This window comes from Podarcis bocagei (assembly GCF_964188305.1).
Source record: "Podarcis bocagei genome assembly, chromosome: 4".
Lineage (NCBI taxonomy): Eukaryota > Metazoa > Chordata > Lepidosauria > Squamata > Lacertidae > Podarcis > Podarcis bocagei.
The window spans coordinates 5,686,791-5,802,971 of NC_138128.1; the positions used below are offsets into that span (position 1 = coordinate 5,686,791).

The 116,181-nt window shown below is 46.3% G+C and overlaps 5 protein-coding genes and 1 long non-coding RNA gene across 11 annotated transcripts in view; 4 read left to right on the forward strand and 2 right to left on the reverse strand.

Annotated features, from left to right (window-relative positions):
• The window catches only part of CHRNG (cholinergic receptor nicotinic gamma subunit), a 29,006-nt gene extending 23,907 nt beyond the window's left edge, over nucleotides 1-5,099 (forward strand). Inside the window, 2 exon segments of the mRNA XM_081192410.1 lie at nucleotides 165-422; nucleotides 3,091-5,099. Of these exon segments, the coding sequence (XP_081048536.1) occupies nucleotides 165-422; nucleotides 3,091-3,255 (423 nt within the window). The 3' untranslated portion in view covers nucleotides 3,256-5,099.
• A 10,463-nt stretch (nucleotides 5,100-15,562) lies between these two features.
• Nucleotides 15,563-28,863, forward strand: LOC308585149 (phospholipid scramblase family member 5-like). Its single transcript, XM_081190743.1, has 7 exons — nucleotides 15,563-16,404; nucleotides 18,162-18,245; nucleotides 19,749-19,941; nucleotides 21,463-21,574; nucleotides 23,074-23,176; nucleotides 25,822-25,880; nucleotides 26,474-28,863. The coding sequence occupies exons 1-7, from the start codon at nucleotides 15,966-15,968 to the stop codon at nucleotides 26,498-26,500; spliced, it is 1,017 nt and encodes a 338-aa protein (XP_081046869.1). The 5' UTR covers nucleotides 15,563-15,965; the 3' UTR covers nucleotides 26,501-28,863.
• A 1,856-nt stretch (nucleotides 28,864-30,719) lies between these two features.
• Nucleotides 30,720-56,197, reverse strand: EIF4E2 (eukaryotic translation initiation factor 4E family member 2). 5 transcript variants are annotated; one of them, XM_081190672.1, is made up of 8 exons: nucleotides 56,043-56,197; nucleotides 52,907-53,021; nucleotides 50,159-50,293; nucleotides 45,223-45,327; nucleotides 44,350-44,502; nucleotides 44,121-44,257; nucleotides 33,538-33,618; nucleotides 30,720-31,172 (listed from the first exon to the last, which is right to left on the reverse strand). In XM_081190672.1, the coding sequence occupies exons 1-7, from the start codon at nucleotides 56,060-56,062 to the stop codon at nucleotides 33,573-33,575; spliced, it is 711 nt and encodes a 236-aa protein (XP_081046798.1). In that variant the 5' UTR covers nucleotides 56,063-56,197; the 3' UTR covers nucleotides 30,720-31,172; nucleotides 33,538-33,572. The 5 variants fall into 5 exon arrangements, with proteins under 5 accessions (XP_081046798.1, XP_081046800.1, XP_081046801.1 ...); XM_081190674.1 differs by having other exon boundaries at nucleotides 52,960-53,021; nucleotides 56,043-56,180; XM_081190675.1 differs by lacking the exon at nucleotides 50,159-50,293.
• A 1,783-nt stretch (nucleotides 56,198-57,980) lies between these two features.
• On the forward strand, nucleotides 57,981-60,709 carry LOC308585472 (uncharacterized protein). The gene is made up of 2 exons (XM_081191165.1): nucleotides 57,981-60,018; nucleotides 60,268-60,709. Exons 1-2 carry the CDS (start codon nucleotides 59,140-59,142, stop codon nucleotides 60,463-60,465), a joined length of 1,077 nt encoding a protein of 358 aa, XP_081047291.1. The 5' UTR covers nucleotides 57,981-59,139; the 3' UTR covers nucleotides 60,466-60,709.
• A 5,507-nt stretch (nucleotides 60,710-66,216) lies between these two features.
• LOC308585165 lies at nucleotides 66,217-68,750 on the forward strand. 2 transcript variants are annotated; one of them, XR_014007100.1, is made up of 3 exons: nucleotides 66,217-66,782; nucleotides 66,901-66,992; nucleotides 67,163-68,750. It is a non-coding gene; the product is annotated as an uncharacterized lncRNA (long non-coding RNA). The 2 variants fall into 2 exon arrangements; XR_014007101.1 differs by lacking the exon at nucleotides 67,163-68,750 and having other exon boundaries at nucleotides 66,901-67,046.
• A 1,882-nt stretch (nucleotides 68,751-70,632) lies between these two features.
• Nucleotides 70,633-88,078, reverse strand: LOC308584991 (cytochrome P450 2J5-like). Its single transcript, XM_081190414.1, has 9 exons — nucleotides 87,760-88,078; nucleotides 84,357-84,519; nucleotides 82,034-82,183; nucleotides 80,507-80,667; nucleotides 78,729-78,905; nucleotides 74,778-74,919; nucleotides 72,343-72,530; nucleotides 71,137-71,278; nucleotides 70,633-70,947 (listed from the first exon to the last, which is right to left on the reverse strand). Exons 1-9 carry the CDS (start codon nucleotides 87,928-87,930, stop codon nucleotides 70,766-70,768), a joined length of 1,476 nt encoding a protein of 491 aa, XP_081046540.1. The 5' UTR covers nucleotides 87,931-88,078; the 3' UTR covers nucleotides 70,633-70,765.
• Between the last annotated feature and the right edge of the window lie 28,103 nt (nucleotides 88,079-116,181).

A 116,181-nucleotide genomic window follows, 5' to 3' on the forward strand; every position in this document is an offset into this window, starting at 1 on the left:
GCAGTTCTTCTGAGCTAGGCTACGCCCTGCAGGCAGATTGCCTCTTCATCATGTGGAAGCTTTAAAAATGCTATTAAAACCCATCCTTCTCTCTTATTTCAACTGCAGTTTACTCATACCAGGGGCTGCCAGAAGACTTTAACATTTCAAAACCAGCATCTTAGTGTTATGCTGCCCTCTGTCTTTCCTGCATGCTCTTGGGTCAAGTGTGGAAGCTGTTTCGGCCCCCAACTAGATCTCCCCTGTTCAGATTCTTCCTCTACAATCTTGACGTTTCCCCATTCCCAGGAGGCAGCTTAGAGAACGGAAGTCCCCAGGAGATTTGCAACAGTCTGCGCCGTGCTGCTCCGGAGATCCAGGCCTGTGTCGATGCCTGCAACCACATTGCTAAGACTTTGGAAGAGAAGAAGGACTTTGACAGTGTAAGTTGCCATCTCAGGTGTACAGCTATTTAGGGACCTGTTCACACAGGCAGGTTCGTCTCCTGCTGACTGTGGCATCAAGCAACATTTTGCATGTGTGAATGCACAGTCATAGGAGAAGATTGATTGACTGATTAAGCAGAGGCAATTAACACATTGTTTAGGTATGCATTCATTTAATCAATTTACGTAACACTTAACGCTGAAACAGGTTTCTAAGCGGTTTACCATTATTGTTTATGGTTATTTATTAATTTATGTACTGCTTAATGCCAAAAAATAGGCTTCTGGGTGGATTGCAAAGCATGAAATCCCAGCTACTCACACGTTGAAACACCCCTTGTTAAAAGACGCCATAAAATAATTCTGCTACAATATTTAAATAAAAGCATAACCCATAATCGAAAAGGGCAATAAAACAATCCCATTAAAACAGCACGGTGATTGAAGCGGGAGGCCTGGGTCGGGAGATCAAGGGACTGCCTGTGTGAACAGGTGCGATTTCAAAAGCCGTCGGCATGCCAATGCAGATGGCGCCTCTCGTATTTCATTCAGCTGCGAGCTTTCATCTTGTCTAACCAAAGCCCTCTTCAGGCATTTCTCTCCACACTTCTTCTTGTGCTCTTTGGTGCATCTCCGGGGTATGTGGTGCTCCCAGCGTTGCCCAACTGAGGAGGGCATATGCCAAGCGGGGATCTATGGGGTGTGGCAGGCCCTTAGGTAACCTGGTCCCTAGTCATTCAGAGCTTGTAAGTGCTAAGAGTAAAGCCTTGAATTGTGCCCAGTAACATATCAGCAGCCAGTAAAGCGGCTCCTTGGCAGGGGTGTTATCTATGGCATTGACAGACTGTGCAAGTCAACAACCCAGCTGCTAAAATCTGCACCAGCTGCAGCTTCCGAGTGAAACCCCACCGAATAATGAGCAGGCCTTCCGCTGCCCCAAATGGTGGGGAGAACCAGGAGATGAAGGGGTTGTGGCTGCAGCATAAGCCAGAGGGCTGAAAGAATGAGCTAAGGAGGCAGCCTAACCATCCCCAGGAAACCCATACCAGGGGGCCGTGAATCAGTGGAGAAGGAACACCAAGACCCCAACGTCGTGCTTTGGAACTGATAGAGGACTTACAAATCAGTGGGCAAGACAAGAACTTTATTGTCCCTAAAGAAAAAGAATGGAACATACACAGGAAACTCCACCCAGGTACAACTAAATCCAGCGCCACCCAGTGACTAAGCTGTATAATGACACCATTCTTATTTTTATTAATTAAATTTCTATACAGCCCTTCATACAGGGCGGCTCACAGTATAAAAACACAAAATCAGAAACCAAACAATACCACCCCATACTGTCCACACACAAACACACTCTCTCCTCTGTTCAGAGGCTCCCGGCAAAGGCTGTCTTGAGAATCCTCCATTGGGAATGTTCGCCATGAAATTGGTTGGGGAGAGAGGGGGTAACTGTTCCTCCTCACCCCTGGTTTCACCTCTTTCCACCACTACAACAGTCCCCTGGGTAATTTAATGCTAGTTTTAATTTCCCACAGGTCCCGTGGACAAGGGTGCTGCAGCGACCTTCCCAGTAGGCTTCTGAGAAGCTAAGCTTTGGCTGCCTGTGATTGGGGTGACAGGCAAAAGGGGACTGCTTTGTTTCAGCCCTGCTCCTGTCTGTCAGGCTTCAGAAAATCTGATGATAATGATGGTGATGATGATGATAATTTTGTTTATATCCCGCCCTCCCCAGCCAAAGCCGGGCTCAGAGCTGCTAACAACAGTAAAAATAACACCGTTTACATAAAATCACAACCAATTAATTGAAATACATTCTAAAATCAATTCAGAATCAAATTAATGGCAACCATTGGGCTAGAGTTCTGTGAGGATTACCAAAGGAGGGGTCAGACTGTGCCTTGGCCAAAGGCCTGGTGACTTGCAGGCCCTGTGGAAAGATGTCAAGTCCTGCAGGGCCCTAGTCTCTTGGGACAGAGCGTTCCACCAGATCCACCCAGGATCTCCAAGATGTTTTTATTTGAAGACCGTAAGGTCCTCCGTGGGACATACCAATAGAGGCGGTTCTGTAGGTATGAGGGTCCTATGGTGGGCAACCAAGAATTAGATAAACAAGAAGAGTTCTTACCAAGTCTTTTATTCAATATTCACAGAAAGAGGCTTTGAAAAGTGCCTCTCTTGCAGTAATGGCATTGCTCTGAGTAAAGCTCCACCCCTTCCGTCTCTCCTATTATACGTCATCCCTAAGGTGGCTGATCTGTGCCTTCTGCCTTTGAGCTTTCTCTTCTCCTACTCTCAGTGCCCGCCGGGTCCTGGGAGAGGTGGGATCTGGTATGCTTTCTAAAGACACTGAGTCTGTCAGCTGTCTCTCCTCCTCCTCTCCCAATATTTCCCAGCTTCTCCCCTCTGCAGCCTCTGAGCTAAGACCGTCTGCAAACAACTGTTGTAAATCTATGCTGTCTCCCTCTTCTCTGGGAAGTGCCAGAGGAGGTGGGGGACGGACTCCACCATTTCTTCTCAGTCCAGGTCCCTCACACTGTCAGACCTGAAGGACCCCTGTGGCAGCCTCCACGCCCTCTTCCGCTGGACGACTTGCACACCTCCGAGCCACCGAAAACAATTCTAACGTGCATCCTGTCTGGTGTCTTCTTCTTTGCAGGAGAACGAGGAGTGGATCTTGGTGGGCCGGGTCATTGACCGCGTCTGCTTCCTCTTCATGGCCTCCATCTTCATTTGTGGGACGCTGGGCGTCTTCCTGATGGCGCAGTTCAACCAGGCTCCCGCAGAGCCCTTCCCAGGGGACCCCAAGCTGTACCTCCCCTAGGAATGAGGGGTGGTGGCAGCAGTGGCCACCGCTCAACAGTCGCGTGTTGGTGACGTCTCTCGACTGAAACCTCTGTGGACTTCTCTGCTGGGGGCCAATTATGTCCCATAGGAATGCAAAAAGACTCCATATCCATCGGTCCATCTATCTCAATATGGTCTACACTGGCAGGCAGCAGCTCTCCAGGGTTTCAGGCAGGAGTCTCCTCCAACCCCACCTTTGAAAGAGGATCTTCTGTATGCAAACCATGTTCTTTATCACTGAGCTCTGGCCCTCCCTCAAAGCCACAAAGCCTTCTTGTTTAAGTTAGTGTCTGCTAACGTGTTCTAGCGGGTGGGCACACCAGGACTGCCTTTTTGGGTGGGTTGCAGGGCTGCCCGTCAGTGCCTTCCCAGGTTCCTCAGCCAACAGCTGAAGCTAAGAGAGGCAGACAGTACTGTCCCATCCCTGTGAGACCGTTGGAAAAGCTGCAGCCTTAAAGGTAGTCCGTTACCTGGGGCCCGTCCATTAATCAGATATTTGACTGCCTTCAGGCAGCACTTCATTCCTCTTCCCCAACATTTACTTACCTGATAATTTCTGCATTTTATGTGCTCTTTCACACGACGTGAAAGCTACTTCTGGAAACCTAGCAAAAATTGCAGCCCTCATTTCCGTGTCCATTGCTTTTGGAAGCAACCAGTTCGCAACCGCTTTGTGGCTTTTTCTAAAAGCAACCAACATGGAAATGAATATCACAGGAGTTTTGCATTGTCATTTTTTCCGGACTTTGTGGAGGGAATTTGGGGTAGGTAGGGATCTGGCAGAGCATTCCCTCCTGCCATTTTCATGAATGGATTGCACACATAAAGAGTGGCAACGTGTCCATTGGCAGGTGCAAACAGAATTGAGGCACAGTGGCACCAAATGTCCAAAGGCCGCAGTTCCACAAGGCAATGTGAAAGGAATGTGAGAAACTCATGCAGATGCCCAGTGGAATTGCCAGCAGGAAAATAAACAGGATGGACACCCCCCACACACACACACATCTGAAGGTGGCCTTTGTCTCCCAGCAAGGGCTGGGGCTGGGAAATAAAAGTAAGATAGTTGTTTATTGCCTTGACATCTGGTGGGAGGGCGTTCCACAGGGCAGGTGCCACTACTGAGAAGGCCCTCTGCCTGGTTCCCTGTAACCTCACTTCTTGCAGTGAGGGAACCGCCAGGAGGCCCTCAGTGGTGGACCTCAGTGTCCAGGCTGAACGATGGGTGGGCTCCTTCAGGTATACTGAGCTGAGGCCGTTTAGGGCTTTCAAGGTCAGCACCAACACCTTGAATTGTGCTCGGGAACGTACTGGGAGCCATTGAAATCCTTTAGGACCGGTGTTATATGGTCTTGGCGGCCACTCCCAGTCACCAGTCTAGCTGCTGCATTCTGGATTAATTGCAGTTTTTGAGTGGCCTTCAAAGGTAGCCCCATGTAGAGAGAATGGCAGTAGTCCAAGCGGGAGATAACCAGAGCATGCACCACTCTGGCGAGACTGCTGCGGGCAGGGAGGGTCTCAGCCTGCGTACCAGATGGAGCTGGTAAACAGCTGCCCTGGACACAGAATTAACCCGCGCCTCCATGTGAGTCCAAAATCAGTTGTATGTCCCTAGGTCCAGCTTTACTTCAAATGCTCTGTGTTTCTTTCTTGCCTGGGATGCGTCCTTAACCCGGATGCGATAAGAACACAAGGTGAGGCCTGCTGTAGGAGCAAGGAGGGGCTGTGGTTCTTGGGCAGAGCACACTCTTGGACAGATCAAGGCCCGCAGCCCTGGCTTCCTTGTCCTCTGCATAGCTGTTTGCAGAGGCAGGAGAGACAAATTGCACTGCCGCTTGCTCCTTCAGTCCCCAGCTCCTGCTCCTCTCCCCAGCTTGACTGGGGTCATGTACCACCTGTATACCATTTTCATAATGTTTTCCTTTACGGCATTACATGCCGTAAATTTGATACCGGTGTTCCATAACCATTCCCAGTCATCTGACATAATGTTGTGTCCAACATCCTGCGCCCACTTAATCATAGCAGATTTAACTGTTTCATCCTGTGTGTTCCATTTCAACAGCAAGTTATACATTCTAGATAAATTCTTAGTATTGGGTTCTAGCAGTTCGGTCTCTAGTTTTGATTTCTCCACTTGGAAACCGATTTTCCTATCCTGTTTAAAAATTTCCATTATTTGGCGATATTGAAACCAATTTTCTACTTTGTGCTTCAGTTTCTCCTGACTTTGTAGTTTAACCTTGTCTCCATCCTGTTCTAAAATTTCCCAATACTTCGGCCATCCGACCTCCATATTGAGTTTCTTCACTGCTTTAGCCTCCACTGGTGACACCCATCTAGGGGTTTTATTTTCCAATAAGTCTTTGTATCTTATCCAGACATTAAATAATGCTTTTCTAACAATATGATTTTTAAAGGTACTGTTAACCTTGTCATACCAAAGATATGCATGCCAACCAAAAGCATTATTGAAGCCTTCCAGATCCAAGATGTCTGTATTCTCGAGGAGCATCCATTCTTTCAGCCAGCAAAACGCTGCTGCCTCATAGTACAATTTTAAGTCCGGCAGGGCAAAACCCCCTCTTTCTTTAGCGTCAGTCAGTATTTTAAATTTAATTCGGGGCTTTTTGCCCTGCCAGACAAATTTCGAAATGTCTTTGTGCCACCTCTTAAAACATTCCATCTTATCAAGAATCTGCAAGGTCTGAAACAAAAATAACATTCTAGGCAATACATTCATTTTAATTACTGCAATTCGGCCTAACATTGACAGTTTCAGATTTGACCATATTTCTAGATCTTTTTTAATCTCTGACCAACATTTTTCATAATTGTCCTTATACAAATTAACATTCTTAGGTGTTAAATAAACCCCTAGGTATTTGACTTTCTTAACCACTGTCAAACCTGTTTCCTCCTGAAATTTCTCCTTTTCCATGTCTGTTAGGTTTTTCCCTAAGACTTTAGTTTTTTGCTTATTCAACTTAAATCCGGCCACCTGGCCAAATTGTTGAATTATTTCTAAAACCCTTTTCGTACTAGTGTTTGGCTCTTGCAAAGTCAATACTAGGTCATCTGCATACGCTCTTAACTTGTAGTGTTTAGCTCCGACCTGCACACCTTTGACCTGCTGGTCATTTCTTATCATATTCAGCAACACCTCCAGAACCGAAATGAAAAGTAATGGGGAAATTGGGCACCCCTGCCGAGTTCCTTTTTCTATCTTAAGTTCCTCAGTCACAACATTATTTACAATCAGCTTAGCTTTTTGTTCGGAATATATTGCAGCCATACCATTCTCAAAACCCTGGCCTACCCCCATCCCATGAAGATTCTTCCTCATAAAACTCCAAGAGATATTATCAAAGGCTTTCTCCGCGTCCACAAAGATCAATACTGCTTTAGTGTTTATATTCACCTCCAGCTTTTCCAAAATGTCTATTACATTCCTTACATTGTCCGCTAGGTGTCTTTTAGGGAGAAAGCCTGCTTGGTCTTTATGAATCTTCTCCATCAAAACTCTTTTAAATCTTTTTGCCAAAATGTCTGCAAAAATTTTGTAATCCACATTAAGGAGTGATATCGGGCGGTAGTTCTTGAGTTGGGTCTTTTCAGTCTCTGACTTTGGTATGAGTGAAATATATGCCTCTTTCCACGATTCAGGTGCCCTTTTTCCTTCAAGTATCTCATTACAAACTTCTCTTAATGGTTGAATCAACCATTCCTTCAGCGATTTGTAGTATCTAGAAGTCAGTCCATCTGGTCCCGGAGATTTGCCCAATTGCATATTCTGAATGGCAGCCTCTATCTCTTGTTCTGAGATTCTCTGGTTCAAGTCCATCTTACTTTGCTGAGAGATATTTTGTAATCCATATCTTCCAAGGAATTTGTCTATATCTTCTTCATTTTGCGGGCCTTGGGTATAAAGTTTTTTGAAATAACTTAGAAAGCAATTTCTAATTTCATTAGGTTTAGATATACTCTTTCCATCAACCTCTAGGCTTGTAACTGTATTTAGTTTCTGCCTTTTCTTCAATTGCCATGCCAAAAGTTTACCACATTTATTTGCTGATTCAAAAGTCTTTTGCTTCATTTGCTTTATCTTCCATTCAATCTCTTGGTTCATCAACTCCATATATTGAGTTTGATATAACTTGATCTCTCTTAAAATGTCCTGAGACTTTGGTTTTGTTCTCAATTTCCTCTCTCCTTCCTTTATCATTTCCAAGATCTTCTCTTTTTTCTCATTTTGTTTTTTCCTCTTTATTGAATTTTGTTGAATCAAAAATCCTCTCATAACCGCTTTACTTGCGTCCCAGATCACTCTTTTCTCCACGTCGGTCCTCAAATTTATTTCAAAATAGTCTTTTAGGGTCTTTTGGGCCTTCGTAAGAATCTCCTTGTCTCGAAAGAGGGTGTCATTCATTCTCCATCTAAATTGACCAGTTATTGTGAGTTTCATCTCCATCTTCACGGCGTTATGGTCGGAGCAAGTTTTTGGGCAGATTTCCACTTTCTTAATCTTTGGAGCCAGTCCACTAGTAACCCAGATTTGGTCAATTCTGGTCCAGGTCATCATTGCTTGGGAGAAAAAGGTTCCCTCTCTCTCCAGAGGGTTCCTTGTTCTCCAAATGTCTATCAAGTCCATGTTTTCTGTCATTTCGAAAAAAGTCTTAGGGAGTCTCCCTTCTTTAGTAACTGTTAGTCTTTGTGCCTTGTCCATGTTAGTGGAGACCACGCCATTCATGTCTCCCATGATTATCATATTGTAATCCAGATAGTCCGTCAAAGTTTCATGAAGTCTCTTAAAGAAGTCAGATTTGCCTTCATTTGGTGCATAAATTCCAACAACTAAAAATTTTTCTCCTTGTACTTGTATCTCCACAGCCAGATATCTCCCTTGATCATCTTTAAATATCATTTTTGGAGCCCATTTCTCCTTCACATATATTACCACTCCCCTCTTCTTAACTTTGTCTGATGAGACAAATTCTTGTCCTAACCTTTTATTTGTGAGTAATCTCCTGTGGGCTCTAGTTATGTGAGTTTCTTGTAAACATATCAAATCCAATTGTTCTCTGTTCAAAATATGAAATACTTGTCTTCTCTTCAAAGGCCCATTCAGTCCATTACAATTCCAACTAAGGAATTGCAGAGCCATCTTGTTATTTTCTTAGGGCTCCTCCAACAGCTCCAAGTTGTTGCTCTTCTTCTGACGGTGGTGGTTTTTGTCCAAACGAGAGACTCAGGATATCCAGTGCTCTCCTCTGTTCTGCAAGTACGTCCACAGTCCCCTTCTGTAGGTCCTCCTGATATCTTGCCAGAAATTTGTCTTTATCTTGAATTGTCTTTATTTTCACTTTCTTTGCCTTGTAGTCGAATGACAGTCCTTGTGGGAATTCCCACCTGAAGCGGATCTGATTTTTCTTTAACAAAAGCACCAAATCCTTGTAGAAGTTTCTTAAGTCCAGGATATATTTTGGTATGTCTTTAAAGATCTGTACTGCTGAATTTCCAATTTGGAGGGCTTTTCCAAAGTGTAGTCCTAAAATTTTATCTCTTTCCTCCTTAGATCTGAGTGTGATCAAACAATCTCTTGGTGTCTTTCTATCTTGCTTTTTGCCGAGTCTAAAAGCAGTTGTGATTTTGAAATCGTCTTCCTCCAGGTCCCAGCAATCCGCAAACTCCCGTGTCAAATATTCCACAAGGTTGTCACTTTCATTCTCCGGAATCAGTCTTAATTTTAAGTTTCTCTCTTTCCTCTGTAACTCCCACAAGGCCAGGGTTGCATCATGCTCATAGACCTTCTTGGCAAGTGGCTCTAATTTCTCCTGCGTCTCTCCAGCTGTGGCTTTGGCCTCTTCGGCAATTTGACGCGTGGTGGCATTTTCCTCGACCAATTTATTTATAGATTCTGTATTCTGGTTTAATCTTGTTGATATTTCTGTTAATTTTTGTGTGTTCTCTGAAGTCTGTTTTGTCAAAGACTCCAGAGTCTGGTTTATCTTGAGCAGAGCTTCTGTCACAGCTTCCATAGAAACGGCTGCTCCTTTGTCCTGTCCTGTTGTTCCAGCTAGTCCGGCTGTTACGCCTAAAATCGAACCTCTTCTCTTTGCTTGTTGCAGCTGCAGCTGTTGCTGTTGTTGTTGCTTGGTCTTGGCTCTTGTAGTTATCTCTTCTTGTGGCCCACTCATGTCAAGGTCAATTCCCACGGGATTTATTCTCCCTTGGAAAATTCCCCTGTCTTAGGCCGTGCTGGACTTCACTTTATCCTCTAGAGGGAGCAAATCAAAATGGCCATAGAAGGAAATTTCAAAATACATGAACAAAGGAGAGCATCCAAGATGTAGAAAGAAAGGAGATTAACCCAGTCAAAATCAATGTTACTAAAGTCTTATAGCTTCCAATTGCCACAGTTGCCCAGTATACTGTTTATACTGTTTCTTCTTAAAATGTACAAAAGTCAGGCACTGTGGAAACTTTGTATCAAGATGTCACTTCACAGGGAAAAGTCAGCTCAATGTACTAAGAAGGCAGACCGTTTCAGACTTTCAAGTAGATGAGATAGCAGAGGTTTTTTCCTTCAAATAGGTCATGCAGTTAATGGTCAAATTCGCCTCCCCTCTGCCCTGCTTGCTAGAGGGGAGATCAAAGGTTTAAATGTCCGGTTTAGCTGATCAAAGGACGAATTTAAACGGATGCAGGTTTAGAACTCCGTTGCTTTCACTTTCATGCGGTCGGGGGGAGGCAGACTTCCTTTGTTTAAATCTCCCCCGTTTTTAGCCCAATTTTTAAAATTAAGAAAAGTCCCAGTTATTTTTCAGTTCTTACTCACGGGGAATCAGTCCGAATTTCTTTTCAGGAAGGAATCGGCGCTCTCCGCTTATGGCGACGCGGCTTCACTTCGCAGGCTGGGTAGCGACTCTCAGCACCGCGCTCACTCCCGATGTCGATCCGTAGCCTTTAAAAAGGCTCTTTCACGGTACCGGGGGGCGCGAAGGTGCCCACCGAGTCTCCTTGTTCTCAGGCTTCAGCGCCTGGGATTTTAGGGGTCCCCCGCTTGCCGTAGCGGGTAAGACCCGAACTTGCGAAGCAGTCCTTCTCCGGAGCTCGGAGGTAGGACCGCCATTAAGCGCTGGCACCGACCGGAAGTCTCCCACCCCTTCCGTCTCTCCTATTATACGTCATCCCTAAGGTGGCTGATCTGTGCCTTCTGCCTTTGAGCTTTCTCTTCTCCTACTCTCAGTGCCCGCCGGGTCCTGGGAGAGGTGGGATCTGGTATGCTTTCTAAAGACACTGAGTCTGTCAGCTGTCTCTCCTCCTCCTCTCCCAATATTTCCCAGCTTCTCCCCTCTGCAGCCTCTGAGCTAAGACCGTCTGCAAACAACTGTTGTAAATCTATGCTGTCTCCCTCTTCTCTGGGAAGTGCCAGAGGAGGTGGGGGACGGACTCCACCATTTCTTCTCAGTCCAGGTCCCTCACACTGTCAGACCTGAAGGACCCCTGTGGCAGCCTCCACGCCCTCTTCCGCTGGACGACTTGCACACCTCCGAGCCACCGAAAACAATTCTAACGTGCATCCTGTCTGGTGTCTTCTTCTTTGCAGGAGAACGAGGAGTGGATCTTGGTGGGCCGGGTCATTGACCGCGTCTGCTTCCTCTTCATGGCCTCCATCTTCATTTGTGGGACGCTGGGCGTCTTCCTGATGGCGCAGTTCAACCAGGCTCCCGCAGAGCCCTTCCCAGGGGACCCCAAGCTGTACCTCCCCTAGGAATGAGGGGTGGTGGCAGCAGTGGCCACCGCTCAACAGTCGCGTGTTGGTGACGTCTCTCGACTGAAACCTCTGTGGACTTCTCTGCTGGGGGCCAATTATGTCCCATAGGAATGCAAAAAGACTCCATATCCATCGGTCCATCTATCTCAATATGGTCTACACTGGCAGGCAGCAGCTCTCCAGGGTTTCAGGCAGGAGTCTCCTCCAACCCCACCTTTGAAAGAGGATCTTCTGTATGCAAACCATGTTCTTTATCACTGAGCTCTGGCCCTCCCTCAAAGCCACAAAGCCTTCTTGTTTAAGTTAGTGTCTGCTAACGTGTTCTAGCGGGTGGGCACACCAGGACTGCCTTTTTGGGTGGGTTGCAGGGCTGCCCGTCAGTGCCTTCCCAGGTTCCTCAGCCAACAGCTGAAGCTAAGAGAGGCAGACAGTACTGTCCCATCCCTGTGAGACCGTTGGAAAAGCTGCAGCCTTAAAGGTAGTCCATTACCTGGGGCCCGTCCATTAATCAGATATTTGACTGCCTTCAGGCAGCACTTCATTCCTCTTCCCCAACATTTACTTACCTGATAATTTCTGCATTTTATGTGCTCTTTCACACGACGTGAAAGCTACTTCTGGAAACCTAGCAAAAATTGCAGCCCTCATTTCCGTGTCCATTGCTTTTGGAAGCAACCAGTTCGCAACCGCTTTGTGGCTTTTTCTAAAAGCAACCAACATGGAAATGAATATCACAGGAGTTTTGCATTGTCATTTTTTCCGGACTTTGTGGAGGGAATTTGGGGTAGGTAGGGATCTGGCAGAGCATTCCCTCCTGCCATTTTCATGAATGGATTGCACACATAAAGAGTGGCAACGTGTCCATTGGCAGGTGCAAACAGAATTGAGGCACAGTGGCACCAAATGTCCAAAGGCCGCAGTTCCACAAGGCAATGTGAAAGGAATGTGAGAAACTCATGCAGATGCCCAGTGGAATTGCCAGCAGGAAAATAAACAGGATGGACACCCCCCCCACACACACACATCTGAAGGTGGCCTTTGTCTCCCAGCAAGGGCTGGGGCTGGGAAATAAAAGTAAGATAGTTGTTTATTGCCTTGACATCTGGTGGGAGGGCGTTCCACAGGGCAGGTGCCACTACTGAGAAGGCCCTCTGCCTGGTTCCCTGTAACCTCACTTCTTGCAGTGAGGGAACCGCCAGGAGGCCCTCAGTGGTGGACCTCAGTGTCCAGGCTGAACGATGGGTGGGCTCCTTCAGGTATACTGAGCTGAGGCCGTTTAGGGCTTTCAAGGTCAGCACCAACACCTTGAATTGTGCTCGGGAACGTACTGGGAGCCATTGAAATCCTTTAGGACCGGTGTTATATGGTCTTGGCGGCCACTCCCAGTCACCAGTCTAGCTGCTGCATTCTGGATTAATTGCAGTTTTTGAGTGGCCTTCAAAGGTAGCCCCATGTAGAGAGAATGGCAGTAGTCCAAGCGGGAGATAACCAGAGCATGCACCACTCTGGCGAGACTGCTGCGGGCAGGGAGGGTCTCAGCCTGCGTACCAGATGGAGCTGGTAAACAGCTGCCCTGGACACAGAATTAACCCGCGCCTCCATGTGAGTCCAAAATCAGTTGTATGTCCCTAGGTCCAGCTTTACTTCAAATGCTCTGTGTTTCTTTCTTGCCTGGGATGCGTCCTTAACCCGGATGCGATAAGAACACAAGGTGAGCCCTGCTATAGGAGCAAGGAGGGGCTGTGGTTCTTGGGCAGAGCACACTCTTGGACAGATCAAGGCCCGCAGCCCTGGCTTCCTTGTCCTCTGCATAGCTGTTTGCAGAGGCAGGAGAGACAAATTGCACTGCCGCTTGCTCCTTCAGTCCCCAGCTCCTGCTCCTCTCCAGTCAATAGCGAAAGACGATTAGCCATCTCTCAAACCCTGCTCCAGACCAATGAGAGGCCTCCTCCTTTTATCCCCGCACCCTGCAGTTAACGCCACTTCCCTCGCTTGGGCCCAAAGCTTATTCTCCCCGTTGCTCTATCTCGCTCCTGCAGCCCCCGACTGGGGCTCCTCTAACACGGCCATTTGGACAGGTTGGCGTTGCTGCTGTCAGAACAAGGCCCCGGGGCCAGAGCAGCTCTGTTTCCCGCTGCCCCCGTGCCGCTATATTGTCCTGGCCCCTCTCCAGGCCTTGTCAAAACAGCCGTCTCAGAGGCCCTCTCCGCGGATAACTCTTCCGAGGACCTGCCAAATTGCCTGCCTGCCGCTCCCCGGAGCTGTGGCAGGTGCAACAGGCAAGCAGCGGTAATGACAGCGAGCGAACGAGAGGCAAAGAGAAGGGTTTAGATAAAGTCCCCGTCATTAATCCAGACTGATCCTGGGATTTGTTGCTCCCGCGTTCTTGAAAGGTGGTCATTTCCTGAGAGGGAAAGAGCGTTTAGAAACTGACAGTCTCTCTCTCTCTCGTGAAACAGTCTCCTTAAACTTTAACTGATTTCCCTGCATTTGCAGGGGTCCCTACAATTCTATGAAACCACAGAATTCGCAGAGGGCAAGAAGGTGTTGTAGCCATTGGGGCTTCAGGACACGGACAATACAGCAGTGGCAACTGGTGACCACTGAGGCTGGTGGGGCGGCTAAAAGAAGGCGGAGTCTGCTGGGGTAGGCGGAGCCCTAGATCTTAGTAGGAGGAGCCAGCCAATCAAGGTTTTCCCTCCACCTTCCTTTTCAAAGACAGCGAGGGGAAGAAATTTAGATCAGTACACATTTAAAGACACATCTATCGGTTTTGTTGCCAAACAGTGTAGGAATAATAATAATAATAATAATAATAATAATAATAATAATAATAATTTATTTATATGCTGCCCATCTAACTAGGTGGCTTCCAGGGAATGAAAACATCAAACACTGTAAAGCACCAAACATTAAAAACTTCCCTGTGCAGCGCTATACAAAGCAATCCAAAATGCACACTAATTGAATTTTGCAGTGCTTACAAAGATGCATATTATTACGAAAGTTGCACATTCTGAATCTCTGCCGAGCGGTAGCAAAATTCCAGGGGGTTCCAGGCGTTCACCCAGGGTTGTGTTTCTGTTGGGAAGTTGGGGCACAGCAGAGGCTAGTGTCTTTAAGAAATATGGTTTATTTTACACATATTTACACCTAAAACCTTCAGTGCAGGGGGCACAGAACATTACGCCCCAAGAGTGTCTCTCATTGCACCTCCCAGAGCTTCAGGAAGGTTGGGTTCAATGCAGTGGTCAGTCATGGGCCCCGGTCTCCCTGTGCAGCCTCTTCCAGCCAGCACTGCATGGACATCTCCCCAGAGCCTCCTTCTTCTTCCCAGAAACCTTCGCTATAATATCATGAGAGAGGAAGAAAAACATCTCTCCGCCCACTTTCTACACACCATGCATAAATTTATACACCTCTAATGTCTCCTCTCACCTTTTCTCTAAATGGAAGAGCCCTAATTTTTGTAATCTTTCTTCATCCTTTCCTGCGCTATTTTTTGAGGGACATCCTGTGTTGTCAACATGGCTGGGAGCTGGGTTCCCCTTCCAACATGGTGGTTCCGGGGTTTGCTAAGGACTGGGACAAGATAAAGAGAACGGGGCCTAGAAAGCAGGGAGCAATGGAATATGTGAGCATTCAGCACCCCCACAAATAATACCTCCCCACCATCATAGACAAGCTGGAAGGTGTGCAGAGGAGGGCGACCAAGATGATCAAGGGTTTGAAAACCAAGCCTGATGAGGAACGGTTGAAGGAGTCGGTTATGTTTAGCCTGGAGAAGCTTATATGGGAGGCATCTTCAAGTATCTCAAGGGCTGTCACATTGAAGATGGAGCAAGATTGTTCTCTCCTGCTCGGGAGGGTAGGACTTGAACAATGACTTCAAGTTACAAGAAAGGAGATTCCAATTAAACATTAGGAATGTCTCCACCCCCATCGTTCTGCTTGGACACTGAGGTCCAGCACCGAGGGCCTTCTGGCGGTTCCCTCGCTGTGAGAAGCCAACTTACAGGGAACCAGGCAGAGGGCCTTCTCGGTAGTGACACCCACCCTGTGGAATGCCCTCCCACCAGATGTCAAAGAGAAGAACAACTACCAGACTTTTAGAAGACATCTGAAGGCAGCCCTGTTTGGGGAACCTTTAATGTTTAATAGGTTATTGTATTTTAATATTCTGTTGGAAGCCGCCCAGATGGGTGGGGTATAAATAATAAATTGTTGTTGTTGTTGTTGTTATAAGAACTTTCTGGCTCAAAGAACTGTCTGACAGTGGCATGGACTGCCTTGTAAGGTGGTGGACTCTCCTTCATTTGTGGTTTTTGGGTGGCCACCTGCCAGAGAGGCTTTAGCTGAGATCCCTGCATTTCAGAGGGTTGGACTAGATGACCCCCAGGGTCCCTTCCAGCTCTACAATTCTATGATCTCCCTGCCGGGGCGGACTTTGGTAATCTTTCATAATACGGCGCCCTGTGCGAGGCCAAAATGTGGTGCCTCAAAACAGATCTTCTGAGTTATGGATCTTCCCGATTTTGAGTACCCTTGGCACACTAGCCTGTGTGGTGGAACCACCCACACTGCCCAAATCCGGTGCTGTCCCTACCTCTGGAAAGTTTCCTTTTGCCGTTCACGCCCTCTGCTAGCTGACCTCCTCATCTGATGCATATGCCCTTCTGCGCTCCAGTGACGCCATTGTCCCTGCACAACAGGGCAGATCCGGGTAGTTGGCATGGGAACACTAGGAGGAATGGGGATGGAGATTAGAGGCTGGGTTTGCTGGAGGTGGCAGTCTCTGTCCTAGGCTGGGCCAACCGTCTGGGTTTCTGCGGTCTGGGTTTCTTCTTTCCTTCTGCCTCCTCCTCCCTGGTCCGGCCGGGGCTGTTGCTTCCAGAGCCCCACGACTCCTCGAGATGTCTGTGATAAACTCCCAGCCTTCCCCCTTTGGACACCTGACACGGGAGAGACACATTGAATCCGTGGCCAAGCCACTGAAGTGGGATGATGCCCCAGAGCTCCTGGCTGGGGAGGCATCTCAAGGCTGCACCAGTGACGTCTTGGCTACTGGGTCAGATTCAACACGGCTTCAGAGGCACCCCCTGCAGGTAGTCAACACATGGGGCATCAAGGGGTACAACTGCAGCACAGAGGCTTGGATGTGCTATGAAACAGCGCCCTCCAGAACAAAGTGCCAGGGTGCACTGGATTTACCTCTGGTGCCACCAGCCTACGGAGGGGGTCAAGAAGGAGAGCTAGGTCCCTCGCGGCACCGAGAGGCCGGCCCTCATCCTGGACTGCAGTTACTGGCCGGGGCCCAAGAGCTCTGCATCACCTCCAAGGCTGAGCACCACGGTAAGGACCCGTTCTGATGCCCAAGGAGACTCGAGCAGGGGGTGGGGGACTTGAAGGCCAGGGGGTGGGGCAAGTGGCCCTCCCGGCCATATTGTCTGGCCCTCGAGAGTCTCTCCTGGTCACACCCCTTCCCAAAGCCACACCCCTTACTGTCTCAGTGCTTTCAACTGGCTGAGATAGAATAATAGGGTAAAGCTAAAGGGTCTTTGAAATGTGGTCTTGCTTGCTTGCTTGCCTGGATGAAGATAGGTGTGTGTGTTTGTGTAGAAGCCTATGGTTTGTGCATGGCTGGAATGTATCCTTCTGTACAAAGGCAAGAATCACGCCCATTGCTCTACCTACTTTTGCCTCTGGCCCTGCCCACTGCAGGCATGTGGCCCCCAGAGAGGAAATATGGACCTCAGATTGAAAAACTGAACCCTCGCCTAGAGTTAACGGTCACCGCCTGATAGGATGGCTTCCCTGTTTAAGCATTCCTTTATAGCATAGGGTTACCAGACGTCCCTGGTTCCCGGGGACAGTCCCTGGATTTGCAATCTGTCCCTGGACAAATTCTGTCCCCGGAATGTCCCTAGATTTGCAAAACTGTTCCCAGGAAACATGGCAGCAGCAGCCTCAGCATCCTGGTAGCGCAGTTGGCTCTAGCTGGCTTCAGGAGCTACTTGGTGCCGTGGCACCCGCCATTTTCCCTGCGCCATGGCAGCGAGCAGCTCCTGAAGCCAGGCAGAGCCCACTACCAGGCTGGCCCCTCCTGGGTAACGGTGCACCACTCACCCGTGACTCCCGAGCCTCCCCTGATCTGTCAAAACAAAGGGGGACGGGGGAAGGAGATCGGGGAAGGAACTACTTAAATGAAAATAAGGTTGGAAGGATTTGCTGAAAAAACGATCTGAACTAGAATACAAAATTGGGAGGTGTGAGGAGGTCAAGGAAATAAGTAAAGGAAGAAAGTTTATGTAAAGGTTTAATCTGTTCTTTTTTATTTTAATAGAATGTATTTGTATTTTTTTATTTTTTTCTGTTTTCTTTTTCTGTTATTGTTATATTCATTTTTTTGTATTTTGTATTGTTCTTTTTTCTTTTTGTAACTTTAAACTTTGAATAAATATTATTATTTATTTATTTTTTTAAAAGGAGATCGGGGAAGGCTCGGGAGTCACGGGCGAGTGGTGCACCGTTGCCCAGTTTTTTAAAAAAACTCTGCGAAAGGGTGCGAAAGAAGGGCTTTGCACCTTTATACAATATGCATGTGTGCTTGGGCCCAGGGTCTTTTGCCTCACCATCCCCACTACTGACTCCCTGTTGCTACTCAGCTTAGGAGAAAAAAAAAAGTGTCTCCGGATTCATTGAAAAAAATCTGGTAACCATATTATAGCAGGGATGCCAAAGGGTGGGGTGTTGTCTTCCTCTGTTGGCAAATGGTCTGGGGGTGATCCCACAAGTCAGAAGGACATTTGTCCTGCAAAGCCTAGGATGACCGGCTCCTTGACCCTGAAAATGACTGACTTCAGAGCCCCCAGAAAGCCTGGCAAGGACCCAGAACTGCTGATTAATGTTTTCTAACGCATTGTGTGAGCACGAGAACGTGAGCAAGAACCTGGCTGTGGAATCAGGACAATGGTCCATTTAGTCCGGTATTCCGGCCCAGTTTGGAGAACTGCTGCCAGTCAGTGTAGGAAGTACCGAGTTAGATGGACCAATGGTCTGTCTCAGCCTAAGGCGGCTTCCGGTGTCTTTGTGCCCCCTTCTTGCTGCAGGACTTGTCAGCAGCTCCCAAAGAAGAAGCTACATCATCAGAGGCGCAGCTGGCGAAAGGGGACTCCTGCTGTTGGCCACTGAAGGTTAAGTACAGACTCTGAATTTCTGGGAGTTCCCACATCAGAAAGAGACAAAGAGGAGGTTCAGCCCCAGGGCAAAGCAGCAGCAACAGCAGTAGTAATAGTAATGATAACAGTGTAGAATCATTGAATTGCAGAGTTGGGAGCCCAGGGGTCATCTAGTCCAACCCCCCTGCAATGCAGGAATCTCAGTCAGAGCATCCCTGACAGGTGGCCATCCAACCTCTGCTTAAAAACCTCCAAGGAAGGAAAACCCACCAGCTCTTGGGAGAGTCTGTTCCACTGTCGAACAGCTCTTACCGTCAGAAAGTTCTTCCTGAGTCTGAGTCGGAATCTTCTTCCTTGTAACTTGAAGCCATTTTCTTCAAGCAGGAGAAAATAGTAGTTGTAATAACAAATAATAATTTGCTTCAATCCTAGTATCATTCTGTTTATTGCCTGTGTCCATTTTGCAAGAGTTCATTCATAAATCCATCCCCCCCCCTTTCTGTATTAATCAGTGGTTTATTTATTTTTTAAACAACCCTGCAAAAAATTATACTTAAATACCGGTAATGTTATGCCAAAATACAGACAACAACCACTACAGTTCTGGTATTTAATATTTTTTTTGATTGTGTTAAAAAGTGCAAACATAACAAAGGAGAGAGAGAGAGAGAGAGAGAGAGAGAGAGAGAGAGAGAGAGAGAGAGAGAGAGAGAGAGAGAGAATGTAAACTATAAGCATCACAGCCCGGAAAGACATAAGTACAAAATTGCAGTGCAGGTCCAAATAAAGTATCTGTTCATACAAATATTCCCTTTACAAATAACAAAGATCTGTAAAAGTAAATAAGGAGATGAAATAGAATGGATAATTATAATTATATGCAAGAAAAGAGGGTAAAATGTGGAATGGGGGGGGGGGAATCTGAGGGCTTTGTATAATCCCAGTATTATATATATGGAAAATGTTTGGAGTGTATGGAAATAATGTTAACATAAAAAACTGCAAATAAAAAATTAAAAAAACAAAGAAACAAAGATATGTTAAAATATTCTCCTCCCATGAGTCCCATCATTACTGAGAATAAAGCATTGCTTTTTTCTGGGGGTACGTAGGGGTACGCATACCCCTAAACATCTTGTGAATCTTCGTACTTTGGTTCATTTACCGTATTTATTTTTCCTGATTTGAGCTATAAAATGGTGGTTTTCTTGAGTCAAAATGAGAGTACCCTGAAACTTTTTTTTTTTTTTTAAGCACTGGAATAAAGGTTCTGTAAAGTCTTAGGTGAGCCAGACGTTTGCACGTAGGGGTGGCCCTGAGAGTTTGTGTGTCTCGATATTCATATAAGAAATCAGTACAATTCTGTCAGCAGGAGCAGCAGAGCCATCAGCTGAAAAGGCAACCAGCCTCTCGTGCCAACACATAGCAGTCCCTGCAGAACAGCACCCCCTTTGGGGCAGGAGGGGAATAGGTTCCATGCCTGCGTCGTGACCGTGCATCTCTCTCCTTCCCTCTAAGAATGCAACAACTGCTGCTTTCACCTGTGTGGCCCTGCCCGCCCCTGCCACCTTTGCCTCCAAGATGAGGAAGGCCACGTCGTCCTGTGGTTCTGCAGACCTTTCCGACTGGGCCTCGGCTGTCTCCGTTGCTGCCAGATGGAGATGGTGGCTTTCACCGGCGATAACCAGCTTATCGGCACCGTGCGCCAGAGGTGTGTTTGTGTGTGTGTGTGTGTGTGTGTGCAGCCAGTTCAGACAAGGACGGCGGGAGGGTACAGAGGTGAGCGGTTCTCCATGCCATTGGAACATGCATGAGATGCCCAAATATTCTCGGCTTTTACATACCCCGAGCCTAACTTTTAAGGCAGCCCTGTTGCCTGCTAGGAAACATAATCCATCATAACCTGTACACTTCTTTGATGGGATCTATCTGCCTACCAGTCCCTGGGATCTGTCTCTTGGTCACACTCGAATTCAGGACGGTGGGGAATGTTCTCCCATCATCCTTGATTACTGTCCCCTCTGGATCAGGGTGAGTCCAACAATATCTGGTGGTTCTGCTCTGATTTGAAAATCTGGGGCCACCCTTGGGCCTGATCCGGAAGCTCCAGCTGGAGCAAAACTCTGCAGCTGGACTGTTGATGGGGACAAACCATTCCAGCACATTAACCCGGTGCTCAAAAGCTTGCACTGGCTGCCCGTACGCCAGCAGGCAAGATTCAAGGCCCTGGACAACTGAGTTCCTGGATACTTCCGGGACCGCCTGATCTCTTATGTTCTTTATTGATCTCTGAGGTTTACAGGTGATTCAATGTTAGGGGTCCCCCATGGCTCGGATAAGGAGATTTGCATTTACTATTGTGGGTCCAATTTTGTCAACTTCCCTTCCAGTTGATTTCTGACAGGCAGGGGTGCTAACTTGAATAAAATATTGCAGGGGCCCAAATAAGCCCTGCCCTCAATCACATGATGCAATGCATACTCACCATTTGAATGGGAATGCCCATCAGATTTGTGGGGACCCGGCCCCCTCAAATATTTTATTATGCCTCCACGACCCCTAGGAGTTGACTCCTATGCTGAGAAGACTCCTCCATTTTGAACTTCAGGCATCACTGAAGACTATTTATCCAGCAGGCTTTTAACCGAATTCAAATTTTAATCATTCTAACTCTTTTATTCCACAGTGGAACCTCGGTTTTCGAATGTAATGCATTCCAAAAGACCGTTCGACTTCCAAAACGTTCGAAAACCAAGGCACAATGGGCAGTCGGCAAAATCCATTGAGAAAATAGAAAAACACGCAGCGGAAACTGTTTGACTTCTGAGGCACGTTTGAAAAGGGAAGCAATTACTTCGGGTTTTTGGCGCTCGAAAACCGAAATGTTTGGCTTCCAAGATGCTCGAAAACCGAGGTTCCACTGTACTGGGTCTTAGAGACCACTGTAAATTAAGCAGGATATAAATTATCAAAATATACCAATGAAATGAAATGTCTTGGGGTGTGGCTATGGACCTGAAAGGGTGGACCTTGTAGACAAGGCGAATCTCAGTTCCCCAGTTCTGCGTTATCGTCGACATTTGAACAAAGCAGTATGAACTGACCCCCTGTTGGAGGTGGGTGGGCTTCCTCTGTCCTGTTGGCTTGGAGATTTATCCCAATCCCCACCCCACAGCTGCTCCCCTCTACTGTCTCTGTGCCTCCCCCAAGACTCACCCGCTGATGTGCTTAGGTGCGGCACCTTCTCCCATTTCCTGGAAGTCAGTGATGCCTGTGGTTTTGCCACCATGAAGATCTATGGCTCCTGCATTCCTAGACGGTGCTTCTCCGAACAGGAGTTTCAGGTAGGGAAAGAGGTCGAGGGGCCCGTGACAGATGGGAAAGAAGGCATCTCGGAAGGGGAAAATAAGTTTTGCTTTGTCAGAGAGATCAACACTCCTTCCAGGGTGGAAGGTGGTGGCCCAGGGATGGAAATAATAATAATAATAATAATAATAATAATAATAATAATAATAATAATAAGCACCACAGAAATTTACCATGGGCCACAGGGTGCAGCTGAACTAGGTTCCACAATAAAGGATCCCATAATAAATTACACACACACACACACACACACACACACACACACACAATAATAAAATAGTAATAATAGAGATTAATTATATGTACGTGTAAAAACAAGATTCAGCCATGCTGAACTTTATAAAGTAATTGTAAAAGACAATATTGAGTATGCCTTTCAAAATGTAGACGTTTGCTTTCATACATTTTTTAACGTTAATGGTCACAAATTGCTCAGCTGAGTGTTCATTCTCTTAGCTGCAGTATATTAAAAATCCTAACAGAACAGCTGTGCCACAAGGCAGGCTGGGTGCCTTATCTCTACTAAGCATAGAAACAGATGTGTGACATTAGGTTCGTTTTAAGGATCAGGTCAAAGAACTTCGCAATTACAAAAAGTAGGAGAATTTTTTTCATGTACAAAGTATACAGACATAAACAATATCTTCCATCTTACTGCAGGTTTCCTTTTGTTTCAAAAAGTAGAAAATTATTATACAGTTTATTATGGTTCATATTTTGAATTTTATATATATGGGGGCACCAGAATCCTTTCAGTGCTTATAAGGGTGTTAATCCGGCCCTGAGAAGGCCCTTCCACTCATCCAAGTCCCAGCGGTGCTGTTGGAAATAAGCCACCACATCAACCTTTGCCAACCCGGTGCCCGCCAGATGTTGTAGTCCAAAACATCTTGAGGGCACCGGGTTGGCAAAGGCTGCCTGAAAGCAAGGGCAGGGAACACTCCATTCGCTCTCATTATCTTCCCAACGACACTTCATCATCACCACAGCTCCGCTGACTTGATGTGATCATTCACCCATGGATGACAGAGCGTCACTTCAATTCAAGAGCCCTGTGATCTTGCCATGGGCTGTTGACGCCTTTCAAAGTTAGCTCCACACCCTTGACTTGCTCCTTCGATGAAGGGAGAGCCCAGGGTGCTTGCTCACAATGACATCATTGTGGGGAGATGGTTTCCTGTAGGTCCGGCCCTACCATTTGGCAAGGTCAGGCATCTGTCTCAGGCGGTACATAATGGGCAGTGGCACTGAGTTTTTGGAAGACAGAGCAGTCCTCCCACAGCTTTGAAAGCTAGCCTGCTTCCATCAGGTGTGGAGGACTTTCTCCCACTACCATTGCCGATGTGAGGGTCAGCAGCCATCTGAGGCATCTTGTTCTCTGCCTCAGGTAGCAAAGTGTCTTGGCTCCCAGCTCAGCGCAGCGTTCAAGGAAAGCTTCTCCCATGTTGATAATTGAGCATGACCTTTGCTCCTCCAGGTCCTCTCCTCCACTGACAGCGTAGTAGCCACTATTTGGAAGAAGTGGCCGGGATTCAAGGAGGAACGCAACATGGATCATGAGTCCTTTGGAGTGGACTTGGGTAGGAGAATTCCCGTCCTCTTTTGGGCAGAGCACAAAACATTGTGACCTGATTGTCAGCTGTGACATCTACTTGCTGTCTACCTATATTATGCTAATATTCTTTAAAAAATCAGAGTCCTTAGTTTAGCATTTGCAGAAGTGCTCAGGGTGCCTCTAAAATGTTGTTAGCATGCTAATGCGGCGAGGAGAGGGGAGAGAAGAAAGGGGAACGCTTCTTACCTCTGATGTACAAACACGTATCACAGAAACAAAACACTGGAGGGAACTTTGTAGGGCAGAGATGGGGTAAAGGTAAAGGGACCCCTTCGCAGGTCCAGTCGCAGACGACTCTGGGGTTGCGGCGCTTTACTGGCCGAGGGAGCCGGCGTACAGCTTCCGGGTCATGTGGTCAGCATGACTAAGCCGCTTCTGGCGAACCAGAGCAGCGCACGGAAACACCGTTTACCTTCCTGCCGGAGCGGTACCTATTTATCTACTTGCACTTTGACGTGCTTTCAAACTGCTAGGTTGGCAGGAGCAGGGACTGAGCAACGGAAGCTCACCCCGTCACGGGGATTCAAACCACCGATCGGCAAGCCCTAGGCTCAGTGGTTTAACCCATAGCGCCACCCGCTGGGCATAATCAGGCAAGCCAGACCTCTCCATCTGGACCATGTGGCTGATTCAGGCAGGCTATGCCCACCTGCCCTACACGTGACACCTGGGGGGAGAAAAGTGAGGGTGGACTTTCTTCAAATGGACCTTGTGGGTGCTGATGATTAGCTGTGCCTGCAAAGCCTCCTTGTGCAGAGGATTTTCCCACCTCTCCTCTGGCCCTGTGTCCCTCATGCAATCCCCAAATCAACGTCTTTGGGGGGGGGACACCCCACAACAAATTTAGGGGGTGCCCTTAGGCAAGGCATTTTTGCATGCCTGTTTCCACTAACATGTGTTTTCATGCACGCTTTACGTCTTTATACACAACGCTTGGCTGGAGAACTGTACTGCAAAATTCAGAGAAGTGCAAATGGTGGTGTTTCAGTCGGCATATTGATTCAGAAAGTGTTCACCTCCCCTCTACATAGAAGTAAACCCCTTATTCAGTGGAGCTCAGTAGCAAGCAAGTGGGCAGTTTATGCCTGCTCCTGCTCCCTAGAGAGAACCCCCACATTCTGAGGTGCCCAGCCAATAGAGCATGAGACTCTTATTCTCAGCATTGTGGGTTCGAGCCCCAGGTTAGGCAAAAGATTCTTGCGTTGCAGGAGGTTGGACTAGATGACCCTCAGGGCCCCTTCCAACTCTACAGTTTCTATGATTCAGCCACCTCACAGTTTTCTGCCTCTGTGACAGATTTCTCCTGTTATCCAAGCAGCAAAACTGACTCCAGCAAGTTCCTCTAGCCCAGCTCTTAGCTTTGAAGGATGTCGCCTTTCTCAGGCTCTGATGGGTATTCCATTCCAATAGCAGGAGAGACATTCCCAGCTCTTATCCGTCAATCCTTTGATGCACGTCCACTCGCTCTTTCTCCTCCAAATGCCTTTTGCTGGGCTTTGCTGTGTTCTTCATTTATGCTGCAGCACTCAGAAGCCAGCTTCGCGGAGCTCAGGCTCACTTACTCCTCTTGGCCAAAGGACTGGAGAAATTCAATTTCGCTTGTGCTTGTAAGGTCCTAATTCGCACTTCCAGAAACAACACACAAGCTTCAACAACAAAACAGGGCTGTCTTTCGAAATGCACACTTGTCTGAATTTCACAATGAGTTCCTCTGGCCAAGTAATGCGTACCAAGACGCATAGGGTGTGCACAGAATGCATACATTGGTGAAGATAACATTTAAAATGTGCTATATTGGGAGAAATGGCTATGCAGAACGTATATACTGGGGAAAATTGCATAGGAACGTATATACATTAGGAGAGTTTTGCTGGTGGGGTTTAATGAGGATTTTAAAAAATAATGGAGACTGATTTGGAAATTTGGCAAATGTAACTTAAGACTGGGGAACTGAGAAACTGAGAACCGGCCTTCACTAGATAGGATTTGGCTGCAGGCTTTAATCTCCAAGGGAGAAAGTCGTCTGAGCTCTAGGTGATTTCCTTATGGGGAAAAAACATGCACAGGAGTGACTGTGAAAGTGGCAGAAGAGAGCTCTAAATTTCTACTAGACCGGGAGAAGGTGTGCAACTCTGGGAAAATGTAGAGGCCTCCATATTGTCAATCAGTATGGAAATGGGAGCGCTTGATTCCTAGCCTTGCACTGATAAAAAAGGAGAGAATGGCATCTCTTGAACCCAACAAAACACAAATGTTGGAAGTTGGAAGAGAGGTTTCTCTTCCCAGTGCTTAGAACCGACCCATTCCACAACACAGCGAGACCAATTTCACACTTTGAAAACATTAGATCTAGCTCAATGCAGGCTCCCTCTTCAGAAGAAAGGCTCTTTGTGCATGCTCAGAGATAACTTCTACCTTTAACTTCACCCCACTCTTGAAAAAGATTCCCCCCCCCCGCTTCTCAGGGGGCAGGCCATCTGCGCATGGTCAAAGCTATTGGAAAACAAAAGTTGGCCTTAGCAACCCCATCCCAGGAGTGAGCAGGGAAGTGTCCTTGGTGTGGCAATATTCTGTCCTCTTGTGAATAATACCCAGTTCTCTTTCCGGCAGTTGCAGCAGACCTGAGCAATGAGGAGAGGGCTTTGCTCCTGGCTGCAGCATTCCTGCTGGTAAGTGGTGATGCTGCGGATCGTTGCCACTGTGTGTCCTCGGTGAGCCAGTATCCCAGCAAGGCAAAAACACTTGGGGGGCAAAGCAGAGTCAGTGAAGAGTGTGGCCCCCCAGAGACTTCTGAGAGCCAGGTGGAGAAGGCTAAGAGGGCAGCATCTAGAGACCCTGGGACTGAGGTTCTCTAGTCTGGATTCAAGTGTGTTATGATACTAGCTCTTTCCACAAATTTATTCCTTTAAACCCCTTTCCTAACAACAGGGAAGTTACTCCTGCACGTCAGCCAAATATTGGCTATGGGTATGTATCTTCCTGACCCATCCTGCATGACAACAGGCTCATAGCGCCCTCTGCTGGCTGCCTTTTGCAGCCACAGGTGGACAATGAGCACCTCCAAAAAAAGGATGCATGAGTCAAGAACAGCTTGGCACTTTTTTGCACTGACTCGCTTTCCCTTTTTCCCTGAGAACTGGACCCAAGCCGGTCACCCTTCCCCAATGAAATGTGTATGCCCATTTATGTTACTCTAGTTCATGCCTCTCGGTTTCTGACGAAACAGAAGACTGCGACCTCCTTTTTGTGTTTTGTTTCCCAGAACTTCATGTTCTTTGAAGTGAGCTGACGGGCGGCGCTAAGAGAAGACGGAAAGGAACTTTTGTGGCTCAACCCCGTTCTGCACCCAGACTACTCCCAATTGTAACGTCTTGCCGTGGAGAAGCTCCCACAGTGCCTCCAACTAAGAAGGGGGTGCGAACTTTGTACTGATACGCCTGCACCTTTCACAGCTGCCTGGGATCCAGGCATCCAACAGGAGACGCTACAAGAGGAAGCCTCACCTACTAAAGGTCTGTGTGTCAGGCAGTTGTGAAAGGCCCAAGAGCCAGTGCAGAGAGAAAAAAGTTGGCAGCCCTGTCACAGAGGCACCCCGTTTCACTTTGGGGCGAGGACATTCGTCACCCCACCTTCTCCTTATGCAGAGGATGGCCACGGAATTATAGAATTGTCAAGTTGGAAGGGAACCCAAGGGTCATCTAGTCCAACCCCCCCCCCGCAGCGTGGGAATCTTTTGCCCAAGGTGGGGCTCGAACCCACAACCCAGACATTTAGAGGCTTGTGCTCCAGTCTTGTGCATCCCAGAAGGGGATCTGCAATTCTTTAGCTGCAATTCCTGCTTTGCGGTGGGCTGGAATAAATGGCCCTTGGGCCCCTTTCAATTCTGCAATTCTATGACTTGATGCCAGTGGAGGCTGCTGGTTCATGAGAGAGAATGGGGCAGTGCCCAATGGACCTGTTTGCCCTCACTCGGCCCCAACTCCCCCTTTACCTTGCTATTCAACCAGTCCAGGGAGTGGGGACACTGCCTTTCTTCCCGTCTCAGAATTGCCCTTGTAGAGTTCAGCAGGGAGGGAGAGAAGCAAGGGGACAAAACTGGAATGAGTTGGCTCTGCCTGTTCTTGGCTTTGGCGCCACCTGCTGTTGGGCTCCCTGCCATCCATCCTACTAGCCTCAATGGGCAGCTTGAGCTGCCATTGCATTTGGCACCTTGGAATTTCGAGCATGAAAACAAGATTCCTCGCAGAGCCCAGGAAAGGTGGATCAAGAGCCATGAGGCCAGAATTCAGCAATTTGCAGTCCCCATGTTCTCAGGCTTCTGGCACCAAGGAGAACTACTGAACTTCCTTCTGGAGCTCCTTAGAAGCCAATTTGCAATATAAATGGCCTATAAGTTGTAATTAAAATAATGTTTAGCATGGCATCTGCTATTTGAGGATAGTTGGGTGGCTTTTAAAAACTTTTTCATGGTAGCTTTTGTTGCATAAAATAATTTGTGGAGGATACTTGCTTCAGTCTTCAGCTTCTAGTGGGAGTTTTGTAGTTTTGAAAGCTGCTTTATGTAACTTATACATTGCCTAGAGAATCTTTATTAGGATGCGGCTAATAAATTTAAATGCACAGCATGTGAGGATTATGCTGCAAACCTTTTTGATGAAACTTGCTGATGAGTTTGTTTGGTGAAAGTGTCCACTCAGACAGAAAGTGATGCTTCCTCAAAGAACTGACTTTGCTCGTGGCAATGTCAGCATGTAACCAAATCTGGTTGGCTAGGCAGCATCATGGCATAACCTCAGTGACATCACCAGGTAGCGAGATATGCTTTGCTGTGTGGTGTCATCATATAACCTCATTCGCCGCCTGACCTCCGACTGCCTGGAATTTCCCTTGACTAATCGAGGAAGATGATGTAGGAATAAGAAGTTTGTGTTTGTGGTAGCAGCACGGAGGTTAAAAACGGCAGTGAGCCTCCTCAAAAGAAAAATAATCGTATATTGGGATGATGATTACTAGTCCCCAATCCTCTGGGATGGTAGCCGATTGATCTATGCTGGTGAACAAGGCAGCAAGCACTGGGGCCCTCCAATCAACATTGGCCTTAAGAAGCTCGGGTGAAATATTGTCTGCACCAGGAGCTTTGCTAGGTTTAAGAGACACTGAAGTTAAAAACAGCAGTGACTCATCAAAGGAAAAATAAACATTCAGAGTTTACGATTTTGCCCCCAGCAAATGTTTTGGAAGTTAGCTACCTGCATGCATGGGGGATGGCATGGAACTCAGGGCTGGCGTTAGAAGTGGGATTTTTAAAAGGTGCATTTGGTCCTTGGCTGCTGCTCTCTGAGGATACCGAGTGTTGAAAGTTAGGCACTCTCCTGAGTTTTAGGCGGAGGCCCTTTCCTATCCCCAAGATGCAGCAACAGGAGGTGCCCAACTTGGGCCTGCTTATCATCGAGACAGCCAAGCTGCCTGGGCTGTACTGCTTTGGACTACCAGTGGGGACTTGCATGGCTGAATGCTCCTCCCATATAAAAAGGACCCGGCACAAAGAAAGCTGAGATGTCAGGGGGAAGCTAGGCTAGAACTCTTCTCCAACATCTAGGTTTACATTGTAATGGGCAGAGATGATGTTGTATGAACACGCGATTGTGTGAACCTGCACCAGCAGCCTGAAGTGGTACAGGCCGGGCAGAGGCTGCCCTCCCCAGTGACAACTGGGCCCAGGAGGACCTTCTGCATGCCAAACATGTGCTCTGCCATCAAGCTGCGCCTCCTCCCCAAAGTCGCCAGCCGACTGATGCATCCCCAGGGGCCCATTTTCACTCCAGGGGGGCTTGCGTTCCAGCTTTGTTACAGATGGGAGGAACCACCACCAAACATACTTCACTGCTGCTTAAAAAATCAAAACAAAGAGGCAGCAAATTATTAAAGCGGTTCTGAATGGAAACCAGAGGGTGAGCAGAAAGAGAAAAAGACACCTCTGGACCCCATATTGTCATGGTAGGCGCTGCAGGGAGTCTGCGTTTTCAGATTGAACAGCAGGCCTCGTCTCTTAAAGCTGAGCTCACGAGCAGACGAAGCAACAGCAACTTGTTTGGCACACAGCTGGGACCTCGAGCGAGACTAAATCCTTAAGTGCCATCATTTGCGGAACAATTAAGGCAACATGGTGGGCAGGAAGCGGCATCTGGCGGCTTAAGCTCCCCTTCCGCGGGTATTTTGCTGGCTTACAGCGCCCAAGTGCTATTAGGATGGAAATCAAATCCCACTCCTGTAACCAATATCGGAAGCGGCAGGGGTCGCGTGTTTATCTGAATAATAAATGTCGAAATGCGGCGGCTGTGCCGACTCATGATCCCGTAAGTAGCAGAAAAACCACAAGCCGCGTCTGGATGGGATGCAATGTGCGCCTAGGAATGCAGATCGCCCTGTGGGAAGAGAACAGGGGGGCCTGGGCCAGAGGAGGAACCGACCCTGATGGTCGGAGGCAGCAATGCGTCTGAACGCCATTTGCTGGAAGCCACAGGAGGGGAGAGGGCTCTTGCGTTCTCACATCCTGCTTGCGCGTTATCTGGCCGGCGCCTGCGAGAACAGAGTGCTGGATTAATCCAGCGGCCTCCTCTTAGGAAAGGGGAAATGGAAAGAGAGAGAAACACACCAGGGCTGAATGAAGACACACCAAGATTCTAGGTCATGTCAACATTCAGAGGAGGCGGCCCCACACCACAGAAATAAAGAGAAAACAGTGCCCTCTTCTCTGCAAAGACAAAATGCACCTCTGTTGAAGGAGCTGCTAAACCACAGGCAGCCTCTCCAGCACTCCCTTCTGAAAATTTCTCATTTTTAAAAAGACCCCTCCCATAAATGTCCCCACTGTGAGGACTGTGGAGTTGTTCTCCGACACCCTAAAAAAAAAAAAAATGACTCCCATAGGTCCTGAGCTATGAAAATGATGTCGTGTCTTTTTCTTGTGGTCTTTGAGGTCCGGTCCCCCCCCCCCCATTACCACTTATTGTGGTTTCACTATTTGTTGGAAGCTGCCAGAGCGGCTTAGCCCCACGGACACCGCTTTTCAGTAATAGCTCAGTGACAGGTGTCATACGTAGCCCTGGTTTCCAGGCTAAAAAGGAAAACCCCAGAGGCAGAACCAGAAGAGGTGCTTGCTGATTGTCCCTGGTCTGTTTTCTTAATAACCCTTGAATTCTTGCTCCTGTTCTATTGCACTGCCATGGCCAAGAGACCTTAAACACCTGTCATGTTTGACTGATTTATTAGCTCAATTAACCTTGCAACTGGGGCAGCTTGAAGAGAACCTGCACAGCCCCCCCCCCCCCCCGGAGTGTAAATGCACAGTCATGAACACATGCACATTTAACCTGCTTAAAGCTCCAGCACCTGCCTGTGGTCTCCCAGAAGTCAAAAAGAGAGCTCAACTCCTCCCCTTAAGGTCTTCCAAGCAGGTCGCCCTCTCAGATACCTGTTAAGCAGACACAACGACAAGGAAGAGGGAGTAGAGGCCTAATCGTTTATTGGCAGAGGTGAAATGGGGGCACCTGCCAATCACCGGACTGCCTCCGCCTCTGCAGCAGACATCCGGTTAATACTGGAAATCCCTGGGCAGGAAGAGCCACTTAGCAGGAAGACCCTCCACATCGAAGAGAAACGAGGCGGTAGGGCACCCGGGCTCTGGTGTGGAATGCAAAGTACGGTCACCCACTGGGCTGGATCAAGATGCTTGGGTGCCGAAAGGTCAGTCTTTGGCACAGGGGTGAAAGCCATTGTGTGTCAAACGGCCAGGCCATCCTGCGAGCCTCCTCAGCCAGCGGACACATGCACACAGAAAAACCCTCCTCTCCCCCTGCCCGCCTTTTCTGGGCCAGGCTGAGGAGGAGCTGAGTGCTGTATCCCCTCCTCCTTCTGCTCCTCACAGTGCGATCTTGGTATTTCGGAAGCTTGAGTTATCCCTGAAAGACAGAGGAGGGAAGGCGGTTAGCAAATGTATTCTGTCCAAGAAAAGCGGCTGCAGTTTGGTCCATGATGCTCAGGGGAAATTTAGTAGTCAAACATGTTCAAGTTGTGTCGTCCCCCATCCCCCCGCTGCAGCAAAAACAAAAAAAGGTTGCTGAGTGAACAAGTACAGGGCATGAATTTTGGCCACAGGTAGGCCCAGGAAATCCAATAATAAAAATAATTATAAACAGGCATCCTGAGACCCTGTCTATCACAAGGAACTGCATTGCTTGAGATATCCCCCAACTCTTCACTGATGGGAAGAGTGCCTCCCATGCACATAAAGACAAAAAGTGAATAGAGCAGCTTGTGACCCGTAGTATCAGCAGAACTGCAGGTAGGTGGATCAAGGAAGAAAAATTGGATTCTGAACATCCCTTCCTTCAATTTAATGGTTGGTGCTGTTAGCCACATGCATCCAATATGATTCAATTCCCTATCAAAGTGTACATTATCCTCCCAACTGCATTTCCAACACAACCCCACTCCCCCCGCAACCGTTTCTGGTTCTGTTCAAAACGTTGCCCCCTGAACAGGTCATAGCTCCCCTAACAACAGTAAAGGGGGTGGCCTGTGTGTTTGAGAAAGGCGAGCCTAAGAATCTGATCTGGGAAGACGCAGCTCTGCTAGATCAGGGGAGGGAAAATGAGATGACTCAGAAGTGGAAGGGGAGCTAAAATATCTCCCCACTAGCAGCCACGTAGGATGCCACAAAAAGCCTGGAATGGGCTTGGTAAGATGCTCAGGGAGCAAACTCCATTGGGCAAGCCGACCCAGACGGGGACAAGGGCGACTGGAGAAACCCACAGGGGGGAAATACAGGATTGGCCTGGCCTGCAAAACTATTGCAAGGCTGTCAAAAGCAAGGCAGAGTGAGAAGATATGGAGGACCTGGGACAAGAGGCAAAAGTAAATGCGCCAGGTCCTTCAGGCGCAACCTTGCACCATGCTTGATAAACAGGTGCATGTGAAGGGGGCCTCTGAACATAACACTCTTGCTGCTCTGCAGGCCACACTGCAGAGTGGTGAGGAATGCACATCTCCTCCCCAGGAACCAGCGGGGCTCAGCCACTGTCCGTCAGGGCAGCAAGCTCACATCTGCCTGTGGAAGGAGACACAAATTTCCACCTCTTGTGTTTGTGCTTTGTGACACTTGGCTTAGACTGTGTAAAATGTTTGCAGGACTGGGGGGCCCTCGCTCTGCTCCCTGCTCTAACAGCTGGCATCCACCCAACACAAGCAAGTGGGAGACGTACCTCTCAGCCTCACAAGGCCTCCCCCCTCTGGCACAGCGACCTTTGCAAACAGGCAAAGGGGCTGTCTGGAAGTGGGCAGCTAACACACGGCCATTAGAGAACCCGGTTTCCACTATTAGCGTAGGCTCATGAAGAGCTGATATTACTGAGTGGAAGACTGACCACAGCAGATGCAGGGAACCTTTGGCCCTCCAGATGTTGCTCAACTACAACTCCCATCAGCCCTAGCAAGCATGACAATGGCCAGGGGTGAAGGGAGTTGGGCAGGTTGCTTTTCATTCTTCTCCTTTAAATTTCCCCAGAAACACCCCCCCCCCAAATTACATTATGAAAACTTGTATTCTTGTACACACAATACAACCTATAACAGTACACATCTCTCCTACACATCCTTATTAAGTGATCCACAAGTTATTTCAAACCTTTGGAACTGGTCTTTAGTTTTACTGGAGAACAAACTAAAGCTCCACCGTTCTCCCGCAAAGGTGTCGTTGTGCTTTGTTTCTCTCGCCAGCCTTAATTAGTGAGATAATTTTTCCATAAGGGCTATACGCCACACACTATTGTACCAAGCATTCAAGTTCGTGCCTCTTACATCCTTTCAGGATGTGGCTATAACCATATGAGAGAAATCCGATTTATCCACCAAGTCCTGATTCTCATTTAAAAACAGACTCCGTAATGGGATGATGGGAGTTGTAGAGCTGAGCGACAACTGGAAGGCCAAAGTTCCCCCACACCTTGTCTACAGGTAACGTTGACAAAGGTCTGTTTTGCTTCTTTTTTCCCCCTTGGAGACCAGAACTGGCTTCACGTAGGTCAGCCAAGGTGAGCAACACTTTGTGGTCTGCTCTGCAAGGCTGCTGTGGAGCAGCGTTAAGAATCGCAGCAAATCTTGTTGACAGAGAAAGGCCAATGGTTTGTCCCGGCAGTGGGACAAGGGAGCTGCCCAGGCTGAGAGTGACCAAGAGTCTCTGCTGGGGAGGGAGAGAGGGAAGGGAAGGGGGGGCTCTGGCTGAGAGGTGCATCTCGCAATCGTGTAAGAAGAAATATGAGGCCCTACCCTGGGTGTGTGAGAGAGGGAGGAAGAGCTCCCGTTCAGCGGCCGCCGCTGTTCACCAGCCCATGAAACTCCTCCCAGGCCCTGGCAAGCCAGAGGGGGTGGGGGGACGAAAATGGGAAGGGGGGGAGGAAGAGAAGGGGATAAAACAACGGTGACAACACACACACACACACAGAGGAGAGGAAAAGAAAAGAAAACGAGCACTTCAAACCAAAGGCTTTAACTCTGAACAAGAGCAAAAGAGCAATCGTGTGCAGTTTTAAAGTGCTTGCCCGGAAGGCGCAAAGCAGGCTCCTAACAAGGGAAGCCGATTTGAAAATGCAGCCCAGGGATCTCAGGGGGTCAGAAGGCAGGTCAGGAGCTCTTCACCGTGTGCCCCAGCCCCACAACGCCCGAGTAGGCGGCATTTGCTCCCATTTTCCCCTGGCCTCACCCACTCCTCCCCTCCCTCTGTTGGAAGCGAGATTGGGGGGGGGGGCCTCTTGGGACAAAGATCCGTGCTGTTTTTAATCTTCTGTTTCTCTGTAAAGTTCCACACATACCGAATACAGCGCAAATAATGGTATTCAGAGACACAAAGAAGTACATAGAGCTGCCTTGTATGGATACAGACCATTAATCCATCCAGCCCCTTGTTTTCTGTCTGGGAGCGGCTCCCCACAGATTTCTGGGATGTGTGCCTCTCTTTCCCAGCCCTGATAGCTCTGATCGCTAGAGGGGGCAGGGTTTGAACCCAGGACCTCCAACAAGCAGCCCTGTGCTATTGAGCCATGGTCCCTCTCCACCAACTTTCACTGAGCCACCTGGCAATTGGTCTGGCTGGCTCACAAGTGGAGAACCTCTTTCCAGCGGAGGGCCGCTTTCTCTTCTAGGCAACTTTCCAGGGGCCACATGCCAGTGGGGGCCAGCAGGGCCAGAGGCAAAAGTGGGGGCAGCAACACGTGTTAATTTGCTCACACTCCCCTTCCTCTCCCCTATCCAGGCACATCTAGTGGCCAGATCAAAGGAAGTAATAGCACTGCTCTATTCTGCCTTGGGCTGACGACACCTGGAATACTGGGCAACCCAGTTTAAGAAAGATATTGACAAGCTGGAAGGTGTACAGAGGAGGGAGACCATGGTGATCAAAGGCCTGGAAACCAATGGTTGAAGGAATTGGGTATGTTTAGCCTGGAAAAAATGAGACAGAGAGGAGGCATGATAGCCCTCTTCAAATATCTGAAGAGCTGTCCCATGGAAGATGGAGAAAGCTTGTTTTCTCCTGCTCTGGAAGGTAGGACTCGAACCAATTGCTTCAAGTTACAAGAAAGGAGATTCAGACTAAACATCAGGAAGAACTTTCTGAAAGAGCTGTTCAGCAATGGAACAGACTCCCTCAGAAAGTGATGGACTCTCCTTCCTTGGAGGTTTCTAAGCAGAGGTTGGGTGACCATCTGCCCTGGATGCTTTAGCTGAGATTCCTACATTGCAGGGGATTGGACTAGGTCTCTCCCGATTCTATTATTCCAAGACAAGAATCCTTATCAGAGATCAAGGGCACATTACAGCCAGGCAGAAGCATTAACAGAGACTATAAAGCAGAGCAGGGGAGAGATGCAGGCCAGGTAGAGTCCTGGTGGTCACATACAAGAGTCCTGGATGCCCACATGCAATTGAGGTTGCCCAACACTAATCTAGCTCAATATGGTCTGTTTACTGACCACCACCACCTCTCAGTGCTACATGAGGTCCTTAACTGGAGATGCCAGGGAGGCAGCATAAAGCATGGATGCAAAGCATGTGCTCCTCTACTGAGCTACGCTCCTCTCTTCCTACCCTATGGTCCATGGGTTCGAACCCCACGTTGGGCTAAAGATTCCTGGGTTTCAGGGGGCTTGACTAGATGACCCCAATGGTCACTTCCGCTCTACTATTCAACAATTCTGTACAGGCCTTGCCACACTCACCTTATTTCCAATAGTTCTTCACCCTGCCCCACTTTTCCAGGATATATAAGAAACCGCATCTCATTGTCACGGAGCAATTGAACACCTAGTCTAGCATGGTCAACAGAGGCCTCAAAATCCAAAGGCTCCAGCTGGGTGATCTCTGAACCCCTAAAACCTGAAGCCCTTTAACTGGGAGGGAGACTCCCCAGCAAGCTGATATCTAGCTTTCGCTGCCTAAAACCTCACACACACCCCGAAAACATGGGAGAGCTTACAAGCGATGAAATTTCTCCACTACACTCAGGCCTGAGAAGAACCCTGGGCAATGCATCATGCTGCATGCTGAACACAAGTCCGTTAATAGAGCCATTTTTTGATTGGAAAGCGGAAGCCAATTGTTGCCAGTCACGTCCTGCCTTAAATCTGCTTAGCTAATGACACCCACAATAAACATAAAAGTGCGATCACTATCTGCAGCAAAAGTGCTTTCAGATAAATCTCGGGGAATGGGCCTAATGTTGCCTCCTCTGGCGCTATTTTTCTCACTGATGGGCCAAGTGAGCAGGAATTGGGGGCGGGGGGGCCTGCTTGCTTTGCGGAGTCAGACAAATGGAGGCGGAATTGGGAGAGAAGACGATTACCTTAACGACTGCCCCTTCGCGTGGCTTTCTGCTGCCAGAAATACCCTCTTCTCTGAAACTCTTCTAAAGCGACACAGCTTTCATAATCTCTACACCCCTTCACTGGTTTCTCCCCTGTAACGCTACTTTTCAGGCTGGAGCGCAAGCTTTACCGAGTCACGACACATTGGTTCACCTAGCTCAAAAATATCTGCACTGGCTGATGGTGGTTTTCCAGGGTTGGGCTTCAAGCCAAACTACAGATTTTATCCAAACCCCTCGCTCCTAGATCTCAACAGATCTGCTGCCTCACAACTTGCCAGCAATCCCACCTAGGAGTCACCAGTGTTGCTCCCCATGACCAAAAGAGGTGCAGACTTTGTCATCACGATCTGTCTACATCACACGGTTTTTCTCAATCACAACCCTTACTTCTGTTGCTTTGAGATTTGCCTGGAGAACCCCAGAGGCTTAGAATCATAGAGTTGGAATAGACCACAAGGGCCATCAAGTCCAACCCCCTGCCAAGCAGGAAACAGGCTTGTGTGGGGTGAGTTCCTTCTATCAAATGGCAGACCCTTCTCCCAAGTCTGCTTTCCTTCCATATAAGATGAGCGTGGGATGAGCGTGTTCCTAGTAATCCTGCAGCCAGAATCCCAGGGAGTGTCTTTAGGAGGGGGAATGTTTCTGTGGGACCAAGGGAGAAGCTGCCACGGGGGCCATTTAATGCCTTGCTGTGAAAGGGCTCAATTAAGAAGCATTGCTGACTCAAGCTGGCGCAACTTCAGTCAGTTCGCTTCTCCCCTGCCTGCCCCACGAGCTGGCCTTTCCTGTCCCTCTGGCTCCATGCAATGTGGACGGGAAAGAGATCAATCCCGCTGCCCCACAGGACCACTTTGGTGCAGAAGCAAAATCCCCAGCCCTGCTGCCACACTCAGGAGCAACTGGAACGGGTCCTTTTGTCAGAGCCTCCTGGAGACAAAGAAGGGATTTGCGCTGCAGGGAGGACCGAGAGTGCAAAGCGATTCCAGAGCTTAGACACTTCTGACTCCTGGGGCTGAACTCTCTTCGAGCTGAAAGTGGTGTGAGAGAAGGGAGGTGGGAGCCGTCAGTTTAAAGCTGTTAGGCCCAGCCTGAGAAGCCCTGCAATGGCCACCAAGAGCAAACTGGGGCCAGAGAAGCATTTCTAAGTTTCTCATGGGGGGCAGAGGGCTGGGAGGAAAGAGGGCATGGAGGGATGGCGACCACTGACTTGGAACAGAGGTGGGGAAGTGGTGGCCTTCCAGCTGTTATTGGATTCCAACGCCCATCGCTGGCCATGGAAGGTGAGGCTGATGGGAGATGAAGTCCGAAACCATCAAGATCAGTGGCTCCCAAAGTGGGCAGCACTTCTTGGTGTAACGTGAACAATGGGTTAAATTGCACAGCGCTTGGTCTGACATCCCCCATGACCGGATGTTTGGAGATAAGGTGTCAGGTGCACTGGGTTGCCATAGCAACATCACCGAGGTCAAGTGTATGGCTTGTTGAGCCATGCACCCTCCCCACTGGTTCAGGAACGCAGAGACGAGTCCAATAGTCTCTAGGGTGTTGCTTTTGTTATGTCCTGGCAGGTCCATATTCCGAAGTCCTGTCCTGTTTGCTGTTCAGGGTCTGACTCTGAATATGCAAGAGTTAGGGGAAGAGGCTGTGGGTTTGACACAGCAACATTAGCTAGCATGGTGAGTTTTTGTGGCCCTGTGATATGTATCTTGACTTCAAAGCCCTGAAGAACTGTAAATATTAGACAGTAATGTTTAGCTTTGTCTTGCACCAGAAGACAATAAACACTTTGTTGCTTTGAGCTGTGCGGGAGAGGAGTTTTTCCCTTAACCGGGAACTCTGGAAGAAGCTACTCTGATGGGAGCAGGAAATCTCTGAAGACTCTGCTGGGGCTCCCCATACTCAGCTGAGGCGTCACATGGCTCGAGTTGTGGTGAACAGCCAATTGACTTCCACCAACAGTACCACCCTGTGAGGAGCCACAAAGAGGCAAGCGGATGGAAACGGGGCGCAGAAGGTGCAAATGACGATCACTGGAACTCGCTCATGAATTTTGTAGATATAATTAAACTAAATAGGTTTAACTGGATTTTGAATAGACGTGCAATTAATTGCCCATTTCGAATTTTACTGTGATGTTACCTTCCTTAGCGGGTTGTGAAAACTGCTCATCCAAGTAAGGCTTTTTTATAGGGTAGGGGGGCATTGGAGAGGTATTTATGGAACCAAGGGGGCAGGGACCCAAAAGGTTTTTGGGCATGCTACCCCAGGCTTGGGAAGTGCCACATGACTTGTTTCTGTGGTTCTGGAAGAGAGCCTTGCACCCTCATAGAATCATAGAATCATAGAGTTGGAAGAGACCACAAGGGCCATCGAGTCCAACCCCCTGCCAAGCAGGAAACACCATCAGAGCACTCCTGACATATGGTTGTCAAGCCTCTGCTTAAAGACCTCCAAAGTAGGAGACTCCACCACACTCCTTGGCAGCAAATTCCACTGTCGAACAGCTCTTACTGTCAGGAAGTTCTTCCTAATGTTTAGGTGGAATCTTCTTTCTTGTAGTTTGGATCCATTGCTCCGTGTCCGCTTCTCTGGAGCAGCAGAAAACAACCTTTCTCCCTCCTCTATGTGACATCCTTTTATATATTTGAACATGGCTATCATATCACCCCTTAACCTCCTCTTCTCCAGGCTAAACATGCCCAGCTCCCTTAGCCGTTCCTCATAAGGCATCGTTTCCAGGCCTTTGACCATTTTGGTTGCCCTCCTCTGGACACGTTCCAGTTTGTCAGTGTCCTTCTTGAATTGTGGTGCCCAGAACTGGACACAGTACTCCAGGTGTGGTCTGACCAGAGCAGAATACAGTGGCACTATTACTTCCCTTGATCTAGATGCTATACTCCTATTGATGCAGCCCAGAATTGCATTGGCTTTTTTAGCTGCCGCGTCACACTGTTGGCTCATGTCAAGTTTGTGGTCAACCAAGACTCCTAGATCCTTTTCACATGTACTGCTCTCAAGCCAGGTGTCCCCCATCTTGTATTTGTGCCTCTCATTTTTTTTGCCCAAGTGCAATACTTTACATTTCTCCCTGTTAAAATTCATTTTGTTTGTTTTTGCCCAGTTCTCTAATCTGTCAAAAACAAATGATTGTGGCAAGGGGTCTGTTTCTTCCACAGTGAGACTGCATGGTTTTGGAGGAACGCCCTTGCAAACAGGGGTTGATGGAGGCACAGGAAAGTGTGCTTGCATGAAGAGAAGACTCAGGCAGCCGCCTGCGCCAGCTTACCTCTTCATTTTGATATTCAAATCCTTTTAGTTTGTGTTTTTAATCACAAACCACCAGGGGAGCTCTAATGGCTGAAAGGCAGCCGGCATTCAGTTAACACTGTCAGTAAATGAGCAAAACAGTCAGTGGAGGGCAAACGTCTGTGGATTGCTACCTCCCGAGTCACCTTCACAACGCAAGGAAGGGTTCAGAGCTGAGCCCGCCAGAGGGGGTTATAAGCGGCAGCTCAGCTGCCCAGAGAGGAAAGGCTGTGAGACCCAGGAACTCACATTATCCCAAACTGGGCTCAGGGCATAAATAATGAAGTGATGGGAACACAAATTACCCCCCGAGCGAGCAAAGGTACCGTAAAGCAGACAGTGAAAGCTCCATTAAAGCAAAGACCAACAGGCACACTGCCTTGCTGCATGATGCATTTTCCATCAATCTGATAATAAAATTCTGGAGATTTCTCTTCCCTGCAGTGCCTGGTGAATCAGAGGCATTAAGTCCTTATATGCTGGAGTTCCAGGAAACTGATGGGGATCCGCTACTGTGCAGCGGATACTGGAAAATTTGCCTCATCTATTCTGCTGCTCTCTAAAACTCAGCTGTCACCTGTTTGTGACGAAATTCATTCCCTGTCTACCCTAGCTAGTCTGCATATGTCTATACATACATTTGTGTGAGAGAGGGGGGGGATGGAAGGAGGGAGGGACGGACTCTGGAATTACCAGTTTCACAGCTTCAAGGGGGTGCAGAATCAAAGTTCTGATTTATTTTAGAGCTGTGATTCACTGAATTTATTCTATTAGCATTGCATTTTGTTGAACTATTTTACAGTATTGTGTGTGGTGCACTGTGTGTTGGGTCTTTATTCTTAACCCCCACTATATGTGCCCCAACTTCAGTTGATTATAAGCCTGCAGAATAAGACTATGTTATCTTTTCATTATAAAAAAAAAAAAAACCAACATGCAAATTTAGCGGCATGTTTTTATAAATAAAAGCCAGCCCTAGATCAACAACTGAGCAATGGCTACTCAATGGAGAAACAAAAGCAGGTGGGTGATGGGCAGAACAGTATCAGAATCCTCCCCCCAAAAAAACCTTTTGTTCTATATTGATTGCAAAGTTAAATACCCACCCATGCAATCACAACACTCTCACATCCAGAAGTACCATCATGGACACCAGGGACTCTCGATGAAAACTGGCAACCATCTCAACATGAGATGCTCCCCACTCCCTGATTTTTCTTGTGCAACAGTCCCAACATGAATCACTTTCTCCAAAAATAAAAGGATTCCACAAACTTCCCTAGATAAGCTGCACCATCAAGAAATGACTCTGCCTCCCATCACCCCACACAAACACAATATTTCACCCAAGCCAAGGTGGGGGACCTCTGGCCTTCCTAATATTACTGGACTCCAACTCCCATTGGCCCTAACCGCTGGCCATGCCGGATGGAGCTGAGCAGAGGTAGTGTTCAATGGGTGGGTCTCACCCCAACCTGAAGCAAGCTGCACCAGCAATGCTACCACTGGTTTTCCAATGTCACTTGGGGGTTTTCATTGGGGTGGCGGAGAGGGAGAGGGAGAAACGAGGTGGAGGCAAAATAGGAGAATTACAAAGAGACAGACAGAGGGAGAAAAAGAGGGAGGGGAAAGATGGCCATATAGTAAATAACGAGAAATGGGTCCTACATTGCAGGATGCAACTACAACGCAAGTCTGAAAAGGGTCAAAGTTGCCAATCTAAATGAATCCTCCTGCACATAAACCCATTACTAATTGCCCTCTTCTCACTAGATACAAGGAGGGAAATGTTTCTTCATCTGTCCCCATATTTGAAAACCATCAAATTCCTCACCTCCTTCAAAGATCCGAAAAGAAAAGCCCCCTCCCAATAGGGAGCAGCTGCCTTGGCTCTTAGCCGCCATCTGACATGTCCTGCACAAAGTTGCCAATGACACACTGGCTTGGGATGGGCAAGTTCAAGATTCTACTACCTGGCAGCTCCATCAGGGCAGAGAGTACCTAGCTTAGGACTGGATGTGGAATTGCTCCTGCCTTCCAACCCGCTTCCTAACAACCTACAGCTCAGGCAACTTGCAAATGAAGTCTGCCAACCTCCCAGCATTAATGGATGTCAGGATGCAACCTCCACGATCAGGGACAGTATACCTTTGAGAACCGGAAGTTGAAGGACAAGTAACAGAAGGGATGGCTGTCTCCATCCCTGCTCATGAGGCAGAGGCAGCTGGTTGGACACTGTTGTAAACACAGTGCTGAATGAAAGAAACCTTTGGCCTCATCTAGCCAGGCAATTCATTCTCTCTCTCTCTCTCTCTCTCTCTCTCTCTCTCTCTCTCTCTCTCTCTCACACACACACACACACACACACACACACACTGTTGGCACCTGTCTGTCTCAAGAGACAATGGAGTGTGCCTTCCAGGGTGAAGTCAAACTGCTGTGTTAGCAGCACTGAAATGACCTCCCTGGGGCGCAATCCTGGGCAGTGTGCCTGGAGGTCCTGGCCTGCCCAGATGACAAGACCCCCCCTCTTGGCCTCACTAATGTGGCACCAGTCTGGCTGCAGGAGTTGCCGGAAGGAGGTGTACCAGATGCGACCCAACCACCTTAGGGACTCCACTCCGGATATGTGTAGAGTTTACTCCTAACCCTTTTCTCCTCCCAAAAATATCCTGCAAGGCAGCAGAGGTTTAGGATGAGTTTTCCTCCTCCTAAATGGGCTACCTTCCCAGGACAAGTTCTGTCTGCCTCTCGCTTCCCTCTACAGTATATGCAGAAACTGCCTTATTGACTGCTGGAAACACTATTGGTCTCACTCGCTCAACCCGCTGGAACCTGTCTTTGCATGCAGGGGAAGTCCCTAACTCACTGATGGGTTTGGGACCCATCGACTACCGTCGCCTGGTTTAGCCAGCCAGTCGAAGCAGTTTCCCGGGGCGCAGCCACTGTTGCATGCTGACAGCTTCTGAGAGCCACAGGTGAGAGCGGAGTGCAAGATGGGGACCAAAGGTGGACAAACTACCCCAGAAGGAGCAGGATGTGCCGCCCACCAGTGGTACTACCCCTCCTTTAACGCCCTCCTCTGGGATGGTCTTGCTTCCTTTCCTCCCTGGGATTCTGCTAGCCAGGGGGAAAGAAGCAGGTGCCCTGCTGCATCCTTGCTCACTCACTGGACCAGAAAACCCCCTTACTGCTGAGTTCTACTTCTACATTTTATTCATCTGTCCTCCCTCTTCCTTGGCTACGTTAATCTTCCAGCGTCGGCCCACGCTCCCCAACCTGCATCTTTGCTTATAGTGCACTTAAGTGAAAAGGGGTTTTCACATTTTTCACCCCCAATCTGAAAGCTCTTAAATATGCAGCGATCCTTCATCACTTTGCGGGAGAATAAAAGTCATCTTGAATAGCCTGGCCTGGTAAACTATAACGGTCTCATTTAAAATACAGCTGTCCTCTCCGTGTACTATAATCCTCTGTTCTAGTTAAAGGGCCTCTGTCACCGGGGGGCTGGGGGGGCTGGGAGGATTTAATATACAGCATTTATTATGATTAGAAATCATTTGTACAGCACAGTAAATTTACATAGCGCCTTCCTGAGAACATTTATAAATCTAATGGGTCTATAAATCCCCGTTAGTCTCTGTGTTTTATGTCTCCAGGAATGCGGTGCACTCAAATCACACCCCCTCCCCTCCTGCCACCTTGGCTTGGAAAAGGGGGAGACCCACAATCCCAGCCCACTCTACCAAGCACCTACTGGAGGGCCAAGGCTGGTTTAAGGAAACACTGGCATTCCTTGAAAGCTTACTGACAGTCAACCCACCTTCAAACTCACCACTAGTGAGCTGACTCCGCAGGGAGGTGCTAAAAGAGGCACTCTCAGTTCCTGGCCAGAATCCTACGTGAAGCAGATGAGAATCTTTCCCAGAATCCTCCAGGGAGAGGAGCCAATCTGTTGCCAGACTCCCAACTCCCATCATCCCCAATCAGCTTGACCAGTGAGTTACGAGATGACAGTCTTTGTACTTTGCAGCACCTGGAGAGGACAAGGGTGGCTGCCCCTGCTCTGGAGGATGCTGGGACCCCTGTGGCAGATGCCCAAGGGTTCCTTAGTGGACCAAGGGACACACAAGCTCCATTGGACCTCCTGTTCCCACAACTGCCACCTGGGAAGCAGAGCTTATTCCACCAGCTCTGCTGCGACACACTAGCTCCAACAGGCACCTCCTGCCCTGAACTGTGCCAGATGGTAGGAGCAACTATTCAGAAACTGGTCCTGAGCTTTGATTCCGATTTTCCTCTTCCCTCCCTGTTCCTTTTTCCTTGTGTGCTGTGCTTGTGGGTAGGTACTGCTTTGCTCCGATTGAATGCAAGCTGCCCAGGGAGCCTTTCCTGGCTGAAGAGTGAGGTACAAATGCTCTACATAAATGAACAAATGGGGTCCCTTGAAGGTGGAGAGCACTGAAGCCGGTGAGCTAGGCCACTAACTGCAGGCAGCAAGAAGGCTGTGCGTAGCCCTCAAGGCAACACGTGCCAGAACAGAAGAAGCTGTGTGAGACACCAGAAGTGTCCCAGTGCGGTGACAGCACTCACAGGACAAGGAATGGCTCCCTGCATTAACATGTGCAGACACAGAGGCAAGCCCATTACAGCCAGTGCTCCCCTCCCCCCTCGCCACACGTACTTGATGCTGTCCGTGTGGGTTTTGTATTCCATGATGGTGTTGGGGGGCAGGTTCAGCACTCGCCGGAGCGTGTCCCGTATCCGGGCCGTGGTCGCTTGGTCGCTGGCCGTCTTGTTCCATATGGAGATGATGTCCTCCTGCAGGGCGAATGCCGGGAGGTGAGCAAACGGGGATCTCCCACGCCTCAAGACGGCAAGGCTGGTCCCGCGACACCCAGAACGCGCCTTACCTGGAAGCGGACGGAGACGACCGCCCCGCAGATTTCTTCGCCCACCATGAACTGCTCTCCCAGCATTGCCAGGATGAGGTTCTCCCAACACCGAGACGCTAAGCCCTTCCGGAGACGGATGATCCACTTGCCGCCGTTCTTGTTGGCGTCATCCTGGGAAGGCGAAAAGGAAGAAAATGAGGCCAACCTCCTCACTGCCCCAAACCAGGGAGGGCTTTTCTTGCCCCAGCTGCCTCTACGAAAGCAGTCCTTGCAATCTTTTAGGCTGTACCCAGTAAAATCAGCAGGTTGGGCCGAATAAGAGCAATACGGCACCTAGGAAGAGGGGAAGGACAAGGCCTCAGACCATTTCTTTTTCCTGAACAAAATCGTATATTGAGAAAAGGGATTATTTCAATGTCATATTAGCTATGTTAATAGCGATAAAGCTTCTCTTAGACCTCCAACGACTCTATTGGCACCTGCCCTGGGATTTTAGGGTGAAGGGTGGGAAATAAAGTGGGGGGATATCACAGTTGAACAGCATGAAGATTGCAGGACTTTATTTCTGTATTCTGGCATTTTGTCTCTTCCAGCAGGCCTGTTTAATATCTGGTTTCTTTTTTGCATTTAAACCTCTTAGGTACAACTTTGAAAACAATATTTTTACTTAAATGAGGGGAGTTAAAAGTTTTAGACAAAATAGTCTTAGGAAACAGTAACTGATTTCCTAGTTTGAACGATTACCCACTAACAGCAAATAAAAAATAAACAGATGTAAGTGCAGCCCGTGAGACCTATTACAGACCCATCTGCACCCCTCAGCTCAGCTTCTGCGTCCTTTTTGTGATCTTCTCCTGTTTCCTTCCTACTGCAGCACCTGTCAGGACTCACCTCCCACATAGGTTTAATTCCTTCTTTGAAAAGGTGGAAGTCGCTGTGGCCCGTCAGGTCCCCGGGACGAACCATGTGGCTATAAAATCTCCAAAACTGCTCCACCTATATCAAGAGGAGAAGCACAGCCAAGTCAGGCAAATCTTCCAGGACCCAAGACAGGTCTTCCTTTTCAGAGTCTGGCTACAGGTGGTTGTAAGACAGCCAAGTCAGGAAAGCATGGCAGCAGCACCTCTTGTAATATTGTAAATGTCCAAGGGCAGGTCAAAAAAAGCAAACAGTGACAGGCAAGACCCCCTTCCTTATTCTAACTCCCACTCTCTGCTAAATGTCTGTCTGTCCCTTTGCACTTATTTTGCCTCCACAACATTTCCAGAGAACAGCAACCAGCCCTACCACTCCCTGACTCACTTGAGCCACTGCCTCTTTCTTGGAACTCAGGCAACACTTGAGGCAGGTGACCAAATCACAGCATCATTGTGTGGTTGCTGCTTCCATTGCAGCTCCCCACCAGCGACTGATGCTGGCTTGGCATCAGACCAACCAAATACAGGTTACATGGCAGAAGTGTGCTAAACCATTATATAAATATTAAAAACAGCTATCATATATATGCCACCTTTAGCACTCGAAGTGCTTCATATAGGTGATCTTGCCATAATCCTTACAGTCATACTGTAGAGGTAGGAGAGTTCTTATTCATATTATTTATTAAATTTGTATACCACCCTATAATCACAGGTCTCAGGTCACAGATTACAACATAAAATCACAATCACATCATGCAAACAGGGAAGGGCTGGGATTAAACAACTGGGGAATGTGTATTTATTAAGCAAAATCTGTGTGCCGCTTATTTGCAAGTGAAATCACCAAGTGCTTTACGAAGAATAGAACAGATGGCTCAGTTGGTTAGAGCATGGTGCTGATAACACCAAGGTAGCAGGTTTGATCCCAGTATGGGACAGCTGCATATTCCAGCATTGCAGGGAGTTGGACTAGATGATCCTCAGGGTCCCTTCCAACTCTACAATTCTATGATTCTATTCCAAAAGGTTTAATAAAATATACAATAAAACTGTCAATAAAAAAAATGAATGTGAAATTTCAGCCAGGGAGGTCTTGATTTCTAGTTCATTCTCTTAGCTGGGGGAAAGAACCCATAGCATAGTATAAGACTGCATGCATTGCATGCCGAAAGAAAGCCCCAACCCCAACCCCCGGTGTCCCCAGACAGAATCTGGAAGCAAGTGATGGTAAAGACTTTCCCCTGGCACTTGGGAGAACTACTGCAAGTCAAAGCAGACAATAAGGGCTAAATGGGCCAATGGCCTGAGTGCATAAGCCTCTTTTACTCACCGGCCTTAAGAGCAAGAATATGGCCTCCTTTCCCACAAGTTTGTAAAATAGTAGGAACTTGGGACCATGAAACATTTCACAGTGTTTAGCCACGGTTAAGCAACGGACCATTGACTGGTAGTATTGTGAATGACTAACTGGCCACTGGAACCCCCACCCTCATGTTGGGGGTGCAAGTTCAGGAAGAATGGGAGCAAAAGCAGTGGCAAAATGGGTGCCACTTGCAACAACAACAACAACAACAACAACAACAACAACAACAACAACAACAAACAACAACAACATGGCAAGTCCAGGGGCCTCGCAGGCACTAGTGATCATACGGGAACTTAATAGTGTCCAAGAAACTGAGGAGGAAGAAGAGAAGGAAAGCACCACTTCTCTGTTCTGCAGCAAACTGCTTCGCATCTCAGACTATTAAAAAAAAAATGCCCAAAGCTGCGGCAAATTGTAAAAGAAGTCCCCCTTGCCAGAATGGAATTCAGATACAGCTCACGTCCCTTAAAATTCCACACCTACAAAGCTTTTTGCGGTGCTATATAACATGCATTATTACATCATTTGCAGAAGGGGGTTCTGCCTTTCAAGCTTTTAGGAACTAGATGGGGAGTTACACATCTTAGGCAAATGAATAAATATGCCACCCCTGGAGATCAATTCATGGCAATAACTGCATGCCAGCGGTTCTGGAGTGCGCTGCTGCCCTCCAGTGGCCCAGACACAAGCAACTGCAGGCTTGCAGAAACTGTGCTGAATTATGCGGAGTAGAACTTGTCAGACGAGAAAGGCAATCTTCTGCATCATCTACTAGGAAGAAAGTTCCACCGAGTTCACAGAGGCTTACTCTCAAGTAAGGGTGCCAAGGACTGCTGGCTAAGGCTCAGGTTATATGCAATAGTACCAGAACTAGGTGGATGCAAGGTTCTCAGTGGGTCACTCAAACAACAGTAATGGGGAAAGGAAAACGGGTCACATGCTTACTATCAGAAAGCTCATGGCTTCGGTTCTGAACAGAGCTACTGAGAAACAAGAGGATGGTATCAGGAAGGTTGGGGAAAGCTATGCAAAAGCACAATAAATCATTAGTAATTAAAATTATTAATAATTATAATACAGTTTCTTATGGTCCCAGGGTCGGTTGCACCAATTTAAAAACACAATGTCAAGCACAGTTTTAGACAATTTACTGCCACAAGAATAGAGAGGGCCTTGTCTACCTATCTATCTGTCTATCTTAGGAAAAGACAGCCCCAAAACACGCTAAATAGGAGCACTCCTCACTGCAAAACTTTCCCACTTGTGACTTCTACTGCAATCTTCCCATTTGTTCATATACTGTAGTTCATATACTACAGTAATTCCAGCTGCTCATTATTTTTGGTTTAGGGCATTGGCTAGGCAGTCATGAAAGGGAGGTGGGGCTGGGCACAAGGGTCCCATTTGATTGGTTAAACAAGAAACCCAGAGAGGAGGGCCAGTAGAATTCTCTCCTCACCACACCTCCCTTTGGCTACAAACAATCCAGGCACCTGCACTGTCACCCAAAGAGTTTCGGCACTGCAAACCTGCTCAGCCAGCTTCTTTCCAGGGCTGAGCATATGCTGGAAGACCTGCTCCCTGCCTTGCAGGCCTTTTCCCATCTGACCTGGGAGGATGAGGACCGGACTGACTCCAGCTACAAAAGCTGAGGCTGCTGAACAGCTGCCTTTTACATCTTTATTTTAGATATTGTTGTGATTTATGCAGAAACTGTTCAGTTTGGTTTTGTCTTTTTTAATGTTTTATTTACTGTTCATGACTACTATTGTTCTGTTGTAGTTATGTGTAGTTTTTTCACGTTGTAAGCAACCTTGAGCATGCCCTGAACTGTGGAAAGGTAGCATGCAAACAGAATTATATATGTATGTCAAGATTTTAAAATGAGACACACAACCACACAAGAGAAGGCCTTCTTTCAGAACCACTCCTTGCCTTTGACACAGGGTCATGTTGGGCACTTTAGAGCAGGGGTTGTCAGCCTGGTCCCTACCAGCCAGTAGTGGGCATTTCAGGATTCTAGGTGGGCGGGAGGGGGTTCTACGGCACAAGCTGAATCCTCCTTCCATCGAGCACTGGGGGGCGGTAAGGAAATTTAGCCACCAAGAAAGATGCATTAGTGGGCGCTAGGTACAAAAAGGTTGACTACCCCTGCTTTAGAGGAAAAGGAACGCCCTTTCTCTGATGGGGCCATGAGAACAGGAAGCACCTAGGCTGAGACACAGGATGGGGGGGCATTTTGAGAAGTTGCCTGTGTGGCTGTTGAAAAAGGAGGGTGGGACCTAATATCAGATCAAGAGGCCCATAACAGCATAAGAGCTGTTCGACAGTGGAATTTGCTGCCAAGAATGGACTACATGGAATTGGCAGAAATGACTGGCAGAATCCGAGACCGGGGAGAAGAGTCGGTGAAAGAAGATTGGAAGAAATTCAAAGACTATTTACAGAAATACTGTAAAATTAATGAATGTTAGAATGATGTTGGATAGAAATTAAGTGGTTTCCAGCTGCAATGCTTTAAGAGATATGAAAAAAAGGTTTATAAATGGGTAAAAGCTTAATGGCAAGGATTTGCTGAACTAACAAATTGAAGTGGAATACAAAAAAGGGAGGTATGAGGAGGTCCGGGGAAATAAGTGTAAGAAAAATATGCAACGGAAAATTAAGGTGTTTTTAACTGTTTTTATTTTGTATTTTTTCTTGTATTTTTGCATTTTTACTGTAATATCTTAAACATTTTAATAAATATCTTATAAAAAAAGGAATTTGCTGCCAAGGAGTGTGGTGGCGTCTCCTTTGGAGTTCTTTAAGCAGAGGCTTGACAACCATATGTCAGGAGTGCTCTGATGGTGTTTCCTGCTTGGCAGGGGGTTGGACTCGATGGCCCTTGTGGTCTCTTCCAGCTCTATCATTCTATGATTCTATAAACTCCAGCATCCTGCCTCCAAAAGTGGCCAGCTAGATGTTCCTCGGAAGACTGGAGGCAACTGCTCTAACCCACATTCACAAAGCACCTGGTATCTACCACTGAAGCTCCATTTAGCTGCCATGGCTACCTAGCATAAAGAGACGCGTCCCTCATGAATTTGTCTGACCCTTTTTAAAAGCTATCTAAACCAATGCTCAATCCCTGTGGCAGTGATTTCCACAGGGTGATGAGAGATCCATACAATGTAAAACTGCACACGGTGGCTGGTTCAGAATTCCTCCGTACAAGATGCAAGGGAGCCACTGCCACTCTGAATCCCCTATCGGTCCAGCCTAACTCCAAACATGACAGTGCACACATACTCAGTGTGAACGTAAGAGATATACAAAGCTGCCCTTGGCCCCACTACCCCGATGCTGCCTGCTTGGACCGGCAGCCGCCCTCTAGGGTTTCAGAACAGGAGATTGCACCAGGGATCTTATCCATGCTGAGAATGTGCCCGATGGCTGAGCTGTGGCCCCTCCCTGTTTGCTTCTCATGTGCAGATAACACCTGCCCCCCAAGCTGCACTGAATCCAGTTAAACGAGCGACAAGACAGAAATGCAACTCACGGAGGCGAAGGTGCCAATTTGCTTGATGTTCTGTTCGTAGCTCTGAGAGCTGGTGGGCCTCCCGGGGGTCCGCCTGGAGTACCAGAAGGTGTAATTATACTGCAGGGGGTGCTCAGCCGGCCCTGGAACCACAGCCTGTGTGCGGAATTGAAACAACTCATTTGTCCTTACGCATTTCTCTAAAGAGAAGGCTGAAAGATGTTTGCAGCATTAGAAGCCTGCCTGCTCCTGCCATCACGGAGCGTGAAAGAACATTTTAGCCTCATTTTCTTCCTGAAATTCCATCTCTGCTAATAGCTTGAAACAGACCATTAGTCTGGCAGGAATTGACTATACTTCAAACGAGAGATTAGCAATCCTCAGCATGCTTGAGCTTCTCCAAGCTGGCAGAGGACGAGCCCCATGAGGGACGTTTTGTGTTTCTCAAAAGCAACTCATCAGACAAGGCCAGTTCATGAACTCCGCCTACATGCCTTTATAGGTCTCCAATTGTTAGGATAACGGATCTTAAAGGGGGCGGGCAGTGGGGGACTCCTCTGTGAGGAAATGGAGAAATCTATCCCCGTTCCAAGCAGGGAAAACAGATGGAATTGAACATTTCAAGCGAACCAAGAAAACCAAATGTCGGCAATGCATACATTAGAACCAATGTGCTCATCTTTACAGCTTTCCAGGGCCAAAACATCATCCAACTCAGCTCCCAGCTAACAAAAGGCAAGCCAGGAAAACCTGGGCTTCATCTCTCTCCCACCCCAGAAACAGCTACACTGAAATAATCCCAGGTATGAAATAGCCCAGCTCCTTCCTGCCAGGAACACAACTTTTGAACTCAGGATGGGCTGGAGTGGGAAACTCTCATTTCCTTCAAAATGCCCACTATTTTGGCTTGGGGGGAGGGGGCTTGTTTGCTGAAGGGAGCCCAGGAGGAATTCAAGGTGTCTCTAGCAGGTTTCCACCTCCCCAGCCCCCAGCCAAAAGGGATCAATGCAAATGAGGACCAGAAGACAGCATCTCTCTTTCACTGTCAATAGTATGATCAGGTTCAGCAATTTGCTAGTGAATGGAAACTGAAGAACACCACTGTTAGAGGATAATGCTACTGCAACATGTTTCCTTCGCCCCTTATAATTTGAAGGAGTTCACCAACATTCAAACCTACTTCCACCTTTTGGTCCATTTGATCATGCTAGAGTGGGATGCAATTTCTACACAAAGGTTCTTTTTAAAAGGAAGACGTTGTGCCTTCCTCAAGGCCTGCACACACCTTACGTTCCAAGCTCATGGCTGTTGTGCCAAAGGGACACAAGGCACCTTTACCTTGCAGCAATTGGAAGCCTAAGGGGTGAGTACAGACCGTTCCCTACAGGTATGGGCCTCAACCACAGCAGCTCTCTAATGCAAAGGGGAGGGCAGGAACAGATGGGCTAAACGACACAAAAAGTATTCTCAAGCCCAGAGAAGAATCTCTGCCAGAAAAGAAAAGGTATTCTATTAGGTTACATTTAATCAAAGGAACTTTGGGCAGTGGAAACCTTACAGAAAAGAACAGACCCAAAGTCCACAAATGAGTTTGCTTGAAAGGCAGGCAAGTGCCCCCTTTCCAAAGCAGAGAGGGGCACCAGTCCTGCTGCCTCTGTAACAAAAAAGCCTCTAAACCAGGGGTGGTGACCTGCAATTCACAGCTAGGAATAACCCCTTTCCTATCTCAGTGGGGGTCATCTGCTTTCACTGCTGCTGGTGAAGGCAGGAGAGAGCTGAGGAAGCACAGTCAACAGGCTGGATAGGGAGGGAAGGTGGGCAGCCACTTCTGTAGGTTCATGTGCGCTTGCGCCAGATGGAGTCAAGGAGGAGCGCAGTTCTAATATCAAATTTATCTATAATAATAATAATAATTTATTATTTGTACCCCGCCCATCTGGCTGGGTTTCCCCAGCCACTCTGGCCGGCTTCCATAGAAACCAAAAAACACTAAAATATCATACATTAAAAACTTCCCTGAACAGGGCTGCCTTAAGATGTCTTCTGAATGTCAGGTAGTTGTTTATCGTTTTGACATCTGATGGGAGGGCGTTCCACAGGGCGGGCGCCACTACCGAAAAGGCTCTCTGCCTGGTTCCCTGTAGCTTTGCTTCTCGCAATGAGGGAACCGCCAGAAGGCCCTCGGCGCTGGACCTCAGCGTCCGGGCAGAACGATGGGGGTGGAGACGCTCCTTCAGGTATACTGGGCCATCTACAGCTAAATGTCTGCCATTATTGTCAGGTAGCATGTTCTTGCAGAAAGAGGGATTATCTATTGCAAGGGACTTTGGCAAGGAGAGGATACAGACTTCCTGTAAGTGCCGCCCAAGGTTTCAGTTGGTATTAGGAGTGTTAGGAAACTTTGCCTTCATGACATGTTCCTAGCCTCAAGGAACAAATGGCAGCCATTTGCTTAGATAGGAGAACATAATGGGTTGTCCACGTGGAAAGTCATTAATGCTTTAGGGCTGAATTTGTTCCCAACTCCAGAACTGTACGGATGAATGGAATTGTTTGTTATCAGTCAATTCTGCTTTCAAGATAAACATTTTCAAATAATTCATATTTTCTTTAACAAAGGAAAGGCATGGAGACTAGGGAGGGTCTTAGTCAAAGTTAACCATAGATATTCTCTGGACACTGGAGCTATAGGCTAATGGTTCCCCCACTCCCTCAGAATCATCAACCGAACACTCCAGTCTGGTCTAGAAAGAAGAGGAAAGAACGTACCTTCCTCTTGCTGCTACTTTGGGGTTTGTCTCTATCATTTTTTTCCTTCTCACCATCTTTCTGTGTGCTGTTCTCTTCATTCTGGTCATGATCTCCACTGTCATCATCCTTCAGACTGGCAAAGAAGTAAATAAAATAATGAGTTTGAAAGCTCATGACTGCTGTTGCTTCTGTTAAAAAAAAAAGTCTCAGTGTCCTCACATCAGCAAGCAATTGAGGAAAATGTTTTTCTTTTTTTTAAAAAAAAGAGAGGTAATGATCCCACACTGCAGGTACCTGTAAACGTAATGCCATCTTGGAATAAAAGGAAGAACAAAAGACTTGCACTTCCTTTTTTTCCTGCCCTTTTTTGTATTGTCCAAAGAACTTTTGTAGCACATCCCTGGAAACCAATCCTATAGGAAACGGTTTTAAAAGTTGGATATGTTTAGCCTGCCCTATATTTGCCATCTTTTTTAAAAAAAATTAAATAAATAAATCCCTGACACCAGTTTAAAACTTATTGGGGCTAGAGACCTGTTTACACAGTTTATCAAGAAAAATAAAACATCACACACATTGATGGTCATGTGAAATGGAGTTCCTCTTGCCTTATACAGTCTCTAGCCTATCATCCAGCAAGGTCCCAGTCTCTTTCTTTCAGAGTTATTTTTCAAAGTGTTATTGTACGCCACTAGTTCACTACAAATTCAGCGCTTTCTTCTACCACATCTGCACACCCTACTACATCCCCCATGATACTTCTTTCCTGTGTCCTGATACATGCCACCATACTGGGGAAAGTATGTCAACAGTGCTAAATAATGGTCAAACAGTGGCAGTTACATCAGGTCTTAGTGGAGTATTTTCTTATAGATGAGAACTGATTGTCTGCAATAAGAAACAAGTGGGTATCTTGAGGCTGGACCCAAAGATGACAGTTGGGGGTTTGAACAGACAGGTGACTATCTCCCCCAGGTATCTCTTTGCCAGTTACATATCAGGCAGGTGCATATCAGGCAGGTACACCTGAGGTACAGTGGGGGAGAAACCCACCTCTTGATTTTTGCCTCTTAAAGACAGTGCCTGTGTCTGTTGGGAAAGTGGCAAGACTTGTGAACGTCAACAGTGAGATACAGCCCCTTTCTAAACAAATGCAAACTGTCACTCAACCACATTTTTTCTCTACCAAAGGGCAACACAGCTAAGTGACAGAAGGTGCCAGGCCCAATGCACAGCATTTCCCGGTGGGTCTAGGAAAGCTTCTTGTATGAAACCCAGGAGAGCCACCACCAGTCTGTGGGGACTGGGGTTGGGCAGAAGGCAGAATGGGATTGATTGACAGATGGTTTTCGGTAGCTCAGTAAAGGGCTCTCTCAACAAGACAGATAAATTTTTAAGAATAAAAACAAAAGGCTTCCTCTTCCCCTGTTTGGCTGTCAAAATTCCTGATCCACAGTGAATTTACACACAACTGCAAGGTGGCAGACTTTGAGATCCTTGCAATAAACCCAAGTAGTTCTCACAGGCTTGAAGACTGCCCTTGCCCTCATTCCTGAGCTCTGCCCCACATAGGAAGAGACCATACCTGCGGAAGCTCACAGGATCCAGCTGCAGGAAGGCCCTAGTTCAATCCCCAGCATCTCCAGATAAGGCAGGGAAAGGCTTCATCCTGAAGCCACTGTGCCTGCTACATCTTTTCCGCTGGACTCCAACTCCCATCATCCCATGCCACTGGGAGCCAGAGTCCAGCAACAACCTGAGGGCACCACTCCAGCTCTCCCTGCAGAGATGGCTGACTTGGAACAAGGCAAGCAGCTTCATTTTTGCTCTGGCCACTGATGACTCTCGCCCTGCAGCCTGCACTGTGCTCAGAATGCAGAGAGGCTGTGAACAGCCTCTGCTGGATCAGGCCAACACCGCATCCGGTCCAGCACCCAGGGCCAGCCCAAAGCACTTCAGCACTTAAGGCGGACCCCAAAACGGCTCCCCTACCCCAGCCAGGGAAGCAGGGGTAAGGGAAGATCTACACCGTGAACGAGGAGGGTGGGGTGGGGTGAGAGAAAGATCTACCTCGGGATCTGCTGCCGCTTCACCTTGCCTCATGCCTGTCCTCCACAGGGGCCCATTACAATGGTACCTCTGGTTACATACTTAATTCGTTCCGGAGGTCTGTTCTTAACCTGAAACTGTTCTTAACCTGGAGCACCACTTTAGCTAATGGGGCCTCCCACTGCCACTGCGCCACCACCGCACAATTTCTGTTCTCATCCTGAAGCAAAGTTCTTAACCTGAGGTACTATTTCTGGGTTAGCGGAGTCTGTAACCTGAAGCGTCTGTAACCTGAGGTACCACTGTACATGGAAACCCTCACACGGGGTCCCACCACAAGAGTGACTCTCTCCCCTCCTGAGTCTTCCAGTACCGGTAACTGCCATTCGGGACCATTCAGAGGAGCCAAATCATTGGGCTGAGATCTCTTCAGCACCACCAACCCAGTAAAAAACTAATGGGCATTGCCATTCAAAGGGTGTGTGATCTTGTGATCGACTGTGCAGGGTGGTGCTTACCTGCTCCTACCCGCCCCCCCCCCACACACAGTGGTACCTCGGGTTAAGAATTCGTTCTGGAGGTCTGTTCTTAACCTGAAACTGTTCTTAACCTGAAGCACCACTTTAGCTAATGGGGCCTCCTGCTGCTGCCGCACCGCTGGAGCACGATTTCTGTTCTCCTCCTGAAGCAAAGTTCTTAACCCGAGGTACTATTTCTGGGTTAGCGGAGTCTGTAACCTGAAGCGTCTGTAACCTGAAGCATCTGTAACCCGAGGTACCACTGTATTTTATTCAGAATGGAAGCATTCACGGCCTCCAGCTCTGAGGGCAGAGCAGCAGCCCCGTCCTCCGTGAAGGGAGACCCCAACCCCCTTTCTGCTGGCCGAGGGGGGAATTTGGGGAGGCGCAGCTTCTCCCCCCCCCCCTGCAGCCCCGGGCGCCCCACTTGCCGTCACGGAGGGCGGCCTGCCTCCCTGCCTCTCCGCCCATCTCCGGCCCCCTCCGGGAGCGCAACGGCGGTTGGGGCCGGGCCGAGGGCGACGGGGAGCCGCTTTGCACGGGGACCCCCCTCCGACTAGGCCTCAGCCGCGGCGCCTCCGACTCACGCGTCGAATTTGTTGTTCATCCTCCTCGGTGACTCTCTCGCCGCCGCCGCTTCGCCTCGCCTCCTGCCGCCCGCCCGGCTACTTCCGCTCAGCCGCCGCTTCCATAGACACGCCGCTTACGCCGCCCTCCCTTTGCTTCCGGCGGAACCTGGCTCCCCTCGGCCCACCGCTCCCGGCCGGCTTCGCTGAGGCTGGTGTGCGCGGCATCCGGTCATGTGACCGGCAAGCGGCCTTTGGGACTATGGTTTTCGAGGAGCGTCTAGGGGGTGGCGCTCTACATTTAGGCATCTCTATGGTGGAAGCGCGGACGCGGCTTTGAATCTAGAGGTAGGAAAAGGAGAGAGGAGCGCTTTTCGTTTTCCGGATGGGGCATTTCCTGGTTCACATCGAAAAGCAGTTGTTTTTTTAAAACGTCCTCAGGGAGAGAGAGAGATGAGGAATCAGTGGGAAATCTGAGGTCTTGACGTGGTGTGAGGGGGCACCAGCATATGTCACCTGAGGGTCTTCTCCATGCACCCTCTCAGAGGGAGCTGGGGAGAGCGGGGCCTTCTCAGTGGTGGCTCCCCTTTATGGAATTCACCTGTGTGTTTGTGTGTAAAACCTGTGTATTTTAGGTTGTTTTATCCTAGTTTTCAGTGTTTGTTTTCCCCCCAGTGGCTTAGGGTTTCATTTTTTAAAAAGTGACCCAGAATGCAAATACAGTGGTACCTCAGGTTACGTACTTAATTCGTTCTGGAGGTCTGTTCTTAACCTGAAACTGTTCTTAACCTGAAGCACCACTTTAGCTAATTGGGCCTCCTGCTGCTGCGCCGCCAGAGCCCGATTTCTGTTCTCATCCTGAAGCAAAGTTCTTAACCCGAGGTACTATTTCTGGGTTAGTGGAGTCTGAAGCGTATGTAACCTGAAGCTTATGTAACCCGAGGTCCCACTGTATACAATAACAATTCTGTGACAATTCCAACACCACTTTCGGCTGGTTGATGGCACTCGAAAGAGATGGACTTGCAATCGTCATAGACTATTTTCTGATGCTTGGATACCTGGCCAGTGTACACATTCATGGCAGGGGAGTGGCTAATCCATGTGCCGTCATGGCCCCTATGGCAGCAGGGCATAGCTGGTGGGCACGACCCCATGTATTGCACAATGCAGTTTTCTGACCAAACAGGCGCATCATACAAAAAATGTGTTCTGTCAAGGAAATGACTTCTTTACAGTGGAACATGAAATTAATATTCCCTATAAAGGGGTCGCAGCCTCGTAGGGAGGACCGAAACCCTCGGAAGAGCACCGTTGGTTAGGCTCCACTCCAGTCGGGAAATGACAAAGACCAACACCAGGATTCAGGAAAGCAAAGTCTGATCTTTATTGAAAGAACGGGGGGGGGGGCTGTTGCAACAGGGTCCCCCTGTCGCCCTATGAGGCTTTGCCCTCGGGTGGGAAAAATATTGCACCCGGGAAAGGGAAGTGGGAGTTGTTTTACTGCTTTTTCTCCATGACCCTGGGACCCTGGTGAGGCATCAGATCAAGGCCTTCATTTTAAAATGAGCTTAAAAAAATATATATTTGCAAATGTTTGTATGTTTTATGCCAGGCATAAAGCAGCTGGCTGGGTGCTTTGGCAGATGTTTGTCTTCCTGCTCAGAGGCCCCTCTGATCTATAGCAGTGCCTCAGGGTTGTAAAAGGAAATTACAGGCTGGGAGCAAAAGGTCATATTGACCATACAAATTACAGAATACAATCAAGCTGCAAAAACACTAATTAAGAGTTGGTAAATAGTAAAATTTATTGTAATACCATGTGCCTCCCATTAGACTTGAGCCACATCTTCCTAAGGTTAAAGGGCAAGAGCTAATAGAAACAGCAGCTGGCTTGAAAGGGGAGTTGTAAATTGTAGAAGTTGCTTTTAGAAACTGTTTTTTATTAAAGTTCCTTTTTACTTTGAAAAGGCCTTTCCTTCTAAAAATCTATCTATGTTATGTATGAAATATATTGGCTTAAATGTAATTATGCAAAGGATTTAGAAAGTAAGAAATGTTAGATTCTTATGTTAGATTCTTATTTCATTGATGGTGTGTGAGAAGGTGAACCCAAGATCTCTGTTTAAGATAAAAATTAAAACCATTAGCCATCTGTTTTGGAGTGAATAGGGCAATAGGGCAAAGATGATCTGATAATTAAGGTGCCTGGTCGAGGCAAATGTAAAATATATGGCTACTTGTCTGCCATTTATGGATAGAAGGAAATATAGCTCTTTGTCTCCCATAAAAGGTAATAGGAAATGGGTGTATCTTTTATGATTGGTTCTAGCAAACAGCCAATAGGAATTTCAACCAGGCTGATTGAACAGAGGCAGCCAAAGGAGGAGCAAGGGGGCTGGGCTGATGGAATATAAGTGCTGGCCATCAGGGCTGGAGTGGGCAGAGCTCTAGTAACCATATACCACTGTGTCTCTCATTTATTTGTCTGACAAATAAATTATTATTTTAATTTCTCTATTGCTGCATTGAATATTTCATTCCAGCTAAGTGTTAACCACAAGCAGGGTGCTACATTTTATGGTGCCGTGACTCGGATAAGTGGTCTGCTGGAACGCAGCCCCTTCGCCTTAGCGGGCAGGGTACAAGAGGGAGGACCACTAACTGCTTACCCAGCGCGCACTGGAACATTTTTCCAGGGGAACGCAGAAGTCTCGTCTGTCTGATACCCTGCTCACTGGCGGCGACGGACTAGGGGTAACCAAAGAAATAAACAGGGAACCAGCTACAGGTAAGTGCACAAAGGGGTTGTGGCCCTCCAATTAATTGGGAGGAAGAGAAGTCTTGATCAAACTTCTGCGTCTCAGTAAGGGGGAACTGAGTACGCTAGGTGGTTGGGTACATCAGATGGTGGTCTGGTGGAGGAAAAGGGAAAGATTGGGAGGTAGAGTGTGGTGAAGTATCCAGCGCATTGTATGTGTGAGAAAGTACAATCTGTAGCTGACCTGAGTGTGGAGTGGGTACTACTTCGGTTCCCAGTAAGGCGACTTCACCTGGGCAAAGAACCCCACGAAGCGAGTTTGTGAGTGACTGAGTGGATACTTCACAGGGCCATACAATGGGAGTTGGAGGTTCAAAGGGGGGAAATACACCTCTTGAATGTATGTTAAATAATTTTAAGAAAGCCTTCTCAGGGGCATATGGAGTCAAAATGACGCCAGAGCGCTTGAGAATGTTATGTGAATTAGACTGGCTGAAACAAAATACTGGATGGCCACCTCAGGGAACTTTTGATATAAATTTAGCAAGCAAACTTTGGTCTAACATCACCAAAGAAACTGGAGGGTGCCCAGAACAATTTTCATATATAGATTCTTGGCTGAGCACATTAAATAATAATCCTCCATGGATAAGGGAATGCAAAGTCCAACGATGCAAATTATTGGCTGTAAAAGCCGAAGCTAGGAAAGGAATCTTGTCAAATAAACTCAAACCCATTTTTGAGGGACCAGAGGAAGAGTTGCTTCCACCTCCACCTTATGCTCCACATCGAGGGGAGCCTAATCCAAACACTCCACCAGTTGTAACCCCAAGGCAAGAAAGGGGAACGAATAATGGAGCGGGAGTCACAGAGCTTGATTCCTTGATAGATTATGATAAATATCTTCAGGAGGCATTGGAGTCCTATAATAAAGCCCAAGCAGAAGTGGTTGTTCCACCTGTGAGTCCCAGTAGACCTCCATCTACAGTCTCCTTTAGTGGAACAACTGATTGTCCAGCCCAAACCCCTGTACATCCAAGTCCTAGAGAACTATTACAGAAGTTACAGGGAGACTTTGATTGGTCAGCAAGCAATACAGCCAGGCGCATAAAGCTGCTAAAAGAACGCCTTGGGACAGATACCATCCCCTATGATTTGAGGCCCCTAGAGCAAAGCGAAGAGAAAGGTCACGTAGTAGCCCCTCTCAGAAGAGTATTTGATGCACTTGAGAAGCCTGTGCTGGCTAACGGGCAACCCGGACCACGGCCACCTCAAACTTCGACCCTCCAGTACAATCCATTCACGACTACGGATCTGATGAATTGGAAAACACACACCCCATCTTTCGCAGAAAAACCTTAGGCTATGATTGACTTGGTGACTTCAATAGTAAATACTCATAGTCCTACTTGGACAGATTGCCGCCAGCTCCTGAATACTCTTTTCACCACTGAGGAAAAGAGAGACATAATTGAAAAGGCACAGATATATTTGCGTGAGCAGGCCAGAGTGAGAAATATTTTAAATGTTGACCGTCATCTCCAGGACAACTTTCCCTTGGAAGATCCTAATTGGGATCCAAACAATGCAATTCACCTGGCCAGGCTTACCACCTACCGCCAGACGCTTGTGCAAGGTATCCGCAGGGCATGCCAGAAGCCCACTAATATGTCTCAGAAGTAGAACAGAAACCAAATGAGAGTCCGGGAGACTTTTTAGAGAGGCTGCAGGAAGCCTATCGTATATGGACTCCTTTTGACCCTGAAGCCTCTGAAAACAGCAGAATGATTACTGCTACATTTGTGGCCCAGTGTGCTTCTGACATTCGTAAGAAAATTCAGAAATCAGAAGGATGGGAAGGGATGCTGATGAGCCAAATTATGGCCATTGCACGCCGAGTTTATCGGAATAGGGATGAGGCTGAGAAACGAGAAGAAGTGGCAGAAGGAAAAGATGGTAATGCTGGCCACAGCAGTGATGTGTTACCCATAACACTGTTTCGTGTTCGGTGCGCACCCACAAAAGGATTTAAGTTGTCACCTTTTGAGCTCCTGTATGGGAGGCCGCCCTCCTTTGTTCAGGATATTCCAGCTGACCTCAAACAAATAGAGGAGTCCATGTGACACAGGGACAAGTGCAATCTCTCTCCCGTGTTTTTGTTTCTCTTAACAGGTGGGCCCTCAAGCGCACGCCATGCAGCATTGCCAAGCCGATTCATCAGTTCCAGGCTGGCAATAGCGTATGGGTGAAAGAGTGGAAAAGTGATCCACTTGCACCTAAGTGGCGTGGGCCTTACACCGTCTTGCTCTCTACTCCAACAGCGGTGAAGGTAGCTGAGGTGACCCCCTGGATTCATCACTCCCATTTGAAGAAGTCCGAAGGCAGTTGGACGTGCAAAGGTGACCCCTCTAATCCTTTTAAACTGACTCTCTCCAAAAACCCCTGTATCTAGCCCTACGGGGAATGGGCTAGGTCACGGGCAACATTAGACGACCGGCCTGCTGCAGCCACAACCTGGAAGCTGGCTGACCCTAGCACGCCTGAAGCTTGAGGAGCATCTGAACCAGCGATTGTGAATGGAAAGATCCTCTTATACAATTGATTCACTGCCCCCCCCTTTATGGAAAAATTATCAGGGATATTACTCATTGGGGATCCTCGGGATATATGTTTTGGTCTTGGTGGTTCCCCATTTCTGTCACGGGGAATTATATTGGGGCTAATATTTTTTTGTTATCACAATAAGGTAATCTTTTGTGGAAGAAATGCATATACTAGACATCAACATGATTTTATTATTAATCCTGATCCCTTGGGAAGGGGAAGGGTCCTTGAATCTGACCAAATTTGCTAAATATGGATTCCGCCATGACCACAATATGTGGGTAGGCTTAGCTGAGATGGTAGCCAATGTTACCAATAGGACCAATTGCCTTGTTTGCTCTCTTGGACCAGATGATTCAGAGGGAGGTATGCCCTTATTACCGATACCATTAAATGCCATTGGTATAGTAAGTGAAATGCCACACCAAACAGAAGTACAGAATTTCCCCAGATGGAACTCAACTAAACCAATACGAGTTATACCTGTGCAAGGGGAATTCTGTGTACATAAATCATCAGATGCAGCTGATTCTACCATGGTAGGCTCTTCTCATTGCCACTATACTTGGGATTATATTAAGAATAGTCAAACCTGGGCAAACGGTACTACCTATCGAACTCAGAATACCTTGCCCTGTGCACCTCCTTTTATTCATGCATGGAAAATGGTGTGGAACATAACTGACAGCAAAAGGCAATCTAACATACTGTACTGTGAACTCTATACCCCTTTTGATATTTCGCCTTATGCACTCCACGTACCAAAAACCTCAGACCCGATGGTTGTGGTGGATATGTGGAGAATGGGCATACAAGCAACTCCCTTCCAAATGGAGTGGGACTTGTTTCCTGGGATGGGTATTACCACCAATGTGGATTATGCCCACTAGTTCGGCCAAGCGTACATGAAGAAACACTGATATTTCTCATATAGCAGGAGGAAGTACCCAAAGTTGGAGTGATACTGATGATTGGCCACCAGAGCGCATTATAGCCTATTATGATCCGGCCTCCTGGAATCCTGATGAGCTCATACAAGGGGCATGGGATCCTATTTATAATCTAAACAGAATAATTCGATTGCAAGCAGTAGTGGAACTTCTAACCAATGCAACGGCCCAGAGTTTGAGACTTATTGCACAACAGTTGGATGAAAGTAGAGCCGCCATTTTGCAGCTGAAAATGGGAATGGATTATGTACTTGCCAGGCAGGGAGGCCTATGTGGAGTCTTGAACTTGACAGGGAATGCCTGTTGCTTTAACATTTCTGATAATGGTGAGGCAATCTGTGTGTTGGCCACAAAGATGGAGAATATAGCACATGTCCCAGTACAAATATGGGAAGGATGGGATATGGGATGGCTCACCAATTGGTTACCTAACGTTGCAGGACTCAAAGGGATACTATTGTCTTCCTTGTTTTTCTTGACGGTAGTAGTAATGGTTTTATTTTTTTATTTTTTAAAATGATATTTATTGAAACAAAAGAATTTTTTAAAATTTCACAAAAAAGACAAAATTACAAAAAAGCAGAAAAAACAAAAACATACGAAAAAAAAATAAAAAATAAAACCATCCTTTTCAAATTCTCCAATTTCCATTACCTTCTTTCCATGACCTCCTCCTCCTCCTCCCATCTCTTGTATCTTGATTAGTAATTGTCACAGCAAATCCTTTCCATAATTCATAATATTTTATCATTACGTTACCTTACTCTATTCTCATTTTGTCTTATAAAAACGACCTTAGAGCTTAAAACTTAAATCTTTTTTACCAACTTCTCATAACCATTACCTTTTTGCCAAATTCTTTAAACATTTTAACAAGAGCCAAGTAATTTCATTTCAACATTTTCCCAACATTCATAAAACATTTCTAGTAATAATAATACAAAAAGTACAATAAAATAAAAGCAATCCAATCTTCTTCCAGCGTCCCCTCCCCCCGGTCCCGGGGTTGTTAGTCTTCTCCCCCCCATTAGTCTGGCACATTAACCTGGTGCCCTTATATCCGAGGCCTTCAAATCTCTTCCATGTCCCTTTCGCAGCTCTTCTTCATATTTTCCTTTCACTCGCGGGAACTCCAGCTTTGTAGTGCTTTTGACCCTTTTCAACAAATCAGCCCCTTTCTCATAGTCCAGACTGAGCTCCATGTGGTGTTTTAAAGCATATTTCCGATTCCCTCCAAAATTGGAAGTCCCAACAGCTCCAAACCTCTGATGGCCCATTTCCAGACTCAGAAAGTCCAAACATCCCTGTGTAGGGGGGTCAGTCCAACCCCCCATTTCCAGTTCAATCCAAACTTTATCTTTCCAAGTCTGGTTTTTTCCAAGTTCATTTGTCAAATCCAAAAGTTCACTTTCCTGCTGGGCCGAGAGTCCCTGGCGTCCCAGATTCAGCAAAATCCTCTTCTTTCTGTTGTTCTTTCATGGCACACTCCTGTTTTAGTTCCTGAGTGGGCTCCATGTAATTTTCCACTACCTGATCAAAGGCTCTGGCAGCTTTTGTCATAAAATCCATCTTCTGACTTAACTGATCCAATAGGGCACTTATATTACAGAAAGCACCCAACAGTGCTTCTGAAGGCATTGTCCTGCAAGGTCACAAAACTCTTTCCCACAGTTGTAATCAGTAACCGCTGCAAGTTCCCAGGATTTAGTTACAATTTCATAGCTCCCCTCTAGGGGGAAAGACTTCTGATTGTTCTTTTCCTTGAAAACATTAACAGACTTTCTTCTTTAAGATATTTTGTCCATATTTGTTCTTTTTTTAAAAAAAGGAAAAGGAAACAATGGAATCACAATGTTTCCCTCCTTTTAACTATCTGTCAAAGCATTTATTTCTGGTCAATGAGCTTCAATCGTCAAATCTGACACCCCGCTCCAGGGTCAGGACAGTGGAAGATTCCTTTACTTTAACTTTGTTTCCGCAGGTTTAAACAACTCAATAAAAGTCCCCCTTCTTCTCCTGCTTCTGAAGGGGGGTTCCGCAATTGTGAATGATGAAAGACGATCCTTTAAAAATGATTTTTAAGGCTCTAGTTTACGTTGTCTTTGCTTTGTTGTAACTACAAGAGAACGGAAGGGTGACTTCCTGTTTAGCCCTTTCCATTTCAGTACCAAATTAGGGTAAATTTTAGAGTCCAAGTTCCTTTTATGTCGCCAATTCTTGTTTAAAATCCAAGTATTTAGCGTTCCAGTACTCACGGTTAGTTATTTTCAATGCCAAATTGTCCCAGGAAAAAGGCAGCGCTCTCCGGCAACGGCTGTGCGGCTTCGCTCCGCAGAAAAAGTCGACTCACAGCACCGCACCACTTCCCCCTCTTCACTTCGGAGCCCGTTTCTGGGTTCCTTAGTGGGTTGGGGGGTGCTAAAGGTGCCCGCTGAGTCCCACGGTCACAGGCTTCATCCGCCTGTGATTTTCAAAAGGGTCCCCGCTACGCCGCAGTGGAAAAGACCCGTTTCTTGCGGAGCTTGTCCCTCCAGTTCAGAGGGAGTCCGCCATCACCGGAGGTGCCACCCCGGAAGTCGGTAGTAGTACTGGTTTTATGTATGGTGCCATGTATCATTTCATGTTTTAGAAGTACAATTAGCAAGATGATTTCAAATGAAACTCTACCTCATATCATGGCCCTATACAGAGCTTTACCTCAGGAATATGATGGTCAAGCTATCAAGGACACTTGGGATGAAGGTCCTTGAGCTTGAAAGGGGGGAATGAGTGCTACACTGGAACACTTGGACACTGGGATACTGGGACACTCCCTCCTCCTAACGCAATTTCTCACTCAGTCACCTCCTCACGTCTTATCAGTGGCCTGTACGGACTTGCCAAAGACTACACACCGCTCCGCCAGGGACTCTGAGTCCCAACGTCTCATTCACTCAAAACATTCACTGGAGTGTCCCCACACGCACATTCAGAAAAACCCATGCACCTCCCCCAATCCCCTTTTTTACCAACACCAACATCCAACCACAACCGGCAGCGCTTAGACTTCGACCGGGGCCCAGCAGCACCTTTACTGCTTTCTTCTGGGCGAAACCAAAACCAGTGGCACTTTTTCTGCCCTACTGGTGGAGCTGATCAAACTCTCTTTGCTCCCACCTATCCCTGTGGAGCCTTACCTTTTTCCTCGAGGTACCTTCTTTCGACCGTTGCTTTTTCTCCGGTCCTTGCAGTGTCTCCACTCAGGAACGGGTGGCAATTCCTCCCACGAACTTGGCAGGATGTGCACTGGAACCGCGGACACCGATCCGAGCTGTTCACCACAGGGACGCCTTGGACCCAACATCCCTTATCCTCGGGGAATGCTGTTTTTCCCGGCCAATGCACCAAGAAATGTAGCCTTATGAGGCTTTGCCTTCGGGTGGGAAAAATATTGTGCCCAGGAAAGGGAAGTGGGAGTCAACAGACACTCAAGGAATAGTTTCAGAGAAAAAGCTTTATTTCTACCATCCATGGACTGGTAGAAGGAGCAAGTGTGATAACTCACAAAAAGCATGCACGGGTTCACATTCATGTGCACAGAGTATATACAGTGGTACCTCACAAGACGAATGCCTCGCAAGACGAAAAACGCGCAAGACGAAAGAGTTTTCCGTTTTTTGAGTCGTTCCACAAGACGAATTTCCCTATGGGCTTGCTTCGCAAGACGAAAAGTCTTGCGAGTTCTTGCGAGTTTGTTTCCTTTTTCTTAAAGCCGCTAAGCCGTTAATAGCCGCTAAGCCGCTAATAGCCGCTAAGCCACTAATAGCCGTGCTTCGCAAGACGAAAAAACCGCAAGACGAAGAGACGATTAATTTCGTCTTGCGAGGCACCACTGTATTCCCCTTCCTGTTCCCTCCCCTTTCTCCTCCCTCAGGAGTCCTGCCCTGAGTTCCCCTGAGCATGAACAGAAAGCTGTCTTGGGACTATTGGACTCTTGGCACCCTTCCCAGGAACGGGGAGTGAGAGCCAAGGGGTCGAGGAGCCCTGGTGGTTCAGCATGTCCAAGATGTTGCAACCGAATGAGATAAGATTCAGTTCTCAGGCCTGCTTTGAACAGAGCCTATTCATTTGCTTTTTGAAGCCTTCTTGTACTGATAAAAAGTAACGGTTTGCCTATGCACATCATCTTGTGAGAAAAAGCAGAGGAAAACTTTAGCTGTGGATTTTTAGAAGACAAAAGGAATTTTGGACAGTTTTGAGGCCTGGGGTGATTATTGAGGGGGCGTGACTTCGGGCCTAGGTGGGGTCACCTGTCCTCACCTTCCTTCACCCCCTGACGTAACAAGGACGGAGTGAGAACCTCGAACAAAAGAGCTGCCTTGGTTTTTATATCTTTTGGTTTCCATACAGATCTATGACAAAGAACAGCGGAGGTGGCATAAAGCGTGAAGAAAGGATTAACATAAGGTAAGTAGGAATTTGTAAGATCTTGGGAGGTGTCAGTTTTGCTGGAGGGCTGAAATAATATGTGTTGAGCTTTTTATTTATCTTGGATCTGGTTAATGGCTTTTCCCTTTATCTACAGGAAAAACCAGTTATGCAGATTGTGAGGCTGGATGTTTGGGAAATAGTTTCAATGTTAGTGTGAAATCCTGTTCTGCATAGCTATCAATTCAAGTGTGATAATCTCATGTTTGCATACCTACTGGAAAATAAAACTAAGAGCTTGTATTTGTGTGTATTCATGGTATTGTTTGCAGACCCAGTAGATGGCAGTGTGGGTATAAATAAGTTGTTGTTGTTGTTATTTTATTGATGACTCTCAGGGGTCCCTTCCAATTCTACAGTTCTATGATCCTATGATTCTGCATGGTCAGCATTCCAGGGACAGGACCCATCTTGGACATAAGAACATAGGAAGAGCTTCCTGGATCAGGCCAATGGCCCATCTAGTCCAGCATCCTATTCTCGCAGTCGCCAAGCAGATGCCTGTGGGAAGCCAGCGAGCAGAACATGAGCGCAATACCCCTCTTCCCTCCTGCGGTTTCCATGAACTTGCATTCAGCAGCAAACTGTGGAGGCAGAGCAGAGCCAACATGGCTAGAGTGTCGATCGATAGCCCTCTCCTCCATGAATTTGTCCCATCCTCTTTATAAGCCGTTCAGGTTGGGGGCCATCACTGCCTCCTGTGGAAGCTCAAGTTCCACCGTTTCTCTACGTGCTGCGTGAAGAAGGACTGTCATTTATCTGTCCTAAATTATCCAACATTCAGCTTCATTGGAACGAAACTCTAGTGTTACGAGACAGGGAGAAAATCTTCTCTCTATCCACTTTCTCTAGGCCAGGCACAATTAATATATATATATATTCATTTTTCTTTTTCATTCATTACATACATCTCAAATTCTTAACATTTACTATATGTTCCTCCCTCCCTCCCCTCCAAGGCTTCCCCCAACTTCCGCTTCTGGTTTGTTTCTATTTTCACCCACTTTATTATCTCTTAACAGAAAAAGTTATTAATAACATAACTTCAAGCCTAAAGACATAAAAATAACAGTAAATACACCATCATATTTCACTATCTTCTAAACATTTTCTAATGCTAATAATGTGAATGTTTATTTAAATCCTGCCATCAAGTCTATTGACTTTCTTTGTTTCTGCAAATGGTTCCCAATCTTTTTCAAAGTCTCTCTTGTCTTTTTCTCTTAGTCTGTCTGTCGTTTTTGGTATTTCTCCAGTCTTCCAATTTTGTGCAATCAACATTCTTGCTGCTGTAGTGGCACACATAAATAAAGTCCTCATTTCCTTTGGTATGTCTTGATCTAAAATACCTAACAAAAAGGTTTCTGGGTTTTTTACATGTCAGGAACAATTTTATAAGCTTCTTTCGTGTCGCCACTTACTCGCCTTTTATCTGAACCAGAGTTTTCCAACACTTGGGTCTCCAGCTCTTTCTGGACTACAATTCCCATCATCCCTGACCATTGTTCCTGCTAGTGAGGGGTGATGGGAGTTGTTTTCCAATAACAGCTGGAGACCTAAGTTTGGGAAACCCTGATCTAAACCCGAAAGTCCCAAACGCTGCAACCTTTCTTCATAGGGGAGTCACTCCACCCCCTTGATGACCAACCAGAACCTTCCCCAGAATCTAACCGTCTCTTGATCATTGGCCCCACTCCTCCAGCTCAGCCATTCCTTAAGAGTGTGTGTGTGTGTGTGTGTGTGTGAGAGAGAGAGAGAGAGAGAGAGAGAGAGAGAGAAGTGAGAGTGAATGTGTCACTTAAGCTGATAGTAGGAATGCTGTAGCTTCACACAATGTGTAATTAACTTGGGGAATTTTTTTACCGCAGGATGTGGCGAGCTCAGTACTTTAGATTTACAAGGGGATCTGAGAGATGAATGGGAGATACGGTTTGTCAGTATTAATGGACAGCTAAATAGAAACTTAACCTCAAAAGTTAGGACCAAGATTCAAATCCTGACTGGGTAACTTTGCTCACTAGTTCTGAAGAAGTGTGCATGCACACGAAAGCTCATACCAAGAACTAACTTAGTTGGTCTTTAAGGTGCTACTGGAAGGAATTTTTTTATTTTGCTCACTAGTAACATTGAACCATGAGGACGAGATGGTTGGACAGTGTTCTCGAAGCTAGCAGCATGAGTTTGACCAAACTGTGGAGTGCCTGGGACAGGTGAGGCTGCTGATCTCTTATTTTGGCTGCTGATCCTTTATTTTCAAATCTGAAAGTTGACAGCTATGGTGCTGGGGCACCTGCCTGTTTCCTCTTCTTCATCCTCCTCCTCCTCCAAGCTCCCAGCCTCCAGTACTTCCCAGCTCCTCTCCTCCCCTGGGGTGTGTCCAGTTTCCCACCACCAGGAGCCAGGATCCAAATCCCTCTGTGATTTCCCTGGGGGTCCCTTGTCCAGGTGTCCTCCACCATCCCTCCACATCTAGCCTGTCCCTGACAGTGCGATACTGCTTTTAAAAATGTAATGCTGATGGGGCCTATGATAAGTCATTCGGGGTCACAAATGGGTATGTGAACCTATTAACGGGTCCTTGGGTAAAAGAATATACACCTGGATGAAATTAGGAATATTTGTTTCTTTATTCAATTTATAATACATTGTGTGGCGAGTTCCTGCTCCTCGCCCCAGTGGAAATCATGACACATGACACAATTATTAAGGTTAATGGGCTAAAAAAGGCCACAACTTTATTGGTTACAGGTGATGAGCGGTATTGGCTTAGACATTGGTCCTAACCGACTATATCCGACTTCAGTCCGTCTGCTTGAAGTCCAGGAAGGGTTAACCACCATCATAATAAATAATAATAATAAATTTTTATTTATACCCCTCCCTTCCCAGTTCAGGAAACCGGGCTCAGGGCAACTAACAACAAATTTAAAACACTTAATTGATGCTACCAAGAAAACAGCATTAAATAGGGTATAAAGCGTAAATAACAATAAAATAAAAAATCAATTTGGGGGGAATTCATCCAATAAATATTAGATGATCACCAGGGCTAGCTGGCTAAATTAGTCCCACTTGGGCCAGTGAGGAGACCAGGGGAGAACTTGCTGTGGGATCCCAGAGCAGGCAATCTTCACAAAAAAGGGAGGGGGAGGGAAGGAAGGGGAACAAAAGATCAGGCCAGGTTCAAATTGAAAGCCAGGTGGAATAGTTCTGTCTTACTGTCTTAGAGGGAGTCCTGCTGATGCACATCAAATAGGAGCTCCCCCAGGGTGACTGATAGGGGGCGTGCCTTAGGTCCTCACCTCCCTAGGCTTCGGGCAGGGCCACGCCCCCTGGAATCCTTTATCGAACTACCCTTCAATATGTGGGGCAGGTGATGGCGTTACCTCTCCTCTTCCAACTACAGAATTATACCAATGCCTAACCACCAATACCCAAAAAGTTGTGACAATTTGCTATGAGCTAGGTGAAAACCAAGTGGCTGATGCCAATTTGCCAAGTGGAAAAATTCCTACCAGGCCCCACAACGGAGACCAACCAAGGTCCATAGCAAGGTCAAAGGCAAAACCTATAGGGCGGGAGGGTGGGAAAACAGAACAGCTGAGGTGTGGCAAAGAGGGAGATCCCCGGCCATGTCCTGCCTTAAATAGGGCAGGCCACGCCCCCAGAGCCAGCCGATTGGCTGGCCAGGGGGTGACACGGCTGGGAATCCCCCCAATCGCATGGGGGCTGGGCTGTGACGCCCGCAACCCCACCTCCTCAGAAGGGCAGAAGTGGTTTTCCTTCTCCCAGAGGAGTTCTGGGCAGCAGAAACATAACCATCAGTAGCAACATTTAAATATTCTAAAACCAGTTTAAAACATGTAGATATGAAAGGGGCAATTCAGCTGTCAGGAAGCCCATCTCTGCAGCCCACCCATCTCCTCTCTGTGTGCACAAATAGCCCCCCTCCCCTCAGGAACCTAGTAAGGAACAGCACAGAGCTTATAGGGTTGTGGCACCATGGCCAATCCTCCGGTTATAGGCTTGATGCTGACGCTCTTCACTCCTTCTGGAAGCTGTAATTTAAAAACCCGCAGAAGTTTGGTGAAGACAATGAAGAGTTCGGTTCGCGCCAAGCGCTCCCCCACACAAATGCGATGCCCTGCATGGGGAGGAACATTGAGATCCAGGTTAGTTAGTCAGTCTTGCTTATTCCTTGCTGACCAGGAAAAGGTGTCACTATTCCATAAGGCTCACACAGCCATTGTATGTGACACACACAATGTAACATACATTGTGGGGCATCTGCGGGCATTTTTCTGGGCTGGGGTGGGAGAGAGGGCACACTTACCTACTGCAAAGGGCATGAAGGCTTCCTTGCAGAAGAATTTTCCATCTTTGTCCAGGAAGTGATTTGGGTTGAACTGATGAGGCGTCTCCCAGTGGTCAGGGTCATACAAGACAGAAGCTACATCGGGGATGATGACGGTGCCCTGCAAAACCATTAAGTAATGATTATAATCAACTCCTCAGTTCTAATGTGGACAGATCAAAGTAAGCTCCTGGACAGATCTGCTTTGGGTGATTTCCTCCCCTCTCTTGCTGCTGTGGGTGTCAAGAGAAAGGGCTGCGTATTTCCTCCTGCTGGACAGATGATAAGAAATCAGAGTGGGAATGGAATCTTAAGTACAGTGGTACCTTACTTGTTGAACTTAATCCATTCTGGGGTCCGTTTGACTCCCAAAACCACTCAAAAACCAAGGCGCTGCTTCCGCTTGGCTTCAGGAGCTTCCTGCACTCAATCGGAAGCCGCGTCGGATGTTCAGCTTCCAAAAAACGTTCGCAAACCGTAACACTCACTTCCGGGTTTGCAGCATTTGGGGGTCGATTTGTTTGGGAGCCAAGCCATTCAACAACCAAGGTACCACTGTACTTCTGTATGATATTTGCATAACTCAAATACGTTGGGTGGTATTTTACTGAGGTTTTGCTCATTTGCCTGCTGAAATTAATGAACACGACCAAGTTAGGTCCGTAAATTTCAATGGGTATACTTAGTGCTAGGGACGCGGGTGGCGCTGTGGGTAAAACCTCAGTGCCTAGGACTTGCTGATCGTAAGGTCGGCGGTTCGAATCCCCGCAGCGGGGTGAGCTCCCGTCGTTCGGTCCCAGCTCCTGCCCACCTAGCAGTTCGAAAGCACCCTTAAGTGCAAGTAGATAAATAGGTACCGCTTTATAGCGGGAAGGTAAACGGCGTTTCTGTGTGCGGCACTGGTGCTGGCTCACCAGTTGCAGCTTCGTCACGCTGGCCACGTGACCCGGAAGTGTCTTCGGACGGCGCCGGCTCCCGGCCTCTTGAGCGAGATGAGCGCGCAACCCTAGAGTCGGTCACGACTGGCCCGTACGGGCAGGGGTACCTTTACTTTACTTAGTGCTAAGGCCACTCTGAAGCAGAGTTGGGAACCTGTGGCCCTCCAGATGGTCTGACTTAATATAAGGTGGTTCCCCGCGTTCCATGGGAATTTAAGGTATAACAGAAGGAGGAGAATCGGTATACCTTTTTAAGACGATAGCCTTGCAGGGTTATGTCTGTTGTGCATTCTCTGAAGGACCCAACCAGCAGGACATTGCAGAGGCGCTGGACCTCATGAATGACGGCATTGGTGTACGGCAACCTCTTCCGATCCTCATAACAGACCTCTTTGGAAGGATCCAGAACTGCATGTAGCTCCTCCCGGACTTTTTCTGGTGAAATATACACACGTATGCATGCAAATCACCATGTCATATCAGATTAGCAGAGGAACCCTTGGCAGTCCTTAGGATAAATTTATATTTGATCCATGTCAGGACTAGGAAACCCCAAAGATCACACTGCCTTCCGTGAAACTTTTGGGGGGCCATATCCTAGCCGGGGGTGTGTGTGTGGAGGCAGAAGCAAAAGTGCATGGAGCAACGATGGAAAATTTCACTTTTGTGCAGCAGGCTAGTTTCTGCACACATCCCCTGACACCTCTCCGCCTTCCATCCAGGCAAGGAAGAAGCATGATCAGTCGGTGGCGTAGGGTGAGTTTCTGATGCCCAGAGCAGGCACACATGCGCACGTCGGGGATGGGGTGTGGAGGGTGAACAGAGCCCTCCAGTGCCAATCAATGCCACTGGATTCTGAGAGGGTGCAAGCTGCACCGGGGCTGGGCCTTTGGACAGAGCCTCTTCCTAGAGAGACAGGAGAGCATGGCTCTACATCAGCCAGTTGGGGCTTCCCCCTGTGTGGGTGCTGGGCAGGCAGGTGGTGCAACGAGGTCCTGCTTAGTTCCGGTGAGGTGGGGGGGGAGCCTGGATGTCCAATGCAGAGCCACGCTCTCCTCTCTCTCTAGGAGAGGAGATGCTGTCGCTGTGCGGCTTGCCTCCTTGCAGGGCACCTGGGAGCGGCGTCAGAGGTCAGTGGCAGCGTCGCGTCAAATGAAATGTCTGTGCAGAGGGGGAAAGGGCTGGCTGGTGGGCAGGCAACTTGGGCAGGTGCAGTGTGGGGCCTGTCCCAGCCCCAAAGATCCGGCCCTGGGGCAGCTTGCCTCCCCACAGGGTGCCTGCAGTGGGGGCACCTGGTTGTGTCCTCTCACACCCTCAGAATCACATGTCTGGGGTCGCCCCCGCCACAGCCCCAGTCAGGCTATGCCAGCAATCAGAGTTCAGGAGCACATCTCAGCCAGGCAAAAAGACTGTATTTTTCCGTGCATAATACGCCCCCATGTATAAGACGACCCCTATTTTTTTTGGACTGCAACAAAACTATTGGGGGGGGGGAGAGATTCTACAGCCTGCCCGCCAATGAGAATCGCACCCATAGCTGCAGCCACCAATCATCTGCACGCTCGTTGCCAAAAGCCCACCTGCACACTCGACGCAACCACGGCCAATTGCAGGCACGCATGCTGCGGCCATAAATAACCAGCCCAATTGCAGCGGCAGCAGCCAATCGTCAGCAGGTCTTGCCAAAGCAACCAATCACAAGCTCAGTCGCCACTGCCAATCTCCTGCTGGCTGTTGCCACCAATCGCCTGTCCCCCCTCTGCTATCCGTGTATTAGACGACCCACAATTTTTGCCTATTATTACTAAGGAAAATATATCATCTTATAGACAGAAAAATACAGTATTTGTGCTATGAAATGGAAGATGTGACGGCTGTGACCAGGGGAGAGTTCTGAAGGCCAGGTAGCATTACCTGCAGAGCCACATCCAGCCCCAGGCTTGCAGTTCACCCACACTGACCAATTGGGTTAGTATGTTAAGGATAAACTAATGTTGATAGTTCGGAGGGAAATTCCCAAGTATCAAAAAGACTATTTATACATGCTACTACTATGGCCCGTGTCTTGTTAGTCCCAAAATGGAAAACGAGCGAGGTCCCAATCAAAGAAGAATGGCAACTTAAACTGATGGAATACGCGCAACTTGCAGATTTAACATATAGAATAAGTGAACAAGAAGAATATACATTTGAAGAAGACTGGAAGATGTTTACTGAATATATGGGTGGAAATTGTGTTCATTTAAAAACACTGGTAGCATTAAGATAAATTCAACAGTGTCAATAAGTTTCGATGGATATAACAATGGTTTAGTTCATGTTGTAAAATATGCAGGGATGCCTGGTAAGCAAAACGAACCACGGAAAGAGAAGTAGGGAAGTCACTGATTTAAGGTTGTTTAAATGAATATTTTGAAAGGCAATTAGAAAATTTTATTAAAATTATGCGTGTGTGTGTTTGTGTGTGTGTAAAACGTTAAGCGAAAAGGTGGAGGTGGTATATGCGCTGGCGAATTAGGTGCATAGCAACCAGCTTTCAAAACCAACTCTTTGCTTCAGTGAAACAGGCTGCAAAGTCCTGCCCCCACCTGTTCAGCCTGCTTGTGAATGTGCTCGTGCCGATCTTCCCACACGATGCTTTCTACCTACAAAACGTATCTGGACTTGTTACGGAGGCCTCACCTTGGATGTCTTGAAAGGCTAGCATGTAGAGGATAGCCCAGAGAAGCGTGACGGAGGTCGTCTCGGTCCCCGCTGCAAAGAAGTCGGTGATGACGTGGATCATGTTTTCCTCATCAAATGTGCTGTTGGGGTCATCTTTGCTCTGTTGGTGCCCAAAAGGTGAGAGAAAGGTTAAAGGGTTTAGTGGTGTTCCGTTCTTTGTGTGGCCCCTGGATAGGGTAGCGTTCTGAACTATGCCACAATACAGTGTGAAACAAATGGCAGGTGGGCAGAGAGCAGAGCAGGAGTGGGGGAACATTTCAGCTGGTGGACCGACTTCCCGTCTAGGCCACCTTCTGAAGGACCATGGTAGGTGGGGCCAGAGACAACTCTCAGGACCCTTAACAAAATGCAGCCCCCAGAATTCTTTGAGAAAAGCCATGACTATGTGAGATGGCCTGGAAAGTGTGCAGAGGAGGGCAACTAAGATGATGATGATGATAAAAATTATTTATACCCTGCCCTCCCCAGCCAAGACCGGGCTCAGGGCGGCTAACACCTGATATAAAAACAAATTGATTGAAATATAACTTAAAAACAAGATTAAAATACAACATCAAAACATTAAAATTCAAATCAAAGAGCGAAACTTATCATTAATAGTAATCTGACAAACTCATTTATGATTACAAAAGGTACAAGGCAGGGATGTCCACTGTCACCCCTGTTATTTATCATGGTTCTGGAAGTTATATTGAATAAGATCAGAGAAACATCGGAAATAAGAGGGATTAAGATAGGTAAAAAGGAATATAAAGTAAAGGCCTATGCCGACGATCTAGTAATATCAATAGAAGAACCTCAAGAAAGGATAAATATAGTTATGGACTTAATGGAAGAATTTGGAAGGCTATCTGGGTTTAAACTAAACAAAACGAAAACAAAAATGTTGGTAAAGAACTTAGACGAACAATTAAAAAATAAAATTGAGTCAGAATCGGGGATAAAGATATCAAAAAAGGTCAAGTACCTAGGTATTTGGGTTACCACGAAAAATATAAATTTGGTAGAGGATAATTACAATAGAACCTGGAGAGAATGTAAAAAAGACCTAGACAGTTGGAGTAGACTATACCTCTCATGGGAGGGGAGAATGGCTGCCATCAAAATGAATATCCTCCCAAGATTGATATTCTTATTTCAAAACATTCCAGTAATCAGGGGTACAACAATGTTTAAGGACTGGCAGAGGACCCTATCTAGATTCATCTGGCAGGGTAAAAGGGCCAGAATCAAATATAAGCTGCTCACTGATAGAAGAGACAGAGGCGGGTTTGCGGTCCCGAACCTACAATTATACTATGAGGCCTCGTGCCTTTGTTGGGTTAAGGAATGGATAGTTTTGGATAACACTGACCTACTAGACTTGGAAGGCTTCGATGCTAGGTTTGGGTGGCTTGCATACCTGTGGCACGATAAAGGGAGAGTGCACAGAGGTTTTTCTAATCACATTATAAGAGGGGCGTTGTTGGAGGTGTGGAATAGATGTAAGAATCTGATTGAAAAAGACACCCCATGGTGGCTGTCACCCATCGATATTCTAACAATCAAGAGATTAAATATGGAAGGTACAAGGTGGACATATGCTGACCTTTTGAAAAGATCTGAGAAAGGATGGGAAATTAGATCGTACGAAGAATTAAAAGATAAACTAACGGGGTGGATACAATTCCACCAAATTAATTCCTTATGGAAAGAACATAAAAAAGCCGGAATGAGTAAGAACAAGTCCAAGTTCCAGTTAGAAATAATAGAAGGAAAGTCCGAACTCCTAACCAAAATGTATAACCAACTACTAGATTGGGATACTATGGACGAAGAAGTTAAAGAGGTTATGATCAAGTGGGCTATAGACTTAGGACACCCCATAGAATACGAAAAATGGAAAAAGTTATGGAATAAGGATATGAAATTCTCAGCGTGTGTTGGACTCCGAGAAAATATGGAAAAGATGATGTACCGTTGGTACATCACCCCAACAAAATTAGCTAAAATGTATAAAACCGGAGACAAGACATGTTGGAAATGTAAAAAGAAAGAGGGAGATTTTCTCCATATGTGGTGGTCCTGCGATGAAGTGAAGAAGTTCTGGGGCTCTGTTTATGATGAATTAAAAAAATTTCTAAAATACACCTTCCCAAAAAAACCCGAGGCATTCCTTTTGGGAATGGTGGGGAATGAGATCAAGAAAGATGACCAAACCCTATTTCAGTATGCAACAGCATCCGCTAGGATACTGCTAGCGCAGAACTGGAAAAAACCCAATATTCCAACAATTAAGGACTGGCAAACCAAGCTAATTGAATATATCGATCTAGCAATGATGACACAGAAGATCAGGCATCAGAAAAATACCAAATTTATTAATGACTGGAATAAATTTTTTTCATACATGGAGACGATACTAGGGAACATCAAAATCACAGTAGGTATAATATAAAAACCGTGAGGTAAAAACATGACGATTAGCAAAAAGCACTGCTGAATATATGGTTTAGATATAGGTCACGTCGTGGTGGTGGGAAGTTAAGTAATGTAACAAACTTGTATAATGACTTGGCATTTAAATAGTTTGGAGTTTGATTACGGATTATGTATAACTTTCTTTTTCATTTTTTCTTTTTCGCTTTGTTTTACTGATAATGTATATGTGTTTTTAGACGTTGGAATAAAATGAAGATTTTAAATGCTAAAAAAAACCAAAAACATTAAAATACAGCCTCATTTCAATGGAAACTCAAACCAAAAACTTGGGGGGGGGGGGATGAAAACGTCAAGTCTTCAACAAGGCTAACTTTCCAGACTGGTCCTACATGGGCCAGAAAAAAGCCAGGGAAGTCCCCAAATAGGAGTTCCATCACAGGAGGAGAAAGGAAAAGGAAAGAGGCGGAGGGGATGAGGCTGGTTCCAAGCCAAAGGCCAGATGGAACAACTCCGTCTTACAGGCCCTGCAGAAAGAAATCAGATCCCGCTGGGCCCTGGTCTCATGAGACAGAGCGTTCCACCAGGCCGGAGCCAGTGCTGAAAAGGCCCTGGCTCTGGTTGAGGCTAATCTGACTTCCTTAGGGCCTGGGACCTCTAGGGTGTATGGACCTTAAGGTCCTCTGTGGGGCATACCAGGAGAGGCGGTCCCGTAGGTACGAGGGTCCTAGGCCATGAAGGGCTTTAAAGGTCAAAACCAGCACCTTAAATCTGACCCTGTACTCCATTGGGAGCCAGTGCATCTGGAAAAGGATCTAGGAGCCAAGCCTTATGAAGAGCAGTTGAAGGAACTGAGTATGGAAAAGAGGAGATTGAGAAGAGATATGATAGCCATCTTCAAATGTTTTAGGGGCTGTCACAGGCTTGTTTTTTCCTGCTTCAGAGTGTAGGACTCGGAACAATGGCTTCAAGTTACAAGAAAGGCGATTCCGTCTAAGCATCAGGAAGAACTTCCTGTCAGTAAGGCTGGATCTACACTCACCTTTAAAAACATTGCTAGAACGATACTAGAAAACATTGAGACAGTCCTGTTTGGTTTCGTTTTGCTTCCTTTCCACGAGGTCTGCCTAAGTTTATGATAGCTAGTTGCTCTGCAGAACCCTCTGGTGTCACATTTTAATAACACATTATTAACATTAAAAAAGAACGTCATATGGCTATGGTTATCAGAACCACTGCTTAACTCTTTTTTAGTGTTAAATGAGCTGTTTGACAGTGAAAACGTCTCCTTTAGGAGGTTGTGGACCCTCCTTCCTTGGAGGCTTTTAAGCAAAGGTTGGATAGCCATCGTTCATAGATGGTTTAGCTGCATTTCTTACATTGCAGGGAGTGGACCAGGTGATCCTCAGGGTCCCTTCCAACTCTTCAATTCTACGATTTACCAGCATTTCCACCAGATGAGCTCCAGCTTCACAGAAGGCAGCCCCTTACCTTTTCAATCTGATTCAGATAGTAGTCAATTAAATCCTGCGGGTCAATTGGGTCCCTGGTCTTCTCGTGGCTTCTGATCTCGTCCCTTATAATTGCATGCCCTTTCGCCAAGCATTCGAATGCCTTCTGGTGAGGTCCCGGCACATGGCGCATCAGCCCAGGGAAAAGATCATATGCCTGGAGATGGAGAGAAAGAGAAGACGATTGGTTATCTGCCCTCGCCGCGTTATTCGTAGCTCTTTGAAGGGCACGCGGACATACCCTCTGATATTTTGAGTCCCAAAACTAGAAGGCACGTCTTCCCGCCCGTACTCCTGCGCAAGTCACTGGACCTACGTGAGATCACAGAGCCCAAAAAATGCACTTCCCTCAGAGCTATGCTTGCACGGTGCGCCAAAGCATGCCTTTTTTGGGCACCACACTGAGATCGGAGCAAAATTGCGTGAGATTGTGACACCCAAAATGGCTGCCCTGCCCTCACATGAGAAAACGGGATGTGCCATTTTTTCTGGGACAGTTGGGGGGCATGTGGGGGGGAAGTAAGCAAAGGCTGCTTTCGTGAGTGTGTAATTATGGCTCACAAAAAGGATCTTGTATATGGAAGGGTCGGTTATTCCTTCAGGCTATTAAAGCTAACGGATAAATAAATAAATAAATATATTAATTCTGGGTCCTTGGGTAATATGCTTATGAGGGATAATTGTCTGAAACTACATTGCTGCTTTTGGAATACTACTGCTCCCTGTCTCTCCTCAGATCCTCACTTTCTTCTCCTTTATCGTCTCTCTTCCTCTTTATGGTTGTTATTATTGCTTTTTGTGTATCAGAAAGTGAAAAAATAAAAACAGTTACAAAAAAAGAGAGAGAGATTATGGGCCTGACATTGTCTTTGAAGCACCAACATTTTAATGAGGGATGCCAAGACGACGTAGCATCACATAAAACTACCCATGGCTGCTAGTCAGTTCTGTCTTCACTGTTGGAGGCTGTGATGCTTCTGAAATGGCAGGTGCTGGAAGCCACAGCAGGGGAGAAGGCTCATGCACACAAAAAGGGATGCTGGAATAGAGGGACCTTTGGCCTGATCGAGCAGGACTCTTCTTAGGTTCACCCCTTTCCCTTTTCATCCTCACAACAACCATGTGAGTTAGGTTAGGCCAGGCATAGGCAAATTCGGCCCTCCAGATGTTTCGGGATTACAGTTCCCATCATCCCTGACTACTGGTCCTGATAGCTAGGGTTCATGGGAGTTGTAGGCCAAAAACATCTGGAGGGCCAAGTTTGCCTATGCCTGGGTTAGGCTAAGAGAGTGTGACTAGCTAAATGTTGCCCGATGAATTTTGTGGTTGAATCCTGGTCTTTGAGGCCCTAGTTCAAAACCTTGCAGGATACTTCTGGGAGAAGAAGAAACTAAGGAGTAAACCCTACACAAATCCAGAGTGGCGTCCCTAAGACAGTTGGATGGCGCCTTGTTCGCCTCCTTCTGGCAATTCCTGCAGCCAAGATGGTGCCAAACACCTTGCTCTGCTTTCCTTTGGAACACATCAGTGAGGACAAGAGTGGAGTCTTGTCCCCTGGGCAGCCCAGGGCCTCCAGACACACTGCTTAGGCTAGCATCCCAGAGAAGTCACTTCAGTGCCTCTAACGCAACGGTTTGACTTAACCCCGAGAGGCATACTCCGTTGCCTCTCAAGACAGACGGATGCAATAACCCAGCTACCCTTCCGACACAGAACATTCACTTAATTTTGTTTTTCGAAATCTTTCGGAACACGCACAATTCGAAACGGGCTGGGCAAAAAGTGGAACATGAAATCGACAGCCTTGACCATATCTTGGAAGACCTCGTCATCGTAGGAGAAGCGATGCCCGAACACCACGGACGAGATCACGTTGGAGACCGCAGGGAAGATGGCGAGAGCAGGGTTCATGGGCTTCCCTGAAAGGGCAGGTGTGATAAACTGTCATCATTTAACATTCAGACCAACATTTAGACCTGCCTAATATGAAGCCAAACATTTTCACCTGAGAGGCCAGGAGCAAATCTAGTAGGAGAGGGAGGGCTGGGTCTGCCACGAAAAGTGGCTGCATTCATTATTGCTTTTGTGCTTGTCTTTCATTTCATTCTTTCAATGTATGATTTTGCCTGACTCAGGGCTGGGAAACATTTGGCCTGCCACATGTTATTGTACTACAACTCCCATCATTCCTGGCCTTGGTCCATACTTGCTCAGGACGATGGGAGATGGAGTCACTTTCTGCATGTAGAAGCATCTCCTCCTCCCCATAGACTGTTCCTTGCCACATGCTAGAAGAGTGAGATTGAACCCAAAAGTGGCCTTCTCCAGTGGCGTAGCGTGGGTTGTCAGCACCCGGGGCAAGGCAAGTAATTTGCACCCCCTAACCCGTGGATTTGCGCCCCCTAACCCCCAGATGTTGCGGCCGGTGCGGCCGGGCCCCCCTGCACCCCCCACGCTACGCCACTGGCCTTCTCTTTGCAGACGATCCTGCACAATAGCCAGACTAAATCCCTCGGGGCAAGTTAGGTATGATTGCACCAAGGTTCTTTTTGTGTGGTGTTTTTCCAGGGCACAAGAGCAAATAAACACATCAGTGAAACACTGCACAAAATCAGTCTCAACCCTGAAGCCCTGTCAAGAATCATCAACAGGGCAGGAGTTCAGAACTCCTCCTCCAGTCGGCTCCCCATGGAGTCAGCGCCAAAGGCTCTATGCAAGGAGCAGGCAATAATGTTGCTTCAGCAACAGCTGGCAGTCAAGTGGGGCCCTAAAGTGTCCTGCAGCCAAGCAATTGCCTCTAGCTCTGCCCTCTTGGAAGGAAGCTATTGCATTTAAAGAGGCTGTGCTCTGTTTTTTAGTTGTTGGTTCCAAAGGAGCCAGGGAGCCTCTGGTGGCAGCTACAGAGTGTCCTCCTGCATTGTGGGTGATTCTGGAGGGGAGAGGGAAATAGCAGTCTCCATGTGGTTTCATGGATCATAGAACTGTAGAACTGGAAGGGGCCCTGAAGGTCACTGCAGATGCAGGAATCTCAACTAAAGCATTTATGAGCTGCATAAATTCCAGAGCTTCAACACACACATCCTAGGCATGCCTATGCTTTTCAGTCTTACACCCATGAGGCCTAGAAGCTTAAATAGTCACACTAGAAGAAACTGATCCTATAAATGCACTGGGCAGTTAAACCTTGCATTTCTTCATTGCTAGCCCCGACCAGAAGTGCTGATCAATTCACAAGCTTGAAACTGCAGAGCATTCAGTCTATATAATAATGGTGGTGTTTCTGACCTCCCTCGTTTCTAAATAGTTCGAGGAGATAGTTCGACTCCTGTTGAATGCGGTACTCCACGCCCTTCTTCCCCATGCCTAAATTCCGCAGGGTTGTCAGGCTAAAGCGCCTCTGCTGCTTCCAGATGTGGCCAGTTGCAAACAGAACTCCTGTAAAGCAGATCAGCAATACATTCTAGAAGCATTGGAGTGGGGTGGGGAGAAATGCGTCAAAGAACTGTATATGGTATGCCTTACGGGAAAAAAGTTTGTATGTTTTTAGCTGTTGGTATTTTATCTGGATTGCTTTAAATTGTGTGAGCTGCCTTGAGCCCTGGTCCAGGAAAAGGCAGGATATAAACAACAACAACAACAGCCTGGATAAGCCAGAGATGGAACCTAGGATTTTCAATGGGCAATCCAAGTGCTGTGCAATTGAGCTACAGACAATCCTTGACCCAACTCTAGTTGTGTGTTCATTATGCATAGCTGGCAGGGCAAAATGTGAAGGGAAGGGAAAGGCATATGTGCAGCTTATTCCTATTATTATTATTATTATTATTATTATTATTATTATTATTATTTACTTTACATCCATACACAATTTTGGTACATGTACAGCCTTAATTAATTATGCCATTAAATATGGATTTAAACTTGTATTTGTACATGCTCTTTTCTTATAATTTCTAACTAAACAAAAATAAACCAAAGTAAAAAAATCCAATAAACTAAATTCCAATAAACTAAATTATATGAAAACAGACGTCATTTCCCGATGTAAGTTACCTTTACGACATTGAATGTACTTATACTTCTTACCTTACTCTTACTATAGTTTCTAGTACTTTCTTATAACATATCATACAGTTTTTCCGTGCTTAGTAGTATTTAATTTACACAAGGGTTATTCAAACACTGCCATAGATGTTATGTCGTTATATTTTTGTAGGTATTTCTTGAACATATCCCATTTTTGCGTGAATGATTGTTTTGCATTTCCCCTTAATCTATCTGTCAATTGAGCCAATTCTACATAGTCTAATAACTTGTTCTGCCATTCCCTCACTGTTGGTACTGTTTCCCCTTTCCAGTTTGATGCAATTAATAACCGGGCAGTGGCTGTTGCATATAAAAAGATTTCTCTCATATTTTTGGGGATATCACTGCCTAAAATTCCAAGTAGAAATGCCTCTGGTGTGTGCAGCTCATTCCTATTGAGGAAGTATGGATGGATGCCATTTGGATCCACTGGGTATGAATTTTGATGGTGTGTGCGCTTGTATGTAGAAGCTCATCCACATTCTGCCATGGCTACTCGAATATCTGCCAGGAGCCACTCATGCACTGTGGATTTTTGAAGGGGTCAGTTACTGAGAACATTTGTGGGTGCCACAGGAGGCACTCGTGGGCACCCCAATGCCTGCAGGTGTCACAGCGGGGTCCTCTGGAGTAGCAGATTCAGAGCTAGGTGGACTCATATTTTTACTTTGTAGGAAATAGCATCCTATATCCCCACATCATATGCAAAAACAAGAGGGCCTGGAAATAGACTGATTTGTCCATTTCTGATTTGTCCATTTCAATATGCAGTGGTACCTCGGGTTACAGACACCTCAGGTTGCAGACGCTTCAGGTTACAGACTCCTCTAACCCAGAAATAGTACCTCGGGTTAAGAACTTTGCTTCAGGATGAGAACAGAAATCGCACCCTGGCAGCGTAGTGGCAGCGGGAGGCCTCATTAGCTAAAGTGGTACCTCAGGTTAAGAACGGTTTCAGGTTAAGAACGGTACCACTAGTTACGCAGGTCCGGCTTACCAAACACAATGCGTTCCCTGGAAATCATTTGTTAGGCAAGTGTTCGCATAATGAGTCCACAATTTCTATTGATTCCTATGGGAACATTTCTAAATGAGGATTTGATTGATTACCCCCCTTCATGGTTTGTTCCTAGGAATTGCTGCAACCAACGCGCAAAAGAGAGACAAAGGGGAAATTGATTTGTCTGGACTCCCTCCATCCCTGCATGGTTTCTGCCTGAAATTGGCTGTTACCATCTAACGAAACACAAGCAATGAAGTAAGGAAGTGGGCAAACTCCGGCTGTTTGGATATCTGAATCTGTGGAGGTCATAATTTTGTACGTTCAGATAAGTGAATTTTCACATGGTGAGCGGATCGACAGCGGAACCTACATGTATTGGGAATTCAATTAACATTTTTGATGGACATTGGTTTTTTCCTGTATGCCCCCCCCCCCGCCATTTGAGTGCATTTTATTGCATTTGATCAAGGTAGAGCCCAGAAATCTGAACACTCTTAAACAGTAAGGAGGTTGACTTACCTTTTCCCTTCATTGTATCAATCACAAAAGGGGTCATGGGCCGGCCCGTCATCTGTTCAGAATGCGTGACCAGAGCCTCTTTCACAGCATCGAACCCATTCAGGAGAATCATGGGTTTGTGTCCCACCCACATGGTGAAGATCCTCCCATAATCCTTTGATATCTGCAATTTAGACAAATAAAATAAAATAACTTTTCTTGCAATTATTTATTTAATATATATTTTTTTTAACCACTTTGTAGGCAACTCTAGCAAAAGCAACTTCCTCCCAATATGCTTTGCTGCCTGAAATGAACAACAAGTTGGCACCTCCTTCCCGTTCCACATACTGTCAAAATGCAAACAGGCAGTAAATCATACAGTTCAGAGTTTGCTCTTTACAGTATTAGCAAAAACACAATTTCCGCAGACTTGGCCGAGTGTCAGGCCTAATGGGCAGAGCAGCTCATTCTCTGTGATCTTAACTCCATGAAAATCAATTGCTGAGACTGAAAGTCCTCGGCTCCTCGCAGTCGTCTGTCCCCTCTTCTCCAGTGCTTTCTTCAAGCACTCTGAAATTGTGCCTGTGTGAAGCCAACCTCTCCTCCGCCATTTTGATGCCTCTTCTGGTTCTGGGAGTCAAGTTGGCAGATACAAGCTTAAGCAGAATGGGCAAGAACGGGGAAGTGTGTCCCTGACATGGATGAACTTCCATCTACGGCATGATTTGTGATCTGTTCCTCACTAATTTGGAATATTGGCATTAATCAAGAGGCACTCCTGAGACGCCATATGATAACGGGTTGCAATCAATCAGCTGCTGAAAGGGCTGTGTTCAGATCTTTGAAGGTATTTGAATGATTTCTAAGAAGCTTGAAAACCCTTAAAACAGCCAGGAAGGAAGGGGGAGGACAAGACACTTTGTGCTTTTAAATGGTCTCCAACTGGTCTTTTTCTTTCTTGACCTCCGCTGCAAAATGAATGAGTCATGTGTAGTTGTAGCTATGTTAATCTGTCTGGCATGAGCAAAAGACAGGAGAGGCGTTTGATTTATGCTCAACAAAGAATTTAATAATGTTTTATTATGCCTACGCCCCTTGACCAAGGACTTTATTTAAATTATCATTGGGCTGGATCAGGAGTGTAAGGGAGCAACTCAGAGTAAGAAGATGAACAGCTGCCAATAAAATCTAGCCAGAGGCTGCATTTGTGAAAAGTTTTTGGTTTTTTAACTGCGCGCCGAGGAAAAACCCCAGAGTGGAATTTTAATGGCAGAGATTGGGCGTGTTGTCTGGGAGTTATTTACAGCAGCAGCCTATATGCAAGTTGGTGGACGGTGGAAGGTATGAGATCAAAGGAATGAAGTGTGATTTTGTAAACATAGAAGCGAAGCGAACAAAGAAGGATGGCAATTAACTCTCCCAGCACACTAGGTCTGAGAACAACATTTATGAAGGACTACAGAGGTGCAGCTGTAAGGAAACAAGAAGGCCAGCTGTGAGAATGGACTAACATCAAGAGAAGGATAAAGAGGAGATTTAAGAAGAATGAAGTGGCTACATGAGGAAGAAATGGACATAAATTTGCAACAGGAGCAGGAAACCTGATTTTTTAATATAAGAAATTGTATTAAATTAATGTAGACTGATTTGTAATCATTTGGAAAACCAATAGAAAATAATAATAATGGAATTCTTCCTTGGCACACGGTTAAAAGCAAAATCTTTTCTCAAACTCGGCCTCTTGCCAGATCCATTCAGCAGCCGTTCATTCTTCTTGCTCTGTATTGCTCCCTCACACTCCTGTTTCAATCCAAAGGCAATTTTAAATAAAGTCCCTTCAACCTTGGCTGAGGGGGGGGGGTAGTGTTGAGATTTGTGAGAAACTGCAGCTTCGAAGTGGACAATTAGTGAGTTGGCAAGAAGCCAAGTTAAGCAAGAGTACGTGAGAAAGTCTGGCTAAAAGTTTTCCCTTATAAACAGTATGACACGGCAGTTTGATGTTGAAGTTCAGAGGTTGGTGTGTAGAGTTTGAATCGAGTCTGTGTATATAGTAACTTGTACAAAGCAAAACTTGTACAAAGCTTGTACAAAAAACTTGTACAAAACTTGTACAAAGCAAATACAAATTGTTACTGTTCAGCAAGTTATGTTCCTGAGATGTCATCCTGGACTACAGGGACTAAGCAGCAGGTAGCAGAGAGTTTTGGTTGAGATCCATCAACAGGTTACAATGCACAGGTTATGGTGTCCAAGTTGCGGAGTCCAGGTTGCGGAGCGTTGCTTGTTTGCCAGGTGCTAGCCAAGTCGTGGACGCAAGGGTCGGAAGTCTCCCAGATTCCTAGCAAAGGAGTTGGTGAGGACATGCCGGTGGTGATCAGTGGCAGAGTGTCGTGGAGTCGATGCTAAGAGCTGATCGACAGCAGACCTGAGTCTACAGGATGGCTGGATGCCGACTTTCAAGTTCTGCCTTTCAAGTTGGCAGACACGGGCTTGAGTGGCACAGCGGGATGCAGTGAACTCATCCATAGAATCATGGACTTGTGGAATTGGAAGCATCTTCAAAGGTCATATTGTCCACCCCCACAAATATAACCATAAAACTGCCACCGTCCCTTACTTGATTTAAGAGCATCAAACATGAAAGAAAAGAACATGCTCAGAGTGTACTTCATGTTTCAGAGACAGAAACACCCCTCCCACTATATATAGGTCTCATGATTCTTACTGTCACTAAAGAAAACAATTATAGGTAAACTGTCTCATCTGGGCCTGGGTATTACTTATAATCGAGTACAAGAAGTATCAGCCACAGCAACAAGTGTATTATGTAAGCAATGTATGGGAAATGGTGTGTCCTGCCCAAATTGTTGTTTCTTCTTCTTCTTCTTCTTCTTCTTCTTCTTCTTCTTCTTCTTCTTCTTCTTCTTCTTCATTTTATTATTTATACCCTGCCCACCTTACTGGGTTGCCTCAGCCACTCTGGGCAGCTTCCAACACAGTATATAAACATAATAAAACATCAGTCATTAAAAACTTCCCGATACAAGACGCATCGACAATTATTTGCTTGAGACTTCTAAATACATACTTTCTTGTGCATTTCATTTCATTTTTTTCATTTCACTTTTAATTTGCATACTGCCTTTCTATATTGCTTTACACAAGTTGGTTTACAAGCAGAAGAAACCACAATTTATACAACGAAGGTGATACACTAGGGGTTGTTTAACTGGCCCATGGACACCTGCTGCCTGCTCAGGGACCCCTGCCGCCCGCTCGGTTGACTCCCGTGCGCTGTTCTAGCCCATCTTTATTTGTTACAAGTCACCAAAGTATTCTGACCCCCTTCCATTCTGCTGCTGCAATCTTAAATCAGTTTCATTTCAACAATATGGCAAATCACGCCAGCAAAAATAAATACCTTGGTGTATGTTTCCTGGTTGAGACTCAAGTCCAAGCGCCACAGACCTCCAATGATGGGAAACGGAGTTGGCCCAGGTGGGTACTGCCGACTCAGCCATTGCAGTTTTAGGAACTGCACGATCAGGAGAGTTACAATGGCAATGGCAATGAGCCCGCTCACTCCCACCATTGCCCTGGTTGCTTTATCCCTCGGTTTTAGGATCAGCTTGTGCCTTTGAATGGTCTGGAAACATCTGCTTCCTTAGTGAGCTGCCTTCATCTTCAAGGCTGCCTGACAGTTTTTGTGAAGGCTGCCTCAGCTTCCTCATTTGTTACTGCATGGTGGCAATTAGATGATAAGGAGGTAATAATAGTCATGTTGAAATTGTAATCAATATAATGATTCAATAACAGGGTGAGGAGATGATGTGGAACAGGTCATGCTGTTCCTTCATGACAAAGAGCCTCTCCCTGGTCTTGCAATGATTGCATTAAGGCCGTGCTGCAATAGCATCCAGCTAGAACTAGCTGTATCAAATCATTCGGAGCAGGCATGCAGAACCCGTGGCCCTCCAGGGGTTGTTGGACCACCTGGTGGAGTGTGACATCGGAAGCTGGAGTGTGACATCGGAAGGAGACCAAGGCATTTGGAAACTATGCAATAAGGAGTGAGACAACAGGAGCTGTAGCAAGATGAAGAGGACAGGGTAGTTCTAGATGACATCTAGATGACATAATCCTAGTCTTGCACTACTGCTAAGCAATTTAGGTACCACCTACAAGCAGAAAGTGTTCATTTGTTCCTGCACTCAAAACAATGTTACAAAAGTTGGGTGCCACCCCCTCTCTCTGCCAAGCTGTGGCAGGGTTCCAATGGGTTCCAGTCTGTGTTCCTTTGGAGAATTCAGACATGGCGGAGCATGCCATAGCTTTAAGAAATATGGTTTATTCGCCTATTTATACCTTCTGTCTGCATGGAGGGGGTCCAGATCTTACAGTATGGTCATTTCAAGAGGGGCTTGTACCCCAAAGCAGTGCAGCCCGGGAGTCAAAGGCATTTCTCCCAGCCAGCAAGCGGCCAACCTGCCCAAGATGGATCCCAGTCTTCCCTCCCTCCCTCCCTCCCTCCCTCCCTCCCTTCTTCTTCCCAGCAACCCTTCCTCAAGTCTCTTTTCCTGTCACCTCGCACCCGGCTAGACTGGTTTCCTTCCAAACCCCCAGTCTGTGTCCACACCTCAGGGCAAAGGGCCAGAGCAGTTCTCTTGCACTGCCAATTGTCCTCAATGGCCCTGTATTCTGTTTTATCATATCATCAATGCATAGTACGGTATGTTACAGTCAAACACATGGTAATAAGAAACGGGGGGGGGGAGAGACTAACATAAGTATATGACACATATCTGTAAATAATAATAGTAACATATTATAACTCTTATAAGCCTTAATTTTAACTCCCCTTCCACTTTTTATCTAGTTTCCTATCTGTTGTCTTTTTGACTGCATTTTCTTATTTTACTAAATTATTTTCAGTATCTTACACTGTCCCACTTTGTCACATCTGCTGCTGAGTATTCCCACCCCCAGTCGGTTACACTTACTTTCTTGTTATACTATTCCCCAACTATTGTTTCTATATAATGTCCAGTCCTCTTTTAAATTCTTATCGTCATTATTTCTTAATCTATTTGTCTCCTGGTATGCCCCACAGAGAAACCTACGGTCTGCAAATAATAACACCCTCAAGGTCCCAGGCCTCAGAGAGGTTAGGCTGGCCTCAACTAGAGCCAGGGCCTTCTCGGCTGCGGCTCCAACCTGGTGGAACGCTCTGTCACAAGAGACCAGGGCCCTGCGGGACCTGACATCTTTCCGCAGGGCCTGCAAGACAGAGTTGTTCCGCCAGGCCTTTGGTCAGGGCGCAGCCTGACTCCCTCCTCTGGCAACCCGCACAGAATTTTGTTTAATCGGTTGCCATCAATTTGATTTTAACTAATTTTTATAATGAAATATTTTTAGAATGTGTTATTATTTGTTTATCTGATTGTTGTTAGCCGCCCTGAGCCCGGCTTGGCTGGGGAGGGCGGGATATAAATAAAATTTATTATTATTATTATTATTGCTGGCAAGTTCTATATATCCTAATATTTTAAGGTGCCATTCTTCTCTTGCTGGTACTACATCTTTCCCCCACTTTTGTGCTACCAGAATTCAGGCAGCTGTAGTCACATACATCCATAGAGTAGTTTGATTTTTTTGGTTTTTCCATTGTTATTCTTCCCAGAAGGAAAGCTCCTGGGTTTTTAGGAAACGTTCTTTTAAACATTTTCTTAAGTTCATTACGGACCATCTCCCCTATTTCTTTTATTATTCTAGAAGGCCCTGCATTGTTTCTTAATGTCCCTAGCTTGGCCAGGTTGTTTTGCATAGACTAGCCCAGGAATTCCTCTACCGCTTGTATTTCTCCACACCCCAAATAACCAAAATCCTATCATTTATTAATTTCTATGGTTTGGGGGGAATTCCCCCTCCCAAATCCATAACAATAATTTCCCACAACCAAATCTTTTGGCGCTTAGCTCCTCGAAGTTCCCAGAACTTACTTAACCATGATTATATTATATTCTGCCCTTTAGCTGAGGGTCACATGGTGGTTTAAAATAGAAAAACACAAAAATATGTAACATAATAATAAGTGAGAACACAGTAATCCCCCCCCAACCCCAACCCCCCACAGTTTATAAGGCCATGGACTGTCTAACTGGCCAAAGGTCGGGGAGAAGAGGAATGTTTTTGCCTAGGGAGGGTGGTTACATGAGACACTGTTCTCTTGGTGGTGGCCCCTTGCCAATGGAATTCCCTTCCAAATGATATGTGATCTGCCCACACTCTTGAAGGCATTTTTCTTTGGATCCTGAAGTATTATTTGAGTTGCGGTTCTACATTGAGTTTTCTCACTGTGGTTCCTTGCATTTTATTTGATCTGTTCGTTTTGGGAACTGTTTCTCTTTCACTGATTGTGTTTTGCTATTGCGCTCCGTTTTGGAATAAGGGCAATATATAAATGTATCAAAGCAACCAATTAAAGAACCCAGTCCCACAGAAGGCTTGGGAAAGTTAAATAAGAATAAAAGATATAAAGGTGGGGACTTTTGCATCACCAGAAAAGAAAAAAACAAATAACTGAAAACAGGACAAAATAAGGCACAGATTTGCATAAAATGTGCATATATTCATAGCTGCAAACTGAGAAATAATTTCTCTAACTGCTGCCCAGGAGTTAACAGTTGATGAACCACTTCAAAACCTTTTACTCCCACTTTGTAGGGTTCTTCCTCTTTATTTCATTACTCTTTATTTTATTTATTTCATTTTTTAAATTTCTATACTGTTTTATATTTTAAAGAAAAATCTCAGAGCTGTTTTCAGCATATTAAATCAATAAAACATAGATAAAACAATCTGAAGAAAGTCAAATATAGAGTATACAGTCAAAGCAACATAACAGAAAATTAAAATATTATCTTAAAGATTTCAAAATAAAACATTACAAAGGAATTAAATATGAATTCTGTCAACTACAGAATTCATATTTAACATAGTAGGGCTGGGAGAGTCTGGGCCCAGCCCCCTAGGCCAGGTGGAAAGGGCCTTGGGGGAGCGGCCTCCACGCCCCGGGCGATTTTCCTCTGGCCTCATGAGGAGCCTCTTCAGTGGGGCTGGTGAGTCTGGGACCCACCCCCTAGGCCAGGTGGAAAGGGCCTTGCGGGGAGTGGCCTTCATGCCCCACAGCCGGGCGATTTTCCTCTGGCCTCATGAGGAGCCTCTTCAGTGGGGCTGGTGAGTCTGGGACCCACCCCCTAGGCCAGGTGGAAAGGGCCTTGCGGGGAGCGGCCTTCATGCCCCACAGCCGGGCGATTTTCCTCTGGCCTCATGAGGAGCCTCTTCAGTGGGGCTGGTGAGTCTGGGCCCAGCCCCCTAGGCCAGGTGAAAAGGGCCTTGTGGGGAGCAGCCTTCACAGCTCACAGCTGGACTTTGCCCTGACAGCTGTTCCAACATGTGATGTTGATGGGCAACCATAAAAAAACGTTTTTCTCCTTAACCATTTGTGAGTATTATTTTATTTATTTATTTTATTGGACTAGATGACCCTTCCAATGCTACATTTCTATGATTCTATATATTGGAAGAACATGCACCACAGCCCCTTGTGGACAGCAGCTTCATGCTGCAATGTTCAGGCAAAGTTTTTAAAAGTTTCACAAATCTTCTTGCATCATCTCTCACTGTGCTACTGAGTTCTGGGCTACCAGCTCATAAACTTACTTCAACAGTGGCTGGCAATTTTCCTGGAGAACTAAGCAATGCTCTTCCCAATAAAGATTTGAAAGACTATGGGGGAGTTGATTTGGTGTCAGGGGTGTTTCAGTTGTAAGAAGGCTGAAATAGCTGGCAGTATGGTGTAATGGTTAGTGTGTGGGGCAAGGCTAGCCTCACAATTGTTGTTTGTTAAGTGTGCTTTATAATAAGCAGTTGATACTCCTCACACACACACACCCAAAACAGTGCTGATCTTCGCTCCCCACTTCTTCCTGATGCTGATATTTATCTCCCCACCCCCACCCCATTTCAGATGCTGATCTTCCCTTGGGGAATATCGAAAATGGGGAGGGAGGAGTCGGTCTAGTCCTGCTGTGTTGGATGAGTTTCAGTTAGTAAGGCCCAGGCATATGGACAAGGCGTTTGGATTAGTCTGGGTGACCACTTGTGCCCTGGAGACTCTTGGCTTATAAAAACTAGCAAGGAGGGGGCAGCTGGCTGGGCCAGTGAGGTGATTAATTCCTCCTTGCGAGAGAAAGTGGCCCCTGTCACCTCAGGAAACCCTTCCTTAACTCAGAAAATCTACCAGCCAGTTGCTAATCTCCCCTTCATCAGCAACGTTCTTGAGCAGGTGGCTGTAGACCAGATCCAGGTGCTCTTGGAGGAAACTGATTTTCTAGATCCTTTTCAGTCGGGGTTTTGGCCCAGTTTTGGCCCAGAAATTACTTGGGCAGCCTTGTACGATGATCTCTGTTGGGAGAGAGACAGGGGAAAGGTGTCCCTGTTAATTCTCCTTGACCTCTCAGTAACTTTCGATACCATCAACCATAATATCCTTCTGGGCTCCCTCTGAAGACTGTCCAGAAACTTCAGCTGGTGCAGAAGCATATTATCACTGGGGCAAGCATATTACACCAATCCTGGCCTGACTGCACTCGCTGAAAATTTGTTTTAGGGCCCAATTCAAAGTGCTGGTTTTGACCTATGAAGGCTTAAACAGCTCAGAACTGCAGTACCTCAAGGACTGCCTCTCTCCATATGAACCTACTCAGACCTTGAGATCATCCTCTGAGGTCCTTCTTTGTGTGTCTCTTCCACGAGAGGTCAGAAAAGTGGCAAAGCAAGAATGGGCCTTTTTTGCAGTGGCTCCCCATTTGTGGAATGTTCTCCCCAGGGAGGTGTGGCTGGCGCCTTCATTATACACATTTAGGCTCCTGGCAAAAGCATTCCTCTTCAACCAGGCCTTTGACATTCTTGGCAGGTGGTGCGTAAGGCACCGTACAAGTGTCCTGATCCACACGGATTCAGACCACTGCAAATAAGTAAATAGTCCAGGCAAGGGGGAGATCAGCAGTCCCAGGAAGCCAAAGCACGAGAGGGAATCAGCTGTGGGTTTTCAGGACCACGGCCAGTGATCCTGCTGCTAAGACAGACCATGCAAATTTCAAATCTAGGTACCCACCAAGAAGTTGTTCCAGTAACAACAAAAAAGAAGTGTTGGTACTGCATACCCTCAAGTATCCCCTGGGGGAAAAGCATTGTTGTTGTTGTTGTTGTCGTAGTCCCCCAATTTGGAGCCTTCCAGCTGTTGTTGATCTCAGATTCTCACCACCCCTGGCAACTGGCCAAGCCGGCTGGAGCTGATGGGAGCTGCAGCAACTTCTGGAGGGCAGAAGGTTGGAGAATGCTGGTGGGAGAGATCGGCTGGCTACTCTGCACCAGAACACTACACCTTGATGAGCCATTTCTTGGTAAATTCAGGATAAAGCAAGATGGGTGTGATAATTGCACCCTGCAGATTGAAGTAACTGTGTCAGTGTTTAAATCCTGAAAGGCTTCACTGTAGGCTTCACTGGCATTTACTGAGGATTAAGGGAATAGGAAAGCAATAGCCGTTAGGCAAACTCAAGACTCTGAAAGGAAAACAAGGGAGGCAATCCATGTGGCAAGATCTGCCAAGAACATCTTAGGATGCAACTTAGGGGGACTTTCCCAGGGGAGTTGAAGAAAGCAGTGGTGCGTCCGCTCTTAAAGAAAACATCTCTAGATCCTTTAAAAGGAAAAGGGACCCCTGACCATTAGGTCCAGTCGTTGCCGACTCGGGTTGCGGTGCTCATCTCGCTTTACTGGCTGAAGGAGCCGGCGTACAGCTTCCGGGTCATGTGGCCAGCATGACTAAGCCACTTCTAGTGAACCAGAGCAGCGCACGGAAACACTGTTTACCTTCCTGCCAGAGCGGTACCTATTTATCTACTTTCACGTTGACGTGCTTTCGAACTGCTAGGTTGGCAGGAGCAGGGACCGAGCAATGGGAGCTCACCCCGTCACAGGGATTTGAACCGCCGACCTTCTGATCAGCAAGTCCTAGGCTCTGTGGTTTAACTCACAGCGCCACCCACGTCCCTCCTAGATCCTTTAGATCTATCCAATTACCTCCCAGTTTCAAATCTTCCATACCAGGGTAAGGTAATTGAGAGAGTGGTTGCTGAACAGCTTGGTAGGTTTCTGGATGAAACATCGGCTCTGGACCCATTTCAGTCTGGCTTTTGCCCTGGTTACGGGACCAAGACAGCTTTGGTCGCCCTAACAGATGATCTCCATAGACAGCTGGATTGAGGCAGGTCAGGACTGCTGATTCTCCTAGATCTATCAGCAGCCTTTGACATGGTTGATCATGAACTTCTGGACCACCGCCTTGCCGACATGGGGGTTCAGGACATAGTCCAACAATGGCTGTGCTCCTTTATCTCAGGTTGGGGAGAGAGGGTGGTGCTAGGGAGGGAGTTGTCACCACAGCACTCCTTGGTGTGTGGAGTCCTGCTGGGTGCAATCATTTCCTGATGCTTTTTAATATCTTTATGCGCCCCCTTGCCCAGATTGTCCGGAGCTTTGGACTGGGTTCTCATCAATATGCTGATGACACCCAACTTTATCTGTTGATGGACGGCTGCCGTGACTCGGCCCCGGACACACTGACCAGATGCTTGGAATCTGTGGTTGGATGGCTGTGTGGGAGCCAGTTGAAGTTAAATCCTTCGAAGACAGAGGTCCTCTGGTTCGGTTGCGACGACATGGGGTTAGGGGGCCAACTCCCCTCTTGCAGGGGCTCAATTAGTGCCAGCGCCTTCTGTCAAGAGCTTGGGTGTAACCTTCGACACCTCCCTTTCCATGGAGGCGCAGGTTGCAGCCACAGCAAAGGTGGCATTTCCCCATCTCTGCCGTATTAAGCAGTTGGTCCCTTACCTTTCTCGCCCTGATCTGGCCACAGTGATCCATGCGATGGTCACCTCCAGGTTTGATTATTGGAACTCACTCTACGCGGGGCTGCCCTTGAAGCTGATCCAGAAACTCCAGTGGGTGCAGAATGCCACAGCGAGGCTCCTTACGGGGTCCTTGCCACGGGATCACATTCATCCAGTGCTTTACCAACCGCACTGGCTCCTGGTGGAGTACAGGGTCAGGTGTAAGGTGCTGGTTTTTACCTTTAAAGCCCTATGCGGCCTAGGACCCATGTACCTATGGGACTGCCTCTCCTGGTATGCCCCGTGGAGGACCTTAAGGTCCACAAATGACAACATTTTGGAGGTCCCAGGTCGCAAGGTGTTTAGATTGGTCTCAACTAGGGCCAGGGCCTTTTCAGTACTGGCCCCAACTTGGTGGAATGCTCTGTCACAAGAGACTAGGGCCCTGCGGGACTTGACATCTTTCCACAGGGCCTGCTAGACAGAGCTGTTCCGCCTGGCCTTTGGTTTGGACTCAGTCTGACCCTTATGTTTCCCTCCCCTTATGGTCTTGATTTATCGGCTACTTTTAAAATGAGGCTGCATTTTAAATTGTATTTTAACTTGTATTTTAAGTTGGTGTTTTGTTTTGTTTTCCCCCCTATTATGTTTTTACTGTGATTTTATTGGTGTTGGCCGGCCTGAGCCCGGCTCTGGCCGGGGAGGGCGGGGTATAAATAAAATTTATTATCATCATCATCATCATTATTATCATCATCATCATCAGATCTCTGTCCCAACACAAGACAGAAGATAGGGCTGTGAATGGCTGCCCTTCCTTATGAGGAGACCCAGGTACGGGGGGGGGGCAAGGCAGGTGGAAGGAGGCCTTGCCTGATGGAGTCTCTCCCCTCACAGTTCTTCCTCCAGGCACAGCTTCCTTATGAGGAGACCCAGGGCTGGAGGATGGGGCAAGGCAGGTGGAAGGAGGCCTTGCCTGATGGAGTCTCTCCCCTCACAGTTCTTCCTCCAGGCATAGCTTCCTTATGAGGAGACCCAGGGCCGGAGGGTGGGGCAAGGCAGGTGGAAGGAGGCCTTGCCTGATGGAGTCTCTCCCCTCACAGTTCTTCCTCCAGGCATAGCTTCCTTATGAGGAGACCCAGGGACGGGGGGGGGGGGGCAAGGCAGGTGGGAGGAGGCCTTGCCTGATGGAGTCTCTCCCCTCACAGTTCTTCCTCCAGGCATATCTTCCTTATGAGGAGACCCAGGGACGGGGGGGGGGGGACTAGTCAGCTTTCTCCGGACCTCTGTCCCCATTCCTAGCAAAAGGCTTCAGGGTTTGTTTGGTTTTGGAATTATCAGTTTAAACATCCTTTTCACTTCATTATATATATTTCCCCCCAAAACCCTTCACCTTTTCACAGGACCTCCACATATGATAAAATGACTCTTCCTCTGTTGACATTTCCAGCATGTACTTGGCACTTTCTTATACATCTTTGCTAGTTTATATGGTGTTAAGGACCACCTACACATCATTTTCATATAGTTTTCTCTCAAGGTGTAACATGCAGCAAATATCAAATCTACCTTCCATGGTGAGAGTGTAGTGATCAGGTGGGATTGCTATGAGGAATTATAACAAATATAGAGTAAGCCACCTGTGTCAGCAATGAAAGCATTGCGTTGACTGGGTTTAAACTATTTTGATATGATTCCTGATCAATCCACACCTCCGCATCCCTGTTCCATTTCTCTTTCTTGATAAGCCACGTACTGCAGGCAGGCATCCTGGGTCATCAAAGACAGCGGGCAGCTTCTTTTGCTGTAGATTTTCTGATATGTTAATCTTAGGATGTTAATCTTAGGGCCAGGAAACAGGTCTCACATAAAGGTGATAACTGTCCTCCTGGCCATCCTTCTTATCGTGTATATTGCTTGTTTATCACCTCCCGGGGTTGCCAAATGCACTCCTTTGTAGTTCTGTTTTATTTGTTTTATTTACCCTATGCTTAATTAGTTTTGGTAGTTTAACTTTGTCCCCACATAGGGTTTGTTGAAATGCTCAGAAAAAATCTGATTGGGTCTCAGCCTGCGTACCAAATGAAGCTGATAAACAGCTGCCCTGGATACAGAATTGACCTGCGCCTCCATGGACAGCTGTGAGTCCAAAATGAGTCCTTCAGGGGCACAGTTACCCTATTCAGGACCAGGGAGTCCTCCACACCAGCCCGCCCCCTGTCCCCCCAAAACAGTACTTCTGTCTTGTCAGGATTCAACTTCAATCCTTATTAATTCTTATTCTTATTCTTATTCTTATTAATCAGAGTTCAATCCTTCCTTTACTTTGGGAACGCCTCAGAGAGAAATGTGGGATCTTTCTAGAGCACAGGTAATGCCCAGCTGCCATAGAAACATATGGTTAGGAGTTTGAATGTCTTCCATACACCTCTAATCCTTGGATCCAGTAAGTGTTAGGATTTAATTAAGACTTCTAATTCTTGGACTAGCCAGGCCAGCCCCTGATGAGGAGAGAGGCTGGGTGAAGAGTCATTAAATGGCTCAGTGTGTGAACGAGGCCTCCTCTCTAAACAGACAAAGCCAGAGTTTGGAGCAGAGCTGAGCTCCAGTGATGGGACTGAGAGGCAAGAGAGAGAAGGCCATGCCAGGACTTGAATCCAAGGCTTTGGCTCTGGGAGAAACAAGACCCTCTTGAGGTGTTAATTCTGTGAAGCCCTCTAATGTTTTTAATATTTAATGCTGTATTGTTTTTAATACTTGATTGGAAGCCGCCCAGAGTGGCTGGGGAAACTCAGCCAGATGGGCGGGGTATAAATAATAAATTATTATTATTAATATTATTATTATTAATGTAGGCTCAGGTTTCATATATGTGTAAATATGGCATAGCTGAGCAAGAATAACTTCTTCACCAAGTTAACTTTATATCACAATTTCAGTGATCAAAAGGCTGCTTAATTTGAAGTGAATGTGTTTATCTTTGCCCACAGATTTAACTACTGTTCCTGGCAGAAAGAGAAAGGGTGCGCTGATTTATATATTTGCATAGTGATTCCAGGAAAGGTTTTCAGGATGAAGCAGGTGAACAGAAGCATTTCCTCCTGATGACTAAGGGCAAAGGCTTAAAATAAGAAGGCAGATAAAATCCAAACCATGCAGTATAAGAACTTTACGGCATAAAACTTGAAGTAGTTAACTGTTGTTTGAGTTTCAGGTAGTGATAAAGCGGGATATCAAATCCAAACTCTCTTCTTCTTTCACGGAATTCTCCCTCTTTCTGGATCATGACATTTTTTATCATGAGGGAGACAATTCTTACTGTCAGAAAGTTCTTCCTGATGTTTAGCTGGAATCTCCTTTCTTGTAACTTGAAGCCACTGGATCGAATCCTACCCTCCGGAAAAATGAGCTTGCAAAGTGGAAGTGCATTCAGTGTCCAGAAAGTAAAATCTTTGCACAGGTTAATGGAACATTTTTAAGAATTGAAAGAGTTGACCTAGGTAATAGTCATGCTTATTTTTGTATTTTTTAGGCTGTGAGGTTGCCAGCAGAAGTCGTTGTTATTGTTGTTGTGATTTATCTTTAAGAAACAACTGTTCACCCTAAGGTCCCAGTGAAAACAATTCAAAATACAGTGGTGCCTCGCAAGACGAAAAGAATCCGTTCTGTGATTCTCTTCGTCTAGCGGTTTTTTCGTCTTGCGAAGCAAGCCCATTGACGGATTAGCGGATTAGCGCTATTAGCGGCTTTTAGCGGCTTATCTGCTGATCGGATCAGCTGATAAGCGGCTTAGCAGCTTAGAAAAAGGGGGGAGGGGAAAAAACCAGCAGGAACTCGCAAGACATTTTCGTCTTGCGAAGCAAGCCCATAGGAAATTCGTTTTGCGAAGCACCTCCAAAACGGAAAACTCTTTCGTCTAGCGAGTTTTCCATCTTGCGAGGCATTCGTCTTGCGGGGCACCACTGTACATTAAAAAGAGTTTGAAACAAATAACAGTCAGAAGAACAGAGTGGGTCCTAAAACTATATAAACGTGTCGAAGGGCGGGGTAAAGAGTTGTGTCTTCAGCAAACAGTGCAAACTGATTAATGAAGGTGCTGGATGTACCTTTGTGGGAAGACAATTGCACAGCTTAGGAACTGCGACAGAGCATGGCCTCTCTTCCGTTATCTGTTGGGACTACCACCATTTTAGCACCTGAGAGGGTCTGTACTGAAGGATGTAGCCTTTCAGATATTTCAGGGCATCCTCCCCCTGACCTTGACAGCTCTCCCATTTGTGCTGAAGCAATGGCTTTCTTGGAAACACTTAATTGACTCTTTCACAATTGCACAATGGGTGTGTGGCCTAAATGGGCAGATAAACAACTAAGTGGCAATTGTTGTCAAGGCTCTGTCAAGACTTCAGGGAATTACGATCCCTCCCCCGGTGGCAGTCAAAAGGCAGATAGCTAAAAGAGTTCTTACCACATAATTTATTAGGTATTCACAAAGAGATACAAAAGAATGCTGTCTCTACAACAATGGTGTTGCTCCAACTGAGCTCCTCCGCCCTCCCTTCCTAGCAACAGCACTTCCCCTTACCGTGGGCGCCAGGGGCTAATTGTCTCTGAGTCCTTTGCTCTTCCACTTGCAATGCACATTGAGTTCTGGGAGAAGGGGTGTCAGAAATGCTCTCCAGTGATAACGTTCAGCTGGCTGCTCTTGCTCTGTCCCCTCCTTCTCATCTCCCAACACCTCCCAAATCTTCTGTTCACCTGTCTCTGAGCTGTAATCTTCCTCAAACCACAGCTGTAATTCAATACTGCCTTCCTCTTCTCTGGATGCTTCAGGAGGAGGGGGCGGCGGTCTCCACCATTCCTCCTCAGTTTCATCCCCCTCAGTCCAGTCCTTGACAATTGTCAGCCTTGCACATCTGTTTGACTTTTATGAGTGCAAGGTTCCACTCTCTGAACTGAACCTTATGAAGTGTCTGCAGGACCTGGGGCTGAACTCGCTGTCTGGACACAGGAAGGCCAACTTGGAATTGTTCACGTGTTCAACAGATTACTTTGAATTATGCTCATGTTCGTTTGCCAGATGGTTGGTTATAACTTCAACGGATTGACATGGGTCCTGCCTAGTTGCTCAGTTTTAGAAAAGAATAGGCAAAGGTTGTTGAGCTCTCCTTTAGGAAAGTCTGCTAGACATCTTTATGTAATAAAAAAACACATACATGAACATGAAAAGAATACAGAACCCTGCTACCTTAACCTCTACTATCTTAAACTCTTCTTACAAAAAACAAAAACAAAAACAAATGAATAAAAAACGGTGAGATGTAGTGATCAGATGGGATTACCATGAGGAATTATAAAATATACATCAAGCCATTGTGTCCACGATGAATGCATAGTGTTGACTGGGTTTGATATATTGACAATAATTTCTGATTAAATCCCATAAGATTCTACATTTATGCCATTTTCCCTCTACTGCCCATTTTTCTTTCTTGACAAGTCACGTACACAACGTACACAGTGCAGTTGCTTCGCCAGGCATGTATCCTGGGCTGTGAAAGATAGTGGGCAGCTTCTTTGATGTAGCTTTTCTGATATGTTAATTTTAGGATGTTAATCTTAGGGCCGGGAAACAGATCTCACCTGAAGGTGATAATGATCGCTGTCCTCCTGGCCATCATTCTTATCATGTATATTGCTTGTTTATCACCTCTGGGGTTGCCAAATGCACTCCTTTGTAGTTCTGTTTTGTTTACCCCAGAAATATGTGTGCTTAATTAGTTTTGGTAGTTTAACTTTGTCCCCACGTGGGGTTTGTTGAAATGCTCAGAAGAAATCTGATTGGTTCTTACAAACACTCTGTAAAAAGTTCTTTTGTGAATAAAATGACCTGGGCCAGGGGGTGGACAGAGAGATTATTATACGCACCGTTCCCAGAGTCTTGCTGGTTCAAGCCTCTGTGTGTATTCTTATTAATCAGAGTTCAATCCTTCCTTTACTTTGGGAACGCCTCACCTATCAAAAAAAGCTTCTGTTGTTGTTTTTTTAGTAAATGTCATTTTAAACATTTTTTTTCAATTCATTATATATCATTTCCCCCAAAAATTGAATATTCTTACATTCCCACCACATATGGTAAAAGGTACCTCCCCCTTCTTTACACCTCCAACAATTCCTTTGTTCTGTTTTATACATTCTTGCCAATTTTGTTGGTGTGACATACCGCCTGTACATCATCTTCATATAATTCTCTTTTAACAATATACAATCCGTAAACTTCAAATCAACTTTCCAAATTTTTTAAAGCAGATTTCTGATGCAGTGTAAGGCTTTTTTAATGTTGTAAACTGCCCTGTGATTGTCAGTGCGGTATATACATTTCATTAATGATATAATAATTTATCCTACGAACTGCCCTGAGACCTGTGGTTATAGGGTGGTATGCAAATTTAATAAACACACAAACAAGCAAGCAAACAATTCTTGCTCAGTCTTACACTTCCTATTTCTTCTTTGACTGTAACACAGAACATGCTTTTCATTCTGAATGAGTGCCAGGAGAAAGTAGCTTCTTAACATAGGCACAAAGAGAGAGGTAGCGCAAGTTCCTTCGTACTTGGCAACCTGCAGGGATTTCTCGCTGCATGCTGATATAAAGGTAAATGTAAAGGTACCCCTGCCCATACGGGCCAGTCTTGCCAGACTCTAGGGTTGTGCGCTCATCTCACTCTATAGGCCGGGAGCCAGCGCTATCCGCAGACACTTCCGGGTCACGTGGCCAGCGTGACAAGCTGCATCTGACGAGCCAGCGCAGCACACGGAATGCCGTTTACCTTCCCGCTGGTAAGCGGTCCCTATTTATCTACTTGCACCTGGGGGTGCTTTTGAACTGCTAGGTTGGCAGGCACTGGGACCGAACGACGGGAGCGCACCCCGCCGCATGCTGATATGCATTACATCCAATGGGTTGAGTTACCAATGAACTATATATAGAATCTGAAGAAATAAAACCCTCTGACTCAGCCTTAGAAGACTGGAGGACTGGACTCAGCCAATAGGGGTGAGATGTGTATGTGCCTGCCGGGGATGATGGGAGTTGTAGTTCAAAGCCCCTGAAGGGTGGCAGCTTGACGAAGTATGGAACAGCCAATTGCCAGCAGCACACAACTCACATAGTTCCACTTGTAGACTGAAATGAGCCTTTTTCTCTTCACTGCTCTGCTGAGTAGTTTGAGACAATAAAATGATAGTGGCAACCCTCCAGATCCCCATACTTTTTTTTTAAAAAAAATCATAATTCATTTTTATTAAATTTTCCACTTTAACAATCCAATCCAATCACATTAAATATTCCAGATTATACATATACATATCAAATAATCCGAATATTCTGCCAGATTATAAATAGGACTTCCCATGCTTCAAGTTTGGAGGGTTCTGATCATATATCTCTACTGCTTTTCATGGCCACTTCCAATGGTTCCTCTAATTCTTCCTGTTGTTAACCTTCGTTCTTTCACGGCCTCTGAGTTGTTCCCACAAGCGACTTGAAACGAGCAATGATGTGTTTCTGTGTGGGTTTTATGTCTATGATTCCCCTCTATAAGTTTGCAGCATCTCCTCACACGCTGGTGTTTCTGCCAAATCAATCCAAAGGTCTTTTCGCTGCTGGCAGCCACCATCTTCACTCAGTTCCGATGAAATCAAGTCTAAGTGTCTGCTCATTAATTTCCCCAGACCAGTTGCATCAAACATTAGCCTTTCCAGGGGAGATTTACCAAATCAAACTGGAAATACAAATATAACGACCAGTGGCGTAGCGTAGGTTGTCGGCACCCGGGGCAAGGCAAGTAATTTGCGCCCCCTAACCCATGGATTTGCGCCCCCTAACCCTAACCCCCAGATGTTGCACCCGGTGCGGCCGGGGCCCCCTGCACCCCCCACGCTACGCCACTGATAACGACATATTAAAGGTTCACCTCCTCCTATGACTATTTGTAGTTCTGCAACTCCGTCTTGACTTCCATAATAGTGGATTTCCAAATTAAAATTGCGACACAGCACCCACATAGATTCTAGGAAACCGTCCAAGGTTTCCAACGGCTAATGAGATCCTGCTTCTGTCTGATATCAACAAATCAGAGAATCTTTTATCTTCTTCCAAGCAAATCAAAGATCAAAAGCCTTAATTATATAGTATTATTATTTCCACACAGTTTATAATTTTAGAGCCATATTATATAAACAAATACAAAACTTTCTAATCTCGCTTGTTATAGTTAATGTAAACAGCTCTTCTGGGTTTTTTTTTTTTTTGCCAAATATTATAATAAAGCAAAGTACAATAGTAAGAGAGGCTTACCCCCCCCCTTTCCGTTCTGTTCCAACATACCAACTTAGATGTTAATCCTTCTTCCACTCAGTCTTTTTTTGGCACCTCAGTGGCTGGCTTAATTGGCAGAGTAATTTCTCCCTCCTCACTCGAAGCATGTCCAAACCTTAAATCCAATTTTTCATCTTAAGAAATTAAACTTGATTCGCTCGCAGAGACAGCGTCCAGGAGAGCCAGACTCTCTCGGGGGCTTTCCATCCAGTGCCCCCAGCCCCTCCTTCCTTCCGAATTTGGAACTGGTTTGTTGGGCATCCCCGGATGAGACTATATAGTCCCGCATTTCCGGGTTAGCGCGAACGGCTAATGGCGGATTCCCTCCGAGCTCCAGAGGGAATCGGCTCTGTAGAAGACGGGTCTTGCCATGGCGGCGGCGCGGGGACCCTCAGAAACCACAGGCGCTGCAGCCTGTGGACTTGGTGACTCGGCGGGCACCATTTGCGCCCCCCCAACCCGTGAAGGAGCCTTTTTAAAGGCTGCGGAGCGGGGGACGGGGTGAGGCGTGGTGCTGAGAGTAGACCGCTTCTTCTACGGAGCGAAGCCGCATGCCATGGCCGGAGAGCACTGACTTCTTTCTTGGAACATTTGGACTTTAAAAGTAACAACCCGTGAGTAGTACGGAAATTGGAACTAATTTTTTTTTCCTGAATTAGGCATGATCGGGGGAGGTGCTAAAAGGAAGTCTGTCTCCCCGTCTTGTAGATATATTAAAGCAAGAAGGAGATAACTAAGGTCGAGAGAACATTCTTCTTTTTATTGGATAAAAGTTACTAATTCCACGACTTGGCAGTATAAGTAATTTTGCTGGAGGATAAGAGCTGATTTTAAGAGCTGAAGTGTAACCCCCCGGGACCCGGGAGCGATCTGCGAGAGAGCCTGTTGAGGAGACATAAAGAGTTTGACAGCTGTCAAATTAGCTGTCAAAGTTGGGGGGGGGAGAAAACTGGGCTTCTGTTATCTTTGCTGGTTATTTTTGTTACAATTTGACTTTAAACTATTGAAAACAAAGAAGAATGGAAACAAATTAACTTGACTGTTGGACTGGAGTTGGAAGGAATATTAAGTTACCAAAATCCCTCTAAAGGGGGTTCTGAGTCATTACAATGGCTGCAGGTGGAAAAATACAGGCTGAGCTGGACAAAATGTTTTTTCTCTTGGGAAAGTTACAAGGTCAGAGTGAAGCTTTGGCTATAAATGCTACAACTTTGAATTTAAAAGTAAACAAACTTGCTGAATCTGTCAAGGACTTGACTCAAGAAACCTATGCAGCTGAACAAGAAGAGATATATGCTGTTTTAGAGGAGTGGGAAGGAGGAGCTGAAATTCAGCAGACGACAAAGGAAAGCCAGAGGCCTGCTAAGATGGACACTAAGATGGACACTAAGAAAAATAAGACCTGGATGATGAGAATTTGGTTTGAATCGGAGAATGAAGAATGGAGGGATCTCCCTATGGGGAGATCTGAAGACCTATGGATTACAAATCTGATCAAGGCGAAAGTTGGAGCTTTTGGGACATTTGGGACATTTGGACTTAAAAGGAATAAGAAACAAGATTTGGGCTCCATTTTTGAATATGGAGGTCTGGTTGGAAGAAACATAGACCCTATTGGGACAGAGCTTCTCCGAGACTTGATGTCTTATTTAAAGGCCTACCAAAAAAACCAGCAGAGAGAGACTGAGAGAGATTTGAGGGCCTCGGACGTGAGATCTCCAGGCTGATAGTTTGATAGACTGAGGGACATTTTTTGGGGATCAAAACCGGGAAAGGGGGGGTGAGAGTTTTGGAATCCAAAGGGTGTATAACTATATGTTGTCTTTTTGTTATTTTATTTTGTAATAAATAATAAAAATTGGGAAATTTGTGGAAGGGAATTGGGGTCGACCTTAGAAAAGGGTGTAAAGAATGAGTATTGCTGTTTAAATTGAGGTTTATAAGTTAAAATTGGTTAATTAAGATGAATAATAATAAAAGGTAAAAGTTGGGGACAAGAACTTGCTGAGCTAACTATTGGAATTGGAATACAAGAAGGGGAGGTGTGGGGAAGTCAGGGAAAGATGTTAAGAAAATAAGGATCCGAAACTATACTTGTTATTTGTGTTGTGCTTGTTTGTGTTTTTGTGTTTGTTTAAATTTTAATAAAAATGTATTTTTTTAAAAAAAGACTATGTATTCCCGTACCCCCATGAAGATTTTGGGAGGCTGATTACTCCCATCTCAGCCTCTAGGTACCCCGTGGGAGCCGGAGCGATGGAATTTTCAGCCATCTTCCATGGCGCCTCAAGCGGAAGTCCCAGATCCCCATACTTTAGAGGCTCTCAAAGTGTGTCAGGCTGGGGCTGGTGGTGATCTGCTGGAGGATCTCACTCCCATTGGCTTCTCCTCTGGCTGGGGCTGGTGGGACTTTCTGGAGGGCACCAGGTTGAATAAGGCTGTTTTGCATGATACTGGGGTGCAAGACAAGGTTGCACAAGCCATTCCTTTGATTCCCATTTCAACATTGAGTAAGATTGATTTGATTCCCTCCACCCTGTTCCCATTCTTTATTGTCCACCCTTGTTCTCTCGTGAATTTATTATTATTATTGAAATCCATGGATTTCATACACAATCTTATCTACATGTAAAGGGTAATAGTGATAATAATAATAACAACCTTAAATGTTTTTACCATTAAATATTAATTTAAACTTATATGTGCTCTTTTCTTATATTTTCTAACTAAACAAAAATAAACCAAAGTAGAATCAAATAAACTAAACTATGACTTCCTGTAATTTCCCAATGTACTTTACATTTACAGTATTGAATGAACTTAGACTTATTACGTTACTCTTAATATATTTTCTAATACTTTCTTAAAACACATCATAGCATTTTTCCTTATTTATTAATATTCAATTTATACAAGGGTCATTCAGAAGCTGCCATAGATGTTATATTGTTATTATATTTTTGTAGGTATTTCTTGAACATATCCCATTTTTGAGTAAATGATTGTTTTGTATTTCCCCTTAACCTATTTGTCAATTGAACCATTTCTGCATAGTCTAGTAACTTCTTCCGCCATTCCCTTACTGTTTCCCCCTTTCCAATTCGATGCAATTAGTAACTGGGCAGCAGCTATCGCATATAAAAAGATTTCTCTTATATATCTCTTGTGCAATTTTTCAGTAACCAGCTTTAAATTCTTGGAAGAATTGTTACATGACAGAGTGTGCAAGACATTTGTTTTTCTTTTTTTTAAAAAAATAATTTTTTATTGCTTTTTTTCCAAGGTCAGAAAACATCGTCAACAACACAACAAAAGCGATTTTACAGAAAAAAGAAGAAATTATAAAAGAAAATTCACTTTTCCAGATCTATTTTCATAGTCAACTGGACTTCCCCAGATCTTCCATCCCCTGCTTTCTTTACAATAGAAATAAACAGCAAATTGATACCTTATTTTATGTGTTTTTGTGCTTTCATTTAGTTATATAATCTGTAATTTATACTTTTCAAAATCATAACTTAATTTCCATCATTTATAAATCTCAATGCTGAAGCATGTTTTTCCCAAAAACTTAGCAAATTCTCAACATTCATATAACTTATAATGTTTTTGTAGATAGTCCTTAAATTTTTTCCAATCCTCTTCCACTGCCTCTTCTCCCAGATCTCGGATTCTGCCGGTCATTTCGGCTAATTCCATGTAGTCCATCAGCTGCGAATGCCACTCTTCCAGCGTGGGTAGCTCCTGTGCCTTCCAATGTTTAGCTATAAGGATTCTTGCTGCTGTAGTTGCATATAAAAAGAAAGTTCTATCTTTCTTTGACACTCTCTGGCCCACAATGCCCAGGAGGAAGGCCTCTGGTTTCTTATGAAAGGTGTACTTAAACACCTTTTTCAACTCATTATAAATCATTTCCCAAAAAGCCTTCACCCTCGGGCATGTCCACCAGAGGTGAAAGAATGTTCCTTCAGCCTCCTTACATTTCCAACATTTATTGTCAGACAGATGGTATATCTTTGCAAGTTTGACTGGGGTCATGTACCACCTGTATACCATTTTCATAATGTTTTCTTTTAAGGCACTACATGCCGTGAATTTCATACCGGTGGTCCATAACCTTTCCCAGTCTTCAAACATAATGTTGTACCCAATGTCCTGTGCCCATTTTATCATAGCTGATTTAACTGTCTCATCTTGAGTATTCCATTTAAGCAACAAGTTATACATTCTTGAAAGCACTTTCGTGTTAGGTTCAAGTAGTTCTGTCTCTAGTTTTGATTTTTCCACCTGGAAACCAATTTTTTTATCCTTTTTAAACACCTCTGAAATTTGGGCATAATGGAACCAGTCTCACACCTTTCCCTTCAATTTTTCAAAGCTCTGCAACCTCCAAGTATCACCATCTCTTTCTATTAACTCACAGTATTTTGCCCAGCCACTCCCCATATTACGTAGTTTAATGGCTTTAGCCTCCGTCGGTGATAGCCACCTCGGGGTCTTGTTTTCAAGTAAGTCCTTGTATTTAGTCCAGACAATAAATAGAGCTTTCCTGACAATATGGTTTTTAAACAGTTTATGAGACTTTACCTTGTCGTACCACAAGTATGCATGCCACCCGAAGACATTTGTTTTTCAACTTTCCTAGATTTCTCAACGAACATAACCTGCATGATTATTGTGCATTATAGGTCTAATGGTTGTGGCTGCGGTTGCGAAACCTCCGACATACTGTCTAAGGCTGCGGTCGGGAAGGTTTTCCTCGCCTGGGCCAGTTCACTCCCACAGAGATCACTCCGTGGGTTGGATTGCGTCTGTGCATATGCGATTTTCGGCATCTATGGAGAAGCAATTTCTGGTGCCGCAGAAGCAAGTCCCCGCTCCGTGCCGCACCGGTTTAGCGCAACACGCGGGGACTCACCGAGCAGGCCGCTTGGTTTGGGGGCGGCTTGTGGGCCATTTAAACGACACCCGTGGGCTGCTTGTGGCCCATGGGCCACAAGTTGCCAACCCCTGCTCTAAGGTGAACCAGCAGTAAATCACATCATTATTAGGCTAATTGAATTCTTTACTTTTTTTTTTTACTATACAGCTGTAGCCAGCAATTTGGAATTTTTATTACTTTGTTCAAAACATTCTCTTTTCAAGAAAATCAAATCTCTCTGCACTTTTTCCTTATCTTTATTTTCTAGCTCCTTTCTTTTGTAATTGTGCATAACTTCTTTCATATTTATCATTAATATATTGATTTTCCAATGGTCCTAATTTCTTCCTCTACCCTTTTCACTGCTTCTTGTTGTTGTTTTTTCAATTTACTGGATTCCCTAATACCAGTTTCCCTCATCACCACTTTCATTGTATCCTGTATTATTGCATGAGTACTTTGCCCCTTCTCATCAATCTCCCATATGTCAAATAATTCCTTTCCTATCTTATTAGCCAATGCAATTCTGGGCCTCATCAATAGGAGTATAGCATCTAGATCAAGGGAAGTAATAGTGCCACTGTATTCTGCTCTGGTCAGACCTCACCTGGAGTACTGTGTCCAGTTCTGGGCACCACAATTCAAGAAGGACACTGACAAACTGGAACGTGTCCAGAGGAGGGCAACCAAAATGGTCAAAGGCCTGGAAACGATGCCTTATGAGGAACGGCTAAGGGAGCTGGGCATGTTTAGCCTAGAGAAGAGGAGGTTAAGGGGTGATATGATAGCCATGTTCAAATATATAAAAGGATGTCACATGGAGGAGGGAGAAAGGTTGTTTTCTGCTGCTCCAGAGAAGCGGACACGGAGCAATGGAGCCAAACTACAAGAAAGAAGATTCCACCTAAACATTAGGAAGAACTTCCTGACAGTAAGAGCTGTTCGACAGTAGAATTTGCTGCCAAGGAGTGTGGTGGAGTCTCCTTCTTTGGAGGTCTTTAAGCAGAGGCTTGACAACCATATGTCAGGAGTGCTCTGATGGTGTTTCCTGCTTGGCAGGGGGTTGGACTCGATGGCCCTTGTGGTCTCTTCCAACTCTATGATTCTATGATTCTATGATTTACCGTTTGACTATTATTGAAGATCCTTGTATCTAACCTCCATCTTCTGGCTTCCTTATAATCTTTATTTTTAATATCGGAAAAAGCAAGATGGCGAACGGCACTTAGTCAGCGTGAGTGTGAGCTCCCTGATTTATCTTTTAACATTGTTTTAATGAGCATAGAAACCTTTTAACTTTTAACTTTAGTTTTTAGTTTTTAGTCTTAGTTTTAAATTAGTAAGTAGGAGGACGCCTTTTCTATCGGGGAGACAACCATTAACCTTGAAACTGGGGCGGTTGCATGAAGAGAGAAATGACTAAGCAACTATACAGCCCTGCTTGTGGGAGAGGAACTGGGAAACGTACCAGAGATTCCAGAGATATAGACGACACAGAGGAACTGAGATGCCTGCCTCTTGCTAAACAAACGAAAATTAGCGAATCTGAAAGTACAAAGGATATTTTTAATATCCCGGTTTCAAACTCTTTCACACTGCTAGCAGAGATGAATGACGAGGAAACCAGTGTGAAAGAACCTTTTGATAACCTGCCTACTAAACCTTCAAGCAATAATAATACTGGCATCCACTCAAATGTTTGCACTAGAGCCCGTGAAAGCTGCATTGATGAGATACTATTTGAACACTCAACTACTTTAGACCTGGTTGCTAGAACAGTGGACTATATCTTTAAATACATAAAAGACATCCGAGGATCCTTGGAGAAGATTATCTCGCTTGTATCCCTAACGGGTAAAGACAGTTCCCCTGATGTACCACCTGAGATGAAGCCCTTACAAATTCCCAGAGCACCCGTTTTACCTCATACCTCCTGTATAATTCCTCAAGCTGCTGGCAATCAGAAAAGTGAGCAAGGTGAGCAAAATAAGAAGGAACAACACTCTGCACCTCCTCACAAACTGCTGCTGCAAGCTACCAAAATCTGCCTAACGGTTTGCCCCTTTAGAGGCAAGGTAATAAACTGGCATTATAAGAGTGATATAAGGAGACACCTAGCGGAGCTTCTGAGGGTAACCCCTAGCTCTATTGACCTGAGGCATATTGATCATATTAGCAGCAGACCTCAGAGGCAGAGAGTGCTGCTCTCCTTTAAAACCAAAAAGCTCTCTGCACTTATTATGTCCTCAAGAAGCCTTCTAATTAACTATGGAATCCTTGCTACAAGAGTCTTTACCAATACCAAGATCTGCCCCCTCTTACCAAACTGCTTGTTCAAAAAGAAAGCAGATAAGTCTGAGGGTCCGCCAATTGCCACGACCCCAACTCCCCTGGCCGCAGATCTAATCAGCTGGATTGACGCCCCCCTGCCTCCACTGACAAAGGCTATACATCTGGAGAATTCTATGGAGCGTGAGTTACTTCTATCCTTCTCCCAATTGCCAAAACTGGAGCGGACAGAGATAACAGACAGATTGGACGAGTTGCTACTCTGTCTCCGTAACTCAGAAGATCATGCTCATGTAAATAAGATGAATTCCTCACCAATTGTAGATCAGTCTACACAAGCCCAAGTGGTACCTGCTTTAACGACCTTTGGTCTGCAACCTGGCTGTACACGGCCTCGGGATGTCAAGCCCGGGCAGGATACAGTGGAAGATTCGACAACCCTCTGGTCAAACTCGGAAGCTGTGGCAAGACTGGATGCTCTTTTGGAGGCAAACCGAAAAGGATGCCTTCCACCTGCCTTACACTGCATGTTCCCTACAGCATCCGCAGATCCAAAAGGCCCACCCCCCTCAATCTTAGAGCATACTTTAAATGTAGAGTCTATGGACCTGTCGTTAAGTGATACTCCTGTGCACCAGAATCCATCCCTGCAGCTACCAATAATTAAGCCTCAAACCATGGCTGCTGCTGTGGTAAGTGGTGGTCGGAAATTGCCTGGTAAGCAAGCTACAATTACTTCCTTCTTCCAGCCTATTGTCCCCCCTCGCCGCATGCATTCCCAGGTGGATTCTGCCGTGCTGGTTCCGCAAGGCCCAGCATGACTCGAAGGGGTGACCAGGAGATTACTTACTTTCTTATCCTGGAATGTAGCTGGCATTAAACCTAAGCTGATGGATCCATCCTTTGTCGCCTACATAAAAGGCAGTCATATTCTTTTGCTGCAAGAGACCTGGGCTTGCGAGGGCTTCTCCCTATCAGGGTATAAGGGCTTCTACCTGAATGCACAACAGAATTTACTATCACCTGGCAGACCACAAGGTGGGTTGGCTACCCTAGTTTCTTTGGCCTTAAACCTGCAGGTGGAACAAATCGACATCCAGTCGTCATCCATGCTGGGTGTAAAGCTACAAACAGCGGAGGAAGTGTTTGTGGTGATTAATGTTTATTTGCACCCAATCTATAAGAAAAACCTGGTGGACCAAAGATGGAGGGAAATTCAACAGACTCTTGAAACTCTCCTAGAGAAATATCCTGAAGCCACCTTCCTAGTTGCAGGAGATTTCAATGGCCGATTGTCTCACTCTGATAAATCATTATTTGCTAAATATAATAAATATCCCTCACTACCCATTTTAACCTCAGACCTTTTACCCAGGAATTTTAAAGACAGTGTTGCTACATATGCAGGTTTTAAATGTAGACAAACCTTGATGGCTCTTAATTTTCACCTTTTAAACGGAGCTCTCAGTTCTGATTACCCTGCCGAATTTACTTTCTGGTCAGGCTCCCGAGCCTCTACCATAGACTTTATTTGGACATCAGTAGACCTAATTCCCAAAATTTCCAACTTTAGGGTGGTAACGAGGCTGGAAAGTGACCATTTTCCATTAGAACTTTCTCTGACCCTGGATGGAGAATTGGCTACCTATTCCTGTGTGCCTATTACAAATAACCAGCTTCAGATGAGGCCCACTGCCTTAAAATGGACCGACAATATGGCTCAACGGATAAATGAACTCCTTTGGTCTGACCAACTGCAAGAGACAAGGGACTCCCTTATCCAGGCAGTTGAGCCACTGCCAATATATGACAATTTAGTAGAACTGCTAAAACCTTCGTTGGCTAAGACCCCGGTAATGAATAGTAACCATTTCTCTCATAAAAAGTGGTTTGGCGAGGAATGTAGGCACTTCAAGAACAACCTATATAATGAATTCTTGGCATATAGGGCATCAAATGACTCCGCACCTAGCAGTCACCTTATGAACCTCAAGAGAAGGTATAAAGCACTATTAAAGGAAAAGAAGCTTGCGGCAGAAAGAAATGATTGGAAGAACCTTCTAAAAGCTGCAGAAAATAGAAATCCCTCCTCCTTTTGGCACCAAATTTCCAGATACCTGGGTAGACCGTTGTCAAGGATAGAACCCCAAATTTCAGCTGACACCTGGGAAAGCTTCTTCTCCGTTTTATATGCAGCTCACGCACCCAGCGGAGGAAAGTTAGATTTGGCCCCCTTGCCAGAGTGGGATCCTGTTACCTGCTCTGAAGTGGAAACACTTATAGGCCAATTTGAGGCGGGCAAGGCACCCGGAGACGATCTTATTTCCATAGATGTTATTAAAGCCAATAAGGATTGGTGGTGTCCACCCCTAGCAGCTCTTTTTACTTATATAAACAAAACAGCACAATTTCCTCCAAGCTGGAACTCTGCACTGATTGTGTTAATTCACAAGAAAGGGCCGCGCACAGACCCGGCCAATTTTAGACCAATTAGCCTGCTAAATGTTATTGGGAAGATCTATTCAAGATTTCTACTTAACAAATTAACGACCTGGATGGAAAGCAACAATATCATCGCAGAGGAGCAGGCGGGTTTCCGCCCCGGAAGATCAACAACAGACCAAATCTTAATCCTAAATCACTTGGCCACCAAGTACGCTGGCAATGGCCTAAAAGCCCTCCACGTCGCCTTTATAGACTTTAAGCAGGCCTTTGATCTAATTCCCAGGAACCAGCTATGGACAAAATTGGCAGCGACATCTATTGACCGCCGCCTTCTCTTGCTGATTATTAATTTGCATACAAATACCCTCTTGAGGATTAGGATAGATAGTAAGGGGCTAGTCTCCAATCCGGTTGCCACCACTAGGGGGGTAAGACAGGGCTGTTTGCTTGCCCCTGCTCTGTTTAACTTCTATATTAATTCGCTAGTGGTACATATGGCAAATGCTGATTTCCATCCACCAAAACTGGCAGGACGAGCCTTAAATGTCCTACTGTATGCGGATGATGCCGCCCTATTAGCTACCTCCCCCATCGGATTAAGGAGGATGCTTCGAGCTCTTCATGAATATGAGACCCAACACGAGCTCCAATTAAATTATGCCAAGACCAAAATAATGGTCTTTGCTGCTCGACCGAAACCTAATTTATGGTCAATTAATGGTATTCCTTTAGAGCAGGTCAGTTGCTTCAAGTACCTGGGTCAGGTTGTAAGATCAAATAGGTCCTTCCTGGCGCACAGAGAATACATAGCCTCGAACGCATCCAAAGCAGCCCTGGTGATTAGAACCCTGTACTCCAAGAAACAGGCACAAACTGTCAATGTTGCCTTACGTCTCTTTAAAATGAAAGTCCTCCCTCTTCTGCTGGTAGGCATTGCCTTGGGCTCACGTAGGGATTTTGAAAAATTGGAATCTATTCAAACCCAATTCCTCAGGGCCATACTCAGGATCCCCCCCTCCGTGGCAGGCGCGATCATGAGATTGGAAACCGGTTGCCAAGCGTTTAGGTATGTGGCCCTGAAAGCGAAGCTATGGCTATGGCTCAAGCTCTGTTTCAGACCGGTGGGTTTGGCCCCCTTGATTCTGAGGGATAACTTTAAATCTCCATGGGAAGGGGAGATAGTGGAGGAAGTGCAGAAGTGTGGGTTGTCCTCCCTTTATATAGAGTCCATGACGTATAGCCACGCAAAGGCGGTGATCGCTCAAAGATTAAGGGATATTGCCAGACAGGAGGACATAGCCCGTGTGAAACCTGGGTTGTTTCTGGGGGAGCAGTTGTATCGGGCTGCTCCAGCTCGCTACCTGGCGGATATCCACTACGTGGAATACCGCAGACTATTTACTGCGGCTAGGCTGAATGTTCTTGACTCGGCGGTCCTGAAGGGAAGATATGGAGGAGTTCCATATGACCAGAGATTATGCCACTGTGCATTGGGTGAGGTAGAATCCACAGAGCACATTTTATTGAGCTGTCCCTTCTACAACGATTTAAGACAGTATCTTATAACTCCATACTTACCCCAGATCAGTTCCCGACAAAGAGGAAAGCAGACAGCATATCTGCTAAATAAGTCTTCTGGGAAAACAACCTTGTCGGTGGCTAAATTTCTTTTCCTGGCACTCAAGTGTCGGAAACGTATAACTGAATGCTTTGATGTGGGTTATCTGTGAGAGGTCTAGTTCTGTGGCCCTACCTTACTTATGTATCTCCTATGATGTTATAGTTTATAATTATTGTGTAATGTTTTAATTCTGACTATCGGTCGAATAAAGAAATTGATTGATTGAATATCGTATTAACCAATGTGTGGTTGGTTACCTTTACAATATTATTCCAATTTCCATATTCATTGTTTTATATATTCAGTTTTTTTGAAACAAAGATATAATCTATCCTGGAATTGGTTTTATGCATTGGCGAGAAGAAAGAAAATTTCTCTCCATACATGTTTCATATCTTTCCCTTTCACAATTTTGGCTAATCCTCTAGTGTTACTACATCTTTCCTCTGGAGTAGGATTTGACTTACCGGTTTGTTTATCAAATACCATATTGAAATCTCCTGCCATAATCATATTGCCCTTTTGAATATACCTTAAACACTTAATAACAAAATTCCATCTGACTTTCATTAGGACCATAAAAATAAATCATAGTGTATTTCCCCCCCCCACCCTGTTATTGTTCTCTGGATTATTATCATCATTATCAAACCTTTATTGGCATCACTTACAAACATTCATAATAAATAAGCCAGTGTAATCTTGTTGTCATGTGCCCAAGGGAAGAAGAGGCGAGCAATCTGTTTCATCTCTGTGGGTTTCCAGCAAGGGCAGGATCCTGCAGCATACTTCGGTGACAAAAAATCAAATAGAGGAACTGGAGGTGGTTGGAGGGTGGATGGAGGCTAACAGATTGAGGTTGAATCCTGACAAGACAGAAGTACTGTTTTTTGGGGACAGGGCGGGCGGGTGTGGGGGATTCCCTGGTCCTGAATGGGGTAACTGTGCCCCTGAAGGACCAGGTGCGCAGCCGGGGAGTCATTTTGGACTCACAGCTGTCCATGGAGGTGCAGGTTAATTCTGTGCCCAGGGCAGCTGTGTACCAGCTCCATCTGGTACGCAGGCTAAGACCCTATCTGCCTGCGGACTGTCTCACCAGAGTGGTGCATGCTCTAGTTATCTCCCGCTTGGACTACTGCAACGCGCTCTACGTGGGACTACCTTTGAAGGTAACCCGGAAACTGCAATTAATCCAGAATGTGGCAGCTAGACTGGTGACTGGGAGCAGC

Coding starts and splice junctions, on each gene's coding strand:
- LOC308585149 (XM_081190743.1), top strand. CDS start 15,966: ATGTCTGTGATAAACTCCCAGCCTTCCCCCTTTGGACACCTGACACGG. Junction 18,246..19,748: donor CCTGCTGTTGGCCACTGAAG/GTTAAGTACAGA, acceptor CTTCCCTCTAAG/AATGCAACAACTGCTGCTTT. Junction 23,177..25,821: donor GTCCTTTGGAGTGGACTTGG/GTAGGAGAATTC, acceptor TCTTTCCGGCAG/TTGCAGCAGACCTGAGCAAT.
- EIF4E2 (XM_081190672.1), bottom strand. CDS start 56,062: ATGAACAACAAATTCGACGC. Junction 50,294..52,906: donor AAAGTAGCAGCAAGAGGAAG/GTACGTTCTTTC, acceptor TTCCGCACACAG/GCTGTGGTTCCAGGGCCGGC. Junction 44,258..44,349: donor TCGTCTCCGTCCGCTTCCAG/GTAAGGCGCGTT, acceptor TTCGCCCTGCAG/GAGGACATCATCTCCATATG.
- LOC308585472 (XM_081191165.1), top strand. CDS start 59,140: ATGGGAGTTGGAGGTTCAAAGGGGGGAAATACACCTCTTGAATGTATG. Junction 60,019..60,267: donor TTGATGCACTTGAGAAGCCT/GTGCTGGCTAAC, acceptor GAAAAGGCACAG/ATATATTTGCGTGAGCAGGC.
- LOC308584991 (XM_081190414.1), bottom strand. CDS start 87,930: ATGGTGGGAGTGAGCGGGCTCATTGCCATTGCCATTGTAACTCTCCTG. Junction 80,668..82,033: donor ACTATTTAGAAACGAGGGAG/GTCAGAAACACC, acceptor CTGCCCTTTCAG/GGAAGCCCATGAACCCTGCT. Junction 74,920..78,728: donor ATCTGAATCAGATTGAAAAG/GTAAGGGGCTGC, acceptor GGGCACCAACAG/AGCAAAGATGACCCCAACAG.